General features: G+C 37.0%; 18 protein-coding genes and 1 long non-coding RNA gene across 27 annotated transcripts; 7 read left to right on the top strand and 12 right to left on the bottom strand.

The window, feature by feature from the left end:
- Positions 1 to 8,013: 8,013 nt before the first annotated feature.
- LOC103944357 (dynamin-related protein 4C) lies at positions 8,014 to 13,012 on the top strand. Of its 2 annotated transcripts, XR_007255392.1 has the most exons (4): positions 8,014 to 8,264; positions 8,362 to 10,415; positions 12,545 to 12,667; positions 12,757 to 13,012. XR_007255392.1 is itself a non-coding variant. In XM_009354792.3 (3 exons), exons 1-2 carry the CDS (start codon positions 8,162 to 8,164, stop codon positions 10,389 to 10,391), a joined length of 2,133 nt encoding a protein of 710 aa, XP_009353067.2. In that variant the 5' UTR covers positions 8,014 to 8,161; the 3' UTR covers positions 10,392 to 10,415; positions 12,545 to 13,012. The 2 variants fall into 2 exon arrangements, 1 of the variants encoding a protein (XP_009353067.2); XM_009354792.3 differs by having other exon boundaries at positions 12,545 to 13,012.
- Positions 13,013 to 17,478: 4,466 nt separating this feature from the next.
- Positions 17,479 to 18,825, top strand: LOC108867033. Its single transcript, XR_001952957.2, has 2 exons — positions 17,479 to 17,637; positions 18,106 to 18,825. It is a non-coding gene; the product is annotated as an uncharacterized LOC108867033 (long non-coding RNA).
- A 6,957-nt stretch (positions 18,826 to 25,782) lies between these two features.
- Positions 25,783 to 28,111, top strand: LOC108867032 (dynamin-related protein 4C-like). Its single transcript, XM_018646744.2, has one exon. It carries the CDS (start codon positions 25,891 to 25,893, stop codon positions 27,898 to 27,900), a length of 2,010 nt encoding a protein of 669 aa, XP_018502260.2. The 5' UTR covers positions 25,783 to 25,890; the 3' UTR covers positions 27,901 to 28,111.
- A 6,107-nt stretch (positions 28,112 to 34,218) lies between these two features.
- LOC103944359 (putative dynamin-related protein 4A) lies at positions 34,219 to 36,635 on the top strand. The gene is given in 3 exon segments (XM_048576417.1): positions 34,219 to 35,060; positions 35,403 to 35,467; positions 35,469 to 36,635. Coding segments are annotated over 3 exon segments (1,059 nt in total). The 5' UTR covers positions 34,219 to 34,657; the 3' UTR covers positions 36,060 to 36,635.
- A 487-nt stretch (positions 36,636 to 37,122) lies between these two features.
- Positions 37,123 to 48,810, bottom strand: LOC103963693 (sodium/hydrogen exchanger 6). Its single transcript, XM_048576416.1, has 9 exons — positions 48,806 to 48,810; positions 38,592 to 38,623; positions 38,455 to 38,502; positions 38,308 to 38,354; positions 38,126 to 38,223; positions 37,948 to 38,023; positions 37,833 to 37,852; positions 37,570 to 37,667; positions 37,123 to 37,411 (listed from the first exon to the last, which is right to left on the bottom strand). The coding sequence occupies exons 2-9, from the start codon at positions 38,611 to 38,613 to the stop codon at positions 37,344 to 37,346; spliced, it is 477 nt and encodes a 158-aa protein (XP_048432373.1). The 5' UTR covers positions 38,614 to 38,623; positions 48,806 to 48,810; the 3' UTR covers positions 37,123 to 37,343.
- On the top strand, positions 40,846 to 43,015 carry LOC103944362 (cation/calcium exchanger 2-like). Its single transcript, XM_009354795.3, has one exon. The coding sequence runs from the start codon at positions 41,126 to 41,128 to the stop codon at positions 42,842 to 42,844; it is 1,719 nt and encodes a 572-aa protein (XP_009353070.2). The 5' UTR covers positions 40,846 to 41,125; the 3' UTR covers positions 42,845 to 43,015.
- A 66-nt stretch (positions 48,811 to 48,876) lies between the features above and the next one.
- LOC103930357 (mitochondrial Rho GTPase 1-like) lies at positions 48,877 to 53,412 on the bottom strand. The gene is made up of 11 exons (XM_048576669.1): positions 53,065 to 53,412; positions 52,896 to 52,966; positions 52,493 to 52,693; positions 52,289 to 52,374; positions 52,030 to 52,219; positions 51,834 to 51,915; positions 51,454 to 51,662; positions 51,047 to 51,116; positions 50,421 to 50,516; positions 50,238 to 50,294; positions 48,877 to 49,622 (listed from the first exon to the last, which is right to left on the bottom strand). The coding sequence occupies exons 5-11, from the start codon at positions 52,077 to 52,079 to the stop codon at positions 49,425 to 49,427; spliced, it is 762 nt and encodes a 253-aa protein (XP_048432626.1). The 5' UTR covers positions 52,080 to 52,219; positions 52,289 to 52,374; positions 52,493 to 52,693; positions 52,896 to 52,966; positions 53,065 to 53,412; the 3' UTR covers positions 48,877 to 49,424.
- A 2,961-nt stretch (positions 53,413 to 56,373) lies between these two features.
- On the bottom strand, positions 56,374 to 61,672 carry LOC103944363 (protein EMSY-LIKE 4). 2 transcript variants are annotated; one of them, XM_009354797.3, is made up of 9 exons: positions 61,485 to 61,671; positions 59,835 to 60,001; positions 59,511 to 59,620; positions 59,201 to 59,387; positions 59,000 to 59,086; positions 57,759 to 57,998; positions 57,020 to 57,088; positions 56,845 to 56,902; positions 56,374 to 56,764 (listed from the first exon to the last, which is right to left on the bottom strand). In XM_009354797.3, the coding sequence occupies exons 1-9, from the start codon at positions 61,486 to 61,488 to the stop codon at positions 56,649 to 56,651; spliced, it is 1,038 nt and encodes a 345-aa protein (XP_009353072.2). In that variant the 5' UTR covers positions 61,489 to 61,671; the 3' UTR covers positions 56,374 to 56,648. The 2 variants fall into 2 exon arrangements, with proteins under 2 accessions (XP_009353072.2, XP_048432351.1); XM_048576394.1 differs by lacking the exon at positions 59,000 to 59,086 and having other exon boundaries at positions 61,485 to 61,672.
- A 2,481-nt stretch (positions 61,673 to 64,153) lies between these two features.
- Positions 64,154 to 76,663, top strand: LOC103944365 (polyribonucleotide nucleotidyltransferase 1, chloroplastic). 2 transcript variants are annotated; one of them, XM_009354798.2, is made up of 25 exons: positions 64,154 to 64,522; positions 65,179 to 65,247; positions 65,716 to 65,822; positions 65,910 to 65,952; positions 66,699 to 66,782; positions 66,912 to 66,976; positions 67,095 to 67,251; positions 68,304 to 68,360; positions 68,747 to 68,860; positions 69,191 to 69,454; positions 69,799 to 69,873; positions 70,073 to 70,186; positions 70,901 to 70,993; positions 71,467 to 71,645; positions 71,797 to 71,980; positions 72,125 to 72,172; positions 72,406 to 72,478; positions 73,008 to 73,081; positions 73,179 to 73,286; positions 73,379 to 73,473; positions 74,278 to 74,341; positions 74,501 to 74,554; positions 74,649 to 74,690; positions 75,560 to 75,997; positions 76,166 to 76,663. In XM_009354798.2, the coding sequence occupies exons 1-24, from the start codon at positions 64,241 to 64,243 to the stop codon at positions 75,893 to 75,895; spliced, it is 2,781 nt and encodes a 926-aa protein (XP_009353073.1). In that variant the 5' UTR covers positions 64,154 to 64,240; the 3' UTR covers positions 75,896 to 75,997; positions 76,166 to 76,663. The 2 variants fall into 2 exon arrangements, with proteins under 2 accessions (XP_009353073.1, XP_048432442.1); XM_048576485.1 differs by having other exon boundaries at positions 64,410 to 64,522; positions 65,195 to 65,247.
- A 577-nt stretch (positions 76,664 to 77,240) lies between these two features.
- On the bottom strand, positions 77,241 to 80,671 carry LOC125473497. The gene is made up of 2 exons (XM_048576379.1): positions 80,557 to 80,671; positions 77,241 to 79,610 (listed from the first exon to the last, which is right to left on the bottom strand). Exon 2 carries the CDS (start codon positions 79,594 to 79,596, stop codon positions 79,018 to 79,020), a length of 579 nt encoding a protein of 192 aa, XP_048432336.1. The 5' UTR covers positions 79,597 to 79,610; positions 80,557 to 80,671; the 3' UTR covers positions 77,241 to 79,017.
- A 500-nt stretch (positions 80,672 to 81,171) lies between these two features.
- Positions 81,172 to 87,105, bottom strand: LOC103944366 (cationic amino acid transporter 2, vacuolar). Its single transcript, XM_009354802.3, is given in 15 exon segments — positions 81,172 to 81,584; positions 81,810 to 81,885; positions 82,290 to 82,402; positions 82,629 to 82,737; positions 83,096 to 83,249; positions 83,251 to 83,376; positions 83,778 to 83,936; positions 84,093 to 84,159; positions 84,241 to 84,413; positions 84,519 to 84,615; positions 84,701 to 84,819; positions 84,945 to 85,085; positions 85,242 to 85,326; positions 85,502 to 85,703; positions 86,487 to 87,105. Coding segments are annotated over 15 exon segments (1,947 nt in total). The 5' UTR covers positions 86,665 to 87,105; the 3' UTR covers positions 81,172 to 81,436.
- A 2,530-nt stretch (positions 87,106 to 89,635) lies between these two features.
- On the bottom strand, positions 89,636 to 93,729 carry LOC103944369 (BTB/POZ and MATH domain-containing protein 4). Of its 2 annotated transcripts, XM_009354806.3 has the most exons (5): positions 93,050 to 93,729; positions 92,137 to 92,482; positions 91,675 to 91,954; positions 90,281 to 90,318; positions 89,972 to 90,184 (listed from the first exon to the last, which is right to left on the bottom strand). In XM_009354806.3, the coding sequence occupies exons 1-5, from the start codon at positions 93,442 to 93,444 to the stop codon at positions 90,116 to 90,118; spliced, it is 1,128 nt and encodes a 375-aa protein (XP_009353081.2). In that variant the 5' UTR covers positions 93,445 to 93,729; the 3' UTR covers positions 89,972 to 90,115. The 2 variants fall into 2 exon arrangements, with proteins under 2 accessions (XP_009353080.2, XP_009353081.2); XM_009354805.3 differs by lacking the exon at positions 90,281 to 90,318 and having other exon boundaries at positions 89,636 to 90,184; positions 93,050 to 93,724.
- A 4,992-nt stretch (positions 93,730 to 98,721) lies between these two features.
- On the bottom strand, positions 98,722 to 102,898 carry LOC103944368 (disease resistance protein RPV1-like). The gene is given in 8 exon segments (XM_048576644.1): positions 98,722 to 99,452; positions 99,710 to 100,107; positions 100,160 to 100,619; positions 100,738 to 101,013; positions 101,129 to 101,232; positions 101,326 to 101,640; positions 101,642 to 102,222; positions 102,317 to 102,898. Coding segments are annotated over 8 exon segments (3,054 nt in total). The 5' UTR covers positions 102,793 to 102,898; the 3' UTR covers positions 98,722 to 99,008.
- A 700-nt stretch (positions 102,899 to 103,598) lies between these two features.
- LOC103944367 (50S ribosomal protein L25) lies at positions 103,599 to 106,009 on the bottom strand. Its single transcript, XM_009354803.3, has 3 exons — positions 105,498 to 106,009; positions 105,252 to 105,381; positions 103,599 to 104,231 (listed from the first exon to the last, which is right to left on the bottom strand). Exons 1-3 carry the CDS (start codon positions 105,936 to 105,938, stop codon positions 103,996 to 103,998), a joined length of 807 nt encoding a protein of 268 aa, XP_009353078.2. The 5' UTR covers positions 105,939 to 106,009; the 3' UTR covers positions 103,599 to 103,995.
- A 1,028-nt stretch (positions 106,010 to 107,037) lies between these two features.
- Positions 107,038 to 110,964, bottom strand: LOC103944370. The gene is made up of 10 exons (XM_009354807.3): positions 110,823 to 110,964; positions 109,990 to 110,212; positions 109,624 to 109,781; positions 109,386 to 109,531; positions 109,126 to 109,188; positions 108,933 to 109,025; positions 108,638 to 108,799; positions 108,366 to 108,457; positions 107,971 to 108,131; positions 107,038 to 107,711 (listed from the first exon to the last, which is right to left on the bottom strand). Exons 1-10 carry the CDS (start codon positions 110,911 to 110,913, stop codon positions 107,407 to 107,409), a joined length of 1,494 nt encoding a protein of 497 aa, XP_009353082.2. The 5' UTR covers positions 110,914 to 110,964; the 3' UTR covers positions 107,038 to 107,406.
- Positions 110,965 to 112,511: 1,547 nt separating this feature from the next.
- On the top strand, positions 112,512 to 117,196 carry LOC103944371 (probable zinc metalloprotease EGY1, chloroplastic). Of its 2 annotated transcripts, XM_009354809.3 has the most exons (10): positions 112,531 to 113,017; positions 113,777 to 114,241; positions 114,365 to 114,505; positions 114,997 to 115,098; positions 115,689 to 115,900; positions 116,035 to 116,085; positions 116,163 to 116,232; positions 116,411 to 116,479; positions 116,643 to 116,693; positions 116,813 to 117,196. In XM_009354809.3, the coding sequence occupies exons 1-10, from the start codon at positions 112,655 to 112,657 to the stop codon at positions 116,969 to 116,971; spliced, it is 1,683 nt and encodes a 560-aa protein (XP_009353084.1). In that variant the 5' UTR covers positions 112,531 to 112,654; the 3' UTR covers positions 116,972 to 117,196. The 2 variants fall into 2 exon arrangements, with proteins under 2 accessions (XP_048432637.1, XP_009353084.1); XM_048576680.1 differs by lacking the exon at positions 114,997 to 115,098 and having other exon boundaries at positions 112,512 to 113,017.
- A 134-nt stretch (positions 117,197 to 117,330) lies between these two features.
- On the bottom strand, positions 117,331 to 119,586 carry LOC103944444 (LOB domain-containing protein 20-like). Its single transcript, XM_009354909.3, has 2 exons — positions 119,113 to 119,586; positions 117,331 to 118,398 (listed from the first exon to the last, which is right to left on the bottom strand). Exons 1-2 carry the CDS (start codon positions 119,527 to 119,529, stop codon positions 118,075 to 118,077), a joined length of 741 nt encoding a protein of 246 aa, XP_009353184.1. The 5' UTR covers positions 119,530 to 119,586; the 3' UTR covers positions 117,331 to 118,074.
- Positions 119,587 to 120,872: 1,286 nt separating this feature from the next.
- On the bottom strand, positions 120,873 to 125,858 carry LOC103944373 (probable inactive leucine-rich repeat receptor-like protein kinase At3g03770). Of its 4 annotated transcripts, none has more exons than XM_048576505.1 (9): positions 125,324 to 125,858; positions 124,872 to 124,983; positions 123,332 to 124,681; positions 123,039 to 123,172; positions 122,645 to 122,885; positions 122,332 to 122,537; positions 122,179 to 122,249; positions 121,872 to 121,983; positions 120,873 to 121,487 (listed from the first exon to the last, which is right to left on the bottom strand). In XM_048576505.1, exons 3-9 carry the CDS (start codon positions 124,665 to 124,667, stop codon positions 121,215 to 121,217), a joined length of 2,373 nt encoding a protein of 790 aa, XP_048432462.1. In that variant the 5' UTR covers positions 124,668 to 124,681; positions 124,872 to 124,983; positions 125,324 to 125,858; the 3' UTR covers positions 120,873 to 121,214. The 4 variants fall into 4 exon arrangements, with proteins under 4 accessions (XP_048432462.1, XP_048432460.1, XP_018502261.2 ...); XM_048576503.1 differs by having other exon boundaries at positions 123,332 to 124,716; positions 125,324 to 125,857; XM_018646745.2 differs by having other exon boundaries at positions 123,332 to 124,691; positions 125,324 to 125,857.
- A 3,346-nt stretch (positions 125,859 to 129,204) lies between these two features.
- On the bottom strand, positions 129,205 to 132,265 carry LOC103944374 (plant cysteine oxidase 2-like). The gene is made up of 5 exons (XM_009354816.3): positions 132,082 to 132,265; positions 131,097 to 131,194; positions 130,758 to 130,914; positions 130,455 to 130,658; positions 129,205 to 129,895 (listed from the first exon to the last, which is right to left on the bottom strand). The coding sequence occupies exons 1-5, from the start codon at positions 132,206 to 132,208 to the stop codon at positions 129,765 to 129,767; spliced, it is 717 nt and encodes a 238-aa protein (XP_009353091.2). The 5' UTR covers positions 132,209 to 132,265; the 3' UTR covers positions 129,205 to 129,764.
- Between the last annotated feature and the right edge of the window lie 308 nt (positions 132,266 to 132,573).

The following is a 132,573-nucleotide window of genomic DNA, read 5'->3' as shown; positions in this document are numbered from 1 at the left end:
CTCAAATTTATTGATCGGTAGAATTTGATGGAAGTGATTCCTTTTCCGATGAAATGGTCAAGTGGGGGAGAATGTCGATTGAATAAAAGCAATCATGTCACATTCTTCTCCTTGTACGAGGCAGAGGGACTTTTTTATGTAATAAAAATTCAGTTCCAGTAGCGTCATGGATTTTTTTTTCTTCACTTTAGTTTCTCACACAATTGTCAGGGAAAAAAAAAAGCTAAATAATGTGTGTAAAAGTTACTTCCCAAAAATATTTGTAAAGTTGGTCATGTATTGAAAAAATTGTATTATTCATCTAATGAACTTGAAGCAAAATTAAATGCAGTGATATTTTAAATTTATGTAGCCAACTTCACTTATTGAAATAAAGCTTTGTTTTTGTTATTATTATCCATCCAATAAATTCATGATTATAGTGTTATAAACTGATGATGCAAAATAATTTCTTTTTTAAAAAGAACGAGTGACGTGACAGAAACTAGTGAACTCAAAAATTTCTCAAAGAATGTGATCGACAAACAAATAATGAAGAAAGTAAGAAAGATGTAAAGCACATTGGCAAGAAGGGACATGTTGATGCTTTGATTGTGATGCAAGCCCTTATATCGTGGTTCTCTTCTCTTTGCTTTCACAGCTAAGATGTTATCGCTTTGTTACCGATATTTAATTTTGTTCAGTTCTACAATTGAAATTTGAATTTTGATCATTAGTATCTGCATTGAAACATAAATTTTATAATAGAGGTGGATAGGATGAAACTAGAATTTTTTTTCTCATTAGCATTTGATGTCTACAAATGCTAATTACTCATAGGCTTATCATGCTAGAGAGGCTACACTTTAGTAAATTACATTATAATTAACCAAGCAGGGTCACCTTTATGATGATGCATAAGGTCCCCTAATGTAAATTAACCAAGCAAGACCGCCTATAGTGTGGTCCCCTAATGCGGATTAACCAAGCAAGACCAACTATGGAAATAGAGAAATGGAATAGGCAATGACCCCCTAATGTGGATTAACCAAGCAAGACCAACTATGGAAATAAAGAAATGGAATAGGCAGTGACCCCCTAATGCAGATTAATTAAGCAAGGTCACCCCCATGATGCGTATGGTCCCCTAATGCGGATTAACCAAACAGGACCATACCCACACATCACATGGCGTAGTCCCCTGATGCGGATTAACCAAGCAGGAACACCTATGTACCACACTGTTACATGATGCATTCTTATCACCACACAACCTACTTACCCGTATCTTAACCTCTATGATTTACAAAGTAATCACCTGCACTATTAATTCCTCATGGCCACTAACTAACATGTCACATAAGCATACAAGTTCTACGGGGATACTTCTAATAGGTTTCTAGGCTCACATTGTCATAATAATTATCATTCATATCCTTCGTATTATCAAGAAGTTAATTACACATATATATCACCATAAAGCATCCCATACACGTATACCAAGGTACATATTACTTGGGATAGCTCACCAACCCATATAGGCCCACTAAGCCCTACATAGTCTCTAGTAATACTAATTTTATTATTTAAGATCAATTCGTAACATATTGACCAAAAGTCAACTCTCTATCAACGGTGGGGTCTACAACCCTATATAATTAAATCTGAAACATCTGCCACGGATCTTTGATTTGTAACTTCCCAAGAGTCTCATTAATCTCCTAGAACAATATCCTAAAATTTTGGAACGATCCAATGGTCGGATCTTTGCCAATTGCTAAAATTAAGTGGCGCCCAATGTTTGATTTTACAAACTTAGAAATTCAATTCGGAAAGATCCATACATCGGATTCCCGATCAGTAAGTTACTAATGTCCTCAAATATTTCGTACTATAACACACTAAATTTTGGTGTCGATCCAACGGTTGGATCGTCAATTCATATAATGATCAACTGGCGGCCTCTATCAAAACTATGTTTAAACGACGGGATTTTGTCAATCGGACGTCACATATAGAATCGGGGTATTGAATTTAGCCTAGAAAGGTCAAGTGGTTCCTCGAGCCACTTGCTGCCCCAACTTGCCAGAAAATTCACCTAACTCCAAAAATTACCAAATTTTACAGAATTGTAGATCACAACAAGAGAAACAACTTTTATACTTGGGGTGAAGTCCAATTCAACCGGGAAATGCCTGAAAACACCCTCGATCTGTTGGAACCTTAGAAATGGATGTTCCTCGATTCGTCGAATTTGCAGCTCCACCACCCCCAAACTTGTTTGGGCTTTGTTCTTGAACTCAAAAGATGCCTAAGGCATGGTTGACGGAAAACCTTTCAAAAATGGCGAAATTGACGTCGTGCACCCACAAAGCCCTCGACACAATTTTTTTGTGAAATCGAGGCCAAAAACTATCGGATTTTTGGTGGAAATGGGAGAATGGAGGTCGGGGTGGAGTGTGCAAGTGACGATTGAGTAGAATTCGTAGGAAAGACTGACGAAAATCGATGGAATTACTACCTAGGACGTATCAGGTCAAGTCTGCGGGTCGATGGAAAGATCCGGTAATAGGTGGTCTTTCTCTCCCTCCTTTCCTCCTTGCTCTTTTTTCTGATTGGCTAGCTCCTCCACATTTCCCTCATTTATCTCTCTTCTAATTGGTCCCACTGTCATCTGGCAGATTATAGTTTTTTTTTTTTTGACTAATTATGAAAAACTAGACTTTGTAACTAAATACTTAAAATTCTAATATTAACAAAAATATATTTAAATAAAATCGAATAGATACGAAATACGTAAATTAAATAATGAAATTCTGGGAACGGGATTTCACAACTTTATTCTCCAATGATAAAATGTGCCTACAAGAATAAATAACATTATTTTTTTAAAATTATTGAGCGTCTTACAGGAATTAAAAATATTTATTAAAGGTTCAACTCTGCTTTTTATTAAAGTAGTTTTACCTACTTGTTGCTTTTAAAAGCTATTGTCTGGAGGCCATGCATTACTTTTAATATAAGCAAAATAATTTATTTTTACCAAACACATTTTTACTGCTCAACTTTAAAGTGAAGCAACTTTTGATGAAAAAAAAAATACCAAATAGGGACTTAATTTTGATAAGTGAGCATTTAGAAAACATTTTTGGTGAAGTCATTAAGTGGGGAGAATGTGGATAAATTCTTGAAGAGAAATGCTAATAAGACTCTCTCAAAATTGAGACTCTCTATGGACTCTCTGTTACCTCATATATTTAGCACAATATTTTATAATGCAGGTAACGTTAGGGAGACTAAATTTGGAGACAAAATTTACAAACTAAATGACGTGACAGCAATAGGATATGAGTACATTTATTAATGCTTAAGTAATAACCTAATCATCAACTTCCATGTCATTTAGTTTACAAATTTGGTCTACAAATTTAGTCATCCTAGCATTAGTCTTATAATGCTGGCACATGAATGAATTGACGTTAAACTAGCTATGAGGTGGCAGCGAGTTCTTGAAGAGTCCTACTTTTGAGAGACACCTTAGCATTCCTCATCCTTGAATAAAGGTAGTCATGTCACATCCTTCCACTTGTATCAGGCGTAAGGTCTTTTTTCATCTAACTAAAATTCATGCTCAATAGTGTCATGAATTTTCACACACCATTTTTAGTTTCTCACATACCTCTCTTTATTTATGGCCATTAGATTGAATAAATCAAACAGAATCAACATCCAAAATTAAACATAGGTGTGTAAAAAGCTAAAAAATATGTGAAATCACTTCACAAAAATATTTGTAAAGTTGGTCATTTATGAAACAAATTGTATTATCCATCTAATAAATTCAAAATTGTAGTGTGGTAAACTGGTGACATGAAAGAATATCTTCTTGAGACGAGTGAGTGATGTGATACAGACTAGTGAACCCAAAAGTTTCTCAAAAATTTCCCTAGGGGGTCTACGTAACCCTATTGGCTTAATTGGAGATTGTTCTCTTTAAAAGCCTAAGGGGTCTATGTAACATAGTGTGAGAATTCACAAGGCACAAATAGAAATTAGAGAGAAAAGAATTAGGTTTACCAATTTAGAGAATTGAAAAACAAAACACCATACCAAATCCCTTTGTTGCAACATCTACCTGATGGATAAAGTTCTAGCAGATCATTGTCGTCTTGCTTCACTAGTCGGAGATTTATTCGTGTAGATACTGGTAGAGGGCTAACACTTGGGAGCCTCAATAACATTGAATTTGTCCGCCTATGAAATCTAAAGGTTAGAATTCTAAAACTTACTCTAAGTTTATACATGTGTTCTTAATTTTATGATACCTGGACATAACCAATACATAAAATTAATTTAATATTGTTGATGCACAAAATCGGATCGATCTTGGACCAACGTAAATCCGACCATGAATCACACAAACGCACAAGAACACAAATATATATATTGTGGTTCACCTCAAGTTGAGGTTACGTCCACATTGGTGTTGATTCCATTTCACTATGTAAATGAATGTTGAATATACATGGAGGCTGTAGAGGTAATGTTTACTCTCTTTGCTATTCTATTTGCTCTCCCGTTTCCCTTCTGTCTGTTTCCCTTGTCTCTCATCGAGTCTCCTCCCTTTCTTAAGTGAGTGTGAGGGAGCCCTTTTATAGAATAAGGGTTTCCTCCCCTCTTACATGAATCATGGGCTAAGTAATGAAGCCCAAATACTGAGGCCCAATATATGGTACAACAAATATGATTAAATGGAATCCAACATTCCGCTAACATGCATGTTAAAATGATTATTTATGCTTACATCACCCGTCACACTTCTGCACATATGTACTAAGGTAGTTCACAATCCAACATTCTAGTCCATCAGTCGAACTACACCAAGACTGTGTTACATTGCTTTAATGATAAAGCGTTGCCTTTGAGTACTCTTATGGTCATCCGTATGCTTGATGCACAATGAGACTTATACCATCCAAAGATAGATGATGAAGAGGTTTTAGAACCCGAGGTTCCATACTTAAGTGCAATCAGTGCTTTGTTGTACCTATCTCAGTATACAAGACCTAACATTTCTTGCATTATGAATCTCTTAGCATGACATAATCATGTGCCAACACACAGACATTGAAAGGTGTTAGAGAAATTCTATGTTATCTTAATGATGTTGTTGACTTGGGCTTGTCCTATCCCTACTCAACTTCGAGTGCAACTGCGCCTCGCCCCCCCCCCCCCCCCCCCCCGGCCCCGGGCCGTTCTCGAGATGTTGGGTACTTATTCGATCTGCACATGGCAAGATCCCAAATGGGTATTGTTGGTGGAACCACAATTTCTTAGAGGTCTACTAAGCAGACTTTAGTTACTATGTCTTCGAATTATGTCAAGGATACTTGCCCTCTATAAGGCTGCTCGTGAGTGTACATAGTTAAGAGTCGTTGTCGAGCATATTCAAAGAACTTGTGGATTTTCGTCCGTCATTGATGTCCAACAATGATCTTTGAGGATAATTTCGCATGTAGACCAAATTCGTAAATGATACATCTTAGATTCTTTTCTTGAACACATATTAACCGTTTAATTTTGTAATTTATGTTATAAGTTGATGTACTCTAGAATTTTTGCATGTAAAAAATTAAGACGAGTTACCACTAGATCAATAGTTGACAACATTTGGATTTAATAAACATTGATAGACTCAAGGCCTGAGTTCTTTGAGTTTTGATCGCTATGTTATCGCTTTGTTACCGATAATTTTGTTCAGTTCTACAATTGAAATTTGAATTTTGATCGTTAGTACATGCATTGAAACATAAATTTTATAATAGAGGTGGATAGGATGAAATTAGATATTTTTTTTTCTCATTAGCATTTGATGTCTACAAATGCTAATTACTCATAGGCTTTTCATGCTAGAGAGGTTATACCTTAATAAATTACATTGTAAACTATTTAATAAAAGTAGGGTTCATAATATAAGTAAATTCCACCTTTTTTTAAAGATGTGGTACAATGTGTCATCTTTCCCACGTTCTCTTTTTTTCTTGCAAAACTATGTAATATTTAACGGTGCCATAATCTTAATCTCCAAGTAACAATGATTTATATACAATTCATTTATTGTCGTGTGGCGTTCTAGTTCAGTTATATGTGCTTATAAATGTATATAAAAAATAAATAAATAAATAAATAAAATAAAAAAAAACAGCTTAAAATGTAGAGCAATTCTTTAATTTGTATCGCGTAACTCATCCGCATAAAACTATAACACATAAAATGAGAATTCCTTAATTCGAGTTCACCAAAAAGTGTCTGTAGACTTTTTGTTGGAGATATATCAACAATCTATGATAAATTTATATATGTAATAAATAATAAATGCGAATAAATAATTTAACATAGTATGAAATAAAACGAAATAATAAAAACAGACAAATTGCAGATCGAGGCTTGCGTACCGTAATGTCCTCGAAACAGAAATTTCATCCCTACTCAGTGATTGTAGTTCTACGAACGTCTGTTTCACTAGGATTCAACGATCTAAGTCAGAATTCCAGCACCGGAAAACTTGACTTATGACGAATTTCTTTGTGGTTCTCTCAATAAGAATGTTTAGGATTGTAGAAGAAGAATTTGATTTTTTTTTGTGTTCTAAATGCCATGCAGATGGAGGTATATATAGTTGAGTTATGTCTGTTTGCAACATGTATGAATATGGGATGTGTCTTTTGGGAGACAGCTGCTCAGAGAGGAGGCGTTCCTCCATCGCTTCAAACTTCATTTAAAAAGATGAGTCTGTTAAATTTAAAAATTAAATTTGAAATTAATTAAAAATAATTAATTTATTAATTTAATTATGAGAGCCCGAGCCTAAGGCCCATCTTTTGATAATTAACTATATATATTAATTATATATTAATTATCAATTAATTAGCACACTCCAAAGTCCAAACTCAAGGTTGAGCCCAATTTTATTCTCCATGGTCCATCACTTTAATCACTTTCTAATAAGGACAAAGCCTTATAAAATGAGGAAACCTTTTGGTAGTAACCAATGTGGGACAATGAAATTTCTACTCAAAATTTCCAACACTTTTAATTTTAAATCTCAATTGAAAGAAATAATGTTTATACGTGTTTTGACACACACAAGTGATGTAGCATGCATACGACACCCAAGAGATTCTCAGAAAATGTCATCTACAAATAACTTATCAAGATAGAAAGTAAAATATAAAGAACATCGGCAAGGAGGGAAAATGATTGATGTCGAAGCTATGAGTGTGATGCAAAATCTTTATACTATTGTGGGTTCTCTTTCCGCTCGGATGCCCATGGTGACTGCTTTTTCTTTGACAGTGGGGGCCCCAAGGACACAATGATTCGACATCTGTCCAACCATGTCAACATCCATGATCTATGGTCTTACCATGGTAAAAGTGAAACAAAATTTCCACCATGTGAAGGAATTGGATCTGCTCCAGACCTTAGTGTCTAGAGTCTGTGCATCAATCAATTTGGGCCGCACAAATTGAAACCAACGGTCTCCATTAATTTATATTCATGGCCCACCACACACAATGAATGACTCTGATTTTTTTTGCACACCAATCAGCGGTCCAAATTGGTTGATCGACAGATTCCAGACACTAAGATTCGGAGCGGATCCAATTCCCAATGTGAAAACTCAGAAAGGAATCTTCAAAGGTTATTTCTCTTCCACTTTTCTCCACACAAAAAAAATACCAAATTCAAAAACCCTCCATCCTTTTCAATTTCTCTGGAGCACTATCATAAAGGTAGATTCGATATGAATTAAGTTCTCTACTCTTTTTGTCAACTTTAATTTTGGTTGTTTCTCATTGTTAATTTCCAGACAAAAGCTTTAAAATTCTTGCTTTTCATTTTGTGTAAAAAATGATGCGTGTTATTTGTTAAAATGAAAAGGTCCAAATATGTCGAAAAAGTAACATTTTGTTAGATGTGTTGTTATTGTTGATTGAGAGTCAGTTAAGTTGCTTAAGGGCAAAGAATGATATATAGCAGTAGCTATAAATAGAACATTTTACTCCATTAAGTCATAAACTCAATACAGAACATTTTACTCCATCTTCGAATTGGTGCTGAGTTTTATTGAGAGTGTAACTTGCCTTTTCGGGTATTAGAGACTCTTGAGTTTGTGGAAATGCAGCATTGGAAAGAAAGGCTTCGTTTCCAACTGGTTCACGAAAGTGGTGTTTTCCCTTACCTGAAAACGTTCATAGTAAAAAAATGTTCTAAACTGGAGGGTAAGCTGCCAGAGAACCTCAATTCTTTAGCTAAGCTTGAAATTATCTCGGTTTCTCTCAAGATTTTTCACCATTATTTTGACTTGCTATAATTCAGGAACGGCAGGACGAAGGCAAATGGAATCGATTTCCACAGTTTTAAACGGTGACAGCTCCCTCGCCATGGTTCAGACAGAACTAGACGCAGTACCTCTCAAATGCGCACCCATTGTGTCGTCCTACAACGACAAGATCCGCCCTCTTCTGGATGCGGTAGACAAGTTACGCAGCTTGATGGTGATGGATGAAGGCATTCAGCTGCCAACGATTGTGGTGGTCGGAGACCAGTCATCGGGGAAGTCTAGCGTGCTCGAATCCTTGGCCGGCATCAGCCTCCCTCGGGGCCAAGGCATCTGCACGAGAGTGCCTCTTATTATGAGGCTGGAACACCACTCGAGTCCTCAGCCTGAACTTTCCTTGGAGTACAATGGCAGAGTTGATCGTACTGATGAAGACAATATCGCCAAAGATATTGTGAAAGCTACTAATTCTATTGCGGGAGGAGGTAAGGGAATTTCGAACACGCCACTTACTTTGTTGGTGAAGAAGAATGGGGTTCCGGATCTGACTATGGTTGATCTTCCGGGAATCACAAGGGTTCCGGTCCATGGCCAACCTGAAAATATTTATGATCAGATCAAAGATATGATCATGGAGTATATTAAGCCGGAAGAAAGTATTATTCTGAATGTATTGTCTGCTACGGTGGATTTTACTACGTGTGAGTCAATCCGGATGTCACAAAGTGTAGATAAAACTGGTGAGAGGACGCTCGCTGTGGTTACGAAAGTGGACAAGGCACCGGAGGGACTACTTGAGAAGGTCACTAGAGATGATGTAAACATTGGTCTTGGTTATGTCTGTGTAAGGAACAGGATTGGTGACGAAACTTATGAGGAGGCAGCAGCGATGGCTCATGAACTATTTCAAACCCATCCCCTGCTTTCGAAGATTGACAAGTCCATTGTCGGTATTCCAGTTTTAGCACAGAAGCTGGTCCAAATTCAAGCAAACAGCATAGCAAGAAATATACCCGATATAGTGAAGAAGATCAATGACAGGCTGAACTTCTGCATTATGGAACTGAATAAAATGCCGAAGAGTCTTTCATCTGTTCCCCAGGCCATGACGGCCTTTATGCAAATCATTGGCTTGGCTAAGGAATCGCTTAGGAAGATTCTTTTGAGAGGAGAATTTGAGGAGTACGCGGAAGACAGTCGCATGCACTGCACTGCTAGATTGTTTGAGATGCTCAACCTGTACTCTGGTGAACTTCACAGACGTGCTGAGACTGATGCAAAGAGCAACTTCTTGATGGAGGAGATCAAGATCTTGGAGGAGGCCAAAGGTATTTCACTTCCGAACTTTCTTCCGCGCAATGCTTTCCTCATTATCTTGCAGGGAAAAGTGAATGAAATTTCGAGTATTCCGATTGCATTTGTGGAGAAAGTGTGGAGCTACATTGAAGAGGTGGTTATTTCTGTGTTGATGCATTATACGGAGAACTATCATCAGCTGCAGCTGTCAGCAAGACGTGCCGGCGATAATCTAATGGCCAAGATGAAGGAAAGGTCAATCAAGTGGATGCTGGAGCTTGTAGAGATGGAAAAGCTGACAGATTATACATGTGATGGTGATTATGTTTCCGAATGCAACAAATTGATGACTAGTCAAAATGAATTCGTTCACGGCGTCTTAGCTGATGAGAAGAAACCTTCTATCATAGATATAGAAGGCATCGGGGAAGTGGAAGTCGGTGTTCTGAGGAAGCACCCCCTTGTGTTAGCTCAAGCTTATGACCTTAAAATGAGAATGATTGCCTACTGGAAGGTTGTTTTGAGGAGGCTTGTGGACTCCATGGCATTGCACTTGCAGCTGTCTGTCTTTAACCTTGTGAACACAGAGATGGAAGCTGAGATTGTGAATGAGTTGATGGGGCCTTACGGCGGGGGAATCGAGAGGATGCTGGAGGAGTCGCCGGCAGTGGCAGTAAAGCGTGAGAAGCTTAACAAAAGCATAAAAAAACTGAGGGATTCTAAGGAGGTGGTGGCCAAGATTATGGACAGCATTATCACTTATGGTGATTAACTAGCTTGCCAATTAGCTTTGAAGGTACTACAAAAGTGGTCTAAAATAAAAGTATGCAGTCTGTTGTCTAATGTGGGTGTTTGTTTGTTTCTCAACTTTTGTTTTTATGTTCTTTTGTTTCCCCTGTGTTCTTCTTACGTGGTAGTCGTATGGTTGTGGTAATCCATGTCAAGTTTAATGTTAACTTCGATTTTTTGTCTCGTGTTTTCTGCTTTCATTACCATTCATTTAATTTGATGGTGAGCTTTCATGACTAATCTGACAAGCATATAAACTTATTTAGGTAAAGAATGCGACACGCATTGTAGAAACCCTAACTAATAAGAAAACTACCTTCTCTAAATCTTCCTTTCAACATCAAACTTGTTATAACCTGAGAATAAATATGTAAATAGTGTTGCTTGTCAAAGATAAATAAACTTGTTTGCAGGTGTGTCTTCTCGGTTCTCTATCCAAGAAAGGTTATCATCTTAATTGAAAAAATACACACACACACACACACACTCTTCTCGGTTCTCTATCCAAGAAAGGTTATCATCTTAATTGAAAAAATACACACACACACACACACACACACACACACATATATATATATATATTGTTGATTTGAGTCTTAATTGTAAAAATTATTGGAGTCCTATTTTAGGTAGGATTAGGATATGTAATCTTTAGAATTTAGTTTCGTTATCCTTTGTAATTACTTTCCTTGTAAAATAAGGTATGTGTGCCTATATATTTGTAAACCCTAGATGATGAATAATATAACGTAGTATTCAAAGTATTTCTTCTTGGTATCAAAGCTTCGTTTCGTTTAATGGTATTGTTGCGCTTGTGGGTTTTGCAATGTACAATTGTTGTGCAAAAAAAAAGTATTCAAAGTATTCCCTTGTACCATCGAGGTTTCCTTAAAAATAAAATAAAATAAATAAAAAATTGTGCAATTGTTAGTATACAATTGCTTTGCATCAATTGTCAAAGTACCTTTTTCTTAATCCCGTGGGTAGTATATTGTTTGGGGTACTGTGTGACTGTTGTTGCTGTGCCGTATACAATTTGGCTTAGGCAATAGTATTCGTATCTGCTGCAGTGACTTCAAGTTCTGCCGGTGTAACAGGGCTGTCTGCCGTGATTTACTGCTGTTTACAGTGCGGCCGTAATCAAAATTGCCGTCTGCGGTTGGCTTTAACAAGGAGTTGTTTACTGATGTTGTGACAATTTTTTGCGGAGGAGGATTCGTTACCCTTCTATTCTCATTTCCTTTCATCCCCTCCTCTAACACATTGTTTTTTGTCTTATTATCTCTATAAAAAAATCAATATAAGATGTTGACGTGACTTAACCGTGACCGTTCAAATAGAAGGACATGAAAAGATAGAGAGATTAAGAAGGTAGAGAATCCTTCTCATTTTTTGCTGCTTGATGTCCAGTTTGTTGCAGTGAGTATAACTACAATTCTTGTGCCGTGCTGCACTTGAATTGTTCTCGAGTATCGTGCTGTGCGTGTTAAGTACTAGTATTTCATCTTCTGTCTGCAGCACTATCCGTGTACCAGTTTGTTCCAGTGTATCAGTGTGCAAATTCTGTCTGCAAGTTCTGCAATTTTTTGGGAAAAAGGGATTTGTGGCTGCTTGCTGCTACTTGCAACGTGTGAATTGTTCTCTTATACCGTGGGCTACAGTTTGTGCTAGTTATTTCTGTCCGTGGATTAGCGTGTCTACTGCTAGAATTGCAGAATTGTGCCGCGTGGTTGCCTGCAATTGTTGGTTGCAGTTGCGGAGTTTGTTGTGTATCAATATTGTGCGTACTTGCTGTTTTGTCAGTGCTGTGTAGTGTGTAGTGACTGTTGTGCAGTAGATTGTTATTACAATGACTAGTACATGTTGGATTTTAGATTTCGATGCAACAGATCATATAACGTATGATAGAACTTTGTTTCAGTCCATGAACCATCCTCATAAAAAGTATGTGGCAACTGTCAATGGTACTGCTGCTCCTGTTGTTAGAGCAGGAACAGTTTGTCTTACACCCTCTCTCTCCCCTTATATAATTGTTTATTTGTTTCATCATTGTCTCATCACTTATTGTCTATATCACAAGTCATTGAACAATTGGATTGTGTTGTACTAATGTATCCTTTATTTTGCTTGCTTCAGGATATTCAAACAAAGAATATCATTGGGCGTGGCACTAAGTGAGAGGGGCTATATTATGTGGATAACGTGGTTCCTGGAAGAGCTAATTTGGTTCGTGTGTCTCGTGATAGTAATCTATTGCAGGTATTGTTGTTGCATCATTGTTTGGGGCATGCATTGTTTGGTTTTTTGAAGCATATGTTACCTAATTTGTTCAATGGTATCAAAGCCAGGGAGCGGGCCTATACTGTACTGCCACGTGATGAGAATTGAAGTGTGAAGTATGTATTTTAGCCAAAAGTCATTGTGTTTCATTCCCTTCAAATATGTATAGAAGATCTTCTTCGTTTACAATAGTACATTCTGATGTGTGGGGGCCTTCCCCTGTTAGTACTACTTTGGGAATTAAGTGGTTTATTACTTTCGTGGATGACTGAACCCGTATGACGTGGTTGTATGTGCTAAAAAATAAAAGTGAGGTATATAATGTGTTTCATTTGTTTCTTCAGATGGTTAAAACTCAATATTCATCTGATATTAAAGTTTTGCGTTCTGACAATTGTGGATAGTACATAAATTCTAAGTTATCTCAGTTTCTACAAGATCGTGGAATTGTTCATGAAACTACCTGTCTGAATACCCCACAACAAAATGGGGTGGTGGAAAGGAAAAATCGTCATATCCTGGAGACAGCTCGCATTTTGCTTATTGGTGCATTTGTTCCTAAATGCTTCTGGCCTGAAGCAGTTGTACATGCAGTTTATGTTATGAATCGTATGCCGTCTCGGGTCTTGAATTATCAAACACCACTTCAGGAACTTACTCAACTTGTTTTAGTGGTTTCTACAAATACTTTGTCACCTTGGATCTTTGGTTGTGTGATCTATGTTCACATTCAGAAAGCTCATCATAGTAAGCTTGATCCATGTGCATACCGTTGTGTCTTTCTTGGATTTTCTCCGCATTAGAAAGGACTCAAGTGTTATCATCCTGCTAGTCAACGTACGTTTGTAACCATGGATGTGACTTTCTCGGAGTCTAAATATTTGTATACTTCATCTATATCCAATTCAAATCACCAGGGGGAGATTAGTGATATTGGTGATCTAAGTTGGTTGGAATATACTTCAGGGGGAGAAAGAGAAGTTGTGGAAATCCGCCCAATTGTTCTGCAGGAGTTTTCCAAACCCAGTAGCCAAGTTCAGCAAACTACAATTGAAGAAAATAGTCTAGTTCTGTAGGCTCCCATCGAATAGTACAACTCAGTTCAACAAGAGTCTGCCAAAGTGCCCAGTATGTTCGAAGTACCCCATCTCTCTCTAATCCTACAATGCCCGTTCCATCTTCTCTGAATATCTAAGAGGTAAGTTTTTTTTTTTTTTTTTTTTTTTTTTTTTTTTTTTTGGTAAAAAGAGGTAAGTTTTTTAAATGATAGTACAACTAATCCTGATATTGGTGTAAGCACTTATAAATTGCCAGCAAGACAGAATCGGTGGTGTGCCAGATGACAGGTTCTTTCCGGAAGGGAAGGTCAAGTATCCGATTGCTAATTATGTATCATGTGAGCGTTGTTCACCAGAACGTAGGGCATTGGTAAATCATATGGAATCAATCAAAATTCCAATTTAGGTAGAAGAAGCCCTCCAATACCCTAAGTGGACACAAGCGATGGATGAAGAAATGTCAACATTGCAAAAGAATAAAGCCTCGGAGATAGTGCAGTTACCAAAAGGGAAGAAACTTGTTGGCTATCGTTGGGTGTTTACGATCAAGTATAAGGTTGATGGATTAGTGGATAGGTACAAAGCAAAGTTAGTGGTTAATGGGTATACTCAAACGTGTGGTGTAGATTACCAAGAAACCTTTTCTTCGGTAGCAAAGATGAATACGCTGCGTGTTTTGATTTCCTTAGCTGGAAATATAGATTGGCCTCTTAAACAGTTTGATGTGAAGAATGCGTTCCTTCATGGGAACTTAGAAGAGGAAGTGTACATGGTCTTTCCACCAGGATATAGTACGAGTGGTAATACAGGAGTGTGCAGATTGCGTAAATGTTTTTATGGGCTCAAGCAATCACCCCGTGCTTGGTTTGATAGGTTTACTCAAGTAATTAAGAATATGGATATAGCCAGAGTCATTTAGATCACACTCTGTTTCTGAAGCGTAAACTTGGCAAATTGACTGCTTTAATCATTTATGTGGATGATATGATTATTACAGGGGATGATTTTGAAGAAATTCAGAAGTTACAGGTAAAACTTGCATTTGAATTTGAGATGAAAGATTTGGGAGAATTGAAGTACTTCCTTGGAGTTGAGGTTGCTCGTTCACCTAAAGGAATTTTCTTATCCCAACCAAAATATATGTTAGATTTGTTGAAAGAGACTGGTATGTTAAGGTGTAAACCTATGGATACTCCTATGGTAGAGAAGCATCACTTGGGTATTTACCCAGATCAGGTTCCTGTTGATAGGGGTAGATATCAAAGACTTGTAAGGAGGTTAATTTATTTATCTCATACTCGTCCTGATATTAAGTATGTTATGAGTGTTGTAAGTCAGTTTATGCACTCACCCAATGAAGATTACATGGTTGTGGTAATGCGAATTTTCCCATATCTAAAGTCTGCACCTGGTAAATGAACGCTTTATGGAAATCATGGACATCTAAAGACTGAGGGGTTTATAGATGCAGATGAGCTGGCAATGTTACTAACAGACGATTTACATCTAGGTATTTTACATTTGTTGGAGTTAATTTGGTTACGTGGCGTAGTAAGAAGCAAAAAGTGGTGTCAAGATTGTCTGCAAAAGCTGAGTATAAAGGTATGGCCCATGGAATATGTGAACTTCTTTGGTTACGTAAACTTTTGAGATGTCTTGGTTTTGAACCAAAGGAGGCTATATTGTGATAATATATCTGCAAGGGAAATAGCTGATAATCTGGTACAACATGATCGAACAAAGCATGTGGAGGTTGATCGACACTTTATCAAGGAAAATCTTGAAAGGAAGATTGTGTCTATACCGTTTGTGAGTTCAGGAGAGTAGTTACTGATGTTCTTACTCATGCAGTATCTAGTAAGGTTTTCCAAGATTTAATTATCAAGTTGGGCATCTATGATATCGATGCACCAACTTGAAGGGGAGTGTTGATTTAAGTCTTATTGTAAATGTTATTGGAATCCTATTTTAGGTAGGATTAGGATATGTAATCTTTAGGATTTAGTTTCCTTATCCCTTGTAATTACTTTCCTTGTAGAATAAGGTATGTGTGCCTATATAGTTGTAAACCCTAGATGATGAATAATATAAAGTAGTATTCAAAGTATTTCTTCTTGTATGTATGATGTATATTCCCCTTTGTAACCCTTTTTATCTTGCTATTGTACGACAGTTATTTTTGTCTAGTGTTGCTTTGTTTCTTGTTTGGTCCTAGCATCAAATTGAAAAAGGAATCAAAAGCATTTAGACAACATTGTTGATGAAATGGTCAAGCGGGGGAGAAGAATGTCCAATGGTCAAGTGGGGGAGAAGAATGGGGATTGAATAAAAGCAATCATGTCACATCCTCCTACAGTCCTACTTGTACGAGGCGGAGGGACTTTCTATTGTAATTAAAATCCAGGCGCAGTAGCTTCACAGATTTTTTTTCACTTTTTTTTAGTTTTTACTCGATTATTTTTATTTATGACTATTAGATTAAATAAATTATACATAATTAGTGACCAAAATTAAACATGAATGTGTCAAAAGCTAAAAAATATGTGTGAATCTTACTTTCCAAAAATATTTGTAAATTTGGTCATGTATTAAACACATTGTGTATACATCTAATAAATTTTGTACAAAACTGAGCGCAGTAACGTTTAAGTTTATATAACCGACTCCACTTATTAGAAAAAGACTTTGTTGTTGTTGTTATCCATTCAATAAGTTCATGATTGTAGTGTGATAAACTAGTGATGCGATTGAATCTCTTTTTTCAGAGGAATGAGTGACTTAAGAGAGACTAGTCCAAAAATATCTCAAAGAATGTGAGAATGTGATCTACAAACAAATAATGTAGATATGTAAAGCACTGATTGCAGTATGTAATTGTGCTGGAATCTATTCTCAGCTTTTTGTATTTTTGCTACTGCTTAAACCTTGTGACGAATATATGCCACAGCTTCAAAAAAAAAAAAATTAGTCAAATAATGAAGACAGATAGAATGTGATCTACAAATAAATAATGTACATATGTAAAGCACTGATTGCAGCATGTAATTGTGCTGGAATCTATTCTCAGCTTTTTGTATTTTTGCTACTGCTTAAGCCTTTTGTGACGAATATATGCCACAGCATTAAAAAAAAAGTCAAACAATGAAGATAGATAGAAAAATGTGAATGAGGATCCTTTTTGTGAAGAGTTCGAGGATCTTCTAATTACATCTGTTCATCATACATCGTGTGATCAGTTTTTGTTAATTACTATTTATATTCAATTTTAAATAAAAAAATTTACAATAGTTTCTGATCGCACGATATACGATAAATGGATATAATTGGATGATTCTCAAGATCCTTACAAAAACGATTTGAAGAGGATCCTCATTTGAAAAATGTAAAGCACATCGGCAAGGAGGGACGGATTGATGTTGAAGGATTTTTTTTCTTTTTTTTTTTTCTTTTTTTTTTTTGGTCAATCGATAGATGTGAGCAAATCTGTATATAACGTGGATTCTCTTTGCACTCACAGATCAGATGCTAAACTCACTGTGACAGCCAACGTCCACAAAATTCCCACGTGTAGTTTTTTCCGCTTGAACGCCGTGGAAACTGCTTTTTCTTGGACGGTAATGGCCCCCAACGACACCATCATTCGACACGTGTCCTCAATATTGTCAGCATCCATGATCCATGCCCTTACATTTGATAAATTAACAATATTCCTACAAAGTGGAAACTCAGGAGGGAAGCTCTGTCTCTTACACTTCTCTCAACGAGAAAAGCAGCAAGCAACCTTAATCCTTAAGCTTTACCGAACTCCAAAATCCTCCATCCATTCAATTTCTACCCTACTTTTTGGATTTTCGTGATCTTCTCCAATTGCTCTGGAGCACAATCATAAAGGTGGATTCAATTTCAATCAATTTCTGTACTTTTTTTTATTAATTTTAAATTAGATTAAATTTCCCTAATGGGTACCTTAGTTTTCTTACCAAAGTACAAAAATTACGTCATTTTCTTGAACATCTCGTTTCTGTTAGTGGGATGCGCTTTCTTGGTTGTACATTCCCATGCTTCAGACTTTTTGGTTCGAAGCACTTCTGAGATAAGCACTTCTGGGGTTTCCAAATTTTCTGATTCACTAGATTGCAAGGGTTTTCTTATTTTAGATGACTACAAAGCTAAGTGCTTTTACCTTAAATCCAGCAACACATTTGTCTCCCAAGGCTATATAAACTACCTTAACATTTTCTACTGCAATTTTGGAACTTTTCCTCAATTGGGTTATTGCTGTAAGTTTCTTTGGCTTCTGGTTTTGTTCTATGTGTTGGGGAACACAGCTTCTGAGTACTTTTGTTCTTCACTTGATAGTTTATCTAGGTTGTTAAAATTGTCCCCTACAATGCTAGGGTAACTCTGCTTTCTCTTGGCAATGGAGCCCCTGATGTGTTTTCCAGTCTTGTTTTGTCTATGGGTGGCGGGACGGGCGAAATTGGTCTTAATATAGTTTTGGGCGGTGCTTCCTTTGTGTCGTGTGCTGTGGTTGGAATCTTAAGCATTTCAATGCGCAAAAGGCGCATTCGAGTTCACAAATCGGACTTTGTGAGAGATATTTGCTTCTACCTTCTGGTCATGTATGTTCGGGTGTTATCTTGATTCACAAGGAAAGCTTGCAATCTATATTATCGGTTTGATTTTTGGAATCATTTTTGGGATTGTTGCTTTCTTCTGGCCGCATTGCGGAGCTTGCTTGTCTGTCCACGTTGAGGAGTCTGCCTGTATGTCCGCCTAACAGAGCCAGTCCGCAACTGCTTGTTTACAAACTCATGTCGTATACTGCCATGAGTTTGCCGGGAGGTGTTGGAAAACATTAGTATTTAGGTTTACTTTAATGTTTGGTTTTTTGGGCTTAGCCCATTAGCATTAGGGTTTTGGTTTCTTACATTTTAGAGTTAGGGTTAGTTTATTATATATAACATGCTTGTTATTCAATCATGAATAAGTTAGTCACAATGTAGCTTCTTAGTGTTATATAGCCATTTCGATGTTTTTGTTTATTTAATAATATTTTTATTATTGTGTAGTCTTGTTCATTGTGCACTCTGATATTCAACTAATTCATCCTACTAGCAGTCAACTTCGATATTTTGTTTTATGTTTTCTATTTTCATTACTTTTCATTTAATTTGACAGTGAGCCTTCGTGACTAATCTGACAAATAAAAACTTACATAGGTAAAGAATCCGACACGCATTGTAGAAACCCTAACTGATAAGAGACAAAAAAACATATATATATGTCTCTTCTCCTTTGTATCCCTTTTTATCTTGCAATTTTAAAATAATTAAACAACCAAAAACCCAACTTCTTTACAGATAAAGAAAGCCAAGATCCTTAGAAGAAACCTTGCTAAATTATAACAATAAACTTGTATCTCAAGAAGTAAAGTATACCTTTACTCATATTAAATCTCTCTCGTTTTCGCTTGTATAACAGTAAAAGAGGAAGTTAAAATTGGTGACCCATCATTTGATTTGCAATTTGGTTTAAAAAATTTAATCTCCCTAGCATTATTACAAACAAATTGATTCTCAAAACAAATTGAAGCTTTTGAGTTTCTAAAACACCCATTATATAGCAGTTGTCTTTGTCTAGTGTTGCCTTGTTTCTTGTTTGGGCCTTCAAAAGGAAACAAAAGTAATGCATCAAATTATTTAAGTATTGATGAAGCGGATTTTGGTTTCTGAATCGGAACATAAATCATTTCTTTAAGTATTGATGAGGTGGAGCTTGGTGAAAATGATAAGCCAACAAAAAAATATATGGGTGTTAAAACCCAAGAAAATCATTTGCTTTGGTTTAATTTTATGTGTCACATTTCTGCTCTTCTTCTGCATCATCTTATTACAAATTATTTAAAATCGTTTTGGTGTAATACATAATATATTTACCTCAATTACAAAACTCATAATCTTACGGCCATTTGAGATTGATGTGCTTTTTAAAAAAGCTGCTTCTGGTGTGCTTTAAAAGCTGCTTCTGGTGTGCTTTAAGAATAATCTACTACAAAATAAAGTAGTTGAGTGTTTAATGAACTGTATTTTTAAAAGTCTTGTGAGTATGAAAAATAGTGTAAAAGCATTTGATATTTTATAATTGTATATAATGACAAAAATAGACGTAACAATGTTGGTGGTGACGATGACAACGGTGATAAGGGCAAGGGGTTGTGATGGTGGTGGTGGTGGTGCCAATAAAGGGGTGTGGTTGTTGGGCCACAAAGGCAACATTGGTGGTAGGAGTGGCAACAATAGCAATGGTGGCGGTTATGGTAGCAGTGGTGGCGGTTGTGTTTATGGCTGTGGCGGTGACGGCGGCGGTGGTGGCATGGTGGTAACAATGGCAATGGTAGTGGTGGTCGTGACGCAATTGTAGTGTGGTGATGGTGGCAACAGTGATGGTGATCATGGCAATGGTGGTGTAAGAGGTTAAGGTTTATAGTGGTGGTCACTTTGTTCTCCAATGATAAAATGTGCCTACAAGAATAAATAATGTTATTTTTTAAAAGAAAAATTTATGGAATGTATTATAGGAATTAAAAATATTCATTAAATGCTCAACTCTACTTTTTATTAAAGCAGTTTTACCTACATATTGCTTTTAAAAGCTGTTGTCTGGAGGCCATGCATTACTTTTAATATAAGCAAAATAATTTATTTTCACCAAACACATTTTTACTGCTTAACTTTAAAGTGAAGCAACTTTTGATGAAAAAAAAAAAAACAATACCAAACAGGGACTTAATCCTGATAAGTGAGCATTTAGAAAACATTTTTGGTGAAATAATTAATCGGGGAGAATGAGGATAAATTCTTGAAGAGAAATACAAAAGAGACTCTCTATGGACACCTTGTCACCTCATATATTTGGCACAATGCTTTATAATGCAGGTAATGCTAGGGAGACTAAATTTGTAAACAAAATTTACAAACTAAATAATGTGTCACCAATATGAAATGAACACATTTATCAACGCTTAAGTAATAATCTAATCATCAACTTCCATGTCATTTTGTCTACAAATTTAGTCTTCCTAGCATTAGTCTTATAATGCTGGCACATGAATGAATTGACGTTAAACTAGCTCTAAGGTGACAGAGAGTCCTACTTTTGAGAGTCACCTTAGCATTCATCATCCTTAAATAAAGGCACTCATGCCACATCCTCCCACTTGTACAAGGTGTAAGGTCTTTTTTCACCTAACTAAAATTCATGCTCAGTAGTGTCATGGATTTGCACAAACCATTTTTAGTTTCTCACAACCCTCTCTTTATTTATGGCCACCAGATTGAATCAATCAAACGGAATCAACATCCAAAATTAAACATGGGTGTGTAAAAAGCTAAAAAAATATGTGTGAAATCACTTCACAAAAATATTTGTAAAGTTGGTCATTTGTTAAACAAATTGTATTATACATCTAATAAATTCAAAATTGTAGTGTGGTAAACTGGTGACGTGAAAGAATCTCTTCTTGAGACGAGCAAGTAACGTGATACAGACTAGTGAACCCAAAAGTTTCTCAAAAATTTCCCTAGGGCATGCGACACACATTTGTGGTGGACAATTAATTTGTAATCCTATTGGTTTAATTAGAGATTGTTCTCTTTATAAGCCTAAGGGCTCTATATAACATAGTGTGAGAATTCACAAAGTGGAAATAGAAATTAGAGAGAAAAGAATTAGGTTTTCCAATTTAGAGAACTGAAAAACAAAACACTATACCAAATCCCTTTGCTGCAACACCTACCTGATGGATAAAGTTCTAGCAGATCGTCGTCTTCTTGCTTCACTACCCGGAGATTTATTCATGTAGATACTGGTATAGGGCTAACACTTGGGAGCCTCAACAACATTGAATTTGTCCGCCTATGAAATCTAAAGGTGAGAATTCTAAAACTTACTCTAAGTTTATACATGTGTCCTTAATTTTATTATACCTGAACATAACCAATACATAAATTAATTTAATATAATTAAACAGAATCCAACATTCTGCTAACATGCATGTTAAAATGATTATTTATGCTTACGCCACCCGCCACCCGCCACACTTCTGCAAATATGTACTAAGGTAGTTCACAATCCAACATTCTGGTCCATCAGTCAAACTACACCAAGACGGTGTTACATTGCTTTAATGATAACGTTGCCCTTGAGTCATCTCATGGTCATCTGTACGCTTGATGCACAATGAGACCTATACCGTCCAAAGATAGATAATGAAGAGGTTTTATAACCCGAGGTTCCATACTTAAGTGCAATTGGTGCTTTGTTGTACTTATCTCAGTGTAAAAGACCTAACATCTCATGCATTATGAATCTCTTAGCATGACACAATCATGTGCCAACACGCAGACATTGAAAGGGGTTAAAGAAATTCTATGCTATCTTAATGGTACTGTGGACTTGGACTTGTCCTATCCCTACTCAACTTCGAGTGCAACCGTCATCCCCCCCCTCCCAACCCAGTTCTCGAGTTCCCTTTGTTGGTTATGTTGATGCTGGGTACTTATTCAATCCGCACATGGCAAGATCCCAAATAGGTATTGTTGGTGGAACCATAATTTCTTGGAGGTCTACTAAGCAGACTTTATTTACTACGTCTTTGAATTATGTCAAGGATACTCTCTCTCTATAAGGCTGCTCATGAGTGTACATAGTTGAGAGTCGTTGTCGAGCATATTCAAAGCACTTGTGGATTTTGTCCATCATTGACGTCCAACAATGATCTTTGAGGATAATTTCGCATGTAGACCACATTCGTAAATGATACATATTAGATTTCTTTGATTTCTTGAACACATATTAACCGTTAAATTTTGTAATTTATGTTATAAGTTGATGTGCTCTAGAATTTTCGCTTGTAAAAAATTAAGACGAGTTACCACTAGACCAATAGTTGAGAACATTTGGATTTAATAAATATTGATAGACTCAAGGCCTAAGTTCTTTGAGTTTTGATCGCTATGTTATCGCTTTGTTACCGATATTTAATTTTGTTCAATTCTACAATTGAAATTTAAATTTTGATCATTAGTATATGCATTGAAACCTAAATTTTATAATAGAGGTGGATAGGTTGAAATTAGATTATTTTTTTTCTCATTAGCATTTGATGTCTACAAACGCTAATTACTCATAGGCTTATCATGCTAGAGATGCTGTACTTTATAAAATTACATTGTAAACTGTTTAATAAAAGTAGGGTTCACTAATATGGAAAAGGATCCTTGCCGGAAATTACTCATAGGCTTATCATGCTAGAGAGGTTATACTTTAGTAAATTACATTGTAAACTATTTAATAAAAGTAGGGTTCACTAATATGGAAAAGGATCGCCGGATCCTTTTCCTAGGGATCCTAGGGATCGCGTGATCGCGACCGTTCATCGTACATCATGTGGTCAGTATTTGTTATGTACTTTTTATATTTAATTTTAAATTTTAAAATGATTTCTGACCACACGATGTACGATAGATGGTCCTGATCACGGAATCCCTAGGATCTTTAGGAAAATGATCTGGCAATGATTCTTTTCCCACTACTATAAGTAAATTCCACCATTTTTTAAAGATGTGGTACAATGTGTCCTAAATTGTAGTCTCAATTGTTTTGGTCCTGTCATATTTCCCACATTCTCTTTTTTTTCTTGCAAAACTATGTGATATTTAATGGTGCCATAATCTTAATCATCAAGTAACAATGATTTATATGAAATTTGTTTATTGTTGTGTGGCGTCCTAATTCAATTATATGTGCTTATAAATATTAAAAAAAAACAGCTTAAAATGTAGAGTAATTTTTGAACTTGTATGTGACATCCCACATCGTCCAGGGGAGTGATCCTTATATGTATATTCTCATCTCTACCTATCACGAGGCCTTTTGAAAGCTCACTGGCTTCGGATTCCGTTGGAACTTCGAAATTAAGCGAGTAGCGCGCGAAAGCACTCCCATGATGGGTGACCCACTGGGAAGTTCTCGTGTGAGTTCCCATAAACAAAACCGTAAGGGTGTGCTAGGGGTCCAAAGCGGACAATATCATGCTACGGTAGAGTCGGGCTCAGGAAGTGGTCCCGCCCGAGCCGGGATGTGACATTGTATCACGTAACTCATCCGCATAAAACTTAACACATAAAATTAGAATTCGTTAATTTGAGTTTACCAAAAAAGTGTCTATAGACTTTTAATTTTAAATCTCGACCTGAGAGAAATAATGTTTATGCATGCTTTGTCACAAATGAGTGATGTAGCACGCAAACGATGCCAAAGAGATTCTCAGAAAATGTCATCTACAAACAACTTATCAAGAAAGAAAGTAAATTATAAAGAACATTGGCAAGGAGGGGAAAGATGGATGTCAAAGCTATGAGTGTGATGCAAAATCTCTATGAGTAATGCTAGGGAGACTCAATTTGTAGACTAAATTTTATAAACTAAATGACTTGGAATTGGTGATTGGATTATTACTTAATCGTTGATAAACGTGCTCATTTTTTATTGGTGACACCTCATTTGGTTTGCTGATTTAGTCTACAAATTTAATCTCCGTAGCATTACTCAATCTTTATACTATTGTGGGTTTTCTTTCAGCTTGGATGTCCATGGGGACTGCTTGTTCTTGGAAAAGGATCCTGCGAGGATCCTTTTCCTAGGGATCCTAGGAATTCCGTGATCGCGACCGTTCATCTTACATTGTGCGGTCAGTTTTCGTTAGATACTATTTATATTTAATTTTAAATTTTAAAATGATTTCTAATCACACGAAGTATGATGGACGGTCATGATCACGAGATCCTTAGAATTCCCGAATCCTTTTCCCTTTTTCTTTGACGGTGGGGGCCCCAACGACACCATCATTCGACATCTGTCCAACCATGTCAGCATCCATGATCTATGGTCTTACAATGGTAAAAGTGAAACAGAACCTCACTCAGAAAGGAATCTTCAAAGGCTCTTTCTCTTCCGCTTTTCTCCACTAAAAAACAGCAACCTTAATCCTTGAGCTTTACCAAATTCAAAAACCCTCCATCCTTTTCAATTTCTCTGGAGCACGATCATAAAAGTAGATTCAATATGAATTAAGTTCTCTACTTTTTTTGTCAACTAGAATTTTGGTTGTTAGATTGAATTTCTCCAAGAGAAACACATTTCTACATTAACTTTTGCATTTGAAAATTTTCATTTTAACGAATGACATAATAATGTATATTTTTTATTTCTCATCATTAATTACTAGACAAAAGCTTTAAAATTCTTGTTTTTTTTTGTGTGTAGAAAAAGATACATGTTATTTGTTAAAGTGAGAAGGTCCAAAAACAAATGTTAGTGCAAAGGCTGCTAGCACTTCCCTTTCTCTAATGGGTGTCTTAGTTTTCTTACCAAAGTACAAAAAATATATAATTTTCTTCAACATCTCGTCTCTGTTGGATTACAATTTACATTGGCTAGCTTGTCATTGATTATTTGAATGAATAATATATAAAGGTTGATTGAGTCCAAGAGCATCAAGCACAAAACATGGTTATCAGTTAACTGTCCATATTACATTTACACTGATTAGGGTTTAGAAGTTCAAAGGCTGGCATGGGGTGTGGTATGCTGAACGTTTGGAAGTCCAAATCACAACTCTCTCAGCATGCGGTTTTGAAACGGCTGGTTGTCATTTACTTCGATAGGTTTTGCTGAACATACATACTACTAGGAGCCTTTAAGCCTAAGGCACTTACTAAAATTAGTTTTCTCACTTGTTCCTGACTGATATCTTCTCTGACAAGTAATCTTCTTACTTTGAGTGATGTGGCTGCCATGTCAGCTTATGAGTATGAGTGCTATTTATCAATGTAAGCAAATGATGGTACAAATATATCGAAAAAGTAGCATTTTTGTTAGATGTGTTGTCATTGTTGATTGAGAGTCAGTTAAGTTGCTTAAATGCTAAGGATGATATATAGCAGTAGCTATAAATAGAACATTGTACTCCATTAAGTCATAAACTCAATACAGAACATTTTACTCCATCTTCGAATTCTCTCTCATCTCTCTACAATCTCGGTTTCCCTCTAGATTTTTCACCATTGTTTTGACTTGCAAATGGAATCGAGTTACTCAGTTTTAAACGGTGAAGGCTCCCTCGCAATGGTTCAGGCAGGACTAGACGCAGTACCTCTCAAATGCGCACCCATTGTGTCGTCCTATAACGACAAGATCCGCCCTCTTCTGGATGCGGTAGACAAGTTACGCAGCTTGAAGGTGATGGATGAAGGTATTCAGCTGCCAACGATTGTGGTGGTCGGAGACCAGTCATCGGGGAAGTCTAGCGTGCTCGAATCCTTGGCCGGCATCAGCCTCCCTCGGGGCCAAGGCATCTGCACGAGAGTGCCTCTTATTATGAGGCTCGAACACCACTCGAGTCCTCAGCCTGAACTTTCCTTGGAGTACAATGGCAGAGTTGATCGTACTGATGAAGACAATATCGCCAAAGATATTGTGAAAGCTACTAATTCTATTGCGGGGGGAGGTAAGGGAATTTCGAACACGCCACTTACTTTGTTGGTGAAGAAGAATGGGGTTCCGGATCTGACTATGGTTGATCTTCCGGGAATCACAAGGGTTCCGGTCCATGGCCAACCTGAAAATATCTATGATCAGATCAAAGATATGATCATGGAGTATATTAAGCCGGAGGAAAGTATTATTCTGAATGTATTGTCTGCTACGGTGGATTTTACTACGTGTGAGTCAATCCGGATGTCACAAAGTGTAGATAAGACTGGTGAGAGGACGCTTGCTGTGGTTACGAAAGTGGACAAGTCACCGGAAGGACTACTTGAGAAGGTCACTGGAGATGATGTAAACATTGGTCTTGGTTATGTCTGTGTAAGGAACAGGATTGGTGACGAAACTTACGAGGAGGCAGCGGCGATGGCTCATGAACTGTTTCAAACCCATCCCCTGCTTTCGAAGATTGACAAGTCCATTGTCGGTATTCCAGTTTTAGCACAGAAGCTGGTCCAAATTCAAGCAAACAGCATAGCAAGAAATATACCCGATATAGTGAAGAAGATCAATGACAGGCTGAACTTCTGCATTATGGAGCTGAACAAAATGCCGAAGAGTCTTTCATCTGTTCCCCAGGCCATGACGGCCTTTATGCAAATCATTGGCTTGGCTAAGGAATCACTTAGGAAGATTCTTTTGAGAGGAGAATTTGAGGAGTACGCGGAAGACAATCGCATGCACTGCACTGCTAGATTGTTTGAAATGCTCAACCAGTACTCGGATGAACTTCACAGATGTGCTGAAACTGATGCAAAGAGCAACTTCTTGATGGAGGAGATCAAGATCTTGGAGGAGGCCAAAGGTATTTCACTTCCGAACTTCCTTCCACGCAATGCTTTCCTCATTATCTTGCAGGGAAAAGTGAATGAAATTTCTAGTATTCCGATTGCATTTGAGGAAAAAGTGTGGAACTACATTGAAGAGGTGGTTATTTCTGTGTTGATGCATTATACGGATAACTATCATCAGCTGCAGCTGTCAGCAAGGCGTGCCGGCCATAGTCTAATGGCCAAGATGAAGGAGAGGTCAATCAAGTGGGTGCTGGAGCTTGTAGAGATGGAAAAGCTGACAGATTATACATGCGATGGTGATTATGTTTCTGAATGGAACAAGTTGATGGCTAGTCAAAACGAATTCATTCAAGGAGTCTTAACCGATGAGAAGAAACCTTCTATCATAGATATAGAAGGCATCGGGGAAGTGGAAGTTGGTGTTCTGAGGAAGTACCCGCATGTGTTAGCTCAAGCTTATGACCTTAAAATAAGAATGATTGCCTATTGGAAGGTTGTTTTGAGGAGGCTTGTGGACTCCATGGCATTGCACTTGCAGCTGTCTGTTTTCGACCTTGTGAACAAAGAGATGGAAGCTGAGATTGTGAATGAGTTAATGGGACCTTACGGTGGGGGAATTGAGAGGATGTTGGAGGAGTCCCCGGCAGTGGCCGTAAAGCGTGAGAAGCTTAACAAAAGCATTAAAAAACTGAGGGATTCGAAGGAGGTGGTGGCCAAGATTATGGACAGCATTACCACTTATGGTGATTAACTAACTTGCCAATTAGTTTTGAGGGTACTAAAAAATGGTCAAAATATAAGTATGCAGTCTGTTTTCTTATGTCGTTGGTTGTTTGTTTGTCAATTTTGTTTCAAGTTTTTCGTTTCCTTTGTGTTCTTGTTATGTGGTAATTGTATGGTTCTGGTAATCCTTGTCAAGTTTAATGTTTTCAATGAAATTTAACTGCAAATTTGTCCTACCAGCAGTCAACTCCGATATTTCGTTTTCAGTTTTCTGCTTTCATTATCTTTCATTTAATGTGACAATGAGTCTTCATAACTAATCTGACAGATAAAAACTTACTTAGGTAAAGAATCCGACACGTATTGTAGAAACCCTAACTGATAAGAAAACCACATTCCCTAAGTTTTCTTATTTTCGACGTCAAAGTTGTAATAACCTAAAAGTGAACATGGAAATACCGTTACTTTCCTAAGATAAATAAACTTGTTTGCCGGTTTATACATCTTCTCAGTTCTATCCAGGAATATGTTATCATCTTAAAAAATAAACATATATATATATATGTGTGTGTGTGTGCGCGTGCGTGCGTGCGTGTGTGTGTGTGTGTGTCTTCTTCTTTGTATTCCTTTTTATCTTGCAATTTTGGTAGAAATTAATTAAACAACCAAAAACCCAACTTCCTTTTTTTTTTTTTTATTGGAAGACAAAACCCAACTTCTTTACAGATAAAGAAAGCCAAGATCCTTAGAAGAAACCTTGCTAGATTATAACAATAAACTTGTATCTCAAGAAGTAAAGTATCCCTTTACTCATATTAAATCTCTCTTGTTTTCTCTTGTATAACAGTAAAAGAGGAAGTTAAAGAGCACGACAAAAAAAAATTGAAGCTTTTGAGTTTCTAAAACACCCATCATACAACAGTTGTCTTTGTCTGGTGTTGCTTCTTTTTTTTTGTTTTTTTTTTTTTTTTGGGAAAACCGGACATTGTATACCAGGACCCAAGGTCAAACAAAGATACAAAAAGGTCCACAAACTACATAAGTACAAAACAAAACAGTGGACCTGAACAGTACACACAAAAGAGTCCAAAACAAGTTTTGGGGCCCAAGACAAACACAGACAAAACTACAAAACTCCCTAGAACCTTGCAGTCCCCTCCGTTGCAGGAAATGTCGAGAGTCACCATCACAATCTGTCCAGCACTCCGACCAACCAGTGCTCCAACACCGCAGAGCATCCATGCCAGTGCAAACCCATGCCCTAAACCGCCATCAAGCAACCACCACCCAGAAATGAAGAATTTGGTGACTCCAACAACCTGCAACAACCCCTGTGCCGACACAACCAATAGACGAAAGAAGCCGGTGGAGAAGCCACCAACGACAATTCCAATAAAGGCAAACAAACAAAAGGTGGTGGTGTGTACATCCAAGTAAAAACTCTACACACCTTCTCAAGAAAACACAGCCAAATGCTGTGAAGAAAAGAGGTTGCAAGTCAGGAAAGAGGAAGCAACAAGGAAGGATGGAGCCCACCCAAATGGGGACTGGAAGAAAATCGTCTCAAACTAAGGAGGCCAAAAAGCTTGTGGGCCCCACCGGTCCAAAACCACCAAATTAGGCTTTTTTCAATAATTTTCAAATGACCACCTCTTTCAATAATCTTCCAATATGTTCGAAAATCTTATTTTAATATGGTAGTTTAATTTAATTACCTATATTAATTCCATTAAAATAATAAATTATGTTTGGCTTATGCCCCTTTGGCCCCTCCTCGATTGGAGATGATTTTTTGTCAAATGACTATATTTGGCCTATGGCCCTTTGGCCCCCTCGGTTGGAGATGGTATAAAATATGGTTTGGCATTGTTCATTAAAATATAATTTCTTGCATGGCTATAGGGCTAAACATAGCCCTTTGGCACTCCTTCGGTTAGAGATGGCCTAATACATTTCTTAAGTATGATGAGGTGGAGCTTGGTGAAAATGATAAACCAAAAAAAATATATATGGGTGTTAAAACCGAAGAAAATCATTTGCTTTGGTTTAATTTCATGTGTCACATTTCTGTTCTTCTTTCACGTCATCTTACAAATTATTTAAAATCGTTTTGGTCAAATACATAATATTTTTACTTCAATTGAAAAACTCATAATCTGCCATTTTGAGATTGATGTGCTTTTTAAAAAAACTGCTTCTGATGTGCTTTAAGAATAATCTACTACAAAATAAAGCAGTTGAGTGTTTAATGAACTGTATTTTCAAAGTGTTGTGAGTATGAAAAATAGTGTAAAAGCGTTTGATAATTTATAATTGTATATAATGACAAAAATAGATGTAACAATGTTGGTGGTGACGACGACAACGGTGATAAGGGCAAGGGTTGTGATGGTGGTGATGCCGATAAAGGGGTGCGGTTGTTGGGCTGGAGAGGCAACATCAGTGGTAGACAGCGATGGTGGCAGTTGTGGTTGCAGTGATGGCGGTTGTGTCTATGGTGGCGGTGGTGGTAATGATGGCAATGGTAGTGGTGGCGCGTATGGTTGTGGTGGTGGTGGCTTAACTGTAGTGTGGTGGTGGCAGGAACAATGGTGGTGATAATGCAATGGTAGTACAAGAGGTTAGGGTTTATAGTGGTGGTCACTTTGTTCTCCAATGACAAAATGTACCTACAAGAATAAATAATGTTATTTTTTTAAATTATTGAGAGTATTAAGAATTAAAAATATTCATTAAAGGCTCAACTATGCTTTTTATTAACTCATCCACATAAAACTTAACACATAAAATGAGAATTCCTTAATTTGAGTTCACCAAAAAAGTGTTTGTAAACTTTTAATTTTAAATATTGACTAAAAGAAATAATGTATATGCGTGTTTTGACACAAACGAGTGACTTAGAACGCATATGACACCCAAGAGATTCTCAGAAAATGTCATCTACAAACAACTTATCAAGAAAGAAAGTAAAATAGAAAGAACATTGGCAAGGAGGGAAAAGGATTAATGTCGAAGCGATGAGTGTGACGCAAAATCTTTATACTATCGTGGGTTCTCTTTCTGCTTGGATGCCCATGGGGACTGCTTTTTCTTTGACGGTGGGTGACATGCCCCGATCCCGCTATTCCTCTAATACCAGGATGGGCACGTGCCAACCGACACCCAAGGGTGACGAAGCCATTTTAAACATGCCTATAAATAAAACATATAATTAGAAAGAGATTCACAAATGCAAAATCGTGTTCAGAGCATACAACTAATCAAGAATTAAGTGAAAGAATTATGATAGAAACGTACAAACCGAGGAATGGGTTATACCCTAATAAGACTCGAAGATCTCTACGCGGAGTTGCCTTGACGTCGGGATGTTGTGCCTCAATTCTAACTCGTGAGGGGGCGTAAAATCGAAAAGGTGAGTGGACCAAAGTTTATAATAATAATACTAATAAGAAAACCATTTTATTTATGAACATATTAACCCCCTATTTTGAAAACTCATATATAATACTATATATAGGTTTTATGAAAACCCTAGCATGCCTTGTAAAAAATTCGTAAAACATGTACGTAAAACTAGTGCTCAAAAAATGATAATATTGTCGCTCGAAGGCAAATTCGTAATCTTATCAATACTGTACTCTCTAAGGGTATCATAGTTACCCGAAGGCATTACCTATCCATTATCCAAAGGTGAAGCTGTATGACACTGGGTTACACCAGTGAAGAAACCATGGTCCATAACCCGAAGGTGAAGTTGTATGACTCCGGGTTACGTCGAAGAAGAGGATATATAACATCACACATCGACATTAACCCCGGACTAGTGAAGTTGGGGGTATATCATCTACTCCTCATCCGTCTGAAGGCAATACCTGTCCATCACCCTAAGGTGAAGTTGTACGACACTAGGTTACGCCAGTGAAGAAACCATGGTCCATCACCCGAAGGTGAAGTTGTACGACCCCGGGTTACGCCGGAGAAGAGGTATATACATCAATCTTTTCAATTGTGTCCTATGGCCATAGACATCTAATACCCGTGTTGTGTGGATGTGCTGTATGATAACCCGCTAGATAAGTATCGAAAACATACCTTGAAAATCTCATATCAAATCACCGGAGCTCAAAATCTCATAATCCAATGTAAACCATACTCGTAATTCCATAACCAACGAGAGCCATATGAATTCATATATGCAAATCCAATAATTTATGACCATTTGTAAAAACGTAATTTCAATAAATCATAAATATTTCATAAACCTTAATTATAGAAATCCATAAAGCATAATATAAAAACATACTCAAATCAAGAAATATGACATGCTAGGCTAATATTTTATTAAAATATATAAGCTTAGAAGGGGTCCACTCACTGATTTTATTGCCCGAGAACTGCTTGAACTAGAGAGGATGACGTTGCTTCCCGCCAACACGCATGTGACTAAGCCCAATTTGATCGGGAAAAGCCCCAATTTCCCTCAAACCCTAAAAAAGGCGTGTGCTTCAAACCGTCACCTCCGGTGCTCCGCCGCCTCCAAGGTTGTTTAGGCTTTGTTCCTGGGTTCAAGGAGAGTGTAATGTGGTGGAGATCGAAAGAAATCATTTCACAAATGGTGGTTCAAAGTCGAGAACCACCCGGACCCGTTGATGGGTTTTCTCGCAACATCGGGGCTAGAATTAGGTGCTGGGATGTTGTGATGAGGTTTGGTGGTGATGGAAGGTTGAAGAAAGCCAGAAAACTGGACAGAAAACCATCGGGAAACTCCAAGGAAACCGGGTCAAGGGGAACCTGACCGGTTCCCCTCATTTTCTCCTCCCTCCTTTCCCTCCTTGCTCTCTCTTCTCATTGGTCACTCATCACCTCCCTTTTTCTGATTGATCCAATTCCTCATTTTCTCTCTTTTCTTTTCCATCTCAGCCACACACGTGGCATCAACTGATTTCTCCAGCAAAATCTAGAGCCTTCCAGATTTATGGTTAAATGACTATTTTGCCCTCAACTTCGTTCGTTAATAACTCTTTCATTATCACTCCAAATTACGTTCTGTTCCCGTCCACGCATTCGTAGCGATCAGTACTACGAGGATACGTCAAGAAAACGGATCTTACGTGACACGACAAGGCGGTCAACAAAAGTCAACGTATTTGCCTCGAAGGGTATTTTCGTAATTTCATATTTTAAAATTATAAAAACCATAATCTTTTGGGACGGGTTGTTATAGTGAGGGCCCCAACGACACCATGATTCGACATTTGTCCAACCATGTTAGCATCCATGATCTATGGTCTTACAATGGTAAAAATGAAACAAAATCTCCACAACATGAAAACTCAGAAAGGAATCTTCAAAGGCTCTTTCTCTTCCACTTTTCTCCACACACACACACACACACACACACACACAAAAACAAAACAAAAAAAAAAAAAAAAAAAAGAACAGCAACTTTAATCCTTAAGCTTTACCAAATTCAAAAACCCTCCATCCTTTTCAGTTTCTCTGGAGCACGATGATAAAGGTAGATTCAATATGAATTAAGTTCTCTACTTTTTTTGTTAACTTTAATTTTGGTTGTTAGATTGAATTTCTCTTAAGAGAAATACACTTTTGCATTAACTTTTACATTTGAAATTTCTCATTTTAATGAAATGACATAATAATGTATATTTTTTATTTCTCATCGTTAATTTCTAGATAAAAGCTTTAAAAAAATTTCTTTTTTGTGTAGAAAATGATAAGTGTTATTTGTTAAAGTGAAAAGGTCCATATACAAATGTTAGTGCAAAGGCTACAAGCACTTCCCTTTCTCTAATGGGTGCTTTAGTACAAAAAATATATAATTTTCTTCAACAACTCGTCTCTGTTGGGTTACAACTTACATTGGCTAGCTTGTCATCGATTATTTGAATGAATAATATATAAAGGTTGATTGAAGTCCAAGAGCATCAAGCACAAAACATGGTTATCAGTTAACTGTCCATATTACGTTTACACTGATTAGGGTTTAGAAGTTCAAAGGCTGGCATGGGGTGTGGTTTGCTGAACGTTTGGAAGTCCAAATCACAACTCTCTCAGCATGCGGTTTTGAAACGGCTGGTTGTCATTTACTTCGATAGGTTTTGCTGAACATTCATACTACTAGGAGCCCTTAAGCCCAAGGCACTTACTAAAACCAGCTTTCTCACTTGTTCTTGATTGATATCTTCTCTGACAAGTAATCTTCTTACTATAAGTGATGTGGCTGCCATGTCAGCTTATGAGTATGAGTGCTATTTATCAGTGTAAGCAAATGATGGTACAAATATGTCGTAAAAGTAGCATTTTAATTTGTTAGATGTGCTGTTATTGTTGATTGAGAGTCAGTTAAGTTTCTTAAAGGCTAAGAATGATATATAGCAGTAGCTATAAATAGAACAGTTTACTCCATTAAGTCATAAACTCAATACAGAACATTTTACTCCATCTTTTAATTCTCTCTCATCTCTCTACAATCTCGGTTTCCCTCTAGATTTTTCACCATTGTTTTGACTTGCTATAATTCAGAAACGGAAGGACAAAGGCAAATGGAATCGAGTTAGTTTTAAACGGTGAAAGCTCCCTAGCAATGGTGATTATGTTTCTGAATGGAACAAGTTGATGGCTAGTCAAAATGAATTCATTCATGGAGTTTTAACTGATGAGAAGATTCTTCTTCATAAATAAAAAAAAAAAAAAAAACTGATGAGAAGAAACCTTCTGTCATAGATATCGAAGGCATCGGGGAAGTGGAAGTCGGTGTTCTGAGGATGTACCCGCATCTGTTAGCTGAAGCCTATGAACTTAAAATGAGAATGATTGCCTATTGGAAGGTTGTCTTGAGGAGGCTTGTCGTTCAGGCAGGACTAGACGCAGTACCTCTCAAATGTGCACCCATTGTGTCGTCCTACAATGACAAGATCCGCCCTCTTCTGGATGCGGTAGATAAGTTACGCAGCTTGATGTTAATGGATGAAGGCATTCAGCTGCTAACGATTGTGGTGGTCGGAGACCAGTCATCGGAGAAGTCTAGCGTGCTCGAATCCTTGGCTGGCATCAGCCTCCCTCGGGGCTAAGGCATCTGCATGAAAGTGCCTCTTATTATGAGGCTGGAACACCACTAGAGTCCTCAGCCTGAACTTTCCTTGGAGTACAATGGCAGATTTGGGTCTGGTTTGGTACTGAGGTGATTCTGAAAAAAGTTGGTATCAAAAAAAGCTGGGAGCTGTTTTTGTGTTTGGTAAACATTTAGCTTCAGCTTTTTTTCACAGTTTTGGATGAAAAAAAGCCAAAAACAAGAAGCTGCAAAACCCAGCTTTGAAAAACTGACTTTTTTTCACATCTGTTTTACATAAAAGTTTACTAAACACTATAATACTGCTTTTTTTTTTTTTTTTTTCAAAAGCACTTTTACAAAAAAGTTTACCAAACATTCTGCTGCTTTATTTCACAGCTGCTTATTCTCACAGCACAGCAGAAATAGTTTTTTTTCAAAGCACAACAATATCAAACTAGCCCTTGATCATACTGATGAAGACAAGATCGCCAAAGATATTGTGAAAGCTACTAATTCTATTGCGGGGGGAAGGTAAGGGAATTTCGAACACGCCACTTACCTTGTTGGTGAAGAAGAATGGGGTTCCGGATCTGACTATGGTTGATCTTCCGGGAATCACAGGGGTTCCGGTCCATGGCTAACCTGAAAATATTTATGATCAGATCAAAGATATGGTCATGGAGTATTTTAAGCCGGAAGAAAGTATTATTTTGAATGTATTGTCTGCTACAGTGGATTTTACTACGTGTGAGTCAATCCGGATGTCACAAAGTGTAGATAAAACTGGTGAGAGGACTCTCGCTGTGGTTACGAAAGTGGACAAGGCACCGGAAGGACTACTTGAAAAGGTCACTGGAGATGATGTAAACATTGGTCTTGGTTATGTCTGTGTAAGGAACAGGATCGGTGACGAAACTTACGAAGAGGCAGGGGCGATGGCTCATGAACTGTTTCAAACCCATCCCCTGCTTTCGAAGATTGACAAGTCCATTGTCGGTATTCCAGTTTTAGCACAGAAGCTGGTCCAAATTCATAAGAAAAGCATAAAAAAGCTGAGGGATGCGAAGGAGGTGGTGGCCAAGACTATGCACAGCATTATCACTCATGGTGATTGATAAAGTCACTCTGTCGACAAATCCGTACTTGAAGGGCGTGGTAAATTATTCCAACAATATTTGCATTTGATTGATAAAGTCATTCTAAATGATGAGGCAAGTAAACTCTTTTGTGAGGCGATGGATGCTGTGAATGAGAAGATTAGGCCATTGGTTGGTGGTACCAATGAAAATATGGAACCTCCTGCAACCAAAGGAGATATGGAATGTCATGCAAAAAGAAAATCGATAGTAGATGATGTTGGTTTTCTTGAACCTGATCCTGTTAAGACCAAAGGATCTGGAAAGAGACTTAAAAAGGGAAAAGAGAAAGGAAAATGCAAGAAGAGGGTTAATGGTAACCTTCGTCATGGGTGTGGGCAATATGGAGTTAATCATGACAAAAGAAATTGTCTGAAACTCCAGAATCGGTAAGAATACATATTCCGCGTGTTTTTCTATGTATATCGTGCAATTAATATATCAATAGTTGAAATGCGTTTGTTGTCTTTGATGTATAATAGCATATTATTGTTAATCAGCATTTTTATGATTTCTATTTTGGTTAATTGCTGGATGAGCAACACTCATTGTCCATAGGAAACTGATCTCATTTTTTTTGTTCCTAATTTGCATGGTGTTAATGAGGTTCCTCTGTTTTGCATAAGTTTATTATATGAATTTGGAGGAATTGGCCATGAACTTGCAGGATGAGGAGCACTCATTGTCCATAGGAAGCTGATCTCATTTTTTTTTTTTTGTTCCTAATTTATATGGTGTTAATGAGTATCCTCTGTTTTGTATAAGTTTATTCTATGAATTTGGAGGAATTGGCCATGAACTTGAAGGAATTCACGTATTTTGTATGACTTTATTTAGAAATTTATAGTTCAATGATAAAGAACAATAGCATACCAACTTTGGAGGCAACATGGAAGACATCAAATGCCTTTTTTTATTTCATGAATATCAATCCAATTCTTTTGCAATGCTTCTCATACACAGTAAAAAACAATAACAATTTACAAAATGCTGATAAATAACTTTGGAGTCAACATGGAAGACATCCGCAACTTCTTTTTCATATTCCTGCATGCTGCTAATTTGCTAAAGCTTGAGTTTTGCAACTTCCTTTTCATACTCTACTTGTTGGTTGCTGCTCATCAACTCAGCAACTCGAATAGGAAATTCATGATATGAGTGAGGCTTCCTTTTGTAAACCAAGATATGAAAACAGGTCAAGAACTTGACCAAGGCTCCTGTAATCTTGACGTTTAGCTTCCTATTTGAAATGGATAAATGCCTTCAATTGATCTTCACTCTCCCATGTAGTGCCATAGATCCTCTGCAGCATCGGTTTCTTTTCATCTCCTCTGCAGCATCGGTTCCTTTAAATTTCCATCTCAAGACTTGACACAAACGATGTACATTTCACTTGTGTAGCTAATAAAAATATCATCTACGCACAGTTCCTCCACATTAAATCATCACCTTCATACTATATTGAGACTGAAAATAGTGAAACCCTTACCTCTATACCAAAGTGCTTTCTGGTGTTTTAAATGTATCTGTCTGTGTGCAGATCGAACCAAATTGACCAAATATGCACAAGAAAAAACATTAGCTGCCCTACACAAAATCATTCGGCAAACTGATTAAGATTTTCATACCAAAATACAACGATTTGTACAAAACGGACAAGGAAAATGAAATAACAAATGTCTAGAAATTGAAAGACTAATAAAGTAAGATTGTGACCAAAGTCTCATCACAGCAAACATACAGAAAGCATACCTTGCAACTACAATAAATATCTGAGGCAATCACGCACCAAGTTAAGGAAAAAGAGGAAGTTTCAGTTGCTACAGTATAAGAACTTTTCACATTAAACTACTAATTCAAAGGATACAATTGAGAAAAAAATGAACCCTACATGTGACCAGCTATGTTGTTCCATGGCAATATCAAAGCCCATGTATATAAACCTAAAAATTAAGGTTTTCATTTCAAAACAAGCGTGGTGTGTCATGTGTAAATAACAACTTAAATACTTGATATGTGATAAAGACAATGAAAAGCTCACTTACACAAACGTCTCCGCTAGTGATGATATCAAATGGAAAAAGGAAGAAACAAATCTTTGAGAGTTTTCTGATAAATTTGAATACGTATAATGCTTCATGACCTAAAACAGAACGCCAGTTTGTCCATGGCACAGCATTACCGTAGAATATATTAAAAAGAAAAAATGTACAGTTCTTCCACTTACCATTCCTGTGAACAATATTGACACAATACCAGACAGACCAAGACCTTCTGCAACTAAACAAATGATAGTTCTACGTCAATTTGCATATGAGGAGAAGGCCTTAAAACTAATTTACATAAGATGAAAAACGGCCAAGAGATCACTCACGAGAAATATGGAAAGAGGACAAACAGACAGCACTCCAAGTTTTGAAGACTGAAAAGATAACAAGACATCCTCGTTATTTTCACCGTAGTACTAACTAAACAAAGGCCAGCAAAGAATGGAAGAAAAGAATCACTCACTTGTCAATATCCAACCCTGCATACTTAAAAAGGTTTTCATAATTAAGACCACTCACTTGTCAACAGCCATGGCCATCATGTGTGCACACTGCAGTCAAACAAATATAAATAGTTCATCACCATTATCAACTACTCTGCATAGGATTTTCAAAAATGGATAACTAACCTGTAATGCAAATGGCATCATTGGCAATATATGACATATACAGAGTCATTTTTTAAGTAAAAGCAAATGACAAACAATTTAATTAGTAATGAAAATGGCAGCCTCAATAACAAATCCTTACCAGTCGGGGGCTTTCCCTGCAAAATCAAAACTCAAAAGGTTATAAGGTCCCGAGTTCATACTCTATTAATTCAGTCCATTCAAATCTGCAACCAATTTGAATTAGAACTCAAAAGGTCTTTACCCTAAAACCCGAAAGAAAACCACCAAATTTATGGACCCATTTGAAACCAAAACCATCACGAATCAAAACGCAATAGGTTTTTGTGTTTAAAATTTGAAAAATATAAACCCCAATTGTTCAACCCAAATTCCAAATTAATCACCTAAAATAGTAAATGAGGAGGAGAACCATACTTGAAATCTCAAAGGTTTTGCATACCTGCTGCTACTTGTCCTTCAACCTTATAAGCTGAGCGAATCACACTTTGGATTTGTTTCCCTGTTTGTCTGCAAATAGAAATTTGGACATCCCGAATCAGAAAAAACCCCAATTGTTCAACCCAAATTTCAAATTAATCATCTAAAATAGTGAATGAGGAGGAGAACTATACCTGAAATCTCAAAGGTTATTCGTGATGGCCTGTGATTTGGCTGGTGCGAAGCTCTGTTCGTGGGAGATGATGCGCGTCTATGTCGCAAGGAAAAGGCGGGAACCAGAAAAGAAAAGGGAAAAAGAAAGATTATATCAGCTATTTAATCTCAACCATCCATTTCATCTAATGGTCAGGAGAAGGCTCTCCATTTTTTTGAAAAAATGCGGATCCCTCCCTTTAAGCAATTTGTATACATACATACATACATACATATATATATATATGTGTGTGTGTGTGTGTGTGTGTGTGTGTTCTCCTTTGTATCCCTTTTTATCTTGCTATTGTACGGCAGTTGTTTTAGTCTAGTGTTGCTTTGTTTCTTGTTTGGGCCTAGCATCAAATTGAAGAAGGAAACAAAAGCATTTAGACAACATTGTTGATGAAATGGTCAAGTGGGGGAGAATGTGGATTGAATAAAGGCAATCATGTCACGTCCTCCTCCTTGTATAAGGCGGAGGGACTTTTTTATGTAATTAAAATTTAGTCTTAGTAGCATCACGATTTTTTTTTTACTCTTTTTAGTTTCTCACACAATTGTCCAAAAGATAAAATAAAATAAGCTAAAAGAATGTGTGTGAAAATTACTTTTCAAAAATATTTGTAAAGTTGGTCATGTATTGAAAAAATTGTATCATCCATCTAATAAAATTGGCGTAAAACTGACTTTAGTAACACTTTAAATTTATATAGCCGATCCCACATTTATTGAAATGAGGCTTTGTTGTTGTTATCTACCCAATAAATTCATGATTGTTGCATGATAAACTGATGATGCAATAGAATCACTTTTTTAAGAGGATCAAATAACGTAACAGAAACTAATGAACCCAAAAATATCTCAAACAAGGTGATCTACAAACAAATAATGAAGAAAGTAAGAAAAATGTAAAGCCCATTGGCAAGGAGGGACAGATAGATGTTGAAGCTCTGAGTGTGAGACAAGGATTGTCTGGCCTTCTACTTTCGATGCCTTCATGTGTCCTCTTGTTTGTGTAGTTACGGTTAAGTCATGTCAACATTTTATATTACTATTTTATATTACTATTCATTTTTGTCTTATTATCTCTATAAAAAAAATATAAAATATTAACGTGATTTAACCGTTACCACATAAAACAAGAAGGCACAAAAAAACACTAAAAATGGAAGGGCAGACAATCCTTGTCCCCGAGTGTGACGCAAAGTCTTTGTACCGTGGGTTCTCTTCTCTTTGCTCTCACAGATCAGATGCTAAACTCACCGTGATAGCCGACGTCCACCAAATTCATACGTGTAGTTTTTACCGCTTGAATGCCGTGGGAACTTTTTTTTTGTTGGACGGTTGTGGGCCCCAACGACATTATCATTCGACACGTGTCCTTAACTCGCAGCATCATGATCTATGGCCGTACATTGGATAAAGTGACAGTATTCCTACAATGTGGAAACTCAGAAGGGAAAGCTTCAAATGCTCTGTCTCTTCCACTTCTCTCCACAAGAAAAGCAGCAACCTTAATTCCTTAAGCTTTACCAAACTCAAAAACCCTCCATCCATTTCAATTTCTACCCTTTTATTTTTGTATATTTTCCTCAATTTCTACCCTAATTTTTCGGATTTTCATGTTCTTCTCCAATTGCTCTGGAGCACAATCATTACGGTAAATTCAATTTCAATCAATTTCTTTACTCTTTTTTTTTTAAAAAAAATATTTAGATTAGATTGAATTTCTCTAATGGGTACCTTAGTTTTCTTACCAAAGTACAAAAATTACATCATTTTCTTGAACATCTCGTTTCTGTTAGTGGGATGCGCTTTCTTGGTCGTACATTCCTATGCTCCAGATTTTCTGGTTCTAAGCACTTCTGAGATAAGCACTTCTGGGGTTTCCAGATTTTCTGGTTCACTAGATTGCAAGGGTTTTCTTAGTTTAGATGACTACAAAGCAAAGTGCTTTTACCTTAAATCCAACAACCCATGTGTCTCCCAAGGCTACATAAACTATCTTAACATTTTCTACTGCAATTTTGGAACTTTTCCTCAATTGGGTTATTGCTGTATGTTTCTTTGGCTTCTGGTTTTGTTCTATGTGTTGGGGAACACAGCTTCTGAGTACTTTTGCTCTTCACTTGATAGTTTGTCTAGGTTGTTAAAATTGTCCCCTACAATTGCTGGGGTAACCCTGCTTTCTCTTGGCAATGGAGCCCCTGATGTGTTTTCCAGTCTTGTTTCGTTTATGGGTGGCGGGACGGGTGAAATTGGTCTTAATACAGTTTTGGGCGGTGCTTCCTTTGTGTCGTGTGCTGTGGTTGGAATCTTAAGCATTTCAATGCGCAAAAGGCGCATTCGAGTTCACAAAGCGGACTTTGTGAGAGATATTTGCTTCTACCTTTTGGTCATTGTATGTTTGGGTGTTATCTTGATTCACAAGGAAATAGATGTGTGGGCTGCAATGGCTTTCTCTTCGCTCTATATTGCTTATGTAATTGTGGTTTACGTCTCACACAAGCATTGGAAGAAAAGCGTAGAATTGAGCTGTAATTCGAGCAATGAGAGTGACTTGACTGTGCCAATTCTAAGCAGCATTGAAGAGGAAGATCTCAGTGCTGCAGAGGAAGGAGCTGCACAAGGCAGTTCTGAAGTAGTAGAAGTCAAGAAATGCTGCTCTAATCTTAGATCATCAGTTTTTATTCGCACGCTGATTTTCATACTTGAGCTGCCGCTTTATCTGCCTAGGAGATTGACTATTCCTGTTGTTTGTGAAGAAAGATGGTGTAAGCCATATGTAGTTGCTTCAGTGACACTAGCACCAGTGCTTTTGTCAACACTTTGGAACCATCAATTTGGAAATTTTAGCTTCAAGACAAAGCTTGCCATCTATATTATCGGTTTGATTTTTGGAATCACTTTTGGGATTGTTGCTTTTTTGACAACTGAGAAGTCAAGCCCACCAAAAAAGTGCTTATTTCCTTGGCTTGCCGCAGGGTTTGTAATGAGTGTTACTTGGAGTTACCTTACAGCTCAAGAATTGGTAGGGTTGTTAGTTTCAATAGGGTACATATCAGGTGTGAGTCCTTCAATATTAGGGCTGACAGTCCTTGCTTGGGGCAACTCACTTGGGGACTTGATTACAAATTTGACAATGGCTTTGAATGGTGGAGCAGAAGGAGCTCAGATTGCATTTTCAGCATGTTATGCTGGTCCTATCTTCAACACTCTGTTTGGATTAGGGTTATCGCTTGTTGGCTCAGCTTGGTCTAAATTTCCGTCACCTGTTTTGATCCAGAGTGATGCATACCTCTTGGAGACCGTTGGTTTCTTGGTTGGCGGCTTGCTTTGGGCACTCGTGGTTCTACCCAGGAGAGGTATGAGGCTTGATGGGGTGTTGGGAGGTGGGCTTTTGGTTGCGTACATCGGTTCCATGTCTTTAAGGTTGATTCAAACACTTTGGTAGTATGAGTTAATCCTGTAAACTTTTAACTAGTTAATGTAAATATAGTTACTTACAAGCTTTGTGTTGTGTGGTTGAGACACTAAGTTAATTGCAGCTTTTGTTTAGCTTGATTTGAGGTGGTAAGTGTAGTTGACAAGCCTTTAATTAGTGAAAAGAAATGTGTACGTTGAATTGTTTGTTTGAGTAAACTGTTAATATCCTGGCATCTAGTTTCTCTTGTATATGGAAATTATGTGGCTTGGGAAAAGGCATGTCTTTGCAAGAGATTCGGCGATTGCAGGTTTGAGTTGTAAAAGTACTCTTTTAACAAGAAGACGAATAAGTTGTGCTATCGTCAATCGTTGCACGTCAAGCTATCACAACCATTATCGGTTCGGAATTTTATTGTGACGCACTTATATGAAAAATCAAATTGTAGTTTTTGCCGTGACATCATTTCACCATTGAATAACACTCTCCCCTTCCCTCATCTTCACTCTCTTTCCCTTTCCTACTCTCTCCGTCGTCTCCTCTCTCTAGGCCACCAAAAAGCCAAGGTCTAACCACACCCTGTACCACAAATCACCACATATAGAAATTGTAGGATTTGGTTCCAAAATAAACTTCCATTTTCATCACGAGAACAAGTACTAAGTAAGCAGAAATTGAATAAAAATCCTAGGAGGATAAGGATCGAACACTTTACCTAGATGAGAGGCACCAACCTTCGAAGGTTTAAGTGTCCGATTGCTATATCCCTTTGTTTCTATGCTCAAGTTTGCTTAGTTTTTGTTTATGGAAGATGATTTTCACGCACATTTTTTAATTTATCTGCTCTTGTTTGTTTATGGTTTTTGGATCAAATAAAGCAAGGAAAAAAAAAACATAAATAAGCTGGGTATGCAAAACGATGAAGAATTGTGTAGAAAATATTTCTCTTATTTTGAGAAAAATGTAAGTTGATTTGGAACAAAAGTTTGCTTGCAAGAATGTAATGCACAAAAAAATATTGAAATAGTACATAAATGCGAAACTCGGTAAACTTATAGGCAATAAAGTGAAAAAACTCAAAATTTATTTCTTCAAACTAAAAGAGAGGCTACAGCTGCCCATCCTCCTTCTATTGTCAACCCTCTCATTCTTCAGCATTATCACTGGCCACGCCACCCTACATGGACCGTCACTTGTATTAGTCTAATTTCATTCCATGAAAATGAGAGGGTGACCTGATTTGAATTTGAAACATTTTTCAAAGTTCGACGGATTTTGATTGGTTATAAAAGGTGGAGCGACCTAATTTTTTGCCCTAATCTCATTATAGTTTGCACTAGAAAATGTGCCCGCGCGTTGCTGCGGGACTTGAATGTATCACCTTGAACTGCATGAATAAGATACATTTTACCTGAACAAATTCAACACAATCATAAATGAAGAAAGGGATAGATAAGTGAATGAGGTTAGTAAGATATGCAGCTTCGTTTTTATATACATTCAACTGAGCTGACATGAAAAGACATTGTACCATGAACAGGCCGAAACTGAACATTTTGGTTCCCTAATAAACTGAAGTAACATACAGTTCACACAAATCTTACCCTTGTAGTCAATGTGGCAAAATATATATCATGTAGATTAGGCAACATAAAAACTGTTTCGTTCTTATTCTAGCATCTAAGTTTTCAAGCACAAACGTGCAAAGCAAAAAACATGCAGGACGCCTGTTACCGTAAGAAACAGAAGTAACATGCAGTCCACACATATTTTGCCTTGCAGTTAAGATGGAGTTTCGTTCTTGTTCAAGCAGCTAAGTCTTGAAGCAAAAATGTTGAAAGCCAAAAACATGTAGAACACCCTGCAGCAGTCGTTCTTGTTCAAGCAAAAGTCTTCCGCACTATAGCAAAGAAAATAAATCATAGTTTAAGAGAATATCACATGATGGTCCTGTTTAGAATCACAATTTACTCCCCAATTTCCACCTAACTCCGAACAAACAATATTGATAAATCTTTATCATCACCTTTAACAAAACAGATCACAGCGAAAAGAAAAAAAAAAGTTCCTATGCAAACAAATTCTTCTGGATGTCCAACTTAACCCATCTATGAGATGGCAAGCAATCGGACGTGCATTTAGACCAAGGAAAATAAATTATACAACTAAAAACATCAACCGATTCTCCTGAAGAGAACACACACACATGCCAACATATTATTCACCAGATTCTAAGCTTTCATTTTCGTTCTATCCCTTTCGTTATCTAAACTTATAATTATCAAAACAGCAATAGAATAATAGAGCAACCTTCAATCATTTATCAAAACTGAATTAATTAAACTTCTGCTCAGCACTCCGTTAATTTTAATTGCAACTCTCGTTCTAAAAATTAAAAATTTTGCATTTGAATAATCAAACGCACTTACACATTACATTCCTTTTATTGGTTCTTCACACAACACATTTTAGGATTCGATGTTACAATAATATCACTGAAACATGAATCGCGATAGATATAGAAACCAAACTTGCACACAAATGTTCGACTGAATTCAGAACCATTTAATTCAACAAAACAAATTACCTCACATGCTTGCTCCCCTTCTGCTCTCGCATCGTTGGCTGCGCTTCTAAACGGTTAATGAAGTTCTAAAAACAGTTTTTAAAAAACGTTTACCTATCCAACATTTCAACATATGGTTTTGGCAGGTATAACATTTCAACATAAGCATGATATAGAAAGACAGAAATTCACATGTCACTTTGTTTTTTCAGAACCAACAAAAAGGGCAACTATAAGAGAATGTAACCAATTTTAAACAGTAAATCAGTCTCCCAATAAAGGAGAACATAAGCATGACATACAAAGATCGAAAGGCAGATTTAATTTGGTTTCCTCAAAAGCAACGAAAAGGAGGCTGAATCAAATCAAATTAAACAAAGTGAAAACCAGATAGACAAAGATTAGAAATTTGCTTGCATCTCTATCATATCCCGCATTTCCTTTACAAAATAAACAATCATGAATACAAAGCACATGAAAATCAGCAAACCAAAAAAAACAAAGATAAACGCACAAATTTCCAAAGAAATTGAAATTGTGTCATGAAAATTAACTAACGAATCATATTGAGACATCTTTGCTTGGTGATTGGCAATGCTCTAACTCACTATGGGGTTTTAAATTATTCTATCCAGGTACAATGATGGGGATGCACTGCCAGCTGATGACCAGTCATTTATACTTGATAATGTTCTCAATTACCATCCAGATAAAGTTGTTAAAATGCGTTCTGGAATCGGTCATCTCACAGTATGCTTATCTACCCTGTTTTTGCTTAACTGCATTTTATTTAGAATTATGTTCAGCGCACTTTTGATGCATTATGCTTGGAATCTGTGACTGATTTTATTGTTATATTGGTTATTGTACTGTTCATTTCATCGTAGGGCAGACAGGAAACATTAAAATAGTAATGAAGCTCAGAATATTCGCTAAACACCAAAACCCACATCACATGCCCTCTACCCAACAAAGATAAATTAAAAACTACAATACAATGCTGAAAAACTAAAGTAGCCAGAAACCAAAAGATCTTAGTGACAACTTGCACGGACATTACAAAAATGCAGGACTCAAAACACACTAAAACGTATAGAAACTCGAAGTTATCGCTATTTGGTTATGAAGATAGATATATATCACCAGGAAACCCAAAAAATGGCCAGGATTTGCCAAAATTTGTAAATCAAACACATATGCATCAACTCCTTTTCCTCTGTTAGTCTGTTATCATCTCACATGCCACACTATTCGAGACTGGATCAATTCGATCACAGCCAAACTGCCAGTATTAAACTTAAGGAAGTACCGATCAAATGATCTAAACATTGTGTATTACAGATCCAAATCAATAGTGGTAATAAATAAGATAATTTCAGCTGTCATTTGCAATTAAAATTGAACAATGCTTATTCCCAAGGAATATTTGACAATGATTGCAGCAATCAAATGTGCGTTCAATTGAATTAGCTATGTATTTGAGGATTTGGGAAAGGTTTTTTGAGAGTAAACAGACGTTAATTATTAGCTATGTATTTGCTTAATAAATAGTAGCTGAAATTGCTATGTATTTTTCAATGGAGAATTTAAAAACCAATCCCAATTTGTCATTGCTCAAACAAATTGGAATTTCAGAACCAATCTCAATGATCAAATTAACGAAATATTTCTTAAGCTAATTTAGAAAGGCAAATTGCAAGATTTTGAAGGAATTTGAAAAAATGAGGGAGAAAAAAACCAAATTAGAAGGTCGTGCCTTATCTCCCTCACAAAATCAATCGCACAAAAACCATAGCTTTTGATGGAATTTCAAAACCAAACAAATCTCAAAGATAAAGTTGTCACGTAAACATGTCTAACACAGATTTCTCAATTATTAACACTTCTCTTTCTCAATTATTAAAAACATAAAGATCAAAGTCAATTGGGTGTATAATTATATACCTCATCATGCGAAGCAAAGCAACCAACTTCTGCCTCCAACGACCCAAAATTCTGAAAATTCCAAAAAATTTAATTTAAAAAAAAAAACATAAGAAAGATAAAACCCAGCATAAGAGAAATCTACAAACCGGATGCCAAATCATCAAAAGATTAAAAACCACTCAGAATCAATTAGCATTTGAGTCTAAATATGAGAATTTGTGAATTTGTTCCATAGGATAGTTAACAGGATACTATCATATCAAAACCAACGCTGAATAAAATCAAGCAATGAGATTGCAATGATATAACGTCATTTCCTTAAAGCTTCATATACTAACCTAAAAAAGAAAATATGGGAAGAATAGACTGCCTCCATTGGCCCTCCAAGTCTCCTAACCACCAAACCACCCGTCTAGATGCATTTGCCTGTTCTTTCCCACAATTCTTAGAGATCAAATAGAACCCTCGGATTGACTGGGGACAATATGGAAATCCTTTTTGAAGCCGTAATACAGGAAGACATGAATAATTTTGACAGAAAGACACACAAATTGTTGAGGGAGGATGTAAAGCTTCTGTACGGAAGGTTTCTACTCTTGTACATCTAAAAAAATTAAATGAAGCAAGAGAAATTCAACAAAAAAACTTGATAACCCTGCCCAAAAGAACTCACTAAATTCAAAGCATACCATCTACACTGAGTCACTAACATACATTGCTCAGTTAGGACTCTGTTATACTTATCATCCTTGATCAATGTAATCATATATTTCATAGCTACACTCCCCATTGACATACACTAACATAGCATCTACATTTTTGCTGACTTTATTTGCTCAGTTAAGCAATAGCCAACATACACAATCTGACAATCATAGCAGCTACAACAATCATCCATAAATGGGCAGAAATACAAATACTATTATATTGGGGTTTGGAACAAATAAACCAATCATCTAATTCGAATGTTGTTTGGAACAAATACACTAACCATTCAATTGAAATGGCATTTGGCACAAATACATTTTTCCATTAATTGGATATTCAATTAACTGGGATTAAAAAATGATTACCAAACAAAAGCCAATTTTCTAAAGAAAATTAGTGTTTTATACCTGCCAATTCCAAAGGCCTGTATAAGCCCAAAATTGAGGGATGGTGACATCTCCAATTTGGAGTTGGGGATCTGCATTTCCTGCAATTCCATAGTGTACAACAGCTTTCACCTTGAATAGGGTTTGTAGTAATTTAGTTGAGATGCCTACATTGAGCTTTTCACAGGTTTCTACATCAATTTTTTTCCAGCAGGTTTCTACAGAAAATATTTCAATAATATTGAATGATACGGGAAATAAATGGTTAAGATTTACACTAAAAGATTTAATAATTGTCGAATCTAACGGATAATACACTTGTAGTATTGAAGCCAGACACTGTTTCTACATCATTTATTAAATACATTATCTATGATATGCACTGACCAACGAAATTAATCAAAGTAAAACAGATGGTCATCTGCATAATTAAACATACCACGCTCAATCCAGTCATAACAATTATAACCTTTTTGTCTTCCAATCGTCCAATTTGAAACCTTCTTCCTGTCAAATTGAGTATGTAGAATTTGGTCCAAAGTTATTTTTCTTTCAATTACAATATTCTATGTATTTATAAATTTCAGAGCAGAACGTGCAAAGGCAAGAAAAGCAGCAACAACAACAAAACTCATATATACCATGAGCTATAAAGATAAACATTTTAGCAAATGATACTGATTTCCGCATACTCATTATTCTCCATATACACTCGTGTTTATTTTGGTCATTTGAATTGAATAAAAAAATATAAAAAAATAAAAAGACAAAAATTCAACAAAGGTGCAGAATAAGAAAATAGTGTGAGAAATCATTTTCTTTTAGGAAATATATGTACATATCACTCAAAGAACACCCATGTAATTATACAAACTTAATGAATATATATATATATATATATATATATATATATATATAATTTTATGCTTACCAGCAAAATCCAAATACGGTAGCCTCTGATCAGCCACAAAGCTTGTAGATTGAAATTATAACCAGAGTTATCTTTGAAAAAGGCAGATCAGATTCATGAGGAAATAAAAACTTTATGTTCAAATACGAAAAGCAAATCAAGAAACGCAAAAACTTGAGAACTAATCGAAACCCAATAGAGAAAAACGAAAATCCAAAGAAACCCAATAACCTGTTCGAAGAGTGACAACCATGCAAACATTCCCCATTTTGACAGGAAGAATAGCAGAGTGTGACATAACCATTCTGAAAACTATAGTAGCAGGTTTCCAAATCATTGAAGATAATAAATGAATAGCTAGACATTGAGAATCGTTTTCTTCATTAATTAAACAATAGAATGTGTACAGGGCATAAGTCAAGTTTGCTAATATAAATATCCTCATTATAAATATCACTAAAGCGTGCACATACATTGTGAGGTTTGCCAATATTTTCAACTATTTCCAAGTGTGTGCTGGTTTGTTTTTTTCCTTTCAAATATGCAGTTCTTTTCATTTGAGTCTAGATGTTAATATTTCTACGATTCAAGTGCCATTTTATTTCTTCACTTGGAAAAAGAACTAAGCCTTTTAAAGTGGCCGTGGTGGAAAGTAACTGGATACCATTGTATAATTTCTTCACTCACTGCACATTTTGTACCTCAAATTTCCACTTGATTATGTTTTAGCCTCTACCTATTCTCTTCCTTAATTTGGTTTTGCCTAACCAAAGTCTTTTCCTGTTTAAGGACACGCGCCCTATGTTATTTCCTTCTCCACTGCATTCTCATCTTGCTAAAATTTATAACATCAAACCATCAGAATCTCAACCCATAATCAGTTTTACCCGCCCACAATAAATCAGAATCCTCAAGCCAACAACTTACATTTGATTCAGGAAGTAAAGTGACTTGTGCATATACTTCATCAGTGTCTGGTTCAGCCTATAATTCAGCCGAAAGAAACATATTATTCCCTCGCAAAGCGCAATAACTTGAGTACAAAAGAACCAGCTAAACAATTAAATCCAGAATTCTTAGTTTTCTTTATAAGAGCAGCCACCACACTACCTTCAATGATACATTGACAACCCGACAAAGAATCTTCGATGCAAGATTATACACTGGCATCTGCTGATCAGCCAGCTGATTAGTCGATGCCTCCACCTATTTTTGAAACCAGAAAATCCAATTGACAATAAGTGATAAAACCCAGAAACACAACCTAATATGCATCAGCTACAAAACCCCAAATAAATAAATAAAAGACTCAAATTTCTATGTAAAAGCGAACATATTTTGACCCCAAAACAAAGATGTCATAGATGGAGGAAGAGAGAAGCGACAAAAAGGGAGAGATACTAACTCAACCCCACCATCTCTCTGCAGCCAACACACTCATTCCCTCAACCCTACCCTCAAATCTTGTACCCAATCAACTCTCTTTCTGTCCCCCTAATCGTGCACTCGCCGTCACCTTCTTTCTGCAACCAACCCCCTCTCCTATCTCCCCCAAATCACACCCCCACTCTCTGCAGCCAACCCCCTCTCATCTCTCCCCCATATCACACCCCCACCCCGTGAAGGCACTGACACCAGACCACCTCCCTAGAAACCGGCCCTAAAAACCCATACCCATACCTCCCTTACCCGTTACCTTTCTCAAAGCAAAAAGTGTTATATATGATAGTACTCACCCCAATCTGGTTAATGACATTCACTGCATAACGCTCACCAGTAGGTATAGTCTCGCTCTTTGAGAAAGGCCTGAGGTCAAAATTGGCAACAACAAATTAACAAAGCCAAATGAAAGAATAAATCTACAGTCACCACAAATATTTTCTAAAATGGAAGATAGACCAAAGTCAAACAGGAAAGGGATAGCAGACACAGTGAGCCTTGTCTCAGTTTGAAAAGAAAATTGGGTAGTTTCAGGAGCAAAATAGTTCATTTGTGTAGAACTATAACAGCATCCGAGAGCTAAGAAGTTATCACCCAATAAATTTTGTTACACCAAAGATTCAGAAAATGGGATTAGGTATGGTGGTACCCTTTCTCTTCACATTTATAATATATGGAGTATAGTGAAGGGGGAAAGCCATACCTTCCTATGAATGAATTTAAAAGAGGGGATTTTCCTGCATTTTTAGGACCAAAAACAAAGCAGCTAACATTTCTTTCCGTTTTTTTCCTTTTACGATCTACTGATCTTTTTCTAGTAACATGGATAGCTGAAGCAGGACTGCCATTGTATCCAACATATATCAAATTCGCCAAACTTCGGTTTGGATTTAACAGTGTCATGAGGGCCCACTGGAATCACAAAAAAACAAAGATATAATTACAATTTACAATTGGCTAAGGAGATTCTTTAAACAAAGAAATAAGGGAAACATAAATATCATCCAAAATAAATGGACAAAAAAATTCTTGAAGAGCATATGTAAGCTAATTTAAACAGGGTAGCAATGAAAACGAAGATACCTCAGACAAAAATGCATTAAGAGGTAAATTCCCAGATGCCGTTCTCCCTGCAGCATCCTTATAAGGAGCTTCACTCCAAGGACTGAAATTTCGGTAAACAGCATATTAAAAATCTATTTTTGGAGAATAAAAAGAAACCATGATGGGAACATACATTATTTTATCCACAAATAACAAAAGGGTAAAAGGAACATACATTATTTTACCCTCACCAGTCAGATCCAAGTCAATCCATACCAGGGGCATTTTGTACTCTTCTGGAGGTATCTCCGTAATTTGCTTGCTCTGCTTCTCATTTACCAGCTACGACTCATTTCCACATAAAAATAGAAAATCTGGATAACAGCAACTAACGCCAAATCCGAATAATGCACAAACCCTAAACCCTGGATTAACATAAATTACATAAATCATGTGAAAATACAGAAATTACAACTTGAATACCAGAGACAGACCTGAAGAGGGGAAGACTGACTTGAAGCTGCTTGACAACTTGTGACCTGGTGACGTACCTAGCGGCATTTCCTTCCTTCTTCTTTCCCTGCAAATTCGACGGACAATCAACGGGAAGTGTGAGAAAATGGTGAAATTAAATATTGGAAATTGTTCTTTTAATACTGATGTATATAGGAAAGCTTATCGGAGAAGGAGGAGGTGACCTAGAACTCACCGCAGGCCTGTAATGCTTATGCTTCACCGGGGCCTCGATTTGCAGATAGAAGCTCGGCCCGATCGTAACGAAGCACAGCCTCTCTGCCCCTTGAAATCTGAAATCCCTACCCAAAAAACCACGCACGGGCCTTCCTGAGGCGAATGGTGGAGTAAGACGACATAGGCGAGAGAAGGGATCAGCGAGGGATCTGAGGGAAATTACAAAGTGAGAAAATTTTTCTTGGAATTTTTATTGTGTCATTTGAGTAGCTAAAAGAGGACTATAACAGTCAAATATAGTGAAAGAATAATTAAGGGCAAGCTGATTGTATGAATAAAGAAATCTCAAACCTTCCATAAAAAAATCAAAGCGAAAACCAGAGAAGCGTGAGGATAGGAAGAGATTGATACCTTACCGGACGTTGGGGGTAGCCCAAGTTGACTGAAATTGACGAAACATTGCTCGACCTCTGTCTCTCTCTCTGTCCACATGAGAAAACCACATCACCCAAAAGGTCAGAGATTTCCAAAACCAAAAGGAAATTAAGAGAGAGAAACGCGGGGAGAGAGAGAGAGATACCGTTAGTTAAAGCGTGGACGGCTTCGGTTCTCCGACCACTGTAATCCCTGAAGATCTCTTCCGCCCGCCGACTCGAGTCCATCTCCCTGCACTTCTCCTTCATCCCACCGAAGCTCTCGAGTTACAAAAATGAAGCCGAGTTTGTGTGGTTTTGGTTTTAGGAAGCAGGTGTCGATGCTATTCCAGAGATAGTGTTGTGGCTGCTAGGGTTTGAGAAAGTGGAAACGATTAAACGAAGCCAGAAAGTTGGCTAAAAGCACCCGAGTGGCAATCTTGTAAATAAACTGAAATGTCTTACAAAACACTGTTCATATGAATAGTGCGATTTCCCCTCCTACTTTAGACTAAAGTAATAATGCTGGTTGACAGACTGTGCAATTCAAGAACGTAGGTCAATTTGCCGAACCTCGTTAACTTGTGTTGCTCTTCAGTTTCATTTTTCAGTTCTCTGATTGCCTCGTCAATATGCCCGTCGACATGTTCGTAAATAGTCACACCATGCTGCTAAACTTTTAAAACTAATAATTGTGTTAGGCAGGAGGATGATTGATCGATCAAAGGCCGGCCCCCATATCAACTTGGAATTTTGTCAAGTGCTCCTATGACTTTGCAGCCTCTGTATATATTATTAGTCAATCCTGGGCTTCGAGCCAAATCATGATTCTAGAACTTTTTTTTATCTTTCATCGTTGAATTAAAATTGTGAGTGATCATAATTTTATTTTTATTATACTATTGACAAAGTAAAGGTGACACATCATAATTAATTGGATAAATGTAATTAATGGCTAGAGGACACTGATCTCAATCCAACCAAATCAAAGGTTCACGTTGCAGAAAAAAATAAAAAAGCATTACTTACTAACTAATTAGGGTACGCCAAAACTTCGACAGAGAAATACGAATAAGATATGTGCTATCGTTTTCGCATGGGCGATTCCCCCATTGATTTGTGTGGAGTGACATCTAACCGTCAAACGGTCAGAAACCGTAAGCATGCACGTATAAGCGATTGCTTTTCTTGGTAAAGTTTACAAGTAACGTAATTGTTTGCCTTATTCATTATATTTTTAAGGCTCCTAATGGAATCCCTTGATTTCTTATGGTGGATTGAAAGAATTGTTTCTGACGACTTCATCAAATGTGATTTATGTGTACACATATTTATATAGAGAAGGAAATGATTGCATATGCTTTAGCTTCATTTGAGGCAGATAGTTATACTTATTACTAGAGGTCTACGGTTCTAGATTGTTTTGCCTCTACCCATGCTCGTGATATTTCGTTTTGTTCTTGTTGATCGATTTGTCTTTGCGGGTCTTGGCATGGTCCCCCTGCTTCTATCTTTTCCATTTACCTTCATCATTATCAATAAATTAGGTGGATGATGGACAGGTGGGGTTTCTAGGTGTAATGGTCCTCATTTCTTCGGGAGAGGATAGGTGCCTCGCACGTGACTATTGTGAAGAGCTAATCTCGCTTAATCTTTCTCTATTTAGAAAAAAACTAAGATAATATAATGCTATTTAGATACACAAAATTAACATATATATTAGCACAATTTTAATAGTATTGGCTCTATATTTGCATGTAAAACTCACATGTATTAGTAAATGTTAATTTCGTATGTCCAAATACATCACTCTCGAAATACGTAATGACTATATAAAAGTGCATTAGGCAAAAAGAGTCACTCCCTTGTATATTATAATGTCTTACATCATCGTGATTGATGTTGATTAGGAGAGAGGATACATTTCATAAGGCCAGTTGCAGTCGATTCAAAGGGCGTCACAACTTGGCGCAGTGCATTCTTAAAGCCATGGTGAAATCTGAATGGTCACAAAAGCTCTCAATCGTTGTCCGATTTCTATGCAGTATAGCCCAAAATACATGGGGACATATATCATCTTCTCAGAAAACGAAGGAACATATCTTCTTTCTTGCAGACTTTGACTAGATCATAGAAAACTGATATAGCAAATAACGATATGACAATCTCAGTAAGGCGACAAGGAGTTCACCCTTTTTGACCATCAATTATTGTAAACTACTGCATAATCTCAAATGTTTGATCTCCATTATGTTGATGATGTTCTTCTTACTCCAAGTCTCCGGCTCCTTACTTTGATTCTGGATAAAATATGGGTCAATTTCAACAACAAAAAGATAAAATAAAATAAAATGCTTCATATTTTAGAAAAGAAGAATAAAGTTAAGAATTATTGAATTCAATCAATATGACGACATATAAGGGAGCAAGAAATTATTTTGATGTCCACTAATATGTTGTTTTTGAAGAGAATCGTGAGTAGAATAAGACTCATGGACCATGAGCCCGTCATGTTTAAGTCCAAAAACAATGATTTAGGCTTCCAAAATCACAAGATAAAGTTTGTAATAAATTTCGAACTTTTCAATTTCTATTCGAATTCATGTCATTTAATTTCCTAAGACGCCTGAGCTTCCCCAACTATGGTCATAGGCTTTTTGAGTTGTTTTGCTCCCAATGTAATTCATCAATTCTGAATTAATTAAATAATCTTTTTCTCTCAAACTCTGATGGGTTCCAAAAAACTTGGTTCTTCAAGGGCATACGGTTGTAACCCTCTACACTCATGCTGCGTCAATGCCTTCTCATTTCAATTCAGTGTGCTAGGAACAAGGCCCAGTACACTAAGTTTCATAGGACAATTTATTGAAAAATTTATTCCAAATTTCCAACCACTTGTATTATTACAATTGGTGCACGAAGTGTGTTCTCCGCACTGAAAAATCTCTCTGCGTGCATCAAACTACTCTTCTTGAAAAACACTCTACCTTGAGCTTCCTTTGCATTTTTCTCTGTCGTTCGGATGACCTTTACCACTTCAAATCTCACAGGACCCACCTAACAACGATCAAACCTTGGGGGAACATCAAAATTTAGGATGCTGTCACCTAAAAAATCTGAAGCAATTGTTTCTTCTACTTCCGCTTGTTAGAACATACACAACCTTAATTATTGACATCAACGACATGTTCTAGCCAAATGAAGATATCGTTTTGTAGAAATAGCGGATTGAGGAATCCATTGAAGATCTGGAAACTAGAATGGAAGGGCTTTCAAATGATATATGGCGTGAAGATTGAGTACAGTTAATGAACTCGAAATTTGGCCCGCAACAAGGTTGCTTCTAGTTTCCACACAACATTGAAGCTCTGTGGTATTTTGCCGATATATGTTCACAAATTTTTTTTGTTGATGCACAGGTTGCTGTATTGGAACTAGACACCCAAAACTGAGTTAGTTTTGACGACAAACTGAGATAATGCACGAAGATACCACTATTGATTAATTAACATCAAAGTCTAAGTGTTCAGTTCATATTGGTTACCTGTTAGGACTACGCAAAATAGCACGAAGCACCATTTCTGCGCGCTACGTTCTTGACAGCCTATATGATCGAAGGTATGTTGCAACAATGTCGTATTTACATGATTTCAAATCTCCAAAATTACGAAGTCAAATTAACTATCAGCTTGCATGTCAACGAAGGGAATCCTAACTCTGAAAGAGAGAGCTTGAACTTTGAACAGAACTCTCAGTATGCCAGCCTACCAGCCTGTCCATACAAGTCACTGCGTATCAACATTTCACGTCCCATTCCTGGAAGCTCCTCATGAGGATACTTGTGCTGCATTTGCTTGGGAGAATCGGCTACAAACGGAAACACTTGTTAGTACTACATTCCAGAAGTCAAGGAGAAAGCAGAGAGCATTAAAGATAGAAGTCCTAACCCATCTCTGACACATCAGGCAGTTTATCAAGTGCGTCGAGGATAGCTCTTTCATGCTCCTAAACCAAATTAAACATTATTCATAAAATTGTTTTCAATAGAGTTTAACAAGAATAGTTGAGTTCTTAATCACCATATAATTGAATACAAACTGCAGGATGAGGCCGGAAACTTACTCGAAGGATTAGCTTTGCCTTTTCTATATGAAGTGGGACTACTCTTTCTTGACTAAGCAGCTTATAAGCCTGCCACAAGCAAAACAAGCAACGTAAGCAAACTCATGACAAGCAGCTGCTTCATGGTATATAATAAGGTATTCCGATAATCTGGACCACCAAACCAAGAAACCTGTGTAAATACCGTGGTAGAAGAATGCTGCATTATAAACGCATCTCCACAGATTTTCTGTGGCTAAGATCCCTTTAAATGAACAACTGACCACATGACAGGCACGCCTCATTTCCATGGAAACTTTTAGCAACAGACATGCTGATATAATGACACTTGGTATGAGAGATTTTTCAGTGTACAGATATGCTGAAAAGTCTCCACAGATTTCTAGGTGTACCGGGGACACGGCTTGGTACACCAAGTGTCATAATACAAGTGGGGAGAAGTTTTTATTTTCGAGTGTCTATCCACGCATTTACAGGGAACAACCGAAAACAACTTCATATATCCCGAGTTTGGGGTGCAAAAGTTACCAATGTCAAGTACTGCAGAGAATTATATTGAATGTACCTAGGCAAAATTACACTTATTCATATTCTGCATCAAAGGTCGTATTTTCAACTTCCCCTCTAAATACAGCACCCAAAACCAGTTGAAAATTAAATACCGAAATTGACTCATGCAAACATTGGAAAAAGTAAATAGATAACCTAAGAAAACATGTGAAGACAACTTTTCCCTCACCTGATGAATAACTTGATCTGTAGCACGAATCCTAATAAAATCACAACTTTCCTTGAAATTATCAGAGCCAGGTGCGCGGAAACCTATCTTCGATTGGGGTTTTACCAGTCCAGTACTTCTGCTACCAGATGGAACCTGAGGCTGAGGGTCATGACAACTTATATTCATAGCCTGCCGGCCTTTCTCAGAGGAGAGCATTGCCGGGTCGGTACTTTTATCACTGCTAACTTGTCCTTGGTACTGTATGCATATTTTAAGAAACATCATTTAAAAGACCATAAGTAATCAAACGTAAATCTGAAACTCAACAAAGATAAAACGAACATGTCCTCGGTACAGGATGGTTGAGGTTCAGGTAGGTCGTAGAATCAGAAAACCTAAGCCTAAAGAAAAATACAACTAAGTAATATTGTCGTGATTACATACTAGCTTTAATCAGAGATTAAATGGAAAACGAAACACCCACCCAAGGGTATAAATGGATCTTAGTTATAGGTATACTCTGCTAAAAACATACTTTCCTTTATAGGAAACCAATTTTATTAAAGAGAAAAAGAAATTACAAAAACAGGATGGGGGACAAGAAGTCTATCAGGAAAGCGACTACTGAGAATATCAACTCATGTTGTATAAAACTTACTAAGTTCATTATGCATACAATTTTAGTTTCTTACTTACAGCCTACTGCCGATACTTACAATTTAAATCCACGGAACAACACAACATAAAAAAATAGTCACCGAGTTGAATTCAACAGTCAAGTTTTACCCATGTAAACATAAAGGACGTTAGGATAACCTTACACAATTGTTACTATCAAGAAAGAGCAGTAAATTATGATAGCCCCATACAAACCAAGATAGCTAAAGGAAGAGGTATTGTTGACAGAAATGAGTTGAAAATAAGACTCATCCACCTGACTTGACAGTACAGTTTACAAATTTTTAACCAATAATACCACCACTAGGGGTATGCACACTTAAAGGTAAGCCTACTCTGTACCTTCTAAAATGAAATGCCCCACCCTTTATTACAACCACAACTCCCACATATGCCGCTAACTTTAGCATCATTGACTGGTGTGCATTGTGGACATATTTGTTTGCTTCTTAAAAAAGAGAGCTGTTCAGAGAGACGGCTCCTTTGTGTGTGTGTGTGTGTGTGTGTGAGAGAGAGAGAGATTGCATTTGCGAGACAAACAATAATCAAGTATGCACCATTGCGATTGAATAAATACATGCCTTCAAGCTCACGACAAGGCTGTTTCCTTGAGTTAAGTTTTTTCCACGTTTGACTCTCATTCCATTAGTGTTTTTGGTGTGGGCATCCTGTAATATTTTTTAAGAGGATTACTGAGACTAAATATCATTCCATGATATGCAGAAGAGCGTGCTATAGAATAAATGTAACAGCAATATTCTGCTTGGAAACTTTCTACTCACTGGTGCAGCAGAAGGGGTAGTTTCTTTACAAGAATGACTGTATGAGACACATTTCTGAGACTTTGAAACAGGAGGATGTGTAGTCTCCAGTTTTCTCGGTTCAGCATTGATCACTACTTGAGGAGGAGGATATCCAGGAGCATCCTCACTATACTCTTGAGCACAAGGGGCACCATTCCGCCATTCCCTGCATGAAATACACATAAAAAATAAAATAGAAAGTCTGAATAAAATCATTGACATCTGAGTTATCATACCAATCACAAAACATGTGTCAGTCTGCTGATTAAACAGGAAGAAATATGAGGACCTTATCATTTTAACTGACTGATCTGACTTAATCTTAATGAGCAGCTGTCCATGTTCATCATCTGTAATATTAAGTTCCCTCCGCAGCTCAGTCATAAGTGCCTCCCGTGCCTATAGAATAGAAGACGTTTTGGACATTAAGATAACAGAAGAAAGAATGGAAAGCGAATTGTTATTAGCACTCCGGAAAAAAAAAAAAATTCACAATAACGCTATTTAGGAGTGCTAATACCAATTTGCTAAAAAAATCAGAATAACACAAGGAAAAAGCAACATGATTAAGACTTTATACAGGCCAAAAAAAGGTTAACAATTAATAATTTACCCAAGTTAGGTTATTAGATTGAGCGCTAAAAGCCTTCAGAACAGCATGGTATGCCTCTGTTTCCAAACGGTGAATGTGAAGCTCCATATCCCATAAATCCTTTCCATGAGGCTTTGTTGCTGGAGACATCCTTTCAGTTCCAATGCCATGGTTGTGCTTGTGATTTCCTGATGAAAACATTCAAACAACACCATTTTTATCAAACGGAGGTTTGACCTAGGATCTCTACCCTCATCCCCACCCATTTGCCTCTTTTATCTAAGAAAGCCTAGTAATATATCAGGCTTAGTTGGGAAAACTTTTAGGAACAAAAAGGTTTACATTAATCACAGAACTGCTTATTTAAGCTCTTTTCATTATCTTACTGTTATAATTTCACTCAGATACCAATGAAGCATATCAAGTACAAGAAACTAACTACAAGTAATCTTTGGAACGAATAAAACGAGCATCAGTTCAACATTCACTACAAAGTATTAATTTGCTTCAATGAAGAATTGCAAAAGGCAACCGGATTTATAAAGGCACAAGTGGTGCATTATGGAGGGATATAAGCCCAGTCACATTCTAGATTTACATTAAATGGTCAAAATGGAAGAAATGCAGATTAACCATGATCAACATCTCAACTTTAAGCACCACTTGTGCAGGGAAATCATACTGTGGTTTCACTAAAAACGAGACATCAGAATACATCAAATGGTCATAACCAACTACGAGCTCAGTCTGTTACTACATTATAGGTAAGAATTGGAACTCTGAAGGAAATATTCAGCACACATAAGATCTTTAATAACTAACCAGTTGCAGGTCCTTGTTAGGAGTGGAAAAGAAATTTTTTTCAACAAGTAAAAGTTGAACAGAAAATAAAAACTCACATGCTCCATGAAATTAAGTTTGGTTAAAAGTCCCATATCTAGCAAAAAGGATGATTTGGTGGGAAAATTAAGCACCTCAAATCAAAGATGTTTAAGAGCAGATTATTTAAATGACTCATTACCAATAAAGAAGAAAAATATGCACAAATAGAACCGTTTACAAATCTTCGGTAAAAAATTACTCTTTTACTAAAGAACCACTAAACCAGCAATAAAACACATTTTAGTGCCATTTTATTTTCTATTTAATTAAAAATTTCGCTTTTCAATTGAAAATTTGTAAAAGGTTCTCTTTGTGTATTTCCCAATAAAAATCACTAAAAAAATGTGCCTTTCTTCTCCCCCATTTTTGCCCATAACTCTCTACATTTTGGGAGAGAAGACACCATGGACACTAATAAAATGCAGCTCCCAATTTCCAACCAAAAACGAAATTAACTTAGCATTAATTTAAGAGTCAAATATTCCCAAAAAAAAATGTGGGTCAGTCTTGTTACCAAGATTCTAGGCAACCAACAAGCATATCCCTCTCACATTTAATATTAAATTATTTTTTTTTTTTTGTCAATTGATCAAAGAAGAAGCTTTGAAATGCCCAAAAAATCTCTCCCGAAAGGATTATTTTATTTCTCCTCTCACTTTCCATAAAAGTTGACATCTTTAAGCATATAATACATTTTCAGAGCCACATTTCTGTGAAATCTGTTTGGTAACTGAGAAAACGAGAGAAAATGAAGTCGAAAGCAGTGAGTAGTAGAGAAAACGAACATACCCATTTCGTCTTGGAACGAGAAAATCCTAGTGAGTGTCAGAAGATGGGCGGAGACTCTGCAGAGTTGCTTCGGCTGAGGAGACGATCGGAAAATGTATGGAGGTTTGCTGCTGCGGTTGGTCTGGGTACTATATTCCCAAGTTATGACCGTGGTCTGTAGCCAGTCAAAATGTCACTCAATTTTCCTTTCTTCCTGTTAAGTAAGCTCACAAGTCTCATTTTTTCTCGTTCAAACGAGTAGTTCCATAAAATTTAAACTCATTCATAAAATAAAATATTAAGTAACGTCTTAGTGTGATAATTGTACATTTTAGAACCATCAGTTTCATGGTGTTCAAGTAACGTTTTGGTATGACAATTGTACATTTTTAGTGTGAGGGTTGTTTGTTTTATGTCATCGTCTCGGGACCATCAATTTCACAGTACTCGAGTAACATTTTGATGTAACAATTATACATTTTGGTGTGATGGTTGTTTGTTATGTCATCGTTTTGGGACCATCAATTTAACAACGTTCGAATAACATTTTGGTGTAACGATTGTACGTTTTATGTTATCGTTTTGAGATCATCAATTTCACAACATTCGAGTACCATTTTGATATCACGATTACACGTTTTGACGTAACGATTGCAGAATTACATGAGTGGTATCATTTTATTGTATTTCGATTTTAATGTTATACCGTGGTTGAGTGACATATTAACCACATCGCTTTTGGAAAGTACTCTACGCACACATTTTTTTTCTCTTCTTACATATTGTTATGTTTTTCGGTGGTTGGAACAAACCCGTTGCTGAAAGATACAGTCAAGAATTAGGTCTGGACTATGAAGAGACCAGTTGTTAGGCACATAACTCCGAGACTTATCCTGCTTTAGCTGCTACAAATGGTTGGAAGCTTAGACAGCTCCCATTTTTTCCGATCAAGTCACAGACCGCCCTCCTTCTCCCTTGACGGGATGTCGAGAAACGCTCGAGGGTTCTTCCATTCCTAATCCTCCGAAACTATTTCGTCAACTGTTTCATCATCTGAGGACGATTCCATTCCTGCATGCAGCTCCATTCCCTTTCTCAAAAGCTCCATGAGCCCGCTCACTTCCTCCTCACAGTACGGAACCTTTAGTCGTCTTTGATGTTCCTGCCAACACGGCTCACAATCCCAAACCTCCGCTTTCTCATGCCGATTCTTCGCGCCTAGACAAAACGAGCTTGACGTGAGCTCAGCGCGTCCGGCGGCTTTGCTTGGTTGCTCGTCTACTTCTCGATGTTGGACACGACAAGCAACTCGACATCCAAACGAGCTGAAAACAGTGGTAAGTATCCCCAGTCGCGCGCGTTATTTGAAGCCAAAAACGAAAAGTGAACATGAGACTGATGCGTACTTGTGCATTATTCTCGACATTCTTGAGCAAATGCAAGATGAAGTTGGCAGAACTGACAGGCCAGCGCTTGCCCTTCGCCTGACGTCGACGACGGAAATGAGTGAAGGGAATGGCTTGCTTTTGGACCCTAACAACGTCCACAAAAAGAACAGTTAACGAGCAAATGCAAATGCAACAGCAACACTTACGTACCTTGAAAAGAATGTTAAATACAATCAAATGTTAAGTATATATATATTATACAACAATTGCACAGTTTATTTCGAATATGAATTACAAGGAAACAATATATATATATATATATATATATATATATATATATATATCTATATATCTCACAATATAAACAATTGCAAAACTAAATTAATGAATCACAAAACACTAACTTGGTTAGGAAGATAGAGGCTTGCAGTAGCAATCTCCTAAGACAGAAATACGCCCCTACACCAGTGCAGTAGTTCGTATGGACGTCTATCTTGCAGGATACAACTATCTAATCCAAGTTCTTGCACTCGAACTTGGATTCTTGGCGAATTGGTTGTGTGGTTCTCTGTGAAAAAAAATGGAGGAATGAATATGGAAAAACTTGATATAGGTTTCTGATTTTTATTGCCATATATATAATGGCATAATTCGAACTTATCCAACCGTTTTGGCTTATCAGTTTTTTGTAAAAAGAAAACCGAATGCAACTGTTCAATAAAAACTGAACGTAACTGTTCAATCGGAAAAAACTGAATCCAAAAAATCAAAAACGTAACTTGTGTTTTTCGTCCATCCGAGCCCAAGAGCCCCAAGGCCCAAGGCCCATCTTTGACATTTAATATATACACCCAAACTCTCCAATTCTAAGGCCCAAGGTCCATGGCTTTGGCCTAAATCAATTCAAACTATAAGTGAGTGAAATCACTTATAAAGACTTAGAGTGTAAAGGGTTTGGGCGATGTGGGACTCCAAGTCCCACATAAAACACAGTTCCAACAGGGAAGAACATATCATTCGAGTCCTTGGCATACGCAATGCATTCATTACTTAGGGGACTGGTTTTAGGGAAATGAAACCGGTCCCGTACCAGTTTTGTGGAGATCTTGTGTTCGGTCTGATACCGAAACCTTTGAAAATCCAAATATCGGGCCGGTCCAGGTTCGGTTTCGGCATTCGTTTACAAATGGCACGAATTTTTCAATTTAGGGGGGCTAAAATGATACTCCATGTTAGTTTCAGGGGCAAATGAATAATTAGGACTTTCTTCTTTATTTCATTTCTGCCCTCTTTCAACCCTGCGCGCCTTTGAAGTAAGCGGATAAAGTCTTCTCTCTCTCCGTAACCGGTAGAGTGGAGCGGAAGCGGCCACACTGATAGAAGCAAGATATGTTGGCAAATCCTGACAGTGGCAGACTCCACTGCCCTAATCCCTCCCAATTCCTGAACCCAAACAGGCCTAAATGTTTCCTCTTTCCAAACTGCCCTCGTTCCCCAAACTTCCCCAGCAAGTCCAAGTTCTGCAACTTGTCCCTGCTTCTGCCCAGGCAGACCGGCAAGAAGGGTCTTGCCATCAGAGCTTTGTCCGAGCCCCGCGGTGTTTCGACGAGCGGTGGTCCTCAGGGATACCCTCAGCCGTACTCTGTCAAAATCCCTGTTGGTGATAGACATGTGAGTCGAGTTTTCACAAAATTTGGTTGCTTCATATTTGAAAAGAATGTATCTTGCATGCTTATTAGCCGCCCCTGTTCCTTGTTCTTTCGTGTTTTTCGTATCTTTTCGTGCATTGGATAATTGGGATTATCCTGATCAGTTTCTTCTTCTTTTTATATGCATATTTAGAGAGATTTTGGATAGGATTTGTATCAAGTGTGTTGAATAAGTACTACCAAATTGCGTGAAATTGGTGTTAAAACTAAATGAAATTGTGTTTCTGAATCTTTTGTAGAAACTCCATCGAAAACCCATTTTCAGAGTAACACTGGTGTTCGAACTTGAAAGTGAAACAAACTTAAAGTGGAGGTCTTGCTGATTATTTTATCATGTGTTCCACTTATTTGCGCCTGGCATATGAATAACTTTGTGGATAACTAATTTCTGCAAATTGCATTTGAATTGGATACTTCCGTGACTGCCACAAATTATTTATAGAATCATGGTATATGGAACACCCCTTAGGACTGAAAAGTGTACAAAAATATTGGTTTTACAGAACATGTTTATCAGTTCAGTAATATTGTATTGTAGCAACTTGTTTGAGAGGAAAAAGATATACTGAATTAAGCTTGATTGTTTTATCATGTAATATTTATTTGGAATCTTTACAGATTTTGGTTGAGACAGGTCATATTGGGAGACAAGCCAGTGCTTCTGTTACAGTGACAGATGGAGAAACCGTAAGTTATTTGTGCCTGAAAGCAAATCATTCCTTTTTTAGTCTTGTACCTTTTTTTGCAGTAGTCAGCGGGCAAGTTTTTCAGCCTGTCGTATATGATCTGTATAACTGTTATATTATTTGAGGCAGTTTACATGTTCTTTTTATACAATACTGATATTCTAAACTATCATCTAGAATTTCCAGCTTTAAGTGAACTTATGCCATTTCATGATTTTTACCTATATTTCCAATTTTTGTAAATCTGGAATATTGATGTTTCTACTAATATGAGTATTTTCATCCTTGGCTAACACATACTTGTCATCTAAAGATGGAAAGCTCGAAGGTTTTGCATTGTGTTATGCAGTAAAAGTATATTTTTGGTGTGTTGCTTTTGATAATAATCTTTAATTCCTGCTTTTATTTTATAGCTGAATTTAGGTATTCTTCCTCTGAAGAATTAGCAGATTTATGTTTCTTGTTGTAGATTATTTACACATCTGTTTGTCTGGCCGACACTCCAAGTGAGCCTTCGGACTTCTTCCCTCTTTCGGTACATTATCAGGAGCGCTTTTCAGCAGCAGGTCGAACTAGGTTTGTCTTGGACTTTTTTCCTGTATTGTTGGTTAGACTCTTACTTATTGCTTGTCTAGTAATACTTTGTATTTGACATTGTTTTAGTGGAGGCTTCTTCAAACGAGAAGGAAGGGCGAAAGATCATGAGGTACTTGCCACCAGCTTTGAGTATTAACTATTAAGAACCCCCGCCTGACAGCTTGAGCTGTCTTATTTAATCAAGACATGCAGGTCGAAATGGTTATTTATTTCATGCGATTGCTATTGCATTGCTTTATAGGTCTGGCGTGTTTATCTGTTCTTCCTTAGAAAGCATGCAACAGTTTGCCTTCTTAAGTTGTACGTGTACATCTAGGTCCCAGGAATGAAAGGAACAATATTTAAAGTCGAAGGTTGAATGCTTACTGTTTCTTCGTATAAAAAGAATTCTTTAATTCCTATTTAGAGGTCTGTGCTATTTTATTAGCCACCAAAAATTCAGATATGCCTCTTTAGCTCCTCTTATCATCATAAGGGTGGAAGGTGTGGTTGTGGGTTCACGTTGTACATGTCATCTCAGATTTAAGAGCAGAAACTGTAGCATGGAATTATTGATCTGAACTTTCTAAGTTTTTCCTCTCTATTGAGTTCCCATATTGGGAGGATAGTCTCACTAAAAAATAAAACTCCCATGTAAATGCACTGTTATGTATGCATCGTACAAAAGTCAACATTCTCCTTTTTTTATATTTTAATAAATATTTGTTTTAGCTTTATTTGAGAGGTCTGGTTCTGTACTTTTTTAGATTTTGGATACCTTATCCACACTTTGTAATTGCTTCTGTTTCTAATAAAAGTGTGTTTCATCTAAAGGAAAATAAAAATAAAATTATTTTAACTTTTCATTCTGTGCAGGTTCTCATTTGTAGATTGATTGATAGGCCTTTGCGTCCAACTATGTTGAACGGCTTCTACCATGAAACTCAGATACTTTCTTGGGTACATTCCATATGTGTTTTTAGATTTGTTAATTGCTTCATTTAAGCAAATAAAGAAATAAGGTGCTATTATATTGCTTGGTTTATATTTCCTCTTGCTAACGGCTCCTTTGTCAACATACCCCTTCAGGTTCTGAGTTATGATGGTTTGCACTCTCCTGATTCTTTGGCAGTCACAGCAGCTGGAATAGCAGTGTAAGTCTGGCTGTTCCCAGCTCTCTGGACCCCTTACGACACACATCTTACAATTTAGTTCACCTTTCTTACAAAAGAAAATGACACTTTATTAGGCCTAATTATTCAACTTCCACAGGGCTCTTTCTGAAGTTCCAAACTCAAAAACTGTAGCAGGAGTGCGAATTGGTCTTGTTGGTGACAAATTTATCGTGAATCCAACAACAAAGGAGATGGAAGACTCTGAGTTGGACTTGTTGGTCGCTGGCACAGATAATGCAATATTGATGATAGAGGTAAGTTACTGAAAAGTTAAATGTAATGTTCGACAATTCCGAACCCTCGTCAACTTAAGTCTTCAGAAATGGATTACAGTTGTAAATTCAATTATGCAGACCATACCGAATTCATATGGCAGATTTATTACTCTTAAAAAAGTTTGTAGGCACATTTTCTGGGATTTAATAAATTAATACTTTTAGAAGGTATCAAAAATTCTTTTCTCAGCCTCTGTAATTTTCCTTAGATGTAGTGGAAAGAATGTCTATTGCAGGACATGGAAATAAACAACATTTTATTTATCTGTTCATTTATATGCTATTGCAATTGAATAAAATATATTTTAGTAATTTGCATCTCAAATTACACAATGTAGGAACTAGTATTTAGAAAGGGTACTATGATATTCAATACAGGTTTAGCAGCGAATAAAATTGCACTTGCTATTTGTTCTGTCAACTGGACCACTAGAGTAGAACTATAGAAGTATCTGGTGAAAGCGATGAAGAAATCACCATGATTGATCTGCAAAGAAGCTCTAACAAGTTACAAGAGAGAAGCTTGAGAGAGAAGTCTACACTTCCCTTTCGAAGAGAGAGAACTTATTTTTTCTTTACTTGAACTGGATTAATTCCCGCTATATATATACATCAACTAATGCAGCTCATCAACAACTAAACACTATTAATTAACCTTAATACAACTGAATGATTTAATTGTCTAACTTAATCATAGCTGAGTTGGCACTTGATGGGTTCTTGACTGAGAGACTAATCTGGTACAATAGAGCCTATACTAACATCTGAACTGTCTAGACTCTAAACCACATCTTTAGTCGTTATATGTGTGTGTGTGTGTGTATCACTTCAAGTAGATTTTTGCTTACTTTTGGGCTTTTAAATTCATTTTTCATCTGCGTTACTTTATGTAAACATTATACATTTGACATGAAAGACTATAAATAACACTTTCGTTTCTCCAGTGGTGGATATAGTAATTCCATGAGAGTTTTCTATGTTCATTGTCCTTATGCTGACTCACACTCATTGGTGTAACATCTTATTTGCAGGGCTATTGTGATTTTCTCACAGAGGAAAAGTTGCTGCAAGCAGTAGAAGTTGGGCAGGTTGTTACTTCTTTTGAGTATGTAGTCTACGTGCTTGCACGAGTTATATTATTTGCCTTAGGTTAAAAAAAAAAAAAAAGATTATGCTACGTTCCAATTATCTTGGCCTTACCAAGGCTAAACCCTAGAATTTCTGGTTAGGCCAGTAGTGAACTTGTGCCCTGTATGTTATGTACTGTATTGAAGTTATAATTACTTTCTCTATTAGAACATGACTTTTTTTTTCAAACTATATGTACTAAGTCTCGCTGCTGGGAGATCTGCAACTCTATTTGGTTGGTCAAAGAGTTTTGTTTAGTTATTTCTTTGATTGTTTATTAGAATAATCCCACAACAGACACATATCCATATTAGATTTATAAACTTTGTTTATACACCAATGTCAGGATGCCATACAAGCAATTTGCAATGAGGTAGAAGCTTTGGTTAAGAAGTGTGGAAAGCCAAAAATGCTTGATGCAATCAAATTACCTCCCCCTGAGCTATATAATCATGTTGAGGTATGCTTTCTATCTGTTGTTCTGCAACAGAAAGATATCACCTTTTGAATTAGAATGATCCCCCCCCCCCCTCTCTCTCTCTCTCTCTCTTACTCTCACTTTCACTCTCTCTCTCTCTCTCTCACACACACACACAAACTCAGAAGTAAGTTTAATAATAAAATTGTTGATTACTTCTTTACGTGAAATTCCTAGTTCCAGTATAATTGTGGAGTACTTAGTTTTCCATAAGAAAAGTGTTATTCCTTTTGTTATTTTGGTGACCAAGGTTTTACTTTTTTATACGTGCCAAACATTAAGTGCTCACGCATTATAGTTTACCATGTGCAGGAAATTGCCAGTGATGAGTTGATAAGAGCTCTGCAGATTAAGGACAAGATTCCTAGAAGGAAGGCTCTCTTGTCTTTGGAAGGAGAAGTTTTAACTATACTTACAGAAAAGGGATATGTTAGTAAGGATGCAGCTCTCGTAGGCAGTGAAACAATACCAGATATATTTGAAGATGAAGAGGAGGATGAGGAAGTGGTTGTGGATGGTGAAGTAGATGAAGGTGATGTTCATATAAAGCCTAGTTCACGAAAGTCAACCCCCTTGGTATGGAACAATTCTTTCTATTCTGTATTCAAGTGTTTTGTGGTTGTGTGAATGATGACATTATCTTTTATTGTTAATGCATATATAATTATATATATGTAATTATGTATGTACGTGTATGTATTTATCCAATGTCTATTAATATTTAAGAAAGATGGAACCATCCTATTCTTATTTGTTTTCTTAACTAAAAATCTTGGTTTGTTGATTGGTCTGGAATGGTGTTGATATAAGTTTTGGATATTTCAATTGACAGTTGTCTTATTCTTCGTCCGTCTCCGTGTTTTTTGAACACTTAATTGTGAGTGCAATTGTTAATAAAGTTATGTTTTTTTGTTTTCTAGTTCTTTTCTGAGGTAGATGTGAAGCTGGTATTCAAAGAAGTTACATCCAAATTTTTACGAAGACGCATTGTGGAGGTATGAGCATTTTCTTTTAGTTCAATAACCTTTACTTAACTATATTTGAGGTAGATGTGAGGGTGTTGCTTACTTTTAAATATTTAAAGCATCAAACCAATAGAAACCTTAGATTTTTGTCATCTGGCTGTTACAAGTTGCTATTCACATTCATGCCTTAGATTTTTCTTTTCTTTTCTTTTTTTTTTGGTTGTTACAGGGTGGAAGAAGAAGTGATGGACGTACCCCATATGAGATACGTCCAATCAACTCAAAATGTGGACTGCTTCCAAGGGCACATGGAAGTGCTCTTTTCACACGTGGGGAAACCCAGGTTTTGAATTTTATTATTCAGCATGAATTGATGACTTACCTGGTTGTGTTTTGTGTACTGTAACTACTCTTTTGGGTTGTTCTATTGTGATTAATATGTGTAGGTAGAACTTAAATACCGTTTAGATGGTTACCTTTTGTTCATGTATGGTCGCCTTTGCGACATGTGTGTTTGTGTTTTAAGGATTTCAGCATGATTTGTTTCTTTCAAGTACTTAGTTTTATGCATGGAGCTATCCCAATAGTAGAAGCCAGTTACCTCTTATATGATTTTAATAGTATGAATAGTTTGTCAATTAATGTGAATTGCGCTCTTGAAATAGGGTTATGTCCGGCTATCCCAGTTGTCCAAGCTAGTCACCTCTTATATTATGTTAATGAGATCAGTATACTAGTGATGGAGCCAAAGAGTATCATTGACTTCTTTAATCACACCCCCATATTAGTTTAAATCCTCTCATTCGACTCTCATTTGTACTAACTGAGCCTGTTGCTAGCCTCTTAATGCACAGTTTTTATACATAAATTTTTTAGGTTGTCACATCACATTGCCAGTCTTATCTTTGTTTAGTTTAATCTCATATCTTGCCAGAAAATGATTTTCTCAGGCAATCATTTAACAAATGTTATTGATTCAGTTATGTGGATATCTCAAGGCTGTTAATGTTTTTAGTTTAGTTTCATTAACCATTTCTTTTCATTTTTTCTATTGTAGTCATTGGCTGTTGTTACACTCGGGGATAAACAGATGGCACAGAGGGTAGACAACCTAGTAGATGTTGACGAATGGAAGAGATTCTATCTCCAGGTCTCTCTATATATCTCTTAATTCAAGTAACTTTGCTATGTGGTTAACATTTTTTGGCAATGTAGTAGCTCTGGCACACTGCACCCATGTAGTTTCCTACAGCTATAAATATGTAAATCTGTTTGTGATGTGATATTCTGCCCTTCTCTTCTGATCTTAAGTAGATTTGTCTTTTTCTGATTTCATCTGTTTCCTTTAATCATTTAACTTATGATTGTCATTTATGATCATTTTCTTTTGTGTTAATTTGGAAGTTGTTGTCATAATTGCCAACAGGGTCATAATTAGAGTTACAGAGAAACAAGTTGTTTGATTTCATAACAAATTTCTCTGTTTGTAATTACCACCGTTCATTGATGTTTGAATTCCGCTAAATTATGCTTCAATTATTACAATTGCCATTTCTAAATGTGTTTGCATTTCTTTATGTTATAAGCAGTGGGAACCTGGCTAATAATGTATTGATTTTTCAGTACACATTTCCCCCTTCATGTGTTGGGGAAGTTGGACGGAATGGAGCCCCTAGTAGAAGAGAAATTGGCCATGGAATGCTTGCTGAGAGAGCTCTTGAACCAATTTTGCCTTCCGAAGATGATTTTCCTTACACTATACGTGTTGAGAGTACAATTACTGAAAGCAATGGCTCTTCAAGGTTGACCTTCAAGTGAATAATTTATTTTATTATCAAATATATTTCAAACATTTATAACATGGTCGATATTCTTATGAATGGTTTTGCACGTATTAATCCAACTGATACCACTAAGATGTACCTCTTAACACCATTCTTCTGCGGAATACAGTATGGCATCTGTTTGTGGGGGCTGCTTAGCTTTACAGGATGCTGGTGTTCCAATCAAGTCCTCTATAGTTGGGATAGCAATGGGTATGGTTCTGGAAACTGAGGAATTTGGGGGAAATGGTGCTCCACTAATTCTGTCTGACATAACTGGATCTGAAGATGCATCCGGGGATATGGATTTCAAGGTCTTATGTTCTAGAATTTATTTAGTTCACTATCCTAGTGTTTTTGTTGGTTTTTCCATGATTTTGATCATCTGTTGTCAAAGTGGTCTGCAAAGATCATGATTTTATGGCATAATATTGTATTGAATAATTCAGTGGTTGCAGGTTGCCGGAAATGAAGATGGTGTAACTGCATTTCAGATGGACATAAAGGTCAGCCATCACATATATGTTGATATTTTCTTCAAGATGAATTTCATTCTTCTCTGTTCGGCTAAGATTAACTGCTGTGTTTTAGGATGTATGGTTGTTACTTCTAGGTTATAAACCACTTACCACACCAAATGTCAGGGATTGTGTAAACAGTATGCGTATGTGTGATGTTTCTGTTGTTCGGGTTTTCTGTGCATTATAATAAGTAATGACCTGAAGAACTTCTATCTTAGGTGAGCGGGATTACATTACCAGTTATGAGAGAGGCACTCCTACAGGCAAAGGATGGCCGTAAGCATATTATTGGTAAGGTTTACTAATTTCCTCTCTCATAAAGGTATATGCACTGATTTACAAGAGTTCCGAATAAGTCTAGGGAAACAGTTAAAGTAATTACAAAGTTAACTATCGTAACTATGTATAGGCTAATTATAACCTAATTACAGCTGTACATGCTAACAGTTTGTTGAAAATTTTATTTGCTTCTGACGAAAATGCTACCATGTAAAACTTCTACTAGGTAAAAATGCTTCATCCAGAACCCACTCTCAGACATGCCCCAATACAACCAGTGAAGTATCTATAGTTCAATTGATTAACACTTTGATCTTCCTTTAGACAGCTGCATGGGTACACATGTTGATCATCCTAACTTATAGGATTAGAGCTAGTGGGTCAGTTTATATGATTGTGTGTTACACTTTTGTGGGTTCTAAACAAATGCCAAAGATGGTCAGTATAATTTTCTGGATTCTAGAGATACCGTATCTTGTTATCTCATATTTTATTCTGTCAGTGGGAGTAGAAGTTAATGTTATTTTGGGTAAAAATTCAGCGGAAATGTTGAAGTGCTCATCTCCTCCTTCAAGATCGCTTTCTAAGTACGCACCACTGATTCACATAATGAAGGTTTGTTGATTACCAGAACAATATTGCTAAGCAAGTTATAAAAGTGATGTCTGAAGTATGTAATCTGCTTCTTTCTTACGACCTGATATTGTAATAGGTCAACCCGGAGAAAGTAAACTTAATCATTGGTAGTGGTGGGAAGAAGGTGAAGAGTATTATAGAAGAGTCTGGAGTAGACACAATTGACACACAAGAAGACGGGATAGTAAGAGCGGACAATTATCCAATCTGACCATATATTTCCCTTAAAAGTTTCACTGTAAATATTAAATATTACTTTTGTTCTGGGTATTGCAGGTGAGAATTACCAGCAGGGATTTGTCTAGCATAGAAAAGGCTAAAGCTATTATTACTAACTTGACAATGGTTCCGTCAGTTGGTGATATCTTCAGGTAGCTGTTTCTTATGTAGAAAATATATGATCATTCACAAAAGATGCTGTTATTGCCCTTATAGTTCAAAGTTTTAAATATCATAGCTTTTGCATTTTTTTTTTTTTATAAAATTTAAAAGCATCATAACTTCGTTCTGCATTATCAGTTTTACATACAGTTTATACAGTTGGAGAACATTCCTTGACCTCTTTCAAATATGTTGTCAAGAACCATGATGTTTATAAAGTTATGTAAAATGCACGTGGAATGAAAGTAATGGTACTGTTAATTTGTTAAATTCTGAGGAAATGTAGTAGTTATTAATTATATTTAATACTACAACAAATATAAGGTGTTCGTGACATCTTTTTTTCCAAAATGTAGTCAGACTGCTTGCAGAAATAGAGTGATCTCATTTTGAAAGAAAATAATTTATGGAACTAATTCTTAATAATCTTATGGACTAAGGACCGGGATATATTACTGCCCTTGATTTTGTATCTTTTTCTGTTTTATTTATTTTCTGAGGCATAGTGAAAGAGTACATCAATATATTAGCTGAAAATTGGCCAAAGTCCCTACACTATAGGAACACCGGGCACTCTGTTGATTACTACCTGAAATTGTAGGCTATCTGAATTCGTGTCTGCTACTACCAGAACGTAGTTTCTGTTAAGTGCGGTATGGAAGCTCGTAACTGATGCATGTTGTCATTCATTAGTGTATCTGGAAACAGGATGTCACTTTGATATACCTTGTGCTTGGTTAATAGTGGATTAGATTAGTAACTAACTGTTTGACTTTCTGGCTTTGATTTTTCAGGAACTGCGAGATCAAATCAATAGTTCCATATGGAGTATTTGTGGAAATAGCACCTGGGCGTGAGGTATAATGCAGTGCATTCTTAGTACATAATTATATAGTTCTTTTACCTCTGTAGGCCGTATAAACCTAGTGATATATAGATAGATATAGGCCTCAACTTATAAACAAATGGGGTTGAAATAGTACATCAACAGACATCTCACTTCTTAATCTTTTACAGGGACTTTGCCATATTAGCGAGTTGAGTTCAGAGTGGCTGGCAAAGGCAGAAGACGTAAGCACATAATTTTTATCTATATTACTATATATGTGTGTGGGTGCGTGTTATGATCATGGAGATAAAACCTTTCTTGTTTATTTTTTAACAGGCTGTTAAAGTTGGAGAGTATATTGATGTTAAACTTATTGAGGTACGTTTGCCATTTCTGATATCTTTAAAAATAAAAACCTAACATGAACTGTTCGGTGGTAAGTGATTAATTTAGTGTGACATTATAAATCTTTGTCTCAGTGGAACAATAACCTTTTCTAGCAGCCAAATACACAAGAAAAATGTAGAGTCTCCTTATCCTAGACCGTGAAGAACATGTCTTTTCTAGTAAGATTAGCAAATTCCATTATAGTCTATGGTCCTGCAAACGTTGGTTTCGTTAAGGGAAGTTTGAATCCGGTCTTAACCCTTGCATCAAGTTGCTATTTCATGACTTGAGCCTGTGTACTTGTGTTTTATATCCTGAAACTTTTACCGTTGCATTCAACAATGATCTTGCTAATACTCCATCATTCCACTGTAAGGTTTGTTTCCATTTCACGCCCTTAAACAAAGTGAGGAATCCTCGCACATTGAAGACATGTTGACAAGGATACTCATTAGACTTGGTTGAAATTTTTTGTGCCAAAGCATACGACTGCCAGATTTTGATGGCAACAACTCTAGTCATTCATGTGAGAATTTGTAGTACAACCGTCTCCCGGCATAAAAATCTTGGAAACATTCCGAATGTCGTAATTGCAGCAAACATTGCATCATTGGTTTTAAGAAAGCTCTTTTATAAATAGATTACTGACATGAATGCATAGTTACAGACCAGATGCGTTGTTTTTCTTGTTAGGTAATCAGTCAAGTTTATGTAAATTTTTTGTAGTTTGTTTATGTATAGCTCTGCCATAACCGTGACAGTGCCTTCTTTTTTCATTCCTTGCTATCTGTTGACCAAGTTTGCTTTTACTGGGCCAACTATGAAGAACTGCAATCAGATAATTTGGCCTTATAATGCAGGTAAATGAGAAGGGGCAACTTCGCCTTAGCCGCAAAGCTTTACTTCCAGATACAGATGCAGAGAAAGCCAGTTCAAAGCAGCCTACGGGTGACTCCAATGATGTAGCTTCCCAAGAAACATCTGACAAGGGTTCAACAAAGAAAATTATTAGCACTCCAAAGAGGGACGTAGCTGAAGAGCTCCCACAAAAGAAGTTCATTCGGAGATTAGTCAGTGCTGCCAAAGACGGACCAAATATCAACAAAGATAAAGCAAAGAAGAGCAGTAAAGTAGTCGGTAGCGTCTCCAGCAAGGACGAAAATACTTTAGTGAATGGAGAGGCTAACATTGGATAGTATGGATATTTTCTTCTTGACCAACTCACGAGGATTATTTATTGCTTCCTGTTTGTCATGTTGAAAAACGATGGTGCAGTGTCTCCAGCTGAGGAAGAAATGGTATGAGTCACCTGCTAAGACATTCTTTAAATGTCATATATGGATGCATGTACATATAGAGTTCATACGATCTACGTGAAGTTAACTAGATTTTGAGCATGATAGTACGCCGTAATTGTATTACATAATCATTCACTAATTGGAAATGATGGAATCTGCTTTCGACAGGAAGTGATTTATTAGCATGTTCCACCAAAAGGCTCGCCTCGCGTGCATTGACGTGAATGTGTCGCATTTAAGCATTTAACTGAGGAACCGGATTAAATGTAACAACATCATGTGTTCTTTGAGAAAGCTGGGAACTCTTATGAGCTGGGAAAAGTTGCTGAAGCAATGATTTTTACTTGCTCAAGATTCCGAGAGCTCCATTTGGTGTGGGGTAAGCTTCCTTGCTAGGTGCTTTAGAGTTTCCTTTGCAGTAGAGGAGGATGCCATGGTGCATTTTTTGTTCAGATTTCGACACGGTAGTTTTGTTTCTGTCTTCTGTTTATTGCTGCACCACAATATTTTTAATACTATGCTGTAAACGATCATGGTTGAGCTCCATCGCAACTTTTTTTGTAAGTTTTTCTTCTGGGTTCAAAAGCCTCATGGCATAAGTATTTCTCCATGTTTGTCAAATTATAAACATCGAATTTAATCAAAGTAGAACACCATCCTGCTCTAGCTTTGGACTGATGCTCTTAAAGTTTGAGTTGTTAAATAGTCTTGTATTCGGGAGGGGTTGTTTTCGGGTAGCTGTAACCGGACAGCATTGTCTGGTTTGTACACAACCAGGTTCAGAACCCGGTCGTGTCGAATTCCCAACCCGCAGTCACGACCGCTGCACCATTACTAATCGAAGCAGTGCAGTCGGTAAGTTTTTAAGGGTAGCAATACGGCCTTGCGGCTTTCCTTGGGTCGCCGCCGGGGATTTTCAGGTAAGTTTTAACAACTATTCTTCATATAATCGAGCAAAATAGCTCGATTATCTGCGAATATTAGAGTAGAGATTAAAGTTAGATCACAAAATCATTTCGTTAAAATAAAACTTTATTCATATGAATCTATCTGATTCAGAAGGGAAGAACTTGCATCATATTTCAATCGGATCAAAGATGATGTAGAACTAAGAAATAGGATTGAGATTTTTCAGGATAAGGAAAGACGAAACATAAATCGTGGATCAACTAAGCCTTCTCAGGGACGTATCCATCAAGAACGTTTTATAAAACACTTGGACTCCCGAATTATTAATACTGAATTGTTGATATTAAACTCAAATCTTTAAATAAAATATCAGTTTAGATACAAACTTTACAAATAATTTCGGTGAAAAAATAACAAAATACAATAGAAAGTTGCAACTTTACCTTACACACGGTAAAAAAACAATGCACCTTCCCCAAATTTCTCAAAGAATTTGGACAAAGATCCCCTCGCTTGGAATTTGTTGATGAACCACATACAAAATATAAAACCCGGAAGGTGCAAGGTTTCCCGAAGGCAGCGTTGTCACCTGAGCTTGATACGTCGTTGGCCCTACCTGTCGTACGTTCTCCGCACCAAGAACCAGCAGCCTCTGATTTATTCCATAGAAGACAGCATTCCATACTTTGTAGAGTTTACTTTCCACCAATGCAGCATATCAAAAGTGTCGTCTGCTGTATTCTCACACCTCTTTGACAAATACCAATCCACCTCATTTCTCAACAGTAAACCTTTCTTTTCTTTGAACTCTAGAAACTTATTCATCCATTCGTAATGATACTGATCACCATTAGAAGCTTTGGTGCAACTGGGAGTGGAATCCGATGCACTATAAACCTCGTATGGACGAAACAAAAGCTCTTTGACCCCTTTCTCCATGTCTTCAACCATGGAATCACCATATATCTTACCAAAACAAAATGCCACATAATCCAACTTAAATCGTGGATCAAGCACAACAAACAATCAACAGCCTGTTGTCGTCAAGAGAACCCCAATATTTGTCATATTTTGGTTTGATACTAGTTGCCATTTTCCCCAAAAGTGAATCTTGACTTTGGCTCAATGTTGTCAACTTGGATCGAAGCGAACACATTGTATCAAAACAGATATTGGAAGTGACACCTGAAGCACCAAACTTCAAGGTTGCATCATAAAAAATCTTCAAAAACCAAACAAAGCCCGAACGTTTTCCCAATCATCAACTGTAGGTGGACCTATCATCTTTAACCCACTCTCATCCTCCAAGAAATGGCTACCATAATCTTCATCACCTTCTTCTAGCTTCTCAAAAGCCTTTTGGAACTTTAAGGCATCTCTCAACATCAAATAGGTGGTATTCCACCTAGTAGGACCATCCAAAACCATAAGACCTTTACACTCAATTTTTTCATGCTTGATACATGCTTCAAATTTCAATAACCCTTCGGGAGACGAACTTACATATTTCACAGCATTGCGAATACTATCAATTGATTCATGCACATCTATCAAGCTCTCGTGCACAATTGAATTCATAATATGTGTATAGCATCGCATGTGTAAACATTCACCATCTAACAAATTCCCAGTAAAATTTTCAACTTCATTTTCATAGAGTTTAGAGCCGCATCACTTGCATTATCAACAGAAACTGTCAACACTCTTTCTATACCCCAATCAACTAAACACAATGCAATGACTTCTCCAACTGTCTCCTCATTATCATTAGGTACTTCACAAAAGTTCAACATTTTCTTATGAAGCTCCCATTCGCTGTCAATAAAATGGACCTTCAGAGCCATGTACTTGGTTTGTTGCATAGAAGTCCATGTTTGGGTAGTAAGGCAGACCCTCTGCGAATTTTCAATCAACAAGCTTTTCTGTTGCTTCTTCTGATCCAAATAAAGCTGGTATGCATCTCGAGCAAGTGTTACTGGAGATGGGATATCAAAATCAGGACGAAGTAATTTCATAAAAACTTGAACTGATTTTCTCTCTACAAAGCTAAAAGGTAACTCGTCGATAATCATCATCTTAGTGCATGCTCTGATATATTCTGCTATACTTAATCACCCTTCCAAAGAATTCTCATCAGAACAACTTGAAACTTGGCTATTTTCAAGACTCGGGTTCTCCTTCCTTTTGTGCTCAGATCTATGCGGGTTATTTTCACAGTCATCAGTCAAATGATTCCATAAAATACTATCTCCGTGCTTGATATTATCCACACTGAATTCCTCCCCACGGTAATTGCATTCATATCTAGGCTCGATAAGGCCATCATTTTCAAGTTTAATGAAGTGATCCCATACCGTTGGTAGTGATCCAGGTTGTTTTCCCTTAACGCCTGCACTGAATTTAGGAACTGGTGGAAGCTGGTTAGTTTGGGAAGTTTCAACAGGATTAGGATGAGGAGTTGAATCATTTGGTAGTGATCCAGGTTGTTTTCCCTTGACGCCCGCACTGAATTTAGGAACTGGTGGAAGCTTGTTAGTTCGGGGAGTTTCAACAGGATTAGGACGAGGAGTTGAATCATTTGGTAGTGATCCAGGTTGTTTTCCCTTAACGCCCGCACTGAATTTAGGAACTGGTGGAAGCTGGTTAGTTCGGGGAGTTTTCAACAGAATTAGGATGAGGAATTGAATCATCGTCCATCTCAACCCTATGAATCAAATTGAGTCCGAAAATATAAATTAGAACATTGCAGTAACAATCAACACAGCATCAAAAGTATCAAATAATTCTCACGAATAACCTCAACGCATCAGAAATTGCAGGCAATCGAAGACCCATAAAATCAAAATTGGGAACTGATAGTATATTAATACAACATATATTTGTCTGCCTAATGCTACAGAAAAAATGCATCCAAACTGCTAAGAGTCCTTACTTTAGCTTTCAAAAGGGGCACAATATGTGGCCCACTCCACAATGTACTTCCGCGTTATTAGAACCCTACCTATAGAAAGGATTTGGCGATGCTAAAATTCGGTGGTTCTTCAACAATTTCTAATCTAAATAACAGAAAATGAGGTATACTCGGCTACAAATCTCAACACTCATGTATGTATATGTATATATATGTGGTTTTCTAGGATACTGAGTGCAGTAACGTTCTAGAATTCATGCAGCCAACCCCACTTCGTTGGATAAGGGGTTGTAGTTGTTCTTGTTGGATGTGGCTTGTTAAATGACAAAAATTTCCCAAGGCATGAATCTGGGGATCAATATACATGTCAATGTCATCATTATTTTCTGGTAATTTTCAACTTATATGCCACAGGTAGACTTACAATTCTAAGAAATGGAAAGCTGCAGATACCCATCACCCAATTTACAGATTTATGCTTTTATCACTCACACCCCTGACAAAAAATATACAAAAATAAAATAAAATTCTCCATTTCGGCATGGACAAAAATCATCAAACTTGCTAGGTAACCAAAAAGAATTAACCTTTTCATTACCCCACAAATAAAGTTCCAGTTAGGGCACAAAATCTTCCAAAGTTTCTATTTTTTTACCCTTCTAGATGGTGACAATAAAAAAATAATTATGGTGGAAGGAGAAATAACCCAGAAATGGGGTACATTGGAAGATAAACTCACCGGTTCCAGCTCTCAGGCTGCACAGTGCAGACCAAGTTTCGAGCTTTTGAGGTGAGAGAAATGAAAGGGCGAAGAAAGCCTGCTGTCTGCAGAAATTAAAAGGGTTTAATTTCCGATTCTTATTATTTTGGGCTAACTATATTTTACCCTTCAAATTTAAGATAGTTTTAAAAAGTAAAAATTGTAACAATAGTTTCTTAACTTTAATTAAATTGAAGTAATAATCTTTTAACTAAAAATTTATTTTCATTGGTCCCTCAACTCATTAAAATGTGTAGCTATAGTCTTTTTCGTCAGCTTCATTAGAATTTTGTCAAAATAAGTTAGGTTGAAAGAAACATCGCTACAATTGGGATCCCTCAACTCATCAAAACGCGTAACTATAATCGTTTTCGTCAAATTAGTAAGAATTTTATCAAAATGAGTTATGTTAGAAGGACCATTGCTCCAATTGGCTTAAAATTGAGGGATCATTTCTCTAGTTGGATTATAGTTGAGGGATCAATAGTAATAGATTTTTAGTTAAGAGACTATAGTTGACATGTATCCTTGATGACTTGTCTGGCCTTGATGAGTCATATGTCTGTCGAACTTTAATGTGTTGATGAACATTTATTTCTGGTATTGCCTCTCTCCTAAGAAAGGAGAGTGGAAACTTTCATTAATTGCAAAGTATTTACATTGCTCGAACACGTCCAGCATCAACCAAATAATAATTATACAATGGACTGATTTCTGTCCTTGCTATAATAAGATTACCAACAACAAATAATCGGAATCAAAAGCACGCGATAAAAGCAAACTTCACGATCGCCAGATGACATAGTGCACGATGCAACGGACTGTTTGTCCTTGCATTTCCTGTACAAACTTAAGCTGCTCAATTTCCTGAGCTCCGAAAGATTTCATCGACGTGAGCTACTGGCACGTAAACTGCATCCTCCAATGAGCTGTGCGATCGGCCATAAAACACGTAAATAACCACTCCTACCAGCAGCCAAACAGCAACACGCGCCCAGGTGTCCGCCCTGAACACGAAACAACATATGGCATTGGATAAGGAAAGAATAATTACAGACAACAGATTAGACACAGGGCATTCAGCAGATATCAAGGAAACTTCGTTTGCATTTTATAAATTCTTTTGCAAGTGATTTCCCAGTGAAAACACAATACGAATTACCTCAATTCTGATAATATTAAAAGCGAAAAATCTATCAGAAACGAAAACGACAAGGTAATTTGATAGTTACTCGAGATTAATCAGTAGGTAGACGTTGATGAGAATGCAGACAATAGGTAGCACGGGGACAAATGGGCATAAGAAACCTGAAAGGAAACCAAAACATCACTGTTATTAAATAGTCAAATAGCAGTTTCCTCAATGAACACTAACCTAGCCATTTAATCCAACGTAACTAAACACAAGACGAAGATATTAGAGTTTCTTTATTATTGGTCTTGATATTCTAATCGCTGGAAATGAAATCACGTTTTAAGTATTAGCTAGTCAAGCCTACACTAACCAAATTAGATAGCCAGCCTCATGAGATTCTTTCGAGAAAAGCTGGCCACATCTACTACAGCCAAGCTGATACATATATGTGTGTTGTGTGTACGTATCTATAACTAGTAATATACACTTTACATGTTCTATGTACAGCCTGCAGACCAGGTTGCATCCCTGAAGACTGTTAAGTGAAATTCGTACCAACGCAAAATAGTGAGCATACCTCCTGTGTGCCCAAAGGTGTGTCGTGCATCATCTTGATCAATACATGTGAGCACAATCAGACCTAATAAAAGAAGAATACCGCCACCCCCACATAATGTATAGCGAAGAAAGCTGAAATCGAAACCAAGAATATTTCTGTAGATTAAGGAATAGAGAAAGTAACGCATAAAGCATATTAACGTAAATAAAAGAAAAGCATAATCAAAACCACAAATCTTGGCATATAAATTTAGGAATATAGAATGCCTCTAGATTTTGTTTTTGCAGCTAAAAATTGAATCATGCAACCAGAAAAATATCATTCTCAGAACTATGTCTAGGACCGAAATTCACCCACCTGGGGAGGGCCAAATCTGATGCTGAATATGTCAGAAGAAGCACGCCGACACATGTGAACATTATGGTCCAGGCAGCAACTTTACGCCTATTATCTTCACTTAATGTGTCTGTAATAACGAATACACAGTGAAAAAACATTTCAGTAAAAGCCTGCATAACAGAAAAATAGAGCAGAAACTACTGAAGAATATTTATAAGGTTGTTTCTGATACAAATGTAAAGACACGTACATCTCATTGTCATACATACTTTATAGACATGCATAGGTACAAGGAAACATTCTCTTGCCCGACTGTGAATGTGGACTATTTATAAGGTTGTGCCTTGCCTGAATGTTGGGCCAGATTCAGATTATGGAAACATAACTACGATAATAGGACATTTTTGTGTATGTGTGCGTGTTTCCGTATGACCTTTCTACTGTCGCAGTGGCTAAATCTAGTATACGAGACTCTTAGGTCTTACAGTTAATAAGAGGCAGTTGCTTTCCGATCAGGGGAAGTTCAACCATGATATCCACTTTCTCAAGTAGAGGTTTGGTACTCTCCTCCGAAGAACTAACATTAATCATAGCCTTAGGATCGTCCTCTTTGACCTCTTGAGAATTCCTTCCATGCCTGCAACCGCACTGAATCAATGGACTCGCGAAGAGATGAAGGCAAAGGCACCTCATCTGGTGGAACATATCTGATTATAAGTACAGATATTGCTACCATAGTGAATGCAACAAGTGTACCCACGCTAACCTGCACAACATAGGTAACTATCTAAGTCAGTCTAAACATCTACATTCACTATTACAGAAAAAGGTGGATGCCAACATCAATAAGGGTTAAAGACATTGATTTCCATCTCAAGGTGAGTTCCTTGAGTCATTATCATGATCCAGAAAATAAAATCCTCAACGGTATCAGAATTTTTAAGGATATTAATATTATCGAGGATCCATTATTGTGGAAATAAAAGAAAAGATTTCAAGGCTAGTTCACATGCAGGGAGAAACCCCCTTATAAAGAGAATGTCTTGTAAAGCACAAATAAAGCATTAACATTAAGAATACTCGCATGTCTTTTAGCATAACAAAGAGTTAACAAATTATCCACCTTATCAACAACAATGCCAGATCTTTCCGTGAAGGTCAACTTACCATTCCTGCCAACTCTGAAACATCCATGAAGAAGGCCAAGACTGCAGAACAAATCCCAGTTGCTAATGTACTCTTGACAGGAGCCTGAGTTTTTTTATTAATATCCGCTAAAAATGGCGGCAACAATCCATCTCTAGACATTGCCATCAGGATTCGTGGCTAAGAAACACAAGAAAATATCTTCATCAGTGGTACAGTACAGGCGTGGTAAGGAATTCATGGACAATAAACAAGCAGACGAGACCTGAGACCATACACGCTACATCTCCAAAAGGAGGAGATAAAAGGAAAAGGAAAGAGATCAATGAATGATACCTGAGGAAGAATAGAGCCCATCAATGTTGAGCAGAGAGCAGTAACAGCTCCAACAGTTATCACATACCTTCAACCATAAGCAGGAAAATAACTTAGTTTCTCAAAGAAATGTAACAAAAAGGCAATCCCCACAATATTATTCACTTACGCTGCCCACTGCATCCCATGACTAGCAAATGCACTGGAAATGGGTGTATCAGGATCCATTTCATAATAAGGCACTAAACCAACAATGACCATCGAAACCAACATATACAACGCACAGCAAATAGATAGTGAAGCACCAATACCGAGTGGCAAATCTCGTTGAGGATTCTTCACCTTTTGATAAACATGAAGGCATAATTCAGATTCTACACAAGTTAAAACATCTCCACAAAAATGATAAGATAGATATTTTGGATGACATATCAAGAACATATTTACCTCTTCAGCAGTGCTGGCAACTGAATCAAAACCAATGTATGCAAAGAAGACAGTTGCAGACCCAGCAAGCATACCATTCACCCCAAAGGGGAAGTACCTGTTACATGGATAAATAGGAAAGAAATTCAAATTTTATTTTTGAAAATTACATGAGTTGATATAGGAATAGGGATGCCAAATACCCAGTAGGAAGTTCATATCCAGTCCAACCAGACTTGAAACCCAGATAAGTACCAGCTACTACAACAAATATCATTGCACATGCATTTGCTATCGTCACAATGCCTTGTGCTACTGTACTCTGCATAAATGAAGTGTTCCATTAAAGAAAATAAAGAGAATATTTATGAAACAGAAGAAAAAATATGTTTGCCAAGTTTAATAATTGATCTGATACACAAGAAAACAAACGAGATATACGCATACCTCCTTTATTCCCACACACAAGAGCCCTGTAACAATAACTACTAGAATTGCTGCACATGGATCAACCACCAGACCAAGTGCAGGAATATGTTGCCGGGCTATAAAAGCAGGCAGACTGCCCTCTCCTCCGAAAAGTAATGCCTTCAGAAAGAAAAACAAGCCCATTTAAAGATATATGTCCCATACTTCTCTTAAAAGATTGTCAGAGCATACAGGAAGATCTTTTTATATGAGAGGAAGCGGATATTATACTCTTTCTTCAAGAATACATAAATTAGATATTTTTAAGAACTGTACCAGATTAGGTGATATGCCCCGAGCAACAGCTGAGCCACCAATTGTATATTCTAGAATCAAAGCCCAACCGACTAACCAAGCAACACTGCAAACAATGATAGTTTTATCATCACGAACTGACGTAAAAGAAAATTTTCAATGTAAATAGTTTTGTACAACTGTGCAAGCATGTATTGTTGAACAAGCATGATAACGTAATTCTTTTCTTTTCCAATTGCTATGCTCAACACTTTAATGACAGAGAAGGAATGAGAAATTACCCTTCTCCAATGCATATATATGTATAGTGGTAGGCACTCCCTGCAGAAGGGCACCGACTTGCAAGTTCAGCATAACAAAAGGCAGAAAGGGCTGCCGCAATTCCAGCTATTAGAAAGGAAATTGCTAGTGCTGGTCCAGAATGCTCTCTAGCAACTGTTCCAACAAGAATATAGACTCCTGCTCCAATCGTTGAGCCAACCCCTAATCAATGTGTATGATAACCAACAGTTACTCATATGACAAAGACAAAATAATTCATGATAAAAAAACAGAAGTTGCCTGTTCCATTATTTCAGTACCGAAATGTGCATATAAGGAACACTAAGCCATAAATATCCATTATGTAGAAACTACGAAAATATCATATAGAAACTAGTAAGAATATTAGTCAACAATATTAAAATGCAAGGATTAGTAGTAAGTATTCTACAATGACGGGCGCACAGCTCCAAGAAGAATCTTAAAACATACCATAAACCTGAAACTTAAAGAGAGGCACCGAACACACCAAAAGTGTATTTGACTACATTGACAAGAAAACTTAAAAGTGCTTCTAGTTTATATGAAAAGCACTTCTAGCTGGTGGTGTAGCCAGGAATTGTCTGGGAGGGGTGAAATTTAAAAGGGTGAAAGGTTCCAGAAAAATGCAAACAACCAAATCTTTTTAGATAGTAGATAAAATTAATGTCGTTCTTAATTTAGCAATACAAACAACTAACAATTGTTACCTTTCATGTCATGAAAACGTCGCATAGGACGCTCATTATCGAGACATCTCTCTTAATATAAACAACCATAACCAAGAATGATTGATCACCCATTTCATCATTCCCTTTGACGAGTGACATATCATATATGAATATAGCAGAATATAGCAGCCAACCGAATATTCCATCAGCATCATCATCTCATCAAAAATTACAAAACAGACAATAAAATATATGATTGAAAAAAAATAAGAGGGGGAAAGCAGCAAGCTTTTACCAACTGCAACAAGATGGGGAACAGTCAACTCCTTCGCCAATTGATGACCTCCTGACTTCACATGAACAGAATCCACCTGCTTCCGCCGTATTAAACTATTCCGACCGCCCCATGAACCGCCGTTTCTTCCACTTTCTCCGCCGCCCCCTTCCCCATTTGAATCAACCAATAAACCCATCAAAAAAAATAAAAAATAAAAAACCAATTTTCTCCCGGAAAGCTCCAAACTTGGATCTTCCCACGCTGATTATCCAAATTTTCCTTTGTCCGAACCAAAACTTACGAACTGGGTTTTTCTATTTCGATTGGCACTTTAACCCCAAAAGGTAAAATTCCACAATTTAATCTGAAAAATTGAAAATTTATGTACACTAAAATTCAACCTGCCGGCACACTCCCGGATACATAATATCTGATGCAGATTTCTCTGAGTTTTGCACCGAAAGGGCAAGCTGGCAGATTAAAGGTCGGAAAGGGAGGATTTTTGTCCCCTTATTCCCTTTTTATTTTTCGTTTTATTTTTTTTTGGGTTGGTGTTTGTTGTTTGTGTAGATATCAATCACAAACAATCTGAGATTCTGAAGTTGGTGTTTTTTCTACTTTCTCTTCCTTTTTCCTGTTTTTTTGGTTAACTTATGGAGGGAATTGAATCAGTCAAAAAGTAACATGGCATTTGGATTTGGTTAGGTATTGTTCCCACAATCTTATTGGATATGAAAAAGGCAGTGTAAATGTTTATTCTATTTAGATTGCGTTGTCGGTCCAAAAATAATTAATTCGATATCTAAGTTGTTATTTATTTATGAAAGTTACACCTAAAGAACTATTAATTAAATTAAATTGAACATTATATATTGTAGTGCTTGTACATCTAAAGCAAGAAAATTCCAGAGAGTTAAAAAAACAAGCTAATTTAAACCGGATCTTCATTTTGTGGGAATCTTAGATATTCTTATATTTTAATTATTCATCGTGTATCGTGCGTCAGAAATCATTTGAATTTTTTTTAATTTAAAATTAAACATAAATAGTATTTAATGAAAATTGATCGTACGATGTATAATGAACGGTTAGAATGTAGAGATAAGAATCCGAAGAAAATCTTCACAAATTGAATCCGAAGACGAACCTCTTCTTTTTATTTGATCCGTCAATTAAAGAAAAACGAATCTAAGCAAAGTAAACTACTAATGCTTTGGTTATTAAATTTTTAATATAATTTACTAACCATCGGCTTATACGTTTCGAAAAATAAAAAAGAAAAACTAACGAAAAAAAACTTCATTTTTAATGAAAAAATCTTTTTAAAGGTATAATCAATAGTAATAGAAAAAAATATAAATATAATTTTTCGTTAAAAATAAATAGTACCAGAATGTTTTGTTAAAACTCTAAAAAAAATTCAACTATCTTAATAAATAAGTTAGAGATACCCATGAGTAATCGTGGGACTGAATATTACCCATAAGAAATGGGCAAATCGGAAATCGCCATCATGTCTCATTTTGCTAAAGTGACATCGGCACGTTTATTGGCAAAATGCCAACCCAAATAATTTATATGGCGATGAATGATTTAATATTGAATTAAAAAATAAAAAAACTAACGAAAAATTTAAAAAAAATTCTTTTTTAATGAAAAATTATTTTTAAAGGTATAATAAATAGTAATTAAAAAATGTATAAATATAAGTTTTCGTTAAAAATTAACAGTACCACGAATGTTTTGTTAAATTTCCCTTAAACAAAAGCTTTGTACAACTTGCTTCTTGTTTTTTTCACTTGGTTCCCTGAACACACGTTTTCCAAGAGTCAAATAATGTTGGGATATCTTTGACAAAAATAAATAAATAAATAAATAATGTTGGAATACGGTTAAAAGTAAAAACAATTGGAAATTAAATTTTTATTAAATTAATAGACTGAAATATTTAGTAAAATATCACGACAACCAATCAAAAATTGACAACACAATGATAAGATATTTGACGATTATTGAAAATGCAGAAGTTTGGCAAACTTTTAAATAACATTGTGTTGACCATTAGTTGGAGTTGGTTATTCAGTTACGCATCTGTGTGTTTGTTGTATATTTATTTTTCGGATTGTGAGGACGGAATGCCCCTCCCTCCTCTCCACACAAACTAAATCAACTTGCTTTCTTTGTGCTTATAATTAAAATCATTCGGTAAAGATCATCTCTGCAAAAAAAAAAAAAATGAAATTCTATGAAACCGTAACAAACAATTTTGAGTAAAAACTTTTATTTATTTTTTAAGTAGCCAAGTATTATTTAAGAGTACCCAAAATTCCAATCTTTCACAAACTTAACCCCCCCCTTCCCAAAAAAAAAAAATACTAAACGAGTTGCATTAGGAGAATTAATAATAATAACAGCATCGACCCCACGTCCCTACCTCAGATTTTATGACAAAAATCATGTGATCAAATGTCACGCAGGTTAAAATTTCCACGTGATATTGTTAACATTTTCCCTCTTATAAAGGGAAAAATAAAAAGACGTACGAGCCTAAACTCGGGCGTGGGACGCATTTATTTTTTCCATCAAAGCTTAATAATCGTTGAATTTATTTGTTTATTGAATTTATTTGTTTATAAGTTGTTTTATTAAAAGAACCCAGGTAGCTTAACACGTACATTGTATGTTATAAATACCACTCAATTGTACTGACACTCTCACTCATCTATGGAAACGAGGATCCTCTTTGTGAGAATAATACGAATTCTCAAATCGTATCCGTTCATTGTACATCGTGCAATCAATTTTTATCAAATACTATTCATATTGAATTTTAAATAAAAGTATTTAAAATAATTTATAACCGCACGATGTATAATGAACAGACACGATTTGAGTATTCCTAAAATCCTTACAAAGAGGATTCGAATCATTCCATCAATGGAAAGATAGAGTAGCCATTTTAACAAACAAAAAAAATCCTGTTTCAGTGAATTTTCTTATTTGAACATGAAATCCTCCAGCATCAAGCCTTGAATAGAACAACAACAACAATAACGACAAAGCATTTTCCCACTAAATGGGGTCGGCTATCTTTTACTACGAGTTTCGTCAAGATGCTAAATATGGTGCGTCAAACCTTGAATGATACGAAAAATATTACACCAGGATTATGAGTGGTGAGAAAATCACACTAGGAACCAAATTGGAGCCGCACCCGAAGGCACAACAATTTTGTACATGCACTGGCCGCGTCACCCGTCGCACCAAATGCGTTAACGTTTGCAGCCTTACAAACTCAAAAATTACTCTCTAATTCAACAAAACATATAACGTTACAGAAAAAAATAACAGCAGCCATGCTTTTCATACATTCTTTTATCACATACCTTCCATCTACTCACATTCAAACCGATAAACATATCCTCCATGTCAATCATCTTGCCTGGGACTCCTACTTCTACTCCTACCTCTTGCATCACCACCATCCGAAAGCGGGACCCAAATGCTTTGACTTCTCTCGCCTCCATTTTCCCAGGTTCGTTGCCTTACACTCCTGTCATTTGTATCCCCTCCGTCAGAAAACTGGCCCCACACACTCCGAGTCTTTTCCCCTCCGCTAAGTTCCTCATCACAGCCCGCAACTGTCTTCAGCAGCTCCGACTGCAGCAGTGGGCAGTTTTCCTTGAGATACTCAAAACCATCCAATTCCATGACGGCTGCATCAAATAGGTCAATCAGAAAGTGTAGAATTGATGAGTGAGCACAAAGACTTAGGAGACTGGCATGTAAAGTACAATAGGAACGACAGGCACCATTCTTGATTCCCAGGTTTTCAATATCTTCAGGATCCCTGAATTTTGATCATAAGATCATAACTCACTTGTAATCTAAGCTTAACATTTTTATATTTGCATAACTAAATAAAATGACAAAGAAAATTTAAAGTGAATGCACAATCGTACTGCAGATATCACAAACAAAAGCATATCATTATTGATTGTATGTAATACACTCCCACAATATGTATGTCAGACTCACTGTTATATGGCCGGTCCCACTTGCCCGTTGTTTGATTACTCATGCAAAACCTCAATTAGTTTTGGTGAGCAACATAAACTTAACTAGGACCTACAAGTTATCCTACATATGAAACACTTGAAGCTGCTAGAAAATTCAGAAAGCTTGAAACTGAATCAGAATCAGATAACTTCCCTACTCCTAGCATCCTCAATCTGTCCTTTTGCTATGGTAAAAGGGTCGGCGTGAAGTTGGAAGATAAGTACCGCCTATGTTGCTTATGCACTAATTGATTGGGTCAAGCAGCTGCCTTCGTGTATTTTTTCATAGGGACAGATTGAGGATGGACATCCCAATTGAAACAAATCCTTTTTTTTTACAGGAAAAAAGAAAATTTATCACAAAGAGAGAAAAGTACAGAAAAATAGACAAGATGTCCCCAAGAACAAAGAAACTAGAGAACTGCAAAAGGATAACCTATTGAGGAAGAAGACAAAGAGGTCTTCTCCTCTGATCCATGTTGCAAGTGTTAACCTTCCTATTAGCAATAACCAACCCATGCTAACAACCAAACCTTTGGAGGTACTTTCGTCCTCCAAATTTCATTTAAGGGGATAAACGGAGAAAGAGAAGGGTTGTCTGTCAAATATCTCGAGCAAAATTGACAAGAAAAGACCCCTGATGGCTACCTTCCCCTATCCATCTCTCATGAAACCAGCACAACTCTCTCTAACCAAGACAGAAAGGACATGAGCTCCTCAACTTCCAATTCATTCATATTTCTACAAAATCCAAACTCAAAAGTAACTGAGAAGGAATAACATATGGCCTAGCTATGGAAAATTGAGATACTGTGATAGACTGTATAGTCTAGGAAAAGAAAGGCATAAGGCAATTCCAGCACCTACCCCTCTTCCCAAAACCTGACCCTTTCGCCATTACCCACCACAAATTGGCAGCAAGAAGAAAACAAGTTAACCCCTAGAGAAATGTTTTCGTCCTCTATTTTATATAAAAGAGAGAATTTACATAAGTGGATAAGAGTGACTATATTGGAATCCCAGCCATTGCACTCACTATTTGTTTCTAATAACAGTATAAAGCATACCAAAAGGACACACACACACACACACACGACTTGCATTAAGGAAGAACCACGAAAACAGAAAATTAAACAGGGAGAGCATACCAACTAGGTTTTCAGCAGCAAACTTTAGGCAAACAGACTTTAGATCCATAGCACGATAACGGTCGGCCAGGGCCAGAATAATGGCAACAGAATTAACAGACATAATCTTGCAGAGAACAGATTCACACATCAGTCTGAGTCGAGGTAACCCATATTTGTCTGATGCAGCTAGCAACTTGGCAGCTAATCCATCAGATAGAGAAGACATGCACAGTGAACTTGCATCTGACAACTCTTCATCTTCAATAAGGTTATCTGTGTATATGAAGTGTAACAACGCCTGTTCAGAAAGCACAAAAGACATTAGACAGGAAGGCAGGATGAACTTTGCTTCATAGGAAGCAAACTACTTAGGATAATGTGGTACATTATATTATTTCCAACTGACATACTACAACAAATACAACTCGCTCTTACAAAAGCATAATTGGACAAGGAAAAGATATAATTGAGAAGCGTTACCTTAAAGACCTTGGGATCCGTATCTGTAACAACTACATCATGATTCTCTTCTTTCATTCCATCGAAAAATTCTTTTTCAAATAAAGGAGATCTAGCTGCCAGTACTAACTTGTGGGCATGAAACCTTTCTCCACATACATTGAAAGTAACATCTGAACCTTCCTCATTCTCCAAAAGCATACCAAAATGATCTCCAATATCAGAATCGGGGACATGTATGGAGTGCAATCTCGAACTATCTATTGCAGAAACCACAACACCAACAGTGCAATTAATTTTCAAGCAATCATCCTTGAGGAAACTAGATGATTCGAGCAGTGTCCGTCTGAAAAATCGTTTGTAGCCCCTAAAATTCAATTGCAAATAAGTTTATTTTAAAATGCATAACATAACGGAGTTCAAATAGCATTACGTAAAATCTACTTATCAACTCTGTTAGTAGGCAAATCCTATCCATTTCTAAGATAAAGACACAATTCATTACAAATGTCAATCCTCTCATGCCCACCAGTACCAAAGTAGCTATTCAAAACCCTATTCCCAATCTAACAAACCGCCAGTCTTATCGAAAAATCATTCAATCACAACATGCGTAAACTCATTTTCAATTAAGTAAAGCATCGAATTAGCAAAGAACTGACGGAAAAAAACCATTCATTAAGAACATACGTAAACTCATTTCCAATTGAGTAAAGCATAGAATCAGCGAAAAATTGTGAAAACCCATTCATTCACAACATACGTAAACTCATTTCCAATTGAGTAAAGCATAGAATTAGCGAAAAATGGTGAAAACCCATTCATTCACAACATACATAAACTCTTTCTAATCAAGTAAAGCATCGAACTAGCGAGAATTATCAAAGATTGAAATGAACCCAGAACAACAAACCAGCAAAGTGAAATTACCCACCACATGCTGCCCCTATACTTGAGGGTGTAAGGCCCGCTTTCGAGCGAGCGATCGAAGTGGCTATGGACCTTGTGCTTGCCATTAGGACCCTGATCAACGAGTGTCAATTCGAAGAGAGCTCGGACGTCGGTGCCCTCGGAGGCGAGGGCAATGAAGACGGAGACGTAAGCTGAGTTATCCTCAGGGTTTTTACCATCAGGGTAAAAATAGATGGCCCATTGAAACCCCCCGACGGTGAAATTCTCACTGGCAATGTGCTTTCCGACCCCAATTCCTTTGGCCAAGGAGTACCCTTTGATGACGAAGTTGTGGGACCCGTTAACGGTTTCCGTCACGAAGCGCGAGCTGGACGGCGACGCCAGAGACCGGCTGCTCTTCTGCCTGCCGGATATCATCTGTTTCCGAATTGGGGATTGCAAATTCCCAATTTTACAATTTTAGAATTCAAGCAGTAACAAAAGCAGGTCAAAAGCTTTGGACTGGAGAAATCGATTGATTTTTTTCTGAGATTTCTTGCGATTTCTGATATTTTTGTTCTTTTGATGTGTGGTTTCGGCGGTATTGATGGATTTACCCTGGGAAATTGGGATTGTGTTTTGGCTTGGGGAAGAAGCCGATTTGGTATGCTTCTCAAAGTTTCCTTTTCTTTTTCTTTTTTTTAATTTGTTTTCTTTCTTTCTTTTTTAATACACGGGTAGACTTCTTTTCATCTCACCACGCACGCCAATACCTTATTGAGATTTGGACTTATTTGTAGTAACCCTCTTTTGAGTATATCAATATTTTTAGATTAAAGAGAGAGAGTTCGGCTAAGTTACATAATAAGTAATCTAATTTGATATTGAAATTGTCATTCATGAGATTCAAAGCTAAAATATCTCACTTCCAAGTGAAGAGAAATATCAATAGACCGTAATACTGAGTGACAATAACCCTTTTGTTCACATGTGGAGGAGTAGGAGCTACAAGTCAAAACACCTTACGTTTTGTAAGCGAATCGAGTTCAACTTGGATTGCTTGTTTCCAGTTTGACCAATCAGTTTTCCGTTGACAGTCATCAACGGAACGCGGTTCAATGTCATCACTCAACATGATCTCAGTAGCTACTGCATATGTTAATACATCGTCGACAATAGACCAAAATCTCAAACTTAGCCACACATCATCTAAGCTAGCATAATAATCTAAAATCTCACGATTCTCGGGAGGAAGATTCATCTCTTCAAGACGCTTCCATAATTTGGAATTTCCTCATGAGTTAGATAGAATGAGTAAGCGTTAGTCGAATTCACGGTAGGCTCTTCAGGACCTTATGTCAGTGGATTTCCTCTTCTAGGGGTGTGAATCCTTTAAACCAAGAGGTATGCCAAGCTTTTGTGTAGGGGGTAGATGATTAGCTAGCCGCTAATGTACGTGGATCACCAAGATTAGTGCATCAGGCCTTCAGGAAGGAAGTCCGTCGTACATTTGGTACATCCATCTTTGCATGCGTATTTGCAGCTAGAATATGTGATCTTATCATGCGCACTAGATTGGTGAAAGCATCTAGCATGCTCTAAGCTATGCTCTATGCTCTGGAGATCTAATATGTGATGCACTTCAGTTTCAGACTGAGCGGTGCAAGGATCTAAATGAGACAAAGTGGGAGTCGTCCACGATAATTCGCGTCGTTCTTCAGGAACGTTGACGTTCTTATCTCCTCCCTAACAACGGGAAGACTATTTCACAGAAATGACAATTCGCGAAACGAGCGGTAAACAGATCGCCACCCTATTTATCATCGTTCGATGAGTTTAAATTTTTTAGTTTGTGTTTATTTATTACACAGATCTTGAATTTAAACTTATCTGACTAGTGATAAATAAGGAGGTGAGCAAAAATATTCCCAATTCATAATGTGGGATTTGGCTGTAATACTTATATGTATTTAATACAATTACTACACGTTCATACAATTACTATCCCAACGTGTAAGTATTGTAGCCATAATGCTAAGTAAACAAATTTTAGACCAAATTTACAAACTATATAATGTGTTACCAATAAAATAAATAAATATGTTAATCAACACTTAAGTAATAATTCAATTATCAACAACTATGTTATATAGTTTACACAAATTGATCTCCCGAGCATTACCCAATTCCATAAGTGAGAACAAGAAATTATATTTGATAATTCATGCCACTTCATTTGCGTCTACAATTAGATGTTATAATCTCTAAATCTAGTACAATTATGACCTAATTGACATTAAATCAAATGAAAAGGAAACCATTATTTATGTGTTACCATTTGGTGAAATGGGAGGTAGTTATTAAAAGTAAGGAGGAAGAGGGTTAAGGTGTGGGGAATTTGAGGAAACGGAATGAAGTGTTACTGGCTAAGTGGTTGTGGAGATTCTCAAAGGAATCAAATTTTCTCTGGCACAAGGTGATAAGAAGCAAGTACAAGTTGCAAGATAATGGGTGGGATGCAAATCGTCCGCTGTGTGTTTCAAGTTGTAGCCCTTGGAAACATATTTCGTCTGGTCTTCAATTGTTCCTAAAGTGCTGCAAGTTTGAGGTGGGCAACCAAATCATTTCAAGTTTAGTGGATTTTTCTCTTCATTCTTTGCGCTAGAATTTTGATTTCAGAAGAAATTTGAATGAGTTGGAGACAGCAGAGGTGCTAGGTTATTACAAAAAGTGGAAAATGTTCATTTAATTCAACCAAAATCGGATAACAGAAGGTGGAAAATAGACTTATCAAGATTGTTCACTTGCAAATCCTATAGCTCTTTCTTGAGCAACAATGGAACTGTGCAACATTTTCCACCCTTTTCTCAAATTTGGAAATCAAAAGCTCCTCCGAAGGTCAAAGTTCTTGTGTGGTTAATGGCTACTGGGAAGATCAACACTTGTGATCAAGTTCAAAGGTGAAGATCTTTTATTTGTATTTCTCCTCATTGGTGCAGTTTGTGTAAATCTAAGGAGAGTGCTAATCATATTTTTCTCCATTGTTCTTACTCAATACAGTTGTGGTGGACATTGGTTCAGGAAGTTAGAGTTAGTTGGGTCATTCCAAAGGGTTGTTTCGAGCTTCTAAGCATCAATTTTGAGGCTTTAGGAAAGGGGAGGAAAGCTAAAGCTTTGTGGAGCTGTTTGGTGTTGGCAGTTTTTTGAAACATTTGGTTGGAGCGTAAAAGAAGAGTTTCCAAGGATTATAATTGAGTGGGGGTAACAGAACTATAGGGTAGAGTAGGATACCAGGCAGCCCTCTGGGCATCAATTTCAAATGAGTTCAAGGATTATTCTCTTTCTCATATAGTTTGGGATATGTCAGCATTCGTAAAATGATTTTGGTTAAGGTTATGTTACTTGTAATCAGATCTATATGAGAGGTCTTCAATAACTTTGCCACATGGTGGATTTCTTATACACTATTTTGTAAGTCTTGTTTTTATTTTAATAAAGTGTTATCGTTTCTTTTCAAAAAAGAAAAAAAACCAAAACAAAACAAAAAACAAAAAACAAAATGTGGCCTCGAGTTGGGAGGGGAGGGGGAGGAGCCTCGAATAGGGGTGATAACTATATTTTAATGGGTAAAGTACAAAAAACTACCTTAACTATTGGGGTCATGACAGTTTCATACCTCATCTTTTAAAATTGACAATGTCATACCGCATCTTACGAATTTGTGACAATATCATACCTCCGTCAATTTTTCTGTTAGTTTTTCTGTTAAATGCTAACGTGGCAAGAGATGGGGACCACTTTCTATTAAAAAATTAATAAAATATTATTAAAAACTAAAAAAAATATTTAATATTTTTTAAATATTAAAATAATAAATAAAAGTAAAATTAAAAAAAAAGAGTAAAGTACAAAAAACTACCTCAACTATTGGGGTCACGACAGTTTCATACCTCATCTTTTAAAATTGACAATGTCATACCGCATCTTACGAATTTGTGACAATGTCATACCTCCATCAAATTTTCTGTTAGTTTTTCTGTTAAAGTGCTGACGTGACTTGATTCGGGACCTACTTTCTATTAAAAAATTATTAAAAACTAAAAAACAATTATTTAATATTTTTTAATTATTAAAATAATAATAAAAAGCAGAAAAAAAAAACCCCTCATTTCGTTCCTCCCCTCCCCCCTCCTCCCTCCTCTCTCCTCTCCCCATCTTCATCTTCTTCCCCCACCAGCAAATCCCAACAAAAAAAAAAAAAAAATCCAATTTGTCTTCCCCCCACACCCACCCACACTCTTCTCCCTCCTACAACCCAGAAAAAAAAATAAAAAAATAAAAAAAACCCCAGATCCCGTCGGCAGGAAGATGGGTGAGCAGAGAAGGTGGAGGATCGGTGCGGAAGAGGATGTGGAGAATGGATGAAAGTGGTGGATTTGGGGTTTGATGGGTTTTCAAAATATTTTTTTTTCCTTCTTTTTTTCCTCTTGGGGTTTGATGGGTTTTCAAAATATTTTTTTTTCCCTTCTTCCGCAAGGGAGTTGATGGTTTTAAAAAAAAAAAAGTTCCTTCCTCCTTTTTTTCCTCTTCTTCTTCTTCTTCCTCCTTCTCCTTCTTCTTCCTCCACCCCGGGGGGGGGTGTTGATGGGTTTTCAAATTTTTTTTTATTTTTTCTTCCTCTTCTTCTTCTTCCTCCTCCTCCTCCTCCTCCTTCTTGTTCTTTCACAGGGGGTTGTTGGGTTTTCAAAATTTTTTTATTTTTTTTATTTTTTTGGGTTTGCAGGTGGGGGAAGAAAATGAAGATGGGGAGAAGAGAGAAGAGGGGGAGGGGGAGGGGAGGGACGAACTGATGGTTTTTTTTTTCTCTGCTTTTTATTATTATTTTAATATTTAAAAAATATTAAATAATTGTTTTTTAGTTTTTAATAATTTTTTAAAAGAAAGTATGTCCCGAATCAAGCCACGTCAGTACTTAACAGAAAAATTGACGGAGGTATGACATTTTCACAAATTCGTAAGATGCGGTATGACATTGTCAATTTCAAAAGATGAGGTATGAAATTGTCGTGACCCCAATAGTTGAGGTAGTATTTTGTACTTTACCCTTTTTTTTTAATTTTACTTTTATTTATTATTTTAATATTTAAAAAATATTAAATATTTTTTTTAGTTTTTAATAATATTTTATTAATTTTTTAATAGAAAGTGGTCCCCGTCTCTTGCCACGTCAGCATTTAACAGAAAAATTGACGGAGGTATGGTATTGTCACAAATTCGTAAAATGCGGTATGACATTGTCAGATGAGGTATGAAATTGTCGTGACCCCAATAGTTGAGGTAGTTTTTTGTACCTTACCCTATTTTAATTTATATTTTGGTTTTGTTTAATATTTCAGGTTTTATTGTATATGTTGATTTGATAGACTAATTTATATGTCAAAAAATATTAGCTATATTGTGAGGCATTTGGTGTTACAACGGATAAGAAGTCCTTAGCAAGTAATTATTACTTTTGTTTGTTTGTTTTTTTTTTTTTTTTTTTTTTGAAGAGTAATTGATGCTATAACTTTGAATTCAATATCAAAGGTTAAAATCAAATTAAATATTAAGAACTTCGATTTCTGTGTGTTCTCTGTTCTAAAGTGAGGAGAAATTTTTATGTGTTCGGAAGAACTACCCATGAATCTAAAAATCAACATATGCAATTGAATAATCTGACGATAATAAAAAGGTTTAATTTAGGTTGAATTTGAACACATTGACTTACCAATAGCTTGACAAACAAGGAACCCGGGAAAAGCAAAGTTGCCAAAGAATCAAAAGTAGCAATCCAACCAGAAAAGCTCTGAAGAATATGACCGTCTTTCTGATCATCGGATTGATTTTACCGCTTTCCCGGCATTCGAGTTCATCATAATACTCGTAGATATCACGACTTTGCCTGGCCCCTCCTAGTCCTACCGATGATTAATCAAATCATCACGGAATATGTCCTCCATGTCTCACTTATATACCAGACGGAGCCCACACCTTTTCACCTCCAAGACGGAGATGCTGGATTCGAAGGAAGCCTGAATATGTCTACATTTCCACCACTCACCTGCACACTTTGCAAACCATTCGCGCGATATGTAGCACAACCAAAGGTGATCTGACTCGATGCATATGTCTTTGGTGAAGGGAAGAACAAGGCCAGGGATCATGATACCTTTGTCAGTATCCAACTCACACCGAATCTTTGGTTCATCTGTTGAATTCAAATCTACCCGGCGGATGGTTGCATTGTCGCGGACTCCAAAAACAGTTGATACAGCAACTCCCTTGAACTTACCACTGCACCAATGTGGACGCACCTCGATACTTAAGGAAGAGCCTGCACTCTGATGCATGAACCACTTCGGAATTTCACTTCCAGGAATACAACTACCGAACGCAGCAAATGGTTCCTGTACAGTGATAAGCACGACTTTTATCACATGTTTACTAGCAGGATTATGTATGAAAGGTACGAGGATCGTTCTCATCCTAACATATCATGCGTTTACTAACACAAATGAAAAAGTAAGTGGGTCTTCTCGAAATTATGTATGCCAACCAGGTATGGATCAACCCCCCGCCCCGGCCCCCGCCCTGTCCATCCAATACCTTAAGAATCAAATATGTGTTGTATGTGTGTGTGTGTGTGTGAGACAGAGAGAGAGACCTGAGAATCGGCCTTTATTGATGATTGAAGATACTTCCTCAGCATGAGAAATGTCAGGTTAATGCCTGGATTCCCTGCCAATCTATAGCAATTAATAAAACTGAACCCCACCCGCACCGAACTGCCTGCAGACAATGGATTTGAAAACGTTTCAAGTGACGAACAATCTTGCGCCATTAATTCTCTTACGCTTGATGGAATGTCCAGCAATAGTTGAAGCCTCTTGCAATCATTTAAGTTCAGTTCCGTAAGCTTTGTAAGTTGACTGATTCTTGCAGGAACGCTGACGAAATTGTTTCTGTTTAGATGTAGCTTCACCAATGAGCTTAAGCAGCCAAGATCCGAAGGAAGTGTTCCTTCCAATAAATTGTAGTCACTTAGATCAAGTTCCGTTAGTCAATGATTCTAAATCCCCCAAGTTATCAGGCAGTTTTTCTAGTTTTGAGCAACCAGATAATGCAAGAACTTTAAGAGACCCCAACGCACAAATAGCGCTCGGAAGATTCACAAAGCCATTACAGTCTCTCGGACTTAAACATTCAAGGCCTTGTAGGTGATCAATTGTTGAGGGAAGTTCTCGTATTGCTGTACCATCTAACGACAGTTTGAACAAGTGTTCCATATTTCCGACAATCTCAGGGAAATTTTTGAGTTTTGTGCAACCGGAAAGAATGAAAATTCTAAGGAACTGCAGTTCGATGGAGCTTGGAAGACTTCTAAGACTTTTACAATCTTTCAGATTCAACAAAACAAGTCTTTTAAGCCCTGTAATGGACGGGTGAATCTTGGATAAACTTGTACAACCTTCGAGGATCAGCCTCTCAAGGTTTGGGACTACTCCAAAATCCGGGGTCTTGATGAGACTTCGAGAGTAACTTAGCTTAATGATTTTCAACTTCTCCAGAGGCTTCTGTAAATCCAGAAGAAAGGGAAAAAAAAAAACAAACAGAAAGGGAAGAGAAATTAAATTAGCATTTACTGATTTGCAAGCTTTTTGATGAAATCACATGTACAACAATACACAATACCTTCATAACTTTCCAGAGTTCTTCAATGCGGCTATCACACAACTTGAGTTCGAAAAGCTTTTCTGGTCGAAAACTTGATGGGAGAGATTTTGAAGGATATCCGTGCCATTCGAGAATTCTTAACTCATTTGAGAGATATGTAAGGTCTTCGGAAAGGTGCACATTACCTATTCTGAGAAACCGCAGTTTGTTCGTTTTAGAGAAGGCATCCTCGCTCGAGTGGACCTCTTCGTCTAAAGGTGAAGTTAAGGCAAAGCCTTCAATGACTTCGGTACCCTAATTAACAAGAGAAAATATTAATCAACTGCATGATATAGCAGACTGAGTAGAACAGCTTATAGTTTTGCTTAGTCATACGTCAGTTTCTGAATTCACACTGCAAATCTCCTACCTTATTATTCACTAGTACATCATAGACATCCTCGAAAAGCCACAACCTGCTGCGTTTTCCAGGCTCCTTACGAGATTCTTGGCGAACAATTTCCCAACCCATCTCTTGTAGTAAATCATGCATCCATAACATGTTATGCGAAACACTTATGAGAGATTTATTATTTAAAACTCTTATTCCAATTTATGAATGAAAGCCAAAGCTGTCAAGTATCTCTGTTACTCGAGCTTTGTTCATTGACTTGAAGAAACAAGCGACATCCAGGAATATGTTCCTCTCCATCTCCTCTAGTCCTTCGATGCTTATTTTAAGTACTTCAAAAACTGTTCTGTTAGGAACTTCTTTTAGTTTATTCAATGCACTTTTCCACTCAGATACAGTCCTGCCAAACAGAAAGGACCCCAAAACTTCAAGCGCCAACGGGAGACCATTAGCATAGTTTACGACAATGTTGGAGAGGTCTAGATATTCTTTTTGCGGATGGTGTTTTCTAAACGCTTTCCAACTAAAGAGCATAAGAGATTAATCTTGATGCCAATTCTTTGGCCTCGTATATTTGATCCACTCCATGTCGAAGAAGCAAATGCTCATCTCTAGTTGTTATGATGATTCTACTCCCCGAACCAAACCAATCATGTTTTGCTGCTAAATTTTCTAACAGTTCTGATTGATCCACGTCATCAAGAATAAGAAGAACCCTTCTATGACGCAATCTGGTTCTTATTACATCGCAACCTTTGAAGACATCCCATACATTTACAATTGTTTCCATCAGGATTTCTGAAATAATTTGTCTCTGTAAAGCAACTAGTCCACACTTTTCGGAAACCTCTCTGACGTTGGAAAGAAAGCTACTACCATCAAATTGGCCCGAGACTCTCTCATACAGAACACGAGCAATAGTTGTCTTACCTATTCCTCCCATCCCGCAGATCCCTATAATGCGAACGTCATCTAAGTCTGTACCTAAGTACGTATTTAGTTCCTCCAGACGAGATTCTATTCCAACTAGTTCCTTGGAAACTTGAGAGAATGTGTCACTCAATTTACTCGATATTTCTTGAGAAATTTCACGGATAACTTCTGACTCATGTCTGCAGGACAAGACAATTCTATGTTTTAAGAAAGCAGTAAGCACAAGTCAATGAGTGAAAATATGCCGATGGAAGAAAACAAAAGTTTGATTACCTATCCTGTAAATGCCATCCAGAGAGATTGGCTATCTCTGTCGTTGCAGCCCTCCATCTCCGCACCTTCACTACATTTCCCTTGAAAGATTCTTTGTGAGCAGCAAACGCTTTCCCAAAGCTCCCCGTTTGTTTGCGCACCTCAGACGGATCCACATCATAAAAAACAGGAAAAACAGTTTGTCCCAGTTCCTTCATGCATTCGCAAATCTTACTAAGCTCATCCAAACACCATGTCGAAGAAGGATAGTTTCGTGAGAAAACAACTACCGCAAACCTTGATTCTTCGATTGCTTTCAGGAGTTCCGGGGAAATGGTTTTTCCTCTGCCAAGTTTGAGGTCGTCTCTGAAGGTCACGATTCCTTTGAGGTCGAAAGCAGCATACAGATGGTCAGTGAAGTTCTTGCGAGTGTCTTGGCCTCTAAAACTAAGGAAGACGTCGTATATGCATTGAATTGGATGCGTAGTGGAAGCCATTCGAAACTTGAGAGCTTGTCGGAGTCGACTTCCCGTCGTTCCCTGTCTCGCATAGTCAACGAGAGAAAACAGAGATAAGGTTCGAAAGGACTGTTATGGCCAAACAGACGTGTTTTACAAGAATTACGGGTATTATTTCATATTTGCCCCAAAACTTTTGGGGTTTTATCAGTTTGGGTTTTCAGTTTTTTCGGGTACCCAAAATGAGTGTGGTCTCTCTACGATTCCAAATTATTGACCGAAACCTATTTATAAACTTAATTTTTCTTAATTTTATTGTCATAATATATGTCAAACAATGACTGGACCACAAAAAAACCACACCAATTTTGAGTGCACAAGATCTTTCATGGTCGATCTAAACTTATGAAAGTGTGTTTAATTGGGACAAAATGTGATTTTCGTTACAAATATTAAAACCATAGGATGTTAGACAAATGGACCAACAATCCACTACCAATCAACATCGATTGTTGTTCCGAATTTGTATATTACCACACGCGACGTTTTATCGCAAAAGACCGACCCATGTGCCACTCATCGACACCAAAGAGACGTATAGGTGTTGAACCGATGAACACCCCTACAACTTATTTCTTTTAGATGATTGCATCGGTGACTATCTTGTTATTGTGGTTTTGCGAGTCACTTTAATTTGCCTTCCGACCACCTTAACCCTGTTCGAGTTTGTTGCTATGTTTTCCCAAAACAAAATTTGACCAAAACATTTGTTGCTAGTTCTTCTGCCCAGTTCTTTTGCCCAAAACTGTTGAACTACAAAGAACTTCAGCTGAGAGATCGAAAAAGAAACACAGAACCGAATCGACATCTTAAATCTGTCAAAGTGCCTATTTAGAACACTTACAAAATCCAAGTACCTATATATTGACAAACATTCAGAAACTACCATTCTTATTATCATAGAATTCTGGCTCAGATTCACAATAATCGCGAAGCAGAACCAGTTCTTCCTCTCTCCCTAATGGCATCCTTCACCCGCAAACCACATTTTTCCCCACCGAAAGTGAAATATACCCACAAACAATTGCGAAAAAGAAGATGAAAACTCACAGTTGCACTCCATCAACTCGTCTTCCACGGCCATTACAAGATCAAAAGATATGCGGTTAGCTGAGAAGGGATATATAATGGCGGAAGCCTGTTTTCTTAATAAGGGGCAACCAGAATCTCCAACCACAGCAATTATTTAGAGTCTTTGTCTTTAGACTTCTTTTGTTCAGAAACCCTTGCTCCCGTGATCTTACAAACAGGTTCATTCTTGGACTGCAGAAGCTTGAGATCTGGATGAACTTTGAGATCTCCCATTACTATCTTTTGGTTAACATCCAACTCACTCAGATCCACATCAATATATGGAGGAATCACATCAGCAGGACAAAGGAACTTTACGGTCCTCTTGATTGTGTTTAGACAACCATCTGCCAAATTGTAAAATGTCACGGTTTAGCTTAACTCGATAAGATTATCAGGCTATATGTATAAGAATGCAAACTGATCAAAAGTGACCAAAACAGCAAACTAGATTCTAAGTACAACAAAAACCATAAAGACCCTTCACGTACTAAATTTACAGTACAAAGTATGTAGCTTATAAATTATAATATGAAAAGTAAGCCATTATCAAATTCAAGTCTACCCCTATAATTAAAACTCTCATTTACCTCCCGCAAACTATTTTGAAACTAACCTTCATATCCATGATTTGGAAAATGCTAATACGTAACACAGAACCCAATCTACCAAAATCAATACGAAGAACAACCTTCAAAAACTTAGATGCAACTCAACTCTTGGAAATGGAATATGGTGAAAACTGTTTCCATAAAAGCGAAACTTTTTTAGTTTGACAAAATCCTTGTATAATCCCTGACACTTTCCGGAACTTTTCAACCAAATTTAGCTATGGATTTGACCAAAAACATGCTCCACAACAGAAGCTTTGTATGCTCAATCACCAATGTCAGGAATTACAGCTTTGAGACAAAAACTTCCAATCCTTTCATAATCTTTTGCAAGAAACAATGACTTCCCACATAAATTCTCGAAGCATTTAAGATTTCAGAAGGTTCCATATCCACATAAGGCTCGTAATAAATCTGAACTAAATCTAAAATCTGATGATATCTGCATGCCATGTTGTGATCAAAACAAGCCCCTGTATTCTTCTTTTCTATATACGTCTATAATGCACATGAAAACCCAGTAACATGAAAATGGAATTATGAGAAGGGAACAGTGGGATATAATCCGAATGAGACCAAGTATCCTACTTTGCTAACTACAACAGTTTGCTATATGCACAATGGAGGCAATGCTGGATCAAAGCATGGCATACACAACAAGAAGATAGAAACAGATATTGCAACTGGAAATTCGCAACAATGAAATGAAACAAATGAAATCCCATACGACAGATAGAAAAAGGTGGTTTCTTTTACTTTTCTTCAATCCAGGAGAGACATCATCGCCTCGAAACACAAGGGGAATATCGACTTTCAACAAAGCATGGGAAGGAGCCCTTATGAAGGTCACATTCAGCGGTGCATCCGTCGCAGAGTGCAGATGAATCTAATCAAAAAAAGCACCACATTTGACAAACCATGGCAGCAAATTAAATTAACTTTATTTAAATTGGATCAAATTTGTTGAAGTTGTTAGAGACTGCAGAGTGTAAGACTACATACCGAGCGAGGCAAAACGCGGACCCTCTCAACGACGTCGTTTTCGGAGTCGAAGTCGGAGCGAACCTCAAGGTCAAAGAGCCTGGAGAGGAAGAAAGAGCGGCCGAGATGACCGACGAGCTTGCGGATCTGGTTGGTCCGTACAGAAACGAGGCGCTTGTTGCCGCCGTGTTGGCCGTCCTCCTGCTCGAAGATGATACTGGGGACGCGGCCGGCCTTGCGCTCTTTGGCGGAGATGCTTTTGCCGGAGGTGGTGCGTGGAACTGCGAAGATGGTCTCGGCGTACTTCGGGTCCGGTATCGGGAAGGAGGTGGTGGATTCGAGGTCGGGATCGAGTTCGGGGTCCGGCTGGAGGAGGACGGCGGCGGACGATTGGGTGTATCGGCGGAGTTGGATTTGGAGGGCTTGGGTGAGTACGGAGGCGCGCTGCCTCTGGAGGAACATTTTGGAGTGTTGGGAGTGGCAAAATGAAATGTTGGGGTTTAGGAGGGTTTTCCCGTTGAGTCCACGAGCGAATTCTGTAGAGACCCAAAAATAGAAAGAAATCTAATAAAAAAGATCTTGAAAATTTTGATTTTTAATTAAAATGATAAAAATGTATTGTAAGTGAATAGTAGCATGAGTAATTTTTTAAAGTAAAAATATCATCAACGTTAAAATTGAATAATACCAGGAATGTTTCGTTAAGACTCCCAAAATAAAAATATGCAGAAACTACAATAACCTTACACTAGGGTTGATTTTATAAATCCTAAAACACCACTGCGTTCAAGTTTATGCAAAATCTTTCGTTAAACTCCATATCTTTTTTTTTTATATCTCTTTCCAAATCTTCATCTACTTCTTTTGCCTGACGTCTCAAAGTTGCATTTTCTAACCGGAACATCTATAACACTATGTTTGGATGAAGAAATTTAAGATTACTAAGGAATTTTAAAATGACGGGATTTTATTTTCTAAAATTTGTGAATTTCTTGTTTGGTTAACCTAAAAGAACAATTGAATTGAATACGTAATTTGTTTTTTTTTTTAACTCTCATCATAAAAATTAGGAATGACACCTATTTACATGGAAATTAAACTTGGGAATTGAGTTCTCAAGTTCCAAGTTTTTTTTCCACGCAGAAATTCTAAATTTCTATATTTATGAATCCAAAAAAGGAATTTGTGCGTGCCAATTTATAAATTCTGACTTATATCTAAATCCAAGTTTATTTTCCTATTCAAACATAGTGTAAGTCTTCAATTCACTGTCCAAAACACCTTCATTTAATTTTTCTCTCGTCTTAATTTCAATTGTAATCACCCCTACTTTACCTCAAATATCCTTATTTTTTATTCTATCATTTCTTGTATGCTCACACATTCAACGAAACATTCTCACATTTGCTGCAATCATATGTCGCTTTTTAACCGCCCAACCGAAATACATTAGAGCGAAATGTCCAAATTTAAATTAAAATGATTGAATTATAAAAATTGTTGAACAAAATATAAATATTCCCAATAAACAAGATATAAATTTTGATAAAATAAAACAAAATAAAATAAACAAGACATAAATAATAATTCACAAGATCCCGTTTCTTACTTAAACAAGCGTTGGCTGCTAAAACCTAAAAAGGGTGAAAACACACTTCAATTCAACAATGTGGGACTGAAGCAAATAGGCAACAAGATCTGCCAATGACATGGTTAACTAGTTTTAGAAAAAACGTCGCTCACTATAACGTTTACTGGTGCGAAAAATTAACTACGTCGTTCCTACGGTGTTCTATACAGCTCTCTACGTATTCCTTCAAGGAGGCAGTTCAAGTTAGTGTGACCTACATCAACAGTTATAGAATAGTGAATACAATCTAAGCCAACTTCAAGTAGCAGATGCCATAGTCAATAGGATACTCTGTGCCAGTCACTGCCACTTAAGAAAACCTAATCGATCTGTGCTCCCCACGACATTCTCATCTGTAGAATCTGATCCACTTGCCACAGTTTCATCTGAACTCTCGCTTGGAAGGAGCTGTATGCGGTCAGCATGCTCGATGAGCCAATTAGGGACTTCAGGAGATGCTGCCCATTCTGCTAGAGCTTGGCGGGTTGATTCGTGTGTGAAATCATCCCACTCTTTCTTTGTGAACTTCTTTCGGTTCTGCACCTTGTGGAAGGTTGAATAGTACTCCAGTTGATTAGGTGCCCTGGAGGATGGGGTCATGACACCTGCAACAAACAGAGACAAATAACAAAAATTAAAGCGTCAAACTGCAGTTCAGAACCTTTCACAAGTGTGAAAGACTTATATGAAGCACTCAGCGAAACAACAAAGATAGTATATCGACTCAGTTTTTTTATGAATAACCACTACAAATAATCAACCAAACTCTTTGTTGAAGCATATAAAAAAAACTACTACTGAGTAGTTGAAACAAGAAATCAGTCAAAATATGTATAAACGTAACAGCAAATACAATAAAAATACCTTTAACAGGAGAGTCAGACCAAGCAGATAGACTCCTTCGGCTGTTCCAACTCTTTTCTTGTGGGCTAGACCTGCTAAGAAATTCTGGACGACTTTGTCTACCCTTGACCTGGTTTCCCTTCTGTAGCCAAAGACTCCCACTCCCAGCACCCGACCGATGACTGCATGTAATGATAGTAATATGTTTTAATGTGACAAAACCCTTTATTAATGATCAGGACGCATCATTCTTGGACCACTAATTTTTACCTTCCAAATACAAAACCTATCCAGAAATCTAAACTTATTTGAAGAAAAATATAGCTCCACACAAAAAGTTAAAAAAATATTTCTGCTAAAATGCATTCAGTTCTGTAATGCCAAGAAAGTACGCAGGTAAAGAATGTATGACTTACGATTTGCGATGCCGTTTCAGAGAAGTAATGAACTTGCAGATAATCCAGTAAGAAACCAAAGCGCCCATTGCTAAAGGAGTATCGAGTGTGCTCTGAGAAATAATTAAGAGTGGAAAAGGCTTATATTAATAACAGATGAAAAAATGAAAAGAATCAATAACACAATATTTTGGCAATTACATTCAATTTATAAAACTAACTTTAACAAAAGACTAGAATAACCAATTCAGTCGTGAATATCAAGAACAGCCAAAAGGAATGTGAGAGAACACCTGCAAGATGGAGGTGGTTCCAATGATACGCATAGCCCACTTGACAAATTGTGCTATACCAACATCTACCGTCCCATCATTTGAGACAACAAACTTCCTCACAATCCAGTACCCTAATGCAGCTCCCGCAAGGATAATTCCCACTAGTAAAAATATAGAGACCTGGCAGAAAAACACGACATGGTAAGAAGCCAAGACAATACAGTGATCCAAAAAGAAAGCATCAGAAGCAGACAATTTGCCTAGATATTTATGAGAATTTTGTGAATATAAGATTGAGGGAACCAATACTTACTGGGTTATGCATCTCCTCACTTAGCCCAAAATTCAAAAGAATTGAATTTACCATCAGTGAAAACTGATGAACAAGGAAAGATCCTGCTCCAAGCTGTCAAAGGTATATAAATTGTAAGATTTACTAGTACTATAAATTAAATGAGGTTAATAAACTCTGAAGCAACAGTAAAATTTAAGACAACAAGAGTTACCACAGATCCATATATGGTAAGATAGAGGACATTTTTCCTTCCAGTTGGCAACAGCTTCATTCCCTAAAAGATTAAAGAAAACAATAATACAAAACATTATGTACAAAGTTGCAAGCTAAAAACTGCAGGTGAAAGATAATTATCACAAAACCCTGTAACTACAATTCTTTTTAGAGGAGATCTGAAACTCAAACTACCCAAAGAAAACCTAAGAGCATGCAAACAAAACATAAATACATAGGAATCACACAAAACAGTACCTGGAAGAGAATGATTATAACGACCAGAAATACTCCTATAATCATTGAACTGCTATAATAAAAAGGTACCCAACTGCTGACAATTGGTGCCAACAATAGAAATGTGAATCCCAATGCCAGACACACAAGGCGCCATCTCTGAAAATCTGCATAGACATAATTAAAATATTTACTGAAGCCTGAAAATTGTAGCATAAGCAATTAAAGGCAGCCATACATTATTTTATTTTTGACAGACCTTCTTCAACAGTTATGGTGACAGAGCCAGGTATTTTGCCAATGAACTTGAGATCGACATATTTTTCATCATAAGGCGACATGACAGAGCTCCATAACCCTTTCTGAAGATTTTTCCAATCATCCTCTTCGCACTGACATAATCCAAGCGTATTATTCCTGTACAAAATTCAAGAGTCAGAGAAAGCAATCCACAGAAAAAAGGTGTGTGCGCGACTAGAGAAATGAGTAAGGGAAAGAGCAATAGAGAGAGGGAGGGAGGGAGGGGTAGGCATACAGTGCACTCATAACTCAATCAGAATAAATAAAACACAATTATCCTAAAAAACAAAATGCTTGTACAGTAAAGATCAGACATTTCACTCACCTATGAAAACAAACTTGAATTTTGCTATGCAACCTCTCTGGGATTACAAGAGATGTAGACAAAGTGATCTTCAGTGAACTTGCATAACTCCCAAGTTTTAACCTTGATACCCCAGAAACCCGTGCCCGTTCACAATATAAAACATCTTTAGAACCAGGCACAACTGAGAGCTCGGAAAGAGATGCCGGGATGACTTCTAGTACTGGGTTTTCAATATCAACACCTGTGATTTCAATATTGCTAAAGGTTAGTTTCAAATATACAACAAACCAGCGAAACGAAAGAGAAATTCGAACTCTTTAAATCCCTAAAAATACAACGGACATACTGTTCAGCTATAGCAGATTAAAAACTCAAAATCATAGCGACAGCGACCGGTTAGGTGCAATATACGTTATCACATCAAACCCAAAAGGGTATCACGCTAACCTAGAATATTGAAACTTTCCACTTTTAAGGCCGAAAAATCGACACTTTTGAAACCCTAACCGGCTAAGAGCTTGACACTTCACTCAAGCAATACAGCAACCCAAATAAACCCTAAAGAGGCATAACGAAACCCTAACCCTCTATCTGCCTTACAAGAAATAACAAAAGTGGAGACCAAAACGTAATAATTTTCACAGCAAATAAATGCAAAGCAAGTCAAAGCTCAAGTTTTTCTCTATTAAAATGGAAATAAGTAAACAACCCACATAATCAAACATCAAAATTTCATTGATTTTCCTCAAATTTTCTCGGAAACCAAACAGGCGGCAATAGGCCCATAAACACCGAACACAAATTGAAGGCAGGAAGGAAACGAATGGGAGCGACGATAGAGAGATAGATACCTTTGAGGTCGGTGGCAGGTGAGAGGGTCGGAAGAGAGAGACAGAAAGCGAAGAGGAGGAGCAGAGTGGCGGAGGAGGGAGAAGAGCCCATTGCTTCGCACACTCATTACTCTCTCTCTCTCTCTCTGATCCCCGATATAAAAAGTACAGAAGATTTTACTCATTCCGAAGAGACGATTTCTTAACGAGGCAGTAAAAGCATCGAAGTTTGAGCCTTGAAGAAAAGGGCTTGGATCTTGTCTGGCCCAAATTCGTGGTTACCATTGGGCTTTTCTTATACTAAATTTGTCTACATAAACCCAATAATTCTTCTCGTTTGGTATCTTAAATCTTAACTGAGGTAGATGATGCAAAGCATTACCTTATACGTAAAGGAAAAGACAACAATTGTAAAATTGTGCCATGTTTTCAACATATTTTTATTGCAAACAATAATTCTTTTAAGTACTGGTTTGATACTGAGGTGTTTTTAAAAAAAACGGGTATAAAAAAAGTTATTTTTTGTGTTTAGTAAACATTCAACTTCAGTTTTTTTTCACAGTTTTTTATGAAAAAAAGCTAAAAGTTCAAATCAGCAAAAGATAGCTTTGAAAAACCGACTTTTTTTGCTTCCACAGCTTCTGCGCAAACCTAATTTGCAAGAGGCGCTGAGCCCTTTAATGAAACTTTAAAACATCCAAAATGACCTTAAGCAATTAAATAATTACACATAATACCAACTGGAAAACGTCACCAACTTCAACTGGGAGGTCGTCCTCGTCAATCCCGCCGCAACGCCCTTCACTCCCAGCTTCAACAATCACCATTGACCTTGAATTCCATACCCTAGGATGTTGTGTCTGCCTCTATCCTTCCTCTCATCTCTTGTCTATCCTCTCTCACTCCCATGCTGACAAAATTGCGCCGAGAAATACCACTATCTTTTTTGGCGAGGACCAGATTCGGTTTTGGCATCGCAGATTGCACCGTTTACAGGCGATTGATCTTCGTATTTCTGCAAATTAGGAGAGCCTATATTGCTCAGACAGACACCAAAACTCAATTATTCCAAATACCCAAAATTAAATACACAAAACTATTTCGTATGATCAAATCACACTATATAGTTTCAAAAAGAAAAAATGATTAGTCCTGGAAGAAGAAAGAAACCAACATCCTTGAACGTTGGCCTGCCCGACGTATATAAGGAGAAGACAGAGCAAAAATAAATAAAAACTGAGAAAATTGAAGTTGTGGGGGAGACTTCTAGAGAGATGTTTTTGGTTTTTGCACTCTCCAATATAAAAACTGAAAAAATTATTGCTTACAACTGCTTTGGTGGAGAGGCTATTCTTTGCTATGAATATTGACTCAAAACTTTGCACTCTTCAATATAAAAGCAACCGCTTTAATTGAACCTTGCATTCTTTTGAATTTCGTTCTTGCCCTCGGCAAATCCTGACTTCGCCACTGTTCACAAGGAGTCTTGTATAAAGACATACAACATCCTCTTTATAAAGTATTTTTAACAAGTTTTGTTCAAGAGTACAGACTCCTTATTAGTACAAGAAATAAAAAGTAGGAAAAAAAACGACGGATTACCGAAGACAAACTCGTTTTTAATGTTAAAAGAATGTGACTTAAAAAATAAATATGGGAAAACTTGAAGAAAATGAAAAAAGAAAAAAAAAAGGGGATATTTGCAAAAGTCATCGGATATTCACATGTTCAGCGACAGCGAAAAAAAAACTAGCTGAAAGAGTGCAGGACTTCTTCCCTTCCTCTCCTTCCAAATTCCAAATGGTGTTGTAATTCACACCCTCATAAAATTCAAGCTCTGTGAATTCAGCTGAATGGGAACGCTCACCGGCTGCACTTTCAGCACCCTCGATTTCAACTTCACCCTCAAAACCCGCCAAATTCCGGGACTGCCATCGCCCAAGAAACCCAGGAGGAAGAGTTCTTCATGCTTCTTGTGCAGCAGAGCGAGTGTAAATACCCAGAGAATTTGTTGGGTTCCGCGTAGGAATTTTGGTAGGCTTAGATGTTATAGTTCTAGCGATAATGGTGACGGTGACGGAGAGAGTAGCAGCAGCAGCAGTGGGAGTAGTAGTAATAAGTCAACCGACTCCACGACGATGACGACGACGGAAGTAGACGAAGATAAAACGCGCACGAACGACTATGACTCTGAACCTCCATCGGTTTCTTCCAGGGTACATTGCTCATATCCATTTGGGTTTTTGCATTAGCTGTTGAATTCGCATTGGCTTGTTCTTCTCTTAATTTTGTTACCTTATAGCGTTTGGTTATCAAGTTTGAATTTTTAATGAAGAAATTGCTATAGGAATTAAAATTCGGTTTTGGGTTCTGCAAAAATAGGAGTATAAGGTTCTATATTTGTTGAATTTTCCAGTTTAGTCAGCGGGTTTTTATTTTGCGGAATTCGAAGTTGATGACGGTATGACATTGATAATAGTCGTAACGAAAAATGGTATCAACCCAATTGTGGGTTTAGTTTTGCATCACTCTAGGGTGCCTTTGAGTTCATTTTCTGTGTTAGTGTCTTTGTTCGATTGTTTTAAGAATTGTAGTTGGAGAAATTTCCTTTTTGTTTTCTACATATATATGTAGAGGTGGAGCCTCATCTGGACTTCCAACAGTTGAGATAGACAGAATCTAGTTAGCTTCAACCATTGAATGTCACCAACGGTTGGGAGCTCAGTTTCAAAGACTGACTGCAGTGCGTGTGTGTATTTACCTTGAATGCTCATGTAAGAATATAGGTTACAGATAACCGTTGTGGCTAATCTTCTACGTATGCTCTATTCATAGTAATTGTGAGGGAACTGATTATCAATGCAGATATTTGCATATGTACTGATAAAATTAATTCTAAGCGGCTAAGCTGTGTACATCTAACTTAGTACAATAACACTGTCTCTAATAGCTTGATGTGTCAATATGTCCTTCAGCCGCCAACTATATCACCACTTGGGCCTGCGTACAATAATTTCCAAGTTGACTCTTTTAAACTGATGGAACTCCTTGGGCCCGAGAAGGTTGATCCTGCTGATGTAAAGCTGATTAAGGAAGCACTTTTTGGTTATTCGACCTTTTGGGTGACCAAAGAGGAGCCTTTTGGAGACCTCGGTGAGGGCGTTCTTTTCCTTGGGAATTTGAGGGGAAAGAGAGAAGAGGTATTTGCCAAATTCCAACGTCTACTGGCTGAGGTCACGGGTAACAAGTACAACCTTTTTATGGTGGAGGAACCCAATGCAGAAGATCTAGATCCACGTGGTGGTCCACGTGTTAGCTTTGGCTTGCTGCGGAAAGAGGTCTCAGAACCAGGGCCAACCACACTTTGGCAATATGTAATTGCTTTCTTGTTATTCCTTCTAACAATTGGATCATCTGTGGAGTTAGGAATTGCATCTCAGGTACCAGTACGCCAACTTACTTCTACTTATAAATATATTTCGTGATGTTATAAATGGGTCTATCAACAATTGATTTCTTTCTCATTTTTAGATTAACTACTTAATATCGCATTTTATCAACAGATAAATAAACTTCCGCCAGAGGTGGTGAAATACTTCACAGACCCAAATGCCGTTGACCCACCAGATATGGAGTTGCTATCCCCGTTTGTAGATTCCGCTTTGCCCTTAGCATATGGTGTTCTGGGGGTTTTGTTGTTTCATGTGAGTGAGATGTCTTGCTGTTTCATGTGTTTTGGTTCAAACTTAAAAATGTATTGTTCCATGCTATATACATGGATACAATATATTTTGGCTTTAGCACTATGCTCTTTTGTTTCCATCAAGTGAAATCGTTAACCCCATGCATATGTAAGAGAGAGCTGATTAATTGTAATGTTTATTTACATTATATGTGTGATTTGATGCTTGCAAATAAAATGAACATGCTTATATGTGAGGGGCATGCTTGTGAATAAAATGAACTAGATGCTCAATTTTGTCAGTTTCAAGTGAGTGTATATGATGACTAGCATAAGTGTTGTCTGAAAATTATGTCAATTTCTTTTTCAAAAAAATTCTGTCAATTTAACCTTCTCCAAATTATTTTTTGAGTTTTGACAAATTAGTCCATATTCTGTAAATTGTGATCTTCTATTTGAATTTTACTTTTGTTCTTATTTGAATATGATTATGATGGAGTCAATTGCATGCAGGAAGTTGGGCATTTTTTGGCTGCTTTCCCAAACAAAGTAAAACTTAGCATTCCTTTCTTCATTCCTAATATTACTCTTGGTAGCTTTGGCGCCATCACTCAGGTACCTCTAATTATCCAAGTATAGCAATTTGAAACATGTCCGTTTAAGAGACTTGTCTACATTGTTTAGTATACGATCTGAGTAGGAGTGAGTCATTCCTGAATGAATAATGTAAATTTGATCTTTGTATTCTATTTCTTCCCCCTGCCACTCCCCATCCTACACACGAAGTTACATATTTTATTTAGGGGTGTGTTATCCACACACCCCATTTTACTTCTCACACACCCCTTGATAATTTCTGTTCTGATGATCTTCTTCAATTTATCTAATCCGACAAGCCGAAAATTAAAAGGTGTGTGAGAAGTAAAATTGGGATGTGTGGATATCACACTCCTTTATTTAAGATAGAGTGGTGGCTTATTCTATTCTGACATTTTAATTTCTCCCATATTTTATGTTTGAATAAGTTAGGACTTTTATATTTGTGTGATGGTTGTAGCTATAGGTATGTTGTATTTGATGCAGTAGTTTGACCTAGATATCTTTGCTCGAATTAGGTATATGTGCGCCTAGACCCTCATATCTTTCTTGTTTTGTACTTAAAGGTGATTCAGAGAATTTCTTCTCATCGGTCACTGGTTTTGTAGTTTAAATCCATTCTCCCTGATCGGAGCACAAAAGTCGACATATCACTGGCGGGTCCTTTTGCTGGTGCTGCATTGTCATTGTCAATGTTTGCTGTTGGCCTGCTGCTCTCATCTAATCCCAATGCCACAGGAGAGTTGGTGCAGGTTCCAAGCACGCTGTTTCAAGGTTCTTTGCTTCTTGGACTCATCAGTAGAGCCACTCTTGGTTATGCGTATGTCCTTCCCTTGCCTCTGTAGCACTGTTAAACTGAGCACCTTGTTTGTATGTGAGCTAAGAGACATCTATTGCAGTTTCAACTTTCACATCATATATTCATATTGACATGTTACCATCCTAAACATGCAGATCAATGCATGCTGCGACTGTTCCAATTCATCCTCTTATGATTGCTGGCTGGTACTATTTCTGGACTAGTTGCTTAATAATTTCATTGCAATGCATAACGTACTCATGAATCAAGTTTAACATTGCAGGTGTGGGTTGACAACAACAGCTTTTAATATGCTTCCAGTGGGCTGTCTTGATGGTGGAAGAGCTGTGCAGGTGAATTTGCAAAATTGTGCACAGAAATTCTCTCTGTGTTCTTTTTATAATGATTTCGTCAAATCTTTTATTTAATTTGTTTTAGTTGTTTTTTCCTTTGAAGTTGCCTAAGGTAGACATTCAGCAGTGATGATAGCTGGATTCTAATGTGGCATATGGTATATCTCTGGTATTGTAGGGCGCTTTTGGAAAAAATGCGCTAGTTGCCTTTGGCTTGACGACATACACCATGCTTGGATTGGGGGTGGTATGCCTAACTTTTACGGCTTAAAAATAACGTGCTAGTGTTTTGCTTCAAACATTAAGTTGCTTGCATTAGGTTTTTCATGTGTTCTAATGACAGTTGTTCCAACTTCCGAGGTTCGTTAAGTTTGATTTTTTTTTTTTTTTTTTTTCCTTTTTCCTTTCAGCTTGGCGGACCTCTGTCACTTCCATGGGGACTCTACGTGCTCATATGCCAGGTTTGCAAATAAGAATTTATAAATTGTGGTTTCATGCTTCCAAAAATCCTCCTCTGCTACCAGAAAAGGATAAAAAAAACCTCCATCTCATGGCATTTTTTGATTATGTAAATGTTCAGAGGACACCCGAGAAACCGTGTCTGAATGATGTAACAGAGGTTGGAACGTGGAGGAAAACAATTGTTACAGCGGCCGTGTTCCTTGTTGTACTCACACTTCTTCCTGTATGGGATGAGCTTGCCGAGGAGCTAGGTATAGGTCTTGTAAGCACATTTTGATGCATCATACGTGACAGCCGATTTTTTGTTCGAGTCATTTCGATAGTGATTCCAATAGCCATAAAGTTTGCGACTGCAATACGCATTCGATCTAGTAAAATTCCATTTTTTCACTCTTTTTCGTATTTGATAGTTCTGATGTGCTAGTATTGTAAAGATATGAATACAGAACAACTGTGAAAGTGAAACTATTACAATCTAGTTAGTGGAAAATGTGGTTTTTCATGTTTCTTGCAATCTGGAAACAACGAAAAGTGTGGGAGCACGCACGCCTGCCTAATCGGGCAGGTGCGATGTCGCATTACAGGCCCGTAGGGGCGAGTACCTTTGCAAGGCTCGTGTAAGCCACGGGCCATAAACAACCACCCTTGTTAATATATTTTTTGAATTAAATGGCTAATTAACTTGATCATCGGAATAATAGTTCACACAACGAACACTGATATTTAGCCATTCTAATCAGAAGACACTTTACCATATGATTAATGTTTTCGCACCGTTAGTTATTTTTAGCCATTTTAAGATAAGCAAATGACTTTCATGCACTTGTTTCTCTCTTAGCAAATCTTTTTATTTTTGATGTTTGGATCAAATGGAGTAAAGAATAATCACGGGACAAAAATAAGCAGAGACGTATATGAGGAGAAAAAATGTGTGCAAAAGTCATTTCACTTTTAGATGTGTTCATATGCTATATTCTCTCACAAAGATTTCAGGGTTCACAATATTGCAGACCCTCCAAATTTCTAGTGGTTTTAAGAACGCATCTCTTTGTTCCCAAAACCTAAAAAAAAAAAAAAAAAACAACTACTACGCATCTCAAACTTTTAGTTTCTCACATTGACCTTGATGTTTGAAATCATATGCATTTATGCTTTATGGTTACTCGAATATTTGTTCCTTCGTGAAATTGACAACTTTTGGACATATATGAAAGGTGTAAAATCTTACTCTTGGACATATATGGCGAATTGGGAAAAAAAAAGAGAGAGTATAGTTTCACTATAACGATCGATATAGATGATAGCAAGCGAATTTTGAAGAGTTTGCATGAAAAATATAGAAAGTTTAGATATGTAAAATAAGGAAGAGAAAATTCTAAACTAATATCGATTATTGGCGAACAACAGGGGAACTCGACTCTCTTCCTCATCATCTTCATCATCTTGGGATAGCCTTGAAAGCTGAAGAGGCTCCATGAAGCTCTGTGAAGATGGCGCCGCATCGATGTCCAAGTTCGAGGTCAAGCTGCTCATGTTGATTAGGTTAGTGGAGGTGGAGGTGTTGTTGGAGTAAGCAGGCTGTAGCATTAGTGCCATGTTCTGTTGCTGCTGCTGCGAGGTGATTTGGAGAGCATTTGCAAATGCAAACCTGCTGTTTATCAGCTGAGTTTGCACCGTTGCTAGCTCGGCTTGCAAAGATGCAACCTGCACGATATTCATGTCACAACAGTTAAACTATATATCATATCAGTTAGCCATACGTATACGTTTCAATGAGTGTATATGTGTGTACGGTTTGACTGTTTTGCCGGTGATTTGCATCTTAACTGGAGCCTTCCGGTCATGATAACTCACGTCATCTTCATGAACGTTAAAGTAAACTTGTTTTCTTATCGATATGTCATTCATATGACAAATCTCGAGTGCAACAATAAATACAATTTATTGATATGTCACCACATAAAAGTAATTGTCGATTAAGACCTTTAAAACAACTCTTTCACGTATTTTCCTAACCACTACATACATTTATTAGCTATTTAAAAATGAAAAACTAATGAAAAAAACTTGAAAACTTTGAATTTTAACGATAAAGACAAAATAAAGGGTAAAATGAACAGTACCATAATTGACCTTTTGAGTGTAAAAATATGATTTTTCATTAAAGTGAACAGTACCGCAGACTTTCCGTTAAAACTCCCTATTTAAAATTGTGTATTTCTTTTCTCAATGTTACACCTTGAAAACTGACGTGCTCCATTATTATTAGAGTGATTTTCCTTACATGCAAAAAGATCTCCTCCTTCACAAAAATTAATAGGCCAATAATTTCCATGACGGCAACAGATTAGAGAGAGATAATTTGTACGTGTAGAGATAATGGATGAATAAACATGTTAATATACGAGTTAATGAAACCTGTTGTTGCAAAGCAAGTACGGTGGAGACACAACCGTAAACCGGGTCGGAGAGCCTAGCTTGAGCCTCGTAGGTGATGGTAACGACAGCGTCATGCCGGCGGTTCAAGGGAATGTGCAACAAAAGCTTCGACACATTACTTGCCCCAAACACCTTGTGCACCGCGGCAAAGCGTGCAGCTCCTTGGTCTGAACCGAAATGGGGTGCGAATATGCACCCACTTATGCACTTCCTCCTCAAAAACTTGCACGCCCCACATGGAGCTGCACCACTACCTGAACCTACTACATTACTAGTTGTTGTTGTCGTTCTGACTGCCGCCTCCATAGAAGCGCGCTTTCCTCCCCCTCTGCTGGATGTGCCCTTCCTTCGACCCTCAGACGTGCCATGATCTCCTTGTTCTGGCTGATCAGCCATCAAGTAATTAATGGAAATAATATTGGAAGGACTAGCTAATTAACAAGTTGGTCTATAGGTGTGTAGGAAGGTATAAATTAAGGGTAATTTAATAAGATTTATATTTTTTTTTTTTTTGGGGGGGGGGGTTGGAAGCAAAAGAGAAGGGTGGTGAGTTTGGTGCTTATAAGGAAACTGCCGGAGCTAGCAGTGCACGTTTGTCTCGTGAAATAGTTGGCAACCTGAATGTGCTAAGCCTTTTTTTCTTTCTGAGAGAGAGAGAGAGAGAGAGAGACGTTATGGTTGGTGAAGTTGATGGATATTGAGTGAGTGAGTGAAGTGTGAGTGTGGTAGCTGCATGGTGTGTCTGAGGTCCGCGTGCAAAGGCCAGGGAGTAATACGTGAAAGTAGTTTTTATTAATATAGCCCGTGAAACATATCAATCATTTCATTTACTTTTATTTATAACAATCAAATGACGTAAAAATTTCAGTTAGTTTTATGAGAGAGTTTGTTAATTTATTTAGTTTTATGAGAAGAGTTTGTTAATTTATAAAATTAAAATCTTAATTAGTTTTATGAAAAGTGGTTTTGTTAATTTATCCTATTAATGGTGTTAGTTTTAAGTATACTAGTATAAAAATGGTAAATGACACTTGTATGGAACTTGTGGAAGGTTGTCTTCGATCATGGAAAGGCAGGCACAAGATTTGTATTGCCCGTAGCGTGTGGGATGCGGAAAAGCTCAAAGTGCATGGGTGCACATGTCATGCATAATCTTTTACCTGTAGTTGATAACAAAATTAATAGAGAAATACTGAGCAAGATGTTTATGTTTTAATGAAGAAAATATGCACTTGCATTAAAGTCTGAAATGGTGAAAGCATAACATGTCAGTATGTTCTGTTGATAATATATGTGACACTGGTCATCCTTAAATTTTTATGGTCAAAGCAAAAGGTTCAAAAGTGACACATTCTATATTAAATGAAAAATGTTACAGATTTTATTTCTTTCTATGTGCTTTTTTTTTCTTTTTTTTCTTTTAATCTTTAACACAATCTAAATTTACGATAAAATAGAATTATATAAAGGCCAAGTCTGGTAATGTAAACTTGTAACTAAGTAGGTATTAAAGTGATTGATGACCGATGGATCCTTGGTAAAGCATGATATTTGAAATATGTTCACCACCATATGATGATATGAGATCCTTTAAACACGCCCTAAGCTACTCGGATTAGTAGGCGACCCCCCACAATGAGCGTGTAGCAAACAAACAAACACACATTTGGAATCAACTAAAAAAAAAGAATTATATAAAGAAATTTTACAGACTTAAAGGGAGAATGAGAGAGGATAGATGGGGATAAAAGGTAAATAACGTTTGCTCAGTATATGTAGTACGCTGGACACATACGATCCCTTGTAAACCAAGAAATCTGGATAAAAGGTAAAGAACGTTTACACTCATTAATTTACAGTTGTGACTTAAAAACCAAGAAATCTCTAAACTGCTGCAGAACATAGATAACTGGCCGGCAAGGCATGGTTCGCCATCGGTTGATCCCTTTAAGGTCTTCAGTAACCTATGATGCCGGATATGAGTAATGCAACATCTTTCTCGGCGGAAGTCATTAATTCTCTCTGTGTAGCTAGCTGTGGCTTGAATTCTCAAGCATAAAAAAAACTCCGGTAACTCACAACTAAAAGGTGAGGCGTGGAGGTTGTGAAGGTGAAACCGGAGAGCCCTCACTGCTCTGGGATTCTCCTCCTTGCCATGCATCCTGAACTTGTTCAGCATACTGCAAGTTCCACAGAACATCCTCAATAGAAGGCCTTTCTGATGGATCCTTGCGCAGACACCGAACACAAATTTCCATCATTGTCTTCACTGACTGATCCAAGCACGTCTGCTTAACCCGTGGATCAACCACGCTTCTTCGAGCTTCATCATCAGCTGTAAGGGCCACTTGTAGCTGCATATCATCAACGAATATATATAAGTCAACTACTTATTTCCCATATTAGTATATTACCGTTCCTGGCAAAGGAAAAAAGAGGAACTATTTTCAGAAATAATAAGGATATCAATGCAAGTTTTTTAGAGTTCGATCTGAGTAATGGCCAGAATTTAGAGGAAACCTAAGCATTTACATAATAAGAAGGAAAGGAGGCTTTATGGTTGAAGGAATTGGTTTAAGAATTTGAAAGCTCAGTTGTGAAATTAGCCAACACTAAGTCTTCCATGAAAGGTCTGCGAGGGCATTGCAGGCAGCGTGGGAGATATTGAAAGATCTTGTTTCCTGAAAAATTAAAATGGATCCTTTGAAGAAAATATAAGAAAGGCAAGTTTCTTTTACCTGATCTTCTAAGGCCCCGATTTGAGCCTCATACTTCACCTGCCTCCCCTTGATCATTTCCAGCAATATTACTCCAAAGTCATGAACATCAGTCCTATCGTCGTCTTTCTTCCTGTCAACCAACATAGCACAACGGTTACAATGCAATACTGTGAAGGTAGCGAGAGGTGACAAGGTGTCGACAAGAACAAAGGCGTGCTAAGACTATGATCAAAAGTAATTAAAATTAAAAAGTTCCTATGAATGGTGCATTTAAGTGTTTTAGTATACATGTAGCTTAAAGTGATTGAAAATTTTCATTGCAGACCTTGCACCGGTACTGGAAGTTACACATCTGCTCGAAGAGACTCCATGACCACCCGGCGAGGAGGAGCATATCTGAAAACCAGTGCATAATGATCTGCCTCGAGAAATCGAATGGACAATCCCCCAATGAATTAATTACAACATAATGTTTTACCTGTTCCATATTTTCTTCTAACAGAGGAAGGTTGTAACTGCTAATTTTCGCAACAAAATTCTGATCCAGTAAAATGTCTGTTATTTTAAGATTATTTGAAAATACACCAGGCATGATCCCCGTGTGCAAAAACTGAATGCCCTTTGCTGTGCCTATTGCAGCTGCTATGCGTTGTGTCCACGCAAGTGATCGTCTGGGATGTCCCCCTTCCGAAGAGAAAAAACAGAACGGAAAATTCCAGATAAATGTGTGAAATCAAAAGAAAAGAAGGTCATGGTGGAGAAACTAAATAAAATATTTCATGATGAGTTACCAGATATCCAGCTCCGAAGTGTGCCATTTGGTACATATTCGAAGACAAGAAATATTCTGCTGACGCTCGAATCATCCAAGTAACACTCAAAGCAGTGTCCAAGTGCGCTGACCAAATGGCGATGCCGTAGTTTCATAATTAGCTCTATATGGTGCATGAAGTTTTCAGTGCTGTGACTTCCTTTCATTTTCAAGCATCTGATGGCAACAAAAGAACCATCCTTCAACTGGCCTCTGTACATCTGAAACCACAAAAGGAACGAAAACACCAGCTAACGACCATTAATTTAAGATCAGAAGAAATTGTAATTCTACGATGTGATTCATAGTTAATCACACAAAACTGCATTCAAAAGCTCAATACCACTTGAAAATAAAAGGTTTATGTTATGTACCTGTCCATGTGAGCCTTCACCCATGAAAGTAGACGTATCAAAGTTTTGTGTAGCGTCCTCAAGTTCCTCGAGTGAAAAGGTTCGATAACCTGGAAGGCCAAGCGCTCCCGACTTCATTGTTTGAGATATATATCCTTTAGGCATAAGCAGAATATCAGACTATCAGACATTTTGAATAAACTGGAAAATTTAACCAATCAACATCCAGTACTTACGTTTTTCCTTTCTCATAATTTATTTTTGTGTGTATGCGAGTGTGCGTGTGTGTGAGCGACAGAGAGATGAGAACTTACTTGCATCTGATAGTAACTTTGAGGTATATCCACTTGATGCATTCTCTGTTACTGATCTTGTTGGAGATTTCTTCGTTGTCTTGTTGGCATTCATTCTTCTATATACAAAGAAGATTACACCGAAAAGTAGAACACATCCAAAAAGCGCTCCAATTATACCCAAGGCAAGGGCTGCTTTGGAGGCTTGCTTTCGCTTGCTTCGGTCAGGTACTATTCCAACAGCTAACGCCTCATTGTGGCAAAATGGAAGCGGATGTTGATTTTGATTACTAGTAGCTAAACAATTGCTTGCATACAGGAAAACCTTGTTCTTAGAATCCGACTCAAGACATTTTGGCAAGCTTCCAGTCAAAAGATTCGAGGATAAATCCACAACTTTAAGTTCAGCATTGCAAGATGAATTTTCGAAAAGCATTCCTGTGAATTTATTTCCTGAAAAATTAAGGTAAGTAATCGAAGGTAGAGATAGCAGCGATGGAGGAAATGGCCCCACGAACATGTTGGAAGAAACGTCTAGACATTGTAGCTGATAATAGGAGCTCAATTCAGCTGGGATGGAAGACCGAAATTTGTTCTTTCTCAGTACAAGGGTGACCAACTTTTTCCCAAGTTTCGGAAACTGAGGTCCAAAAGCATTATCTCCCACTTCAAGAACTTGAAGGTTCGTCAAACGACTAAAATCAGGCAGTTCCCCATAGAAGTGGTTATGAGAAAGCCCAAGAAGTCTAAGACTTTCCAACTCACTCAATGAACTCGGCAAGGATGAATTGAACAAGTTCTTCTTCAAACTCAAAACAGATAAAACTGGTAGCGAACCCAGCCCTTCTGGAAGCAGTCCAGAAAACATGTTGTCATCGAGTATAAGTGTCTGGAGGCTTGTTAGAGAGGAAAGCTCTGGAGGGATGGTGCCATACAAGAAATTTGAGGTCACATTAAGTATTTCGAGTGATGATAAACGCGCGATTTTACCAGGCAAGTTTCCCCATAAACCAAGAGAGACCAATGTGAGGACTTTCAAGCTCGGAAGCTTAACCAGAGTTGTTACAAAGGAATCAATTGAAAAGTTTCGAGGCAACAAAGGAGCAGGTTTTTCGCCGATTATATGCAGCTGGGTTATGTTCCCTTCGTAGCATGAGACCGCAAAAGAAGAATTCACTTCAAAGTTGCAAAAATCTGTGTAGTTATTCAAGCTTTTCGAGACAGTTGGAAAGTTTAGGAGTCGCGTAATTCTCATAAGGGTCAGAGCTTCGGAGGATAGGTGCTGTTCGGAATCACGAACTGAAAATATAATGACAGCAAGAACCAAAGGCAGAGAACAGAGAGAGCGTTTTGCCATAGCAGTTCCAGTTACTGCATTCAGCTTCCCAAAACCATATACAAAAACCCTACGATCAGATTAACATGATATATAAAAAAACATATATAAACATATGATCAAAATATAAGAAATTCAAGTCTTCATTTATCAAATTCCAACTGAAATGTATGTTTTATCGATTTCGCATCAGAACACAAGTTTATTCAGGAACAAGAATGTTACCTTAGCTCAATGGATTGAAGATTGAACAAATAGCTCAGTGACCTTGAGATCCAAACAAATCCAGGAAAATAATGATGATTACAAATCCACAAGCTATTGCTTTTCCAAATCCCTGTGAAAACAAATTAACAAGATCGATACGTTCAGAAAGACGAGTCATTGGCCTGCTACTAACCACACCACACCGGTACGTCAAGATTTCGTTGGTTACAATTTTACTAAACAAATGATTGTTACTTCAACTTCAAAAGAAAGTAAATATTCACCAAAAACTGCTCCAATAAAAACATAGAAATCCCCTCCAACAAAAGAAAGGAAAACTTTCAAACTACAACACAAACAGCAAGATTTTCGACCAAAAGAAAAACCAACTCAGATAATTATTAAACAGAAGCAAATTTAAGCAAAATCCAACAAAATATAATAAATAAATAAATAAATAACACACTGACCTGCCTATTGCTTCAGAAAATCCCAAAGTTTTGTGAGCCACTCGTTGAATCCAACAGTCAGCAGTTTCAGAGGTGCCCGAAAATCTTAGTGACTGACAAACGAAAGAGATTGAGTTTCTTCTTCTCTTCTCTCTTCTCCACAAGTCAGCTTCTGGTTTGCTTTCTGGTTGTAGTTTGAATAACACAACAAGACAGTCTAGTCACAACTTGAAACTGACGTTTTATTTTTTTTAATATTTATTTTAGTTATTTTTCTCTGTGTTTTTATCTTTGCCTTTCTGGAATATATTCTTGTGCTTTTTGGAAAGCTAAACTCAAGGGGCAGCCATAGTTGGACTGCAACTGAAAGTAAAAGCAAAAAAAAAATATTCCTTCGGAGGAGAATGGAAGCTTTATTTCACTGTAACTGTCTGTGAGTGTGGAAGATTGTCGAAGAGCATAAATATAAAAAATCACGTCGGAAAATTAACAAAAATAAATATTACGTATATTGTGTTGTACTATTTTTTAGTTACATCGAGACTTTTAACAGTAAAACTCTATATTCAACATGATGTGCATGTTGAAAGACAACACTAAAACGACTAGTAGTACACTGCTGACCCGTCTTTATGAAATTTTGAGAGAAATCGATCTACTAATAATATTCTCTGAATTCCAGATTGATTTCGAAGATTATAATTTATTTAAAAAATGGGAAACAGTAAAATAAAAAGGTGGGCAGGGCAAGGAGCCAAAGGCAACACAATGGGCGTAAGCTTTCGCTTTCTGACTGTGGTGTTGTGGTCAGCTTTGGCTTTCCATCCATACGTCACGTGCTGGTGTAGCCCTGGCCCACTCTCTCCACATAATCTGTTGCTTTTCGCACCTTTTTCTACTTTCCCTTCTGCAACCGTCAACTCTCTCTCTCTCTCTCTCATTTGTAATTTGTTCCCAAATAAAACTTGTTACACAAGGTTTTTAATTAGTGATGATGAATTTTGCAAAACTTCGTCACCATAAGTTTCTTAAAATTCACACTAAACATTGTGGAGATGTTTTAATCGACGGAACTTCATTCTAGCTAAACTAAGCTAATAAAAAAAATTGTGTTGCGAGTCCTGTTCTAAAAATCCTTCCCTATAGCCGTCTAGGAGCTAGGTAGCTAGTCATCGTTCCGATTAATGTTTGGGCGTTTAAAAATTAAGAAAGGGCATTTAGACCTGCTGAGGCGCCGACCTACACTGCCTAAGCACCCGCCTAGCCCACCTAGACTCGCCTAGGCACCCGCCTAGATTACGACTCACTTAGATAAAAAATAGAACTTTTATTTTGCATTTTATTTTTTTCAATAAATTATAAGAGACTTGTTTAATACTTAAACGAACAGACATTATATGCTTGTTCTCCATGTTTTCATTATGTTCCAATACTTCATAATATATGTGTCATTCTATTTTGTAGTTTATGATGTAATTATATATATTTTCACTTAGATAGGAAATAGAACTTTCATTTCGCATTTTATTTTTTTCAATAAATTATAAGAGACTTGTTTAATACTTAAACGAACAGACATTATATGCTTGTTCCCCATGTTTTCATTATGTTCCAATACTTCATAATATATGTATCATTCTATTTTGTAGTTTATGATGTAATTATATATATTTTAAGTATAAATAAACACTTATTTACACGAAATATAATAGATTTACTTAAATCCGTCTAATCCGCCTAGGTGCCTACCTAGACGTTAGGCCCTAGCCAGCCACCCGACTAGCGCCTAGTATCTTTTAGAACCTCTCACGACAATATAATATAAAATATGAACTGCACACAAAATTTGATTGATTTAAAGATCAAACTTTGTGTCCTGAGACGAACCGGTCACAATATTTATTTTAAAATCTTACAAACCCTTCATTTCATGTTAAATTCTCATTATTTTGTCATGATTTTATTTCATTTGTTGCAACATCTTCTCATATTTCCATTGAGGATACCAGCCTTCGAACTCACAACAATGAGAATTCATGATTCCACACTTCACCACAATGGTAGGAAGAATGGATGAGCTCAAGAAATTGTGCGACATCATAAGGACAAAGGTGGTCAATAAGGAAAAGCATTTTCCTATGTTTTGTGTGCGTTGGGACACAATTGGAGACTTTAGGTTCAAAGACCAACTTATTTAAAGTAGAAGAATCAAATAACATGGAATTGAGAGCTTTTTAACGTCACACAATCACACATATTCTTACTTTTTTTCTTTTCTTTATACAAATTAATCGATAATGAGGGAGGAAGAATCTTGAGTTAAGGATATAAGTTGTTATCTACCTCAACAAGTAATATTAAAGATGACGAAATCGAATTTAACATATTGTAAGAATGAACGTTCTTAAGTAACTCAGCTACAAACTATTTTTTTATCCTTATTTTTTCTTTTTCCTTTCACTTTCATAATCTAGGACTTGACTATAATACGTACATTTATTTTATACATTCATCATCTAATAGTTAGATATGATCAGATATATAATATCTCATCTTATTGTTTTTACACATTTACTAAATACATTCACCACTTAACATATGTTATGAATTGTGTATTTACCATCTATCCCAAGCTACCTAGACAAAACAGGCGCACCTTGTCATCTTTTCTACTCTCTTTTTTCCTACTTTGTATATCCTATAGTTGTAGTAGCTTTGTGAATCTGTTAGGTTCTTGCGACTCTCTGTGCTTAGAGTGAGTCCAGCTTGAGTTTTAGGTATTGTCAAATATAATATTCTTTTTTTTTTATTGTATATTTAACCGTTAGTTGACGAATACATTAAGTAAATACATGTACTATTAACCAACGTTGATTAGTTTCCCATGTATTTCAGAGGTTCAAGCCCATAAGCATTGACAATTCGTTATACACTCCAAGGTTTTAAATGGAGGGTGTTATTTTTATATTACAACGAGGAGGATAGATTGGGTGCCCGATTAGATATGCTTTATTAAAGGTATAGGCCCCCTGGTCCAGGAGACCCACCTACACCTACGTCAGGGTCTCCTTTCCACTTGGTCTAGGACTCCTGTGGTCCTATTTTAACTCCGACATTAGGGCCCAACCCACCCCTAATTTGTCTTGAGGCCGTAGATGTCCCCCCGACGAAAGATTCCGTCTCCCAACACTACAATTCATTACATTTGCTAAAACTCAAAACTCGAATCTCGTTTAATTTTAAGAAAACTAATAAAAAAAATTTAAAATTTTAAGTTTTAATGATAATGACAAAAATAAAAAAAGTAAAGTAAATAATATCAGATTGATCTTCTAATATAAAAATATGATTTTTCGTGAAAATAAAGTATCAGAATCTTTTCGTTAAAGTCCACTTTAATTTTTTGAAACACAAATTTGTTAGACAGCATCTTAGAACTCAACTCGTGTCTTACGTTGTTGTTCAAAGGTATCGTATAAGTGTGATGTGATTGAAAATTAACAAAAATCAATTTTTTATATTTTAATTCAAAGTTTTCTTATGCAAATAAGAAAATAAAAGACAAAATTAATGAAAAAAGTTTAAAAACTTTGAGTTTTAATCAAAATGACAAAAAAATGTAGTAAATGAATAGTATCATAAATGATTTTTTAGAATAAAAATATCATTTTCGTTAAAAAATGAACAACGCCAAAAATGTTTCGTTAAAACTCTCCAAATAAAACTCTTAACAAAACTTTTTAAAAGCTCGTGACACATCTAACCAACAAGAGTTATATTAGTGCCACGTAACAGTTTTAACAAGTTTATTAAACGGACTTTAACGTGAGAAGGCAAAGTGAGACGTGACACAAGTTTGAGTTTCAAGGAATTACGTGCTAAAAGTTGAAAAACAACAAAAAGAAACGAGCAAACCACCGTCTTTTAAAAAACATGAGCTCTTTGAGCAACATGATTGTCCAAATACTAAAAATAGGAGAACGAAGAAACAATGAGACAAAGCTCAACAACCGCCTTGTGTAACAAAGTAGTCAAATTCATAAACCATGAACTTAAAGGTAACCAAATCCACCTAACCTTATTCTTTTTCTTCTAAAAATCTGTAAAACTATGGTACATAAGCAAGAACAAAGTAATGAAATGACACTCTACATCCATCTTAAGGGAATAAATCCGGAGATAATCCCTTCCACCAAATCCCCCCAATCAATTAATCCAGATCTTTGAAATTTGATTCAACGGCTACAAATAGAGATCCCTTTAAAAGTTATAATAACTTTAGCCGTTTGATCAAATTTCAAAAGCCCGAATTAGGTGATTGGGTGAATTTGGTGGAGGGGATCCAGAGAGGATACCTTTCCTCATCTTAATTCAAACACTGTACCAAGGAAAATGTGAGATTTCCGTCTACATCAGAGCGTGGAGACGAATAAATACTCGGAGGGCATATACATCAGGAGAGCTACGAACTCCTCTCGGTAACTCGTGGACCCAAGTACTCGATTCTATCCATTTCCGCGTACTCAGGCATTTCAATCTCTTCCAACCACCCATAACTATCGTGTTTCTCTTCAGTTACTGCTGCTCCTCCATCTGCGTCGAATTGACAAGCAAATAAGATATAGCTTATAAACTCAAACGTGCATCAAAATGCCAGTAACAAGTTTCAGTATTTTAACAAGTCTCAGTAACATGTTTCAGGAGTTCAAGTTTCTTCAATGGTTAAATAGAATGACCGAGGACCGTGCCCAAGCAGCCTAAGCAGAAAATGGTCAGGTTAAATCATCATGTAGCTGGAGATTTTTGGACCTGTACACAAATACTAAACATACACTGGAGAAGCGAGTGTTGAGAATATAAAAACATCCGCTCTACCTATAGCTAATTGAATTTGAGTTCGATGCTCTAAATTTTTAAGACAGGCCTCATCTCGTAGATTAACATTCTCTTTTTGTATCGCCAAATGGCTCACCAATTGCATCATGCACAATCTCTGATGGTTCCTCCATTCTCCCACATTGCTTGTGTAACTTTTATAAATGCAAGTCCGAGAAAAATCCATACGCATCATGCCATAATTTGGTTGTTTTCACGACAGATCAAAGAAAATAAACCATTTGGCAACTTGTCAAGAAAGCAAAAGTTCACTTACTTGAATAAGCCGCATAGGGATGATCTTTGTAATACGTGCAATCCCGGCCATCTTCTATAGAATAGGGTGGTCCCATCACATCGAGCACTGCACAGGGTGTTACGGCTGTGAAGGCATGGATGTTGCCACCTTTTGTTGGATAAAGTACTGATGCTTTGCATGAGGCTGTGAAGACACTATCAGCTTTCAACTCGGCCAGTCTCACTGCAAAATCATCCTACTAGTATTAGATACTGGTAAAGACACAGTCCCAGATAGTTTTTATTTTCGTTTTAATTTTACAGGAGAGTGATATCGACTCACATTGAGGCGCAGGCGTGGAGCCATCTGAATTAACGGGATCAACCCAATCGTATGATTTAATATGCATCTTGCCTAATAGAAGCTTACTGAAAACAGTCATATCTGGATGGTTATGGAGTGGGATAACACCATTTGCTGGAATAAAAAAGCAGCACAACTGCACATGGAAATAAACAGGAGAACCAATCAACAATCGATCAAGTAAACGCTTTTTGAAAACGAAACTTCGCTTTTTTATGTTATTAATATATGGCCATCTAAAAGAACTAATAATCAGTTCTGCAGAAAGCCACCCAAGTTAATACTGGACCAACTAGGTAGAAAGAAGTACAAACTTACCGAAAATTTGTTGCACTCGTATATGGTTGTATACGTGACCCTAGGAGTGGGGAACCGCAGATCCCTACTTAGCCCAACATCTTCTGGTCTCATATTATCTACAGCACCACAATAAAATCGGCTTGTGAAGAAGATGGCAGACAATGTTTCCTTCACGCATGAAATGAATCAAATATTTATCCGGACTACATATCACTTTCATACATAACAATTCCATGCCAATGCTTGCCTGCCCCTCTCCTTAATCTTTTCCCCAGCATTACACACACGCACGTCCACGTATACATAATTGTACGCCATGATATTCTAGATTCATTATCTATTGCAGGCTACAACATATTAAATCCGATTTTGGACTGCGCACGCTCTCCTTTCTATTTCCTCAAAATCCACCTACGGTGGTAGGAAATATCAGTCAAAGTTAAACCAAATAGTAGTATATGATAGATCATTACGGTGACAATCGAAATTGTGGTTTACTCCAAGAAAATGCTCCAGAAGCGGGGTGAAATTAAGGTGTTTCGATGTCGCCATGGCCAGACATACAACACATACAGTCTGGCAGAACAATAATCTTTTGAACAAATAAACATCTTGAACAAATTTTCCCCATTCAGCCACATTACCCCGACACTCCACCAACTACATATTTAGAAAGCAACTCAAATTTGCAATTTTTCCTAAAACAGGAGGTGGTTTATTTCCTAGATACAGCAACGTCATCAAATTCTTTCCTAAATTCGCAAATTTGGACTTTTTCCTAAACAAAAGGACAGGAATTTTTGTCATAGCACAGACAAACGCACATACATAGATCGAAACGCAACGGATAGGAATTCGAATAGACAAAAACATATGACCATATTCTCAATGTTCCTAGTACCAGATTCGTATAATAAAATATCAATCAAACGTATACGACAACAACATGTGACTGAACTAATCAAAAGTAAAGTATGAAACTTGGTAAATCCGAAAAACGTACCGAGGATGCGACGCAGCTTTTGCACATGGCGAGGGGAAGGAACGGTTCCGGGGCCTTTGAAAGCGTTTCTGCACGCACGAAGGAGCTGTTGCAGCGGAGTTGGAACCCTCGCAGTCCTCATAGTCATATGTATATGTATCTGTGTGTGTGTGTATAACTATATATTCACTTCAGATGCAGCACAGAATTTCTCCTTCAAACCCCAGAATTCAATATCTAAATTGAGCAGCAAAGAAGCAAGAAAAACAACTGATCCGCAAAGCAAAGATTAATTTCAGAATGGTCGGAAGGTGTTTGATGAAATGCCAAAGAGAAGTGAGGCGATGATGATACCGTGTAACAGTGGGAGGGATGAGGAGATGTAGGATCATATATAAGGATTGAGCCATCGAGAGAGAGAGAGAGAGAGAGAAAGGAGGAGAGAGAAACCAAAACCAGGGGCGGCACGGGTGGATGTGGTGCGGAAGAGGAAGAAAAGTTCGTAGATTTGTG

This window comes from the organism of the source record quoted next, unplaced genomic scaffold (assembly GCF_019419815.1).
Source record: "Pyrus x bretschneideri cultivar Hongxiangsu unplaced genomic scaffold, Pyrus_bretschneideri_v1 Contig9, whole genome shotgun sequence".
In the NCBI taxonomy this organism is placed as follows: Eukaryota; Viridiplantae; Streptophyta; class Magnoliopsida; order Rosales; family Rosaceae; genus Pyrus; species Pyrus x bretschneideri.
The sequence above is the reverse complement of the archived record's forward strand: the minus strand, read 5'-3'. Positions and strand labels throughout refer to the sequence as shown.

What these genes read in the sequence shown, in the direction of transcription:
- LOC125473497 (XM_048576379.1), bottom strand. Translation starts at nt 79,596, where the DNA reads ATGATTCAATTCCTCATCCTAATTCTGTTGAAAACTCCCCGAACTAAC.
- LOC103944365 (XM_009354798.2), top strand. Translation starts at nt 64,241, where the DNA reads ATGTTGGCAAATCCTGACAGTGGCAGACTCCACTGCCCTAATCCCTCC. An exon ending in CAGTGACAGATGGAGAAACC is followed by an intron (nt 65,248 to 65,715) that starts GTAAGTTATTTG and finishes TTCTTGTTGTAG; the next exon opens with ATTATTTACACATCTGTTTG. An exon ending in GAAAGCAATGGCTCTTCAAG is followed by an intron (nt 71,646 to 71,796) that starts GTTGACCTTCAA and finishes TGCGGAATACAG; the next exon opens with TATGGCATCTGTTTGTGGGG.
- LOC103944444 (XM_009354909.3), bottom strand. Translation starts at nt 119,529, where the DNA reads ATGGCTGATCAGCCAGAACAAGGAGATCATGGCACGTCTGAGGGTCGA. An exon ending in TACTTGCTTTGCAACAACAG is followed by an intron (nt 118,399 to 119,112) that starts GTTTCATTAACT and finishes AATATCGTGCAG; the next exon opens with GTTGCATCTTTGCAAGCCGA.
- LOC103944367 (XM_009354803.3), bottom strand. Translation starts at nt 105,938, where the DNA reads ATGTTCCTCCAGAGGCAGCGCGCCTCCGTACTCACCCAAGCCCTCCAA. An exon ending in TCCGCGTTTTGCCTCGCTCG is followed by an intron (nt 105,382 to 105,497) that starts GTATGTAGTCTT and finishes TTTTTTGATTAG; the next exon opens with ATTCATCTGCACTCTGCGAC. An exon ending in CTCTCCTGGATTGAAGAAAA is followed by an intron (nt 104,232 to 105,251) that starts GTAAAAGAAACC and finishes ACAATTTGGCAG; the next exon opens with ATGGTTGTCTAAACACAATC.
- LOC108867032 (XM_018646744.2), top strand. Translation starts at nt 25,891, where the DNA reads ATGGAATCGAGTTACTCAGTTTTAAACGGTGAAGGCTCCCTCGCAATG.
- LOC103930357 (XM_048576669.1), bottom strand. Translation starts at nt 52,079, where the DNA reads ATGCCCCTGGTATGGATTGACTTGGATCTGACTGGTGAGGGTAAAATA. An exon ending in TTAAATTCATTCATAGGAAG is followed by an intron (nt 51,117 to 51,453) that starts GTATGGCTTTCC and finishes TTTTGACCTCAG; the next exon opens with GCCTTTCTCAAAGAGCGAGA. An exon ending in ATGTCATTAACCAGATTGGG is followed by an intron (nt 50,517 to 51,046) that starts GTGAGTACTATC and finishes TTTCAAAAATAG; the next exon opens with GTGGAGGCATCGACTAATCA.
- LOC103944373 (XM_048576505.1), bottom strand. Translation starts at nt 124,667, where the DNA reads ATGGCAAAACGCTCTCTCTGTTCTCTGCCTTTGGTTCTTGCTGTCATT. An exon ending in GTGAAGGCTCACATGGACAG is followed by an intron (nt 122,886 to 123,038) that starts GTACATAACATA and finishes TTGTGGTTTCAG; the next exon opens with ATGTACAGAGGCCAGTTGAA. An exon ending in TAGAAGAAAATATGGAACAG is followed by an intron (nt 122,250 to 122,331) that starts GTAAAACATTAT and finishes ACTGGTTTTCAG; the next exon opens with ATATGCTCCTCCTCGCCGGG.
- LOC103944362 (XM_009354795.3), top strand. Translation starts at nt 41,126, where the DNA reads ATGGGTACCTTAGTTTTCTTACCAAAGTACAAAAATTACATCATTTTC.
- LOC103944371 (XM_009354809.3), top strand. Translation starts at nt 112,655, where the DNA reads ATGGGAACGCTCACCGGCTGCACTTTCAGCACCCTCGATTTCAACTTC. An exon ending in CTCCATCGGTTTCTTCCAGG is followed by an intron (nt 113,018 to 113,776) that starts GTACATTGCTCA and finishes TATGTCCTTCAG; the next exon opens with CCGCCAACTATATCACCACT. An exon ending in ATGGTGGAAGAGCTGTGCAG is followed by an intron (nt 116,233 to 116,410) that starts GTGAATTTGCAA and finishes CTGGTATTGTAG; the next exon opens with GGCGCTTTTGGAAAAAATGC.
- LOC103963693 (XM_048576416.1), bottom strand. Translation starts at nt 38,613, where the DNA reads ATGCAGGGTTGGATATTGACAA. An exon ending in GTCCTCTTTCCATATTTCTC is followed by an intron (nt 38,355 to 38,454) that starts GTGAGTGATCTC and finishes GTTTAGTTGCAG; the next exon opens with AAGGTCTTGGTCTGTCTGGT. An exon ending in ATATTTATTGTAGTTGCAAG is followed by an intron (nt 37,668 to 37,832) that starts GTATGCTTTCTG and finishes GATTTTGTGTAG; the next exon opens with GGCAGCTAATGTTTTTTCTT.
- LOC103944363 (XM_009354797.3), bottom strand. An exon ending in CAGTCAGTTAAAATGATAAG is followed by an intron (nt 59,388 to 59,510) that starts GTCCTCATATTT and finishes TATTTCATGCAG; the next exon opens with GGAATGGCGGAATGGTGCCC. An exon ending in GCCTGATGTGTCAGAGATGG is followed by an intron (nt 56,765 to 56,844) that starts GTTAGGACTTCT and finishes TTCCGTTTGTAG; the next exon opens with CCGATTCTCCCAAGCAAATG.
- LOC103944370 (XM_009354807.3), bottom strand. Translation starts at nt 110,913, where the DNA reads ATGGGCTCTTCTCCCTCCTCCGCCACTCTGCTCCTCCTCTTCGCTTTC. An exon ending in TTACCATATATGGATCTGTG is followed by an intron (nt 109,026 to 109,125) that starts GTAACTCTTGTT and finishes TACCTTTGACAG; the next exon opens with CTTGGAGCAGGATCTTTCCT. An exon ending in GTCTGACTCTCCTGTTAAAG is followed by an intron (nt 107,712 to 107,970) that starts GTATTTTTATTG and finishes TGTTTGTTGCAG; the next exon opens with GTGTCATGACCCCATCCTCC.
- LOC103944357 (XM_009354792.3), top strand. Translation starts at nt 8,162, where the DNA reads ATGCAGCATTGGAAAGAAAGGCTTCGTTTCCAACTGGTTCACGAAAGT. An exon ending in AAAATGTTCTAAACTGGAGG is followed by an intron (nt 8,265 to 8,361) that starts GTAAGCTGCCAG and finishes GCTATAATTCAG; the next exon opens with GAACGGCAGGACGAAGGCAA.
- LOC103944369 (XM_009354805.3), bottom strand. Translation starts at nt 93,444, where the DNA reads ATGATATCCGGCAGGCAGAAGAGCAGCCGGTCTCTGGCGTCGCCGTCC. An exon ending in AAGTATAGGGGCAGCATGTG is followed by an intron (nt 92,483 to 93,049) that starts GTGGGTAATTTC and finishes ATTGAATTTTAG; the next exon opens with GGGCTACAAACGATTTTTCA. An exon ending in TGCTGCTGAAAACCTAGTTG is followed by an intron (nt 90,185 to 91,674) that starts GTATGCTCTCCC and finishes TATTTGATGCAG; the next exon opens with CCGTCATGGAATTGGATGGT.
- LOC103944374 (XM_009354816.3), bottom strand. Translation starts at nt 132,208, where the DNA reads ATGACTATGAGGACTGCGAGGGTTCCAACTCCGCTGCAACAGCTCCTT. An exon ending in AAAGCTGCGTCGCATCCTCG is followed by an intron (nt 131,195 to 132,081) that starts GTACGTTTTTCG and finishes GTGGTGCTGTAG; the next exon opens with ATAATATGAGACCAGAAGAT. An exon ending in CTCCACGCCTGCGCCTCAAT is followed by an intron (nt 130,659 to 130,757) that starts GTGAGTCGATAT and finishes ATGATTTTGCAG; the next exon opens with TGAGACTGGCCGAGTTGAAA.